Source organism: Polypterus senegalus, chromosome 5 (genome assembly GCF_016835505.1).
Source record: "Polypterus senegalus isolate Bchr_013 chromosome 5, ASM1683550v1, whole genome shotgun sequence".
Lineage (NCBI taxonomy): Eukaryota > Metazoa > Chordata > Cladistia > Polypteriformes > Polypteridae > Polypterus > Polypterus senegalus.
The window spans coordinates 127373060-127517238 of NC_053158.1; the positions used below are offsets into that span (position 1 = coordinate 127373060).

At 39.3% G+C, this 144179-nt stretch overlaps 2 protein-coding genes across 7 annotated transcripts in view; one reads left to right on the top strand and one right to left on the bottom strand.

Annotated features, from left to right (window-relative positions):
• Positions 1-25655: 25655 nt before the first annotated feature.
• si:dkey-154p10.3 (zinc finger protein 2) lies at positions 25656-110985 on the bottom strand. The gene is made up of 8 exons (XM_039753327.1): positions 110933-110985; positions 105615-106121; positions 90443-91130; positions 68809-68908; positions 53749-53997; positions 38673-38806; positions 30517-30640; positions 25656-26631 (listed from the first exon to the last, which is right to left on the bottom strand). Exons 2-8 carry the CDS (start codon positions 106089-106091, stop codon positions 26487-26489), a joined length of 1917 nt encoding a protein of 638 aa, XP_039609261.1. The 5' UTR covers positions 106092-106121; positions 110933-110985; the 3' UTR covers positions 25656-26486.
• A 22831-nt stretch (positions 110986-133816) lies between these two features.
• The window catches only part of prpf4bb (pre-mRNA processing factor 4Bb), a 155573-nt gene continuing 145210 nt past the window's right edge, over positions 133817-144179 (top strand). For 5 of the 6 annotated variants that reach the window (XM_039753328.1, XM_039753332.1, XM_039753330.1 and 2 more), the window contains exons 1-2: positions 133817-133955; positions 135311-135379. In XM_039753328.1, coding sequence (XP_039609262.1) covers positions 133891-133955; positions 135311-135379 — 134 coding nt within the window. In that variant the 5' untranslated portion in view covers positions 133817-133890. The remainder of the gene's footprint in view (positions 133956-135310; positions 135380-144179) is intronic. The other variant, XM_039753333.1, reaches the window with a different exon arrangement.

Sequence of the window (144179 nt, forward strand, 5' to 3'; positions counted from 1 at the left end):
AATGGTAGGATGGGCAATAGAGCACAAACACAATGAAACAGACTGAACCACCAAAAAACCAATTGTCAGACTTTTTAAGAGCACAGAGTTGCTTTTGCTGAGAGTTCACCGTAATTAAAGAATAAGCGTCTGTCTGTTTAAACCATAAACATCTTCAATAATGCATTTTATTACTACAAATGTTTGTGGTGCACCATCTGTTGAAATGACTAATGGAATGCATTTTACTACTACAAATGCTTTCAATATGTCATCTACTGGATGGAAAATATACTGCATTTTATTACTACATGTACTACAAAACACATTCTAGTGCAATGCAAACATTTGACAATATGGTCTACATTGATTAGTTGGACTTCAACACATCTTAGCACAGCTACTAAGGTAACAGAAGAACTAAGGACAATGTTTTTGAGTGAATAAACTCAGTAATATTCATTGATACCAGTCTGCCTGTAAGATCACAGAGAGAACATGCAAACTCCATGCACCGACTGATGCTCTGAGGCAGGAATGACAGCTCTGTGCTACTCCTCTGCCTATGTTAAAAGATCTTTAGAACAATTCTGATGAGAGCAGGCTATTCATCCCAACAAGCTTGTCCATCCTATTCCTATTGCCCAAAATAACATGAAGTCGAGATTTGAAAGTCCCTAAAGTCCTATACTCCACTCCACTACTTGGTAATTAATTACATATGGGTATGGTTCTTTGTGTGAAAAAACATTTGTGCAAAATCTGCCCTTAAGTTTCCAACTGTGTCCCAGTACTCAAGTTGAAGAATTTATTTTAAAGTAACAGTTGGGACACACTGTACTAATTTCTTTCACTTTGATCATGTCACCTCTTAATCCCTGTTTGCTTAACAAGTTATGTATAATATATGGCAACTTACATGGGAAGTTTACATTAGCGCTCTTATAACAGTCTAACAGATAGATAAATTGGTAGGCTCCTATTTTTCAAAATGTATATCCATAATGACTCAGTAATGGAAAAATTGGTTCAAATCATTGACAGTTTATTTCATATTTTAATGATTTAGGTTCAAAATCACAGGGTAGGTGTGGTGTTTGCATGTTCTCCCCTGGTGGATTTTTCCCCATTTTGCATCCCAAAGAAGTGCATGTAAGCAAAGTGTGGATTAGTGTGCCCTGGAATTGGCTGGCACCTCATCCAAGGCTGGTTTGCACCTTGTGTCCAGAATAACCAACAAGTGCTAATGATGCTGAAATGGATATACTAAGCAGAAAATGAAGCCAGTGAATATATTAGATTGAAAATAAGAACCTAACATTAAACAACTCACTTTTTAGCAATGTGACACCTTAAACAGTCTTTTTTTTCCAGTAGTTACTATTCTATATGAAGAACTTCAAGTTACTCAGCTGAACATTCTAAATTTCATTTTCTAAGATGCTGTGAAATGGTACATTAGACAGATTTTAAATTGTTTAAAGGCAAGTGGTGATAGAGAAGAAGCTAATAATTCATGGTTCAGGGAACAAATGCATGCTTGCAGTTCCATTGGCTCTTTGACATCTGGATGCCAGTAATAAAATGATAAGTCTAATTCACAGAAAATCCCGTAAGAGCATTCATCACAAAGGTGCAAAACTACTGTGAAACATTCTCATGCTGTTGACATGAAGCAGATGTTACCTCCTCACTCCAAATTTCACAAACTTTAGACCCCAGTTGGAGAACATATACTCAAAATTGTATATGTCTATTCAGAATTTGTATTCTGCTCTGTTAACTTTAAATATATCACTAGGAAAATACATGTTGTTGTTTAAAAATAAGTAATGAACTGGGTTTCATGTATTTTAAATACTTTCATACTAGTTATTTTCTTTAAGTTGTAACCAAATCTGAGTATTTTGGAGTTTCAACGGACATGCAGTAACTGATAAGACAATTAATGATCTCTGTAAGCAATACATCTGATAAATGTTTACTAATAAGGTTACCTAGACGTGACCTAACTCTTGTTAATATGAAGTAAGCAGGTTGGCATTGATGAAGGGAATGGCACAAATGGACGGATGATTTCCAAGCTATAAAAAACTGGTGACTGCTTTAGCTGGTATTCAGAACTATAATGTTAAAGTTCTGGATTGTCTGCAACCCCCAATTCCAACAAAACTTAAAAGTGTAGCTTGCCACAGGAGACACTGGTCTACAGTGAGACTAGAAACTCATACGGGCATGTGAAGGCACCCGATGTGGTCAGTGGGAGTCCATTTAAATACAGCTATTATATGATTTTCTTTCAGTTTTTATTTGATTAAGAATGTCTTTTCATTTTTAGTAAAATAGTAAATATGTTTCATTTATGATAATCATTTATGATAATCAAAATGATTGTGTTTTTTCCACTTTGGTGCCAGTAAGAATAAAAAATAACAGAAATGTCAGTATGTCTCACTGGTGTTCTTTGCCATAATACAAAGTCTGCAGTCAACTATACCTTAGTTAAAGGTTCTTTAATTTAAAGGAATACAGGGAAAAGTGTTTGGCAGAATTGTTGCAAAATACCTGCCCTTAGTATTTGGCAACTATGCAGGATGGAGCACCTGGATTATACTTGATATTCATAAGCATCTTCTCTAAAATATAACACCTTTTCAGTCTAGAATATTCTGCATTGGCCAAAATGCAAGGCACAGTCATTGCAGATATTTGGATAGTTGATTTTTCCAAATGTAATCCATTTTCTGAACTCTCTTTTTCACTACTACAGAAATCCAAGAATCAACTTTAGACAGGCTACCATTTTATCAAATGTAAGCATTGACAGGGATTATTGAAATAACAGTTGGAGGTCAAGCTTTTACTTACAGGGTCCTAAAGCTATGGAATGACCTGCCTACTTATAAGAGACGCCCCTTCAGTCTCATCTTTGAAATCCAAGCAGTCTCACAACTTTAGTCTAGCATACCCTGACTAGAGCAGTTGACTAGCTCTGCATATGACATCAGTTTGTTAGTCATTTTTATAAAAAAAACATGGACAAATTTGTTGGTAGTCCTAATCATCTCTGAAATAACTTGAAACTGACAAAAGTAACTGGCACCCATTGTTGTTTATTCCATAATTTAGCAAAAATCAGACTTTGCTTTAGAGTATTGATTCACCACAATATTTCATATAACAACACAAATGAAAATGGCATGGACACAAATAATAGGACTCTCAACCTAATATTTTGTTGCACAACATTTAGAGGCAATCACTACAAACAAGCAACTCCTGTAGGTCTCAATGAGACAGCTGCCTTTCTCAACAGATAGTTTGGCCTGCTATTCCTGAACAAGCTGCTCCAACTTTGTCAGGCTTGAAGGGTGACTTCTCTAGAATGCATGTTTCAGCTCTTTCCATAGAGTTCAATAGGATTCAAATCATGGCTCAAAGAAGGCCACTTCAGAATAGTCCAATGTTTTGTTCTTAGCCATTCTTGGGTGTTTTTAGCTATGTGTTTTGGGTCATTATCCTGTTCAATGATCCATGACCAGTAACTATGAAAGAGCTTTCTGACACTGGGCAGTAATTTTCACTCCAGAATGTCTTGATAGTTTTGTTCTCTGCACAGAATCAAGGCACCATGTGCAAAAGGCAGCAAAGCAGGCAAAAAAAAAAATAACCAAGCTTTCTCATTCGGTTTGATGTTCTTTTCTTTGATTTCAGACTGGCTTTTTTATGTCTTTCATTCAACAGTGGAGTCCTCCTGGGTCTTTTTCTGTTGAGCTCACTGTCACTCAAAAAGCGACGGATAGTGTATTTCTTTAGAAGTTGTTCTTGGCTTTTTTTCTGCCATTCTCACTATCCTTTTGCCTAATTCTGGGATCAATTTTCCTCTTGGGTTTATATTAAGTGAGGTTGGCTACAGTCCCATGGACCTTAAACTTCTTAATAATACTTGCAACAGTTTTCACAGGAACATCAAGCTGCTTGGAGATGATCTTGTAGCTTTTGGCTTTAAAATGCTTGTCTGCAATTTTCTTTCTGATCTCCTCAGACAACTCTCTCCTTTGCTTTCTCTGATCTATGTTCAGTTTAGAACATACAATGATACCAAACAGCAGAGTGACTACTTTTTTCTATTTAATTAGGCTGAATGACTAATTGTGCAATTGAAGACATGTATGATACTAATTAATGAAAACAGTTAGTTTTAAAAGTCACTCTAATCCAATTATTTATAATCTTTTCTAAGAGTACTAACAAATGGGTCCAGGCCATTTTAGAATATCAAATCAAATCAAAATCTTTATTGTCATTGTAGCAATGAGACATTGTACAACGAAATTTTATGTGCAATTTTCCAGTGCAAAAAATAAAATAAAAATAAAAAAACACAATTACTCAAGTTAAAACTAAAATAAAAAGGGAATAAAATAAGTACCAAAATAGTTCATAACAGCAGAGTAATGTTTCCCACTCATACATACGTCATATTGCACTCGTCCCTTATCCAATGTTAACTTAGAGCTGTATTGTAAACATGAGAGTGTGTTATATTGTAAACATGAAGGTGCACTAGGTCAGATTGACCACTTAGCAGCATTCAGCATGGTGATGGCTGAAGGATAGAAACTGTTTCTCAGTCTATTTTTCTTAGCCTTTATGGATCTGAAACGTCTGCCTTCAAACAATGCATGTCCTGGGTGTAATGGGTCCTGAAGAATTTTCTTGACGTTCCTGAGGCAACAGTAACTATGTAGTTCTTCCAGTGAGGGGAGAGGACAGCCGACTATCCGCTGGACGACCTTAATGTCTGTGGAGCTCTTTCTTCTGTGCTACTGTGCAGCCGGAGAACCACGCACAGAGACAGTAGGCCAGGATGTTCTCTACTGTGCAGCAGTAAAAGTACACCACCAGTTTCTCAGGGATGTTGTTTTTCCTGAGCACCCTCAGGAAGTAGAGTCTCTTTTGGGCCTTCTTCACTATCTCAGCAGTGTGTGTTCCCCAGGTCAAGTCCTCCCTAATGGTGACTCCCAAGAAGCGGAAGTCTGAGACCCTCTCCACACAGTCCCCATTGATTATGAGTGGCTGGATGTTGTCTGCCTTCTTCCTTAAGTCCACGATGAGCTCCTTGGTCTTGGTTAGTTTTTAGTCTATATTTAGGAGCAAGTTGTTGTTCCTACACCACGTTTCCAGCAGCTCCACCTCATCCCTGTAGGCGGACTCATTCCTCCCCCAGAGATGAGCCCTACTACCGTGGTATCATCAGCGAACTTAAAAATGGTGTTACTGTAGTGGGCAGGAATGCAATCATAAATGTAGAGGGTATAGAGCAGGGGGCTCAGCACACAGCCCTGTGGGGAGCCAGTGCTGAGGCTGATGGGTGTGGAGAAGTAGGGGCACACTCTAACTCTCTGAGTGCAATCACTAAGGAAGTCCTTGATGTAAAGGCAAGTGGAGTGTGGAAGTCCTATGTCTGACAGTTTGGTCACCAGTCTGTGGGGTAAGATGGTATTAAAGGCAGAGCTGAAGTCTATGAAGAGAAGCCGTGCGTAGCTCCCCTGCTGCTCCAGATGGGACAGAACAGCATGGAGAACAGTGGCCACAGCGTCCTCTGTAGACCTGTTTGATCTGTAGGCAAACTAGTGCAGATCAAGCATGGGAGGAATGAATGACATGATGTGGTTCCTGTTATATCACTGAAAGATGCTGAGAAATTAGTTCACACGTTTGTTTTCAGTCGACTAGATTACTGTAACGCACTCCTCTCAGGACTACCCAAAAAAGACATAAATCGTTTGCAACTAGTGCAGAATGCAGCTGCTAGAATCCTAACTAGGAAAAGAAAATCTGAGCACATTACTCCAGTTTTGATGTCACTACACTGGTTACCTGTGTCATTCAGGATTGACTTTAAAATTCTGCTTATGGTTTATAAAGCCTTAAATAATCTTGCCCCATCTTATATATCGGAATGTCTGACACCTTATATTTCAAATCGTAACCTCAGATCCTCAAATGAGTGTCTCCTTAGAATTCCAAGAGCAAAGCTTAAAAGAAGTGGTGAGGCGGCCTTCTGCTGCTATGCACCTAAAATCTGGAATAGCCTGCCAATAGGAATTCGCCAGGCTAATGCAGTAGAGCAGTTTAAAACACTGTTGAAAACATATTACTTTAACATGGCCTTTCTGTAACTTCAATTTAATTTAATTTAACTTAATCCTGATACTCTGTATGTTCAATTTCCTTATAATAACTACTCATGGTGGCTCTAAAATCCGTACTGACCCCTACTCTCTTTTCTGTTTCTTTTTCCGGTTTCTTTGTGGTGGTGGCCTGTGCCACCTCCACTTACTGAAAGCTTCATGATGCTCCAACAACGATGGATGGATTTAAAGGCAGAAGTCTACGTGACCATCATCATCATCAAGCTCTTCCGTGAGAACCCTAAATCCAAAGAGGACTGTTTCATTTATGTTAGGTAGAATGCCCAGAGGGGACTGGGCGGTCTCATGGTCTGGAATCCCTACAGATTTTAGTTTTTCTCCAGCCGTCTGGAGTTTTTGTTTTTCTGTCCCCCCTGGCCATTGAACCTTACTCTTATTCGATGTTAATTAATGTTGATTTATTTTGTTTTCTTATTGTGTCTTTTTTCTATTCTTTATTATGTAAAGCACTTTGAGCTACTGTTTGTATGAAAATGTGCTATATAAATAAATGTTGTTGTTGTTGATGAGCTTCTTGAAGCACTTCATAACCACAGGGGTCAGTGCAACCCCTTTGTAGAATAAGCAATACTTGATCTCTTTTCACACTTGCTATATCAAAGGCATGCAGGTATACTTGGGACAATTGTTTTACATTTAATCACTTTTCATGAGGCAAGCAGCCCTTTTCTCCATGAGCTGTAATGGTACCAACAAATTCTGTCCACGTCTGTATGTACAACATTAAGTAAGAAATGTTATTTACCCTCCTCTGTGTGTTCTAAGTGTGTGCTGTGGCATTGCTCTGCTTCCAATCTCTTTTCCTGCTCATGAGATTTATTTTAAGACATGCTACTGATGGGAGTTTTTGTATTCCTCTTCTCCATTTTATTGACTTGATAAAGCTGGGACAAGTTTCTGTGCTGCATATTGGAAACCACATTTGATATCTTTAAGAGTAAAAAAAGACTTCATCAAGTCAGAAGAGATGAGAAAAGACACGTGTACTGTGGAATTCTCTGAGATCATTACTAATGAAAGAACTTTATGAAACTTTATGAATTATCAGGTAAGACATTACATCACTAGTTTGAGCAAATGAGTAAAACTAATAGATGTATAAAAGGGTGATTTTTCTCAAAAGAATATGTCAGCTAGATAAATCTAGAATAAAAACTAAAATTTACATATTGTACTTTTATGCAAAAAGTGGTTCGTCGTGTGGTGGGTGCAGCAATGTGTTGCATCAGTGCATGCTCCCAACCCTGGGTTATCATCCATTACTATATATTAAGAATGTTTTATTTAAATGATATTGGTTTAACAAAGTGAATGGAAGAATGTATATAAATCAGAATGGTTGCTGCTTCACTGCTCCCACTGACCTGAATTCAATCCCAGGTTCAATAACTGTCTACATAAAGTCCCAAACTCCAAAAACGTGCATGTTAATAGGAGACTTTACATTGTCTGGGTGTGAAGGAGTGTGGATTGAGAACATGAGAGATTGTGCTTTATAGGCAATTGTCATTCCACCAAGAATTGCTTCCCTGACTGCCACCTGAAGGCACCAGAACAGGTTTTAAATCCCATAATCTGGCAATGCAAAAAGGGAGACTGGAAAAGAAATTGAATAATATACTTATAAATGCATAATGTGTTTAAAGTCCATCAGTTTATTTTCCAATTCCACAGTACAAAAGCAAACTGAAGTGAATGCCCTAGGTATACTCAACAAGTGTGCTATAATACCTCACAATAATCAGTTTCGACCTTCGATCTGTTCATTTTACAATTATGCAAATCCTGTATTATTGTAATGTCTGTCTTGAACAGGGTATTGTGCTCAACAGTGTCTAAACCATGGAACATAAACAGCTTACATTTTTTCCATTCAAATGTTAAGCACTCTTTACAAGAGAGTTTATTTTTACTATCTTGCTGGGAGGTTTCTTAAGTATCTTGGTGTCATTAATTATGACATGGCGGACAGGTCCACATCAGAGAGAAAGAGAGCACAAATGAAAATTCAAAGTTGGAGAGTGCACACTTCTGCTGGCAAATCATTGCATTTGCAGCATGACTGGGTGAGATAGTTTCACGATGCTAGTCGAGTGAGGAATTGCCTTCTGCACCCGGCTGTAGATCAGCAGGTGCATCAAAGACTTATTGCTAAACCAAATGACATTGTAATTAGGAACAGAAAAGTTATGGGTTTAATCTCTTGCTATGATTTTTCTTTCAGTAAATCAAAGGCATGTTTCACTTTTGGGATATAAACTGTTATGGCAGCAGCATTTTCAAACTAACCATTGTACCCTGAGGGATTCAGATGTATTTTATTTCATGGTTAATTATCAGGTTTTATGATTTAATGGATTTTGTAGAAAAGAGAGGGGACATCTCATCAGAATGCCTTCTTTTACATCTCATCTAGCAATACAGCATAAAGAAAATCAACAGAATGGTGACTGTGGATCAGGCCTGATTTGGGTCTTGGGGAGACATGATTTCTCCTCAAGGTGAGAGATATATGTAATAGGAGTCTCAAGTCAGTGCTAACATTTTACTTTAAATGATAAGCCCCCTTTCCATCTGCCTGAAAAATGGTCATAGTGTTGAAAAGAACAATGATCCCCTTGGTTATTGCATAACTTAAAGGCAAAAATAATGTACTACATCAAAAAAGTTTCAAGAACAAAATTTTAATATTGGACAGCTAAAAAGTCTGAACTTTAAAAATGTTAAATAATGCTTGCTTGTAGACATAATGCAGTCTTGCTTTACCATTACAAGCATGCAATACAAATTCTCACTGATGATTGAACCAAAGTCTAAAGTGTCATCAATCTTTTCACATATCAACTTTCCACCATCCATGCTTTTTCTGATGGCATAGGAAGTTTTAGCCTGTCTTGGGATCATTTAGGCATTGTGCACACAATCATAAATTGTTTCCTTTCAAAAGCATGCAAGAAAAAAAAAGAAGAAGATTTAAAAAATGAGGATGTTTTTACATTACTAAAGCAGACTTTGGGCAATTTCACCTAACCCCCGTGGTTTGTGATTGTGTGCTCACACACAGGCCTGCAGTCGACAGAAAAGGCAAAGCACAAGGGGACTGAGTAAAAGCCACTGCTATATGATCACCATTGTTTCTGTTAATGTTAAAATTAAACTATTACAAAGGTGCTTCTTAGTTAAAGGGTTACAGCCAAGTTTTTCTATTCTTCATTGGAAAAACGTGAGCACTCAGAAAAAATGCCAGCCAATTTAATTTAAATCACCAATAAAAAGTCGAACAGTGATGTCATAGATCCAGGAATGAAATGGTGAAAAAATGAAAAATTCCAAAATTTACTGTGGCAGGGCAGTCACAGCCTGAGCCATACTTGGTATAACCAGCCTGTCTCCGAACCACCTTTAGATCGGTTATTTATACACAAGGAGATTCATATTAACATACAAAAGCCACCTATTTGATTGATAAAGCGGAAGTCTAAGATATGACACCTACAGATGTTAAATTAGCAGTGAAGAACAGACTCATAAGAGCATTATATTAAGATAAAAGTCAAAAAACAACATATAGATTTAATTTAATTTCTGTTAGCCTATTTAATTACAGAGCAAACAGCTAAAGGCAAGAGGCACTGAAGTAAAAATTCTGTTTCTGTTATTTTTCAGACATACAGTTGTACTTGAAAGTTTGTGAACCCTTTAGGATTGTCTATACTTATGCATAAATATGACCTAAAACATCATCAGATTTTCACTCAAGTCCTAAAAGTAGATAAAGAGAAACCAGTTAAACAAATGAGACAAAAATATTATATTTGGTCATTTATTTATTGAGGAAAATGATCGAATATTACATATTTGTGAGTGGCAAAAGTATGTGAACCTCTAGGATTAGCAGTTAGTTTGAAGGTGAAATTAGAGTCGGGTGTTTTCAATCAATGGGATGACAATCAGGTGTGAGTGGGCACCCTGTGTTATTTAAAGAACAGGGATCTATCAAAGTCTGCTCTTCACAACACATTTGTGGAAGTGTATCATGGCACGAAGAAAGGAGATTTCTGAGGACATCAGAAAAAGAGTTGTTGATGCTCATCAGGCTGGAAAAGGTTACTAAACCATCTCTAAAGAGTTTGGACTCCACCAATCCACAGTCAGACAGATTGTGTACAAATGGAGGAAATTCAAGACCATTGTTACCCTCCCCAGGAGTGGTCGACCAACAAAGATCACTCCAAGAGCAAGGCGTGTAATAGTCAGCAGGGTTACAAAGGACCCCAGGGTAACTTCTAAGCAACTGAAGGCCTCTCTCACATTGGCTAATGTTCATGTTCATGAGTCCACCATCAGGAGAACACTGAACAACAATGGTGTGTATGGCAGGGTTGCAAGGAGAAAGCTACTGCTCTCCAAAAAAACATTGCTGCCCGTCTGCAGTTTTCTAAAGATCACATGGACAAACCAGAAAGCTACTGGAAGAATGTTTTGTGGATGGATGAGACCAAAATATAACTTTTTGGTTTAAATGAAAAGCGTTATGTTTGGAGAAAGGAAAACTCTGCATTCCAGCATAAGAACCTTATCCCATCTGTGAAACATGGTGGTGGTAGTATCATGGTTTGGGCCTGTTTTGCTGCATCTGGGTGAGGACGGCTTGCCTTCATTGATGGAACAATGAATTCTGAATTATATCAGAGAATTCTAAAGGAAAATGTCAGGACATCTGTCCATGAACTAAATCTCAAGAGAAAGTGGGTCATGCAGCAAGACAACGACCCATAGCACACAAGTTGTTCTACCAAAGAATGGTTAAAGAAGAATAAAGATAATGTTTTGGAATGGCCAAGTCAAAGTCCTGACCTTAATCCAATCGAAATGTTGTGGAAGGACCTGAAGCGAGCAGTTAATGTGAGGAAACCCACCAACATCCCAGAGTTGAAGCTGTTCTGTACGGAGGAATGGGCTAAAATTCCTCCAAGCCGGTGTGCAGGAATGATCAAAAGTTACCGGAAATGTTTAGTTGCAGTTATTGCTGTAAGGGGGGTCACACCAGATACTGAAATCAAAGGTTCATATACTTTTCCCACTCACAAATATGTAATACTAGCAAAATACCGGCGCTTCACAGAGGAGAAGTAGTGTGTTAAAGAAGTAATGAAAAAGAAAAGGAAACATTTTAAAAATAACGTAACATGATTGACAATGTAATTGTTTTGTCACTGTTATGAGTGTTGCTGCCATATATATATATATATATATATATATATATAGACACACACACAAATATAAACATATACATACAATACACATATACATATACATACATATCTACATATATACATATACACATATATATACATACATATATACATATTGTGGTACATGGCCCGGACACAGACAGACGGACATCGTTAGTTCACCCAACACACCCTTTATTTACAATATTTACAAGTTCAATCAGTGCACTCCAACACCGATCCCCCAAAGTCCAGGCCTCACAGTCCTTTGTGCCTTTCTCCTGGCCGCCTCCAGTCCTCCCTCCAGCTCCGTCCTCTTCCACCCGACTTCTGCTAATGAATGAAGGTAGGTGGCCCCTTATATAGGAACCCGGATGGGCTCCAGCTGCTTCCCGGCATTCCTCCGCAGACACGCCCCAGTGTGGCGGAAGTGCCGGCTGCGCACCTGGAAGCCCTCCGGGTGTCCCCTGTCTTCTTCCCCCCAGCACTTCCTGGTGTGGCGGAAGTGCTGGGCTCCAGGTTTCTACAGGCATCGGGGCATCGCGTGGCCCCCAGTACAACCAGGGCGGTCGCCCCCTCGCGGTCTGGAGGAGGTACAAGCCCTCCTCTGGTCCTCCTGGGCGTCCCAGCTGGGCTCCACCCCCAGCCGGATGCCACAGTGCCCCACAGCTAGACATGTTGGTCCGAGCGGCACATCCCGAAAGGGCAGCATGTCCCCGGAGTGGGTCCTACTACATACCCAGGGTCCATCACGGCACCCTGGGACACCCCATTTCGGCACCCCCTCCGCGGCCGACGCGCCCCTCTGGTCTGCGCCACTCTCGCCTCCACAGTCCCCGCCAGCCGGGGCACCATACGCTCCGGTGGAGAGTCCTCCCGTGGAGCAGCCCATTCCAGGAGGGCAGGTTCCCAACGGCGCCAGTCCTCGTGCTCGTCGGGGCTTCGGTCCTGCAAAAAGACAAAAGGGAGGGCCAGAAGCACTGCCTGGACTCTCGCACCGAGCGTCCCATCGGTCTCCGTACCGGCAGCGCTCTCCCCCCCTACCGGCAGCCCGCGACTTGCCTGTTCAGCTCCTCTGCCGCAGGTTCCGTGCCCGTCCGATCACCCTGCCTCCACAGAGGACGGCCCTTCACTGGACGCGCGCACCCGGCGACACATCCCATCCTATCTTAGGAACCGGCATTCACCCCTCGGTTTCTCCTTCTCCTCTTGGACGCTCTGACGGTCTGGGTCTGAGCATGGTGAAAGCTCAAATCCAGCCCCGTCTGCGTCCCTGCAGAGCAACAGGAGACTGCCGCGGGCTTGGAGCGCAGGGCGCTAGGACCCAGGGCACTCATCAGCCCTGTCCTGCCAACCCGTGCAATCTCGCTCTCCTTGCTCCGCAGGCAGTCTGCACCGGCGCGTCTGCTGTTTGGGAATTGCCTACTTGTTGCCGGTCACTCTTATTAAAGTCACGGCTTTTTTCGGCGAATTCCCCCTCATGCTGTACGGGGAGGGCAAGACTCACCTTCCCCAACGTACTATCCCAGCCAAAGGCTCCAGCGTCGCGCGGTCCCTCCGTATCACACGGCATCTCCGATGACGCAACCGCCTTCCCCTTCAGCTTCTCCAATCCGACGGCGAGAGCACGTAGCACCTGTAATAAAGGTGACTCTGCTGGCCAAAGGGATTCCTCTGGCTCGCGTAGAGCCACCGGCGAAAACAGGGAGACAGACATCGGTGGGCTTACCTGTTCATCAGCCACACTCGTCGTCTGCCTCCTGTGGGCCACTCCCTCTGGCCCAATCGGGTCGCATCCAGGCACGAGACTGGTATTCCTTGGTCCCGCCTCTGTACAGTCAGGCACACAAGACTCACCGGCCAATCCCGTGCCTGTCAGCGGGTGGGACTTCCAGTCTGCGGCCATCTTGTCTCCCCTTCTTCGGGTGCGGCGGCGTGCCTCCCGGCCGCCTTGCAGCTGCTGCGCGTTTTTGAGCTGCAGCGGCTCCGATTTCGCAGCCTCCTTTGCTGCCGCACTCGCGCTGCCGACAGCCTGTGGACCGGCGTGCTCCTGCCACGGATGCGGATCGTCCCTGCCTGAGGAAAACAAGGTAAAGCCGAGCCCGCAGGGCCGATTACCACAGGGCTGGGCACTTACATCCCGGATCCTGTCATTCCGAGGCCCCTACCTCGGTGTGGCCTTCTGCATCACACCGCCGGCCTGGCCGTCCTTCACGACAGTGCGACTCTCGGAGCCCACTGCACTCTGGCAACACCCGGTTTCCTTCCTCCACACCCGGGGAACATGGCCATACTGCGGACCGGCGGCAGTCCGTGGGGTGAACCGCTCCCGCGGGGTTCTGCACACGCAGCTCCCGTGGCAAGTGTGTGGGGTCCGCTGCTGCGCCAGGCCGTCCACAGAAAAATGTTTTTCTGATGCAGGTCCCTGTCTTGCACCAGACGGTGCATCCAAACGACTACGCCACTGTGGTACATGGCCCAGACACAGACAGACGGACATCGTTAGTTCACCCAACACACCCTTTATTTACAATATTTACAAGTTCAATCAGTGCACTTCCCAGTGCCTCCAGCACCGATCCCCCAAAGTCCAGGCCTCACAGTCCTTTGTGCCCTTTCTCCTGGCCGCCTCCTAGGCCCCTTATATAGGAACCCGGATGGGCTCCAGCTGCTTCCCGGCATTCCTCCGCAGACACGCCCCAGTGTGGCGGAAGTGCTGGGCTCCAGGTTTCAACAGGCACTGGGGCGCCACCTGGCGGTGGCCACGGGTCCCTACAGGGCTGGGTTCCAAGCCCTCTACCCGTGGCCCCAAGTACAACCAGTGCGGTCGCCCCCTTGCAGTCTGGAGGAGGAACAAGCCCTCCTCCGGTCCTCCTGGGCATCCCGGCTGAGTTCCACCCCCAGCCGGATGCCACAATATATATATATATATATATATATATATATACATATATATATATATATATATATATATATATATATACACATACATCCACATATATATACATATACACATATATATATATATATACACTCATTCATATACACTGTGGAGGACTGCCGGCTTCCCATGCCGGTCCTCACCCCCGGGCCGCCTGGAGGAGCTCTCCCGACAGCAGGATCGTGCCCCGAGGTCCAGCAGGGTCTTATGGACTTTATAGTATTTATACGCAGCCCTGTTGGATACCTTGGTGACCACCAGGAGTCGCTGTGGGGGGGCTTATGGGCTTTGTGATGCCTTATGACCCAGGAGTACGTCACGGTCACGTGACGGGAAGGAATGTCGTACTCCCAGGTTAAAGTAATGGATTGATTGCCCTGACCCGGAAGGAGTAAGGAACTGTGGACAGCTGGGACAGGAACACCTCCAGGTCAGGGACTATAAAAGGACGAAGGCTCAGTCCAGACGCTGAGCTGTGCTGGGAGGGAGAGGAGCAAAGTGTCTGGGTGAGGAGGAGTGATTAGTGTACTGTGTTGGAATTAGTGATTTTCTATGAGTAGTGTGGAAGGTGCTTGGTGCACTGAGAAGAATAATAAAAGTCTTGGACTTTTACCTGGTGTCTGGAGTGAACCAGAGGGTTTAAGGGAGCACTAGTGCCCCCTACTGCCACAACACACATACATATACACACATACATACACACACACATATATATAAACACACATACATATACATATTGTGGCTTGTGCCACGCGAGGGGGCGTCCGCCCTGGTTATGTTTTGTGGCCTCGGGTAAAGGGCTTGGAAGCCCAGCCCTGTAGGGACCCGTGGCCACCGCCAGGCGGTGCCCGGTGCCTGAATATCCCTGGAGCCCAGCACTTCCGCCACACCAGGAAGTGCTGAGGGGAAGACGACAGGGGACACCCGGACGGCTTCCGGGTGCGCAGCCGGCACTTCTGCCACACTATTTAAGGAGCCGCCTCCCTTCAGTCGAGAGCGGAAGTCGGGTGGAAGAGAGACGGAGCTGGAGAGAGGACTGGAGGTGGCCAGAAAGGCAGTTGGACTGTGTGCCCTGGACTTTGGGGGAATGGTGCTGGAGGAACTGGGAAGTGCACTGATTTGTATATATTTGTAAAATAAACGTGTGTTGGGTGAAATTAAGATGTCCGCCTCTCTGTGTCCGGGTTCAAGTCCACAGTGGCGTAGTCGTTTGGATGGCCCGTCTGGTGCAAGACGGGGACCTGCATCAGTAAAACATTTTTCTGTGGACAGCCCTGCGCAGCAGTGGACCCCACACAATTGCCACGGGAGCAGCGCGTGCACAACCCCGCGGGAGCGGTTCACCCCACGGACCACCGCCGGTCCGCATTATGGCCAAGCTCCCCAGGTACGGAGGAAGGATAATGGCCGTTGCTGGAGTGCAGCGGGCTCCCGTGAGCACGTCGCGGCAGAAGGCGCCTGGGACGGCATGTCGCCTGGCGAGGCCATGTTGGGGACGTTTCCCCGTATAGACAGGACCCGGGAGGTAAGTTCCCTGCTTGCTGGCAAAAGGCCCTGTGGGGCCGCGTGTGTTTTGACTTCGACAGGCAGGGGCTGCCCGGATCCTTGTCGGTGGCAGGCGCCTGTCGAACAACCGCGGTGCCTCATTAACGCAGCAGCAGCTGGGAGAGCTGCTGAGAGGGAGACGCTGTAACCCGAAGAGCCAGCATTCCGCCGCACTGGGGAGGAAAGAGCCAAGATGGCCGGATGTCCCGCCGCTGACAGGCCAGGATTGGCCGGTGTGTCTTGTGTGCCCGCCAATGACGGTACAGAGGCGGGACCAAGGAACGCCAGTCTCGTGCCGAGAGGAGACCCGATTGGACCAGAGGGAGTGGTCCACAGGAGGGAGACGACACGTGCGGCTGATGGACAGGTAAGCCCACTGATGTCTCTCTTCCTGGTTACGGCGGCTCTGCGCGAGCCGGAGGAGTGCCTTCGGCCTGCAGAGTCGCCTTTATTACAGATGCTGGGTACTCTCGTTGTCCGGCTGGAGCAGTTGAAGGAAGAGGCGGTCGCATCGGGAGAGACGCCGTGTGAGACGGAGGATCGGCGCGACGCTGGAGCCTTTGGCCGACAGAACACCACGGGGAAGGTAGGTGTTGCCGTCCCGGTAAAGCATGAGGGGGGATGCGCCGAAAACAGCTGTGACTTTGTTAAGGAAGACCGGCATCAAGTAGGCGATTCCCCAAAAGCGGACACGGCGGTGCAGACTGCCGGCGGAGCAAGGACAGCGAGTATGCAGGGGCTGGCAGGACAGGGGCTGTTGAGTGCCCTGGGTTCTAGCGCCCTGCGCTCCAGGCCCGCAGCAGTCTCCTGTTGCTCAGCAGGGACGCAGACGGGGCTGGATTTGAGCTTTCACCATGCTCAGACCCAGACCATTAGGGCGTCCAAGAGGAGAAGGAGGAACCGAGGGGTGAATGCCGGTTCCTCCGATAGGATGGGAAGTGTCGCTGGGTGCACGCATCCAGTGAAGGGCCATCGTCTGCGGAGGCAGAGGGAAACCCCTGGGCGGGTGGAGGAACCGCCTGCGAGAGCGGTCCCACCTAAGACGGACGGACGGGCATGGAACCTGTGGCGGAGGAGGCAGACAGGCAAGTCATGAGCTGTTGGTATGGGGGGAGAGCACTGCCGGTACGGAGACCGACGGGACGCTCGAGGTGAGTGTCCAGGCAGTGCTTCTGGCCCTCCCTTTTCTCTTTTTACTTTTTGCTGGAGCCGACGTCGCTACGAACCTGCCCTCCTGGAACGGGCCGCTCCGCGGGAGGACTCCCCACCGGAGAGCAGATGGTGCCCCGGCTGCCGGGGACGGTGGAGGCGAGAGCGGCGCAGACTTGCGGGCCGCTTTGGCGCCGGAGGGGGTGCCGAAATAAGATGTCCCATACATAGTAGGACCCTCTCTGGGGACGTGCTGCCCTTTCGGGAAGGGCAGCACGGACCAACATGTCTTCGCTAGCGGTGGGGCACTAGCTTGTGCCTCCTCCAGACCGTGAGGGGGCGTCCGCCCTGGTTATGTTGGGGGCCTCGGGTAAAGGGCTTGGAAGCCCAGCCCTGTAGGGACCCGTGGCCACCGCCAGGCGGCGCCCTGGTGCCTGAATATCCCTGGAGCCCAGCACTTCCGCCACACCAGGGGCGTGTTTACGGAGGAGTGCCGGGAAGCAGCTGGAGCCCATCTGGGTTCCTATTTAAGGGGCCGCCTCCCTTCAGTCGAGAGCGGAAGTTGGGTGGAAGAGAGACAGAGCTGGAGAGAGGACTGGAGGTAACCAGAAAGGCAGTTGGACTGTGTGACCTGGACTTTGGGGGAACGGTGCTGGAGGCACTGGGAAGTGCACTAATTTGTATATATTTGTAAAATTAACGTGTGTTGAGTGAAATTAAGATGTCCGCCTGTTTGTGTCCGGGTTCAAGTCCACAATATATATATATACATACACACACACACACACACACACACATACATACATATACTGTACATATACACACATACATACATACACATATATACAGTATATACACACACACATATATATATATATATATACATATATATACATATACATATCTATACTAATAAAAGGCAAAGCCCTCACTGACTGACTCACTTACTCACTCATTCACTGACTCATCACTAATTCTCCATCTTCCAGTGTAGGTAGAAGGCTGAAATTTGGCAATCTTATTCCTTACAACTTTCAGGTTTCATTTCAAAATTCTACAAGTAACGGTCATAACGGTCGGCAACGTCCGCCATGTTGAACTTTCTTATTTATGGCCCCATCTTCACGAAATTTGGTAGGCAGCTTCCCTGCGCTAACCGAAACTGATGTACGTACTTATTTCAGTAGTATGACGCCACTGTCGGCCGCCATATTGAACTTTAAATAACTTTGTTATTTATGGGCCCATCTTCAAGAAATTTGGTACGCGGGTTCCCACAGCTAACTGAATCCTACTTACGTACATATATACGTCCATAGCCTGCAGCTCAGTCACCGTGTGAGGCAGCGTTGGGTCCCCCATCCCAACGCCTCCCACGTTGTTGGCTGCCTGCCTATATAAGGCAGCCCGTCGCTCCGGTCTCTACATTCCCTTCCTTGCTTCACCACGGGATTCACGTCTCCCTGCTGATAACTACAGCCTTTTTATTTAATCCACGGCTTCTCCGCTGTTTTAATGTTCGTTTATTACGATTATAGTTATTGTGTAGGTATTTTACACTTACTTTACATTGTTCAGGTACCCGTTTCCTTTATCGTTCCAACCGTACCCCCATTAACATGTCTATCGAGGTGATCACCATCGATCAAAGAACTGTCACTTATCGAGTGGTTTCCATGCCCAGAGATGGCACCTGCCTTTTCCATTCTCTTTTGTTACATATTGCACGGCCATATCAGGCTCACTCTTGATATCCAGAGGAACATTGTGTCTTATGTATTGAATGACTGGGACAGGTTCAAGGTGTGGACTGATGACAGTACAGGAGCCCTTCATCTATGGTTCTGCATTTGAGTTGATGGCTGCCGCTAAATTGTTCGGTTGTCGCTTTCAAGTGTACCGAAATGGGCAAATATTTTACACCTTTCGACAACCGCCAATGCCTCTTAAACATCTTAGATTGACAGGTGACGATTTCAGTAGTGGTCACTTTTATGTTTATGAATGTTTAAACTCTCAAAAGCTGGATGTGAAGTTGTCGATGCAACTGGACAGATGCCGAATCTCACTTCAACACAAGTCCTGCAAATACTGTCGTAATTGAAACAAACCATGAAACTGAAACCGATTATGACAGCAGTAATCGAAGCTGTGAGATTTGAGAGATTACTTTTCACATGGCCAACTGTACGTTGCATGCTTAAGAGTAAGCTCAGCGCACAGCTTGGTCATATTACAACCGGAGGGCTGAACTGACAATGTGGTATACAAAGAGATCCTTAACAAATAATTACTGGTATATTTTCCCTCAGTTTAAAAAGGTTTATATATATATATATATATATATATATATATATATATATATATATATATACCAATTTAATAGCTTTCTCACCGTTATGAGTGTTGCAGTCATCAAGAATTTGATTATCATTATTTCTTTCAATCAGGTTCGTATTTGGAGGATGTGTTGTGTTCAAGTTATATTCCGTGTTTGTCAATTGTGGTAAAGATAACAGGTTTCATTCTTCGAAGTGTTCACTACCCAAATCGGTACTCGTGAATCTAAGATGTTTAACAGGCATTCCCGGTATTAAGTTGTGGATTTGCCTGCGAATATTTAGCGGTAGCGTGTCTATAAACTTAATTTAACCTTTCCCAGTCCTGCAAAGTCAGTACACGTGAGCTGCTTCGAGTACATGCATTGAAGCTTCTCAGCTGTGCTTGTGCTAAGAAAAGGAAACATTTTAGAAATAACGTAACATGATTGTCAATGTAATAGTTTTACCGTTATGAGTGTTGCTGTCAGCAAGGATTTGATTATCATTATTTCTTTCAATCAGGTTCGTATTTGGAGGATGTGTTCAAGTTATATTCCGTTTTTGTCAACCATTGTAAAGATAACAGGTTTCATTCATCGAAGTGTTCACTACCCAAACTGGTACTCGTGAATTTATGATTTTTTTTTTTTAGTAATTTTATTGCAATCCATACAAATCAATCCAGTTTTTACAAAAAGAAAAATTGAGTTAAGGACAAATCGATCCCCACCCCTGAGAGAGAGAGCAAGGCAAACGGTGTGAAATTTAAGGCTTGTAAACATACCTAAATTAATAAATTCTCTGTGCTTTATGAGCTTATTTTAAAATATTACTGATTAGATCCTGCCATGTTTTAAAAAAAGTCTGCACGGATCCTCTTAACTGTGTATTTTAATTTTTCCAATTTCAAATAGTATAACACATCAGTTTCCCACTGACTTAAAACAGGAGAGTTTGGGTTCTTCCAGTTTATCAGAATAAGTCTGCGTGCCAAAAGTGTAGTGAATGCAATCACAATTTGTTTGTCTTTCTCCACTTTAAACCCATCTGGAAGAACCCCAAACATAGCTGTTAATGGCTTAGGAGAGATTGTGAGTCCAAGGCTGTCTGAGAGGTAATTAAAAATTTAGGTCCAGAATAATGTTAATTTGGTGCAGGCCCAGAACATAGGACCCAGTGAGGCTGGGACTTGGTTGCAGCGTTCGCAGGTTGGGTCATGCCCTGGAAACATTTTGGAGAGTTTTAGACGAGACAGATGTGCTCGATAGATAATTGAGTTGTATAATTGTATGCTTTGTGCATATGGAGCTCGAGTGAATTCTCTGGATTGCTACTTTCCACTCCTTTTATGATATATTAATTGAGAGATCTTTTTCCCAGTGTCCTCTTGGATCTTTGAAAGGGAGGGATTGTAAAATGATTTTATATACTGTAGAGATGGTGTCTAAGTCCTTGAGATTGAGCAATATTTTTTCCAGCATGGATGAGGGTGCAAGATGAGGAAAATCGGGAAGGTTCTGTTTAACAAAGTTCCTGATTTGAAGATAGTGAAAGAAATGTGTAGCTGGAATGTTAAATTTGGGATGTAATTGTTCATAGGATGCAAAGACGTTGTCTATATAAAGATCTCTAAGCAAGTTAATTCCTAATTTTTTCCAGATATTAAAAACTGCATATGTTTGAGAAGGTTGAAAGAGGTGGTTCTCTTGCAGAGGTGCCACAGATAAAAGCTTCTCCATCTTAAAATGCTTTAACAGGTTTCATTCATCGAAGAATTCACTACCCAAATCAGTACTCGTGAATCTAAGATGTTTAACAGGCATTCCCGGTATCAAGGTGTGGATTTGCCTGCGAATATTTAGTGGTAGCGTGTCTATGAACTCTATTTAACCTTTCCCAGTCCTGCAAAGTCAGTTCACGTGAGCCGCTCGGAGTACATACATCGAAGTTTCTCAGCTGCGCTTGTACTATCTCGTGCGATCTCGCGATGTCCACGGCTTTATTTAATGTTAGCTCAGACCTGGCATACCAGCAATTTTAACTTCGTTACAGCAATTTTAACTCTGTTACAAAGTGATCAAAAGTCTCGTTTAAACCCTGTGTCTTCTCATTAAACTTGTATCTCGCGAATATCGTATTCGTCGTGGGCATGATAAACGCCAGCGGCAGCCTGTGTATGAACTTCATTTAAACTTTAGGTTTACACTGTGCTTTGTTTCCGAAGTAGCTGCACTCATGAATATGCTTGTATGCGTCATTCGCTTCATATTCTTTTGCTGCCTTCTCAATTGTGTAATGAGTTTTTTGAACTGGTTTCATTCGTCGAAGTGATCACTCATACTGCGTTCACAGTCAGTTCACGTGAGCCGCTCTCTTGTGTGATCTTGCGATGTCCACGCCTTTATTTAATGTTAGCTAAGACACGGCACTTAAAGGTTTCTCGCTACAGCAATTTTAACTCTGTTACAAAGTGATCCAAAGTCTCCTTTATACCTTGTGTCTTCTCATTAAACTTCTATCTCGCGAAAATCGTATTCGTCATAGGCATGACAAACGGCAGCGGGAGTGTGTCTATGAACTTAATTTAAACTTACGGTTTACAACGTGCTTTGTTTCCGCAGTAGCTGCACTTATGAATAAGCTTATATGCATCACTCACTTCATATTCTTTTGCCGCCTTCTCAATTGTGTAATGGCAAAGGCTGTGAATACTTATGTACATGTGATTTCTCAGTTTTTTTATTTTTAATAAATTTGCAAAAACCTCAAGTAAACTTTTTCACGTTGTCATTATGGGGTGTTGTGTGTAGAATTCTGAGGAAAAAAATCAATTTTGGAATAAAGCTGTAACATAACAAAATGTGGAAAAAGTGTTGCGCTGTGAATACTTTCCGGATGCACTGTACCAATAAGGCAGATTCACCAGCGTTTGTGTGTCAGCTTTTATCCATTCAGATCAGAGAATTTCCAATTCCATTGTCTCAAAACACCACTTTTTCAAATAAAAACTAACAGCGACAGATACCTAGGGGGGTTGTATGTATCGTGATTGTTGTGACTGAGAGAATAAAAGTGAAAAAAAAAAAGCTAACTTTTACAAGTACTATAAATTTATACCGGCTGTTAAAGACGCAAATCAAATGTATGTTTTTATTGAATAATATTAACAATAAGAGCAGCTCACTACTCAAAAAGGAAAATATATGAGGCAGTCTGGATCGAACCAGGGGAATCTTAATTACAAGTCAGCAATTCTTACCGCTGCCATCCTCGTACCTTTGGTGAAAGTTTTTATTTGATCTTTGGAGTTCAGGCTTCACACATTATATAGTTTATGTCTACATTTTGTAATTTATTACTAAAATATGAAAATGTTTCTGTTTTAACAATGTGTTTACATAGATTATTGTAGAAACGGAATACACATGAAATGCATGTGTTTAAAAATAACGATCTATTATTTCTCTGTACAACTCTAAGTACCTTACTCCCAGATAATCAAGGCTTCAGCTGGGAGAACTTTGTGCCCATTCTGTGGTGGTGGGGGGATGGAATAGTAGACTGCTTCCTGCTTGTCTTGATCTGCACATTTACAAGAAAAAAGACACTGACGGAGAGATGTGAAGGGATTTAAGGTGGGCCAGGTTTACAAGTTTTTTCATAGGCTTTGGTAATTCTAGTTAAAAAATACCTTTTTGCAGCCAGGATATATTATATGGGTGTCTGCCCTAAACATTTATAATGTCTTTTAACATTAAATTTCTCCCCTATCTATTTGTGCATCTGCTCTCAGTGAGCTTTCGGTTCTCCAAAACTTAATTCTGGCCAATCTCCAATCATTTCTGGTCCATCTTAGACTATAAAGACGCCAGGAAAGAGCTTCCTGCAGCCACTGCTGAGTCTCCAAGGAAGCTGAATTGAGATGGCAATCTAAACTAGCCTAAAATTGCAACCACAAAAGCAAAGAACTAGACAAATTTTCCACATCAAGTTAAAAAATACCTCTTGGTTCATCTTTTCAGAACAGCCGGACAATCTAAAACCATGATGTCTATCCTCAAGAGATCCTTACAAATAGACCAGCTTCTCAGGAGATCCATGACATGTTTTGCCTAAAAACAAAATCTTGCATGTCCACATTTTCTGCATTGAGATTAATGGATGGCTAATCACAGCTTATTTCAACACAGACTGCTGAACATCATAAACATTTCATTTATTTCGGAATTTGTAAATGCAGCTAGTGAGCTTTCTTAGCCCAGTTATGACTCCAGAGGGCTATAAATTATTCCACAGGCTTTGGGTGTACACTAGGAAACATCCATCGACAGGGAACCAGAACGCACTCACTCAAACACAACAGCATACAGGGCCAGCTTACAATACACTGTGTATCCAGGATATTCTTGAAATGTTGAAGAAAACAGTAATAACCAGAGGAAAATACACACTGACATGAAAAGAACATGCAAACTCCACAAAGACAATATTTGGGGAAGAATTTAAATACAGTCTTCTTGATTTTTGAGGCAGCAGTATTAAACACTGCATTACCATGCTGACCACATTTACAAATAACACAGAAAAACAAAAACAGTTATCAAGGAAATATAACATAGTATTCCACCATCATAAATTTGCAAAGTCTTGTACTTATCTCTCTGTACCTCTTCAAAGCCTCAATACCACCTCGGCAGCTGCCTCAGTAGGTACTGATAAACATAACACAAGAAACAGACATGTAAATGTTCATTGTTCTAACAGGTTGGATGGATGCTGAAGTAGGAGTTACTTTGTAAGACACAAGAAGAGAAGCTGAATACTTGTAAATAACTTAACAACATAATACTTTGTAAATTCACAGACAAAACCTTCACATGTTATAAAGTAGTGGTCAACTGTGAGAGGCGGGAGCCTGACAAAGGACAAAGGCATTAAGACAGTTACTGCACCATCTCAGCTTGAAAAAAGTCACAACAAATGCCATTATCTTACTATCTTACATCTTACTATTTCACTTTTACTATTATCACTTTTTTGTACCAGTATTTCTCTACTATAAAAGGAAATTCTGGGTCGAGACTTTCTCTGAAATAATTTCAGGTCCTGCAAGACAAGACTTTTTGCCAAGAGATACTGAGATTCCTGCTCTGCTCTCAAACATTTACAACTACGCCCACGGTCCAATCACTTCTCATTCTTGTTAATTCTATTGTTAGACACAGTTCCTGTGCTCTCAACTCCAAGCGGGTTAGGAAATAAAAGACAAAGAGTAGAAGACAAAGTAGAAAATTGTAAAGAGGTTCAAAAACGTTGGTGTGATACACATGCAGAGCAGGTTAGAGATTATGAAAGTGCTAGAATTCTAAAGTCTCAAAAAACTGATAGTAAAGATCGCATTAGCACTAACAAATGGAAATTATTACTTGGTGAAATAATGGAACAGTGAAAAGAGATCAAATATATGGACATAGGTGATATGACAGGAGTATGTAGATATTGTTTTGCTTTAAAGTTTAAGTCGGAGACTTGTAGATCGTCTAATTTGTGTTGCCATCAGGGAAAAGTAGTGTTTCTTCCCAATGTAGAGGCCTATCCTAGAGAATTTAAAGATTTGTTGTTTGGTAAAAGTTAAATCCACATACCTGAGCGGCAGAGACATGAAGTGGCTGGTGTGTAGCACTGGCTGGGGTTGGCGAGTGAAGCCCCCTAGTTTTATATAATATACTATGGACTTTAGGGAGCGCCCCAGAGCTCCAACCACCAGACACGACTCAGACAAATACACTTTCAAAGGTAAAATAAAATAACATTTATTTTATAATCGTACCTTAACCCAGTGAAAGGTATTCCAACACATTATAATGGAATAAATAAGCACCTCTGTCTCCTTCTACTACAACCTCTATGAGCTTCATCCACCTCCTTCCAATTCTGAGCCTGAGGTAGTTGAGGGACCCTCTTTTATGCTGTATCTGGGTTTACTTCCAGTGTTATGACACTACCTAAAGGAAGCACTTCCGGGTCAAACTGAAGTTTCCCATAATAGGGATATTCATTCTCCACAGGGCACACCTGCAGCACTCAGAGACCTCAACAGGGTTGCCCTTCTGCACTACAAGTCCCAGGCACCCCTGTGAGTGTCCAAACTGGGCCCCTATCAGAGGAGCACTGCCACATCTCACACTGGGGTACAAACTACTCATAAAATCCCTTCGTCCCTCATCCATCCATTATTAGTTCCTCCCGACTGGAACAGAAGTTGGTGATCCCACCAGTTGGATTGTACCAACATTGTTGTTGTCCTTCCATTTGAGCTTCCAGACCAAGTATGAATTTATCTTCAGTCCCAACTGGGATGCCAGTCCATCTTCTTCCACGCTTATAATACATTAAAGATGATTGTTTAGGGTTGAGAAATAAAAATATATGGTACTACAATGCTGCTAAAGTAATAATGCATCTCTTATACAACAAATAAAACAAGAAAAGCTACAATATACATTAAGTACAGTATGTATACACAACGAAAGATAAATCTATATTTTACAAAGAAAACCATTAAATTCCAAAAATGAAGCACAAAATTCATAAACAAAAATATGTTGTTATATTAGGTGATCATTTCATAGGAAGAAAAACATGGCTGTCCTAATTAAATTATATGTACATGTCTGGACAAATAAAAATTAAACTTGAATTCTTTGGAATACATTTAATAAATATTACATTTCTATTATCATAATCTCATATACTATTGTGACCAGTGCAAATGACTTTCATTCATTAAAGAGCAACTACAGAAAACAATTAGAAAAACGTCTACAGGGAGTATTTATGTCATGTTATAATTAACAGAAGTAAAGAAAGTATATAGAAACAAATTTAAGAAATCGTGAGTAAACAGTTTGTTCTACACCTGTGGTTTCAGGTAGTATATTCTTCAGAAAAAATGTACTAGTCTAAATTAAATATAATTTTACAGGTTGAATTGCTACCAAAAAAAAAGTTAACATAGAATTTTTGACACAGCCTTACCAGTTCTAAGAGGACTGGTTAGTGGGCTATCCTACAGTTACATGGCCTTTCCAAAATGAATCTACTGAACAACATTCTCGTGACGCTTTTTCAGGTGTCGGTGCAGAAGCTGCTTATCAGGTGAGGAGTACCTGCATAAATTACAGGCAAATACCTCCCCAGTGTGATGTCTGCGAACATGCAGATCAAGGCTTTTTTTCTGAATGCTGAAATAACAAAAAAAGGTTTCAGAAATTGCATAGCTAAAGTATAAACATTTATTAAAAATACTGTAAGACTTGAAACAAAATACAACTGTTGCACAATATTAGTTTGCACAGCCAGAAGTATCAGTATGAATTATTTTGGAGAACTAAGTGACTATGCATGATAAAACAGAAGCTAACAGATTTCCCTCCTGTACGACAATTTATTTTATATTTTCAGTGTCTTTGCCACATACCTTTTTGATTCTTCAAAGTTCAATGCCATTTTACCATAAACATTCTGCGTGGTGGTAAACAGACAAGACATAGTCTTTAAAAAAACACTATTTTTAAACCCACAACTTAGGGTAATGGAGGTCCAGAGCCTAGGTTTAAGGCACTGTTTTCCTAATTAGAATTAGCAAATTTCTAAACTACCAAGTCACAAATAAACTGCTTTAACCAGTCTTAACGCAAAAGAGGTTACTATTACTGTTTCACATTTAAATAAGCAATTATTTTACTTACAACTTTGATTTGCCAGTTGACATTATTTCATTTGCAATTTGACACATTTTTGATTAGAGTGTTTGATTTCTATTTTAATATAAACAGTATAATTATAACTTTCACGTAAAGACAGATGTTGTGCAAGTATCTAAATGTCTTTCAAATGTATATTTTTTTTCTGAAATGACAGTGGGTAAGGTACAGCACATAGCAAGCAAATGTCACCAGTGATTTTATACCAAAGGAAATACATTTTTGATACACTTTTTTTTTCCAGCAATAAAGAACTGCCAGATCTAAACAGTACCGTGGCAAGTTGCTTGTGTACCAAAGTGACTTTAGCTGCAGGTGGAAGCCCCATTTTACTTATGGTGCCAAGCAGAGTTGTGTTGCAGTGCAGCAGTCTATTAGTCAGCGAAAGCACTGTGAAGAAGATGTCTATTGTTACGGTTCTGCCTTTGTCCAGAAACGACTCCATAAGCTTTATGACCACAGTCGGAAAGTCTTTGTCCTGGACTGTAACTCAAAACACAGCACTCAACAAAATGTTGCCCGAGTTGAGCTGCGGCAGTGGGGGGATGGGATAGCAGGCTGCTTCTGCTGATTGACACATTTGCAAAACAAAAGATGTGGATGAGGAGAGGTACAAAGGAATTTAAGGTGGCCCGGGATTGTGAGTTTTTTCATAGGCTTCAGAGATTCTAGTGTTAACACTCGTATTACCAGACCCCCCTTAAATCACTTCTCACCTCTCTGTCAGAGTCTTTTGTCCTTTAAATGTGTTGATAAGCAGCAAGCAGCTAGCAGTCTGCTATCACATCCCCCATCGGTGCACAGTTTTCTCAGTTCAAGTCTGTTTACCTGCATGTCAGTTGCTTGGAGTTGTATAGAGTGAGAAGTCAGGGCACAATTACACCTTTTATAAATACTATATAGTTATTTGGAACACATGCATTTCATGTGTGTTCCGTGTCTACAGCGATCTATGTAAACAAATCGTTAAAAAAGAAACGGTTTTCATGTTTTAGTAATAATTGACAAAATGTAGACATGAGGTTTGTAATGTGTGAAGCCTGAGGACCAAATATCAAAGAAACACTTTCACAAAAGGTACAAATACAACAAACCAAGTGCCCTTTTATTCAAAAATATAACTGCAGAAAAACAACACACATTAGGGTGTGACATTGACACGCATTTACTACGACAGCTTCGGTGGTGCAACGGTATCAACAGTTGAGTTGATGAGCTATAGCGCGTCTTTATGTGAAAACAGCAGTGTCAGATGGGTTTTGTTTCATTCAGTTTCATTCTCTCTGTCGCATTCACGATCCTACCCTACCACACCCCCCTCCCCATCTGACACTGCTGTTTCACATAAACATGCGCTATAGCTCTGCACTCTGTAGGAAGTAAGTAAATAAATCCAAATAAATAACATCTGGACGGTGTATGTGCCCTAAAAAGAAGTCTGACTGCATACTTGTACCAATGCGTGCGAACTGAAGTATCTGCATGCACTTTTCGTGGCATTACACGTGTATTTTTTGAGCATGCCCATGTTGTTCAAACACAGGAAGCTCTACAGTGTACTTGTGAGTTTCTTTTTTCTTCGGTTATAGTCTTGAGTAAAAGTGTACTTGTTTTGTTATACTTGTACATCAACATTTATATGTTACTTACATAAAAGCTAGATCGAATGTTATTTACTTACTTCCTACAGAGTGCAGAGCTATAGAGCGTCTTTATGTGAAAACAGCAGTGTCAGATGGGGGTGGGGGGAAGTGGTCAGGTAGGATCGTGAACGCTATTGAGTGAATGAAACTGAATAAAAAAAAAAAAAAACAAAGCTAACCTTTACAAGTATCATACATTTACACTGGCTGTTACAGAATGAAATCAAATGTATGTTTTTATTCTAAAATAGTAAGAATAAAAGCAGCTGACTTCTCAAAACAGACTCGTGAAGTTTTGATTACCAGTCAACTGTTGATACCGTTGTGCCACCGAAGCTGGTGTAGTAAATGTGTGTCAATGTCATACCCTAATGCGTGTTGTTTTTCTGCAGTTATATTTTTGAATAAAAGTGCACTTGTTTTGTTGTATTTGTACCTTTTGTGAAAGTGTTTCTTTGATATTTGGACTTCAGACTTCACACATTATAAACTTCATGTCTACATTTTGTCAATTATAACATGAAAAACGTTTCTTTTTTAACAATGTGTTTACATAGATCGCTGTTGACACGGAACACACATGAATTGCATGTGTTCCAAATAACGATATAGTATTTATAAAAGGTGTGATTTTGCTTGACTTCTCACTCTATACAACTCCAAGCAACTGACACACAGGTAAACAGACTTGAGCTGAGAAAACTGTGCATCAGTGGGGGATGTGATAGCAGACTGCTTGCTGCTTATCAACACATTTAAAGGACAAAAGATGCTGACGGAGAGGTGAGAAGCAATTTAAGGTGGGATGGATCTACAAGTTTTTTCGTAGGCTCTGGTAATTCTAGTGTTAAATATGAGTTATGAAAGAGGCTAGGGGCCTCTGAGTTACATGCTTTGTCCAAGTGAACTGCAATCAGATAAGTTTGAAAAATACTGGTCTAGACTAGTTTGAAAAACACTGGCCTTAGACCATGAAAATTTTGTGTCAACATAACCCCAAATTATTTTCAGAGGCTTCCTTCTATAAGAGGGTATCTCCTGTCTTGTACTTGTAATTAATGTTCATTTTGCCTACATGTAGCACTTTGCACTTTTCTGTATTAAACTGCATTTCTTAAATGTTTGCCCAGTTGTGAAGAGTGTCCAGGTTTTTTAAAATGCTTTTGCTGCCTCCTCAATTACCTGCTTGTGCTGATTGACACATTTGAAAAACAAAAGACGTGGATGAGGAGAGGTGCTAATAATTTAAGGTGGCCAGGGATTACAAGTTTTTTCGCAGGGGTTGTGCATTCTAGTGTAAAGTATAACACACATATAGATTGCTAAAATCTAAAAGGATGTAGCATATAGCCTACTTTAAGTTGGAGTGGGAGCTCTGAGGCTAAGGATCTGCGCCGGTATCCCGAAGGTTGCCGGTTCAAACCCCCGTCACTGCCAAAAGAGATCCTACTCTGCTGGGCCCTTGAGCAGGGCCCTTAACCTTCAATTGCTCGAGGGGAGCTGTACAATGGCTGACCCTGTGCTCTGACCCCAAGGGGTACGCAAAAACTAACAAATTCCTAATACAAAAAATTGTAAAAGGTGAAATAAAAGAACAATCAAATAAATAAATGCAATTTTTGTTAAGAAAGTGTATGATAATGGATCCTTTTTTACATATTCAACACAGACAAAAAAGAGGATATATTTTGTCAGAGAGGTCTAAATCATGTGAATTTACCAGCTGTAAGTGCACTGCTGACACTGGTAAGGCTTCTCATTACTATGTGTCCTGGAATGTCTTCGCAGAGAGCTGGCATCAATGGATGCATACAAGCACTGACTGCATTTAAAGGGTTTTTCTCCTAAAAAAAAAAAAAAAAACATTTTTAGTTGTCATTTATATATATATAATTATATATTATATATATACAGTAATCCCTCCTCGATCGTGGGGGTTGCGTTCCAGACCCCCCCGCGATAGGTGAAAATCAGCAAAGTAGAAACCATATGTTTGTGTAGTTATTTTTATATATTTTAAGCCCTTATAAACTCTCCCACACTGTTAACATTATTAGAGCCCTCTAGACATGAAATAACACCCTTTAGTCAAAAGTTTAAACTGTGCTCCATGACAAGACAGAGATGACAGTTCTTTCTCACAATTAAAAGAATGCAAATAGATCTTCTCTTCAGGAGCAGAGAATTTCAGAGAGAGAGAGAGAGAGAGGGAGCGCTCACAAAGAAAAGCAAACAATCAAAAAATCAATACGTGTGCTTTTAAGTTTGCCATGGCATTTTTTAGAGGAGCATCAGTATTTTCTAAGCAAACAGCCTCTGTGCAAACAGCTCCTCTGCTCACATCTCCTCCGTCAGGCGCAGAGAACGCCAGAGAGAGAGAGAGATTAAAGCAAACAATCAAAAAATCAATACGTGTGCTTTTGTGCTTTTAAATATACCGAAAGCACCGCAGGTGCGTCCTTATCCACTAGGCAAACAGCACCTCTGCTCACAGCCCCTCCGTCAGGCGCAGAGAGAGTGAGGGTGAGATAGAGGCAGAGAGAGACAAGCAAACAGTCAAGCTCCGCGCGGGATGCATATCTTATAGCATTGAGGAGTTTTAGTTAATATGTAATACATGCTCTGATTGGGTAGCTTCTGAGCCATCCGCCAATAGCGTCCCTTGTATGAAATCAACAGGGCAAACAAACTGAGGAAGCGTGTAGCATAAATTAAAAGACCCATTGTCTGCAGAAATCCGCGAACAAGCGAAAAATCTGTAATATATATTTAGATGTGCTTACATTTAAAATCCGCGATAGAGTGAAGCCGCAAAAGTCGAAGCGCGATATAGCAAAGGATTTCTGTATAATATGTTTTTTTAGTCAAAATTCCAAGGTTATTTGAATTCTCTTTATTAATTAAAAAGAGCAACAAATTCTATAAATGGTATATGGTTGGCCCCATAGGAATGTCACTACTAGCTAACTCAATTGTTGTTATTGTGTCTTTCCTGTTTGCTGCCTAGCTCACTCACATTACTGTATTATTATTTTTTAAGTGTTCTTTTCATTGCCCTTGCAGTTCCTAAAACAACAGTCTGATAGCCACACCATTAATTGTCAAAATTCAGTTATGACTACTTGCACAGTCCTACTGTGAGGAATCTTAAAATTGTTCCTTTAAAGATGTTAATTTTTTCCTTCCCTACTATACTACAGCTGGACGAGATGTAATTTCTTGGTTGGTTACAGTGTTAGTATTTGCAGGGAAATGACTGCTATGAGACTACGTTCACGCTTATGTATAAGCGGTGACATAAGTTAACACATAAACATTTTTCAGGTCTTTTTCCTTGTTGATGCAATTGGGTTTATGTACTTCTCAACATTCATCTACCTCTCATTTGGTGTTTAAATAAAGGTATAATGTGAAAAAAAAACGTATCACGCATTGTCTTTCATATGCAGATACTTTGTTGTGATATGTGACCTATGTTGTGGTTTTCTGTTACTAAGATGGCTGCCACTTGTGATGTTGATCATGGTAATTGTAATACACACAATGATATCAAAAGCAAGCAACAATATATCTTTGAAATAAAATGAAAAGGTTTGTAAAATAAAGTCTTAATCTGTGTGGAGGTTGCATATTTTCTTTTTGTATGCATAAGATTTACTTCAGGTATTCTGGTTACCCTCCCACATCCTAAAGAGATATACAGTGATCCCTCCTCAATTGAGAAGGGTTGCGTTCCAGAACCCCCCACGAAAGATGAAAATCCGCAAAGTAAAAAACATACATTTATATTGTTATTTTTATATTGTTACGCTTGGGTCACAGATTTGCACAGAAACACAGGAGGTTGTAGAGACTGGGACTTTAAAACACTGCAAACAAACATTTGCCTCTTTTTCAAAAGTTTAACTGTGCTCCATGACAAGACAGAGATGAAAGTTCCATCTCACAATTAAAAGAATGCTAACATATCTTCCTCTTCAAAGGAGTGTGTGTCAGGAGAATGTCAGAGAGAGAGAGACAAAGAGGGAAAGAGAGACAGAAAGAGAAAAGCAAACAATTAAAAATCAATAGATGCTGTTCGGCTTTTAGGTAACCGAAGCACCCCCCGACAAAGCAGCTGTAAGAAAGGGAGCAAAGTGAAGGAAGTCTTTCAGCATTTTTTAGAGGAGTGTCCGTATCCTCTAGGCTAGTGTGCGAACAGCCCCTCTGCTCACATCCTCTCCATCAGGAGCAGAGAATGTCACAGAGAGAGAGAAAGAGAGAAGGGCAAACAATCAAAAATCAATAGGTGCTCTTCAGGCTTTTAAGTATGCGAAGCACCGCGCGAGAAGCATATCGTATATCATTGAGGAGTTTTATTTAAAACATAATATGTGCTCTGATTGGGTAGCTTCTCAACCATCCGCTAATAGCGTCCCTTGTATGAAATCAACTGGGCAAACCAACTGAGGAAGCATGTACCATAAATAAAAAGACCCATTGCCCGCAGAAATCCACGAACCAGCGAAAAACCTGTGATATATATTTAGATATGCTTACATATATAATCTGCGATGGAGTGAAGCTACGAAAGTTGAAGTGCGATATAGCAAGGGATCACTGTACGGTTGGTAAGTGACAACTCTAAATTTGGTGTGTGTGTGTGGGCAGCAGGAGGAGCAAATGGGCAGCAACTGTTTCAATATGAAAGAACAACTTTCTGCTTTATATGTACATGTAGGCGTGTGCACTTCATGTCCACCGAAGTATGGTATGTGAGAGCACCTACTGTAAGCCTAATTTTATATGAAGTTTCTCAAACATGAATAAATTAATCTAAAATAAAATAATCTTTAAAAAGCAAAATAAAATATCAGCTTTTTATTCACTATGAATGGCCAAAACACTTATTTATGAATATTAAGCAAAATTCTTCTTCGAAGTGCATCCCAGAAACACTTTTTTGTTTTCCCTGAAACAGCATTACCAGCCTAATTAACGGTTTGCATCAGATGTCTAAAGCTGGTATATCAGTCAGTGATGGGGCTGGAAGAGGAGGCTGTGAAATGGTATCCTTGGTAAATTTGAAGCTAATTTTAATTGGATTAAGAGTTGGCAGAAGTTTAGGGCCCTCAGCAGATGATTTCTTCTCCTACTAATATTTATTTACTTGTTTGGTAGCATCGTAACCAGAACTGCACAGAATACTCTAGATGCACCTTGGGGGTGCACACTATCTCTCTAAAGGACACCTGGGCCAAGTCCGCCAATTCTCTATTACAGCGCAGGTCAGCCAACTCCTCCTCCAGTTCAGCAACCCTAAGCTTGAGGAGCTGGATCAGCTGGTATCTCTTGCAGATGCAGCCCTCATAGACAACTGGCTCTTCCAAACCATCATCTAAAAAGTCCAACATCCAACAGGACTTGCACTGCACTGGCCTTATTTTTAAAATTTGATGTGGGATTAGTAAAAACTGCCTTAACTTTTTTTTTTCTTAAAATTAAATAATTTAACTTAAATGGTGACACTAAGATCTGCTACGGCTATTTTACACCTTTTCCCCTTAAGCTCCTGTACTGTTCTCCCTCTCAGCTGCCTGCTATTTGTCTTTCTATAAGGTTAACTTTACTTTTCTCTGTCTCTTCTCTTAACTTGGCACTCCTCTTACTTATAAGCTCTCCACATGCACTGTTTGTATTCCCCCGTACTAATGAACCCTTAAGATGTCACCCGATTAACTGTTCTACCTTTGGACCGCTAAGTACTGCTCAATCTACTGTAAAATAAACAAATAAATGAAACTTTACTACCTTATCTGCTCCTACAGCCCCTTGTGCCTGATCGGCGTCTTAATGATGGCTGCTTACCTGCGAACCGCAGCCTTTTTCTTTTTTTTCTTCTCCTTTAAACTAAGGAATCGCTGTTATGATGATGTGGTTATTTGTTTACAAATGCCGATATCAGTTACTGCTGCTTTCTACCCTGCCTCCTCGATGCTAATTCAAATACAGATAACAAGAATAAGCACATGTAACAGGTACATGTACAAGTAACTTTTCCAAGCGCACCTCCAAACACCCAGCTACTTTTGCTCTTGTGTGGGCGAAAAAAAGGCAAAAAAAAAAACTTATTAAGGGAAAAAATTCCTACATGGTTCCTTAGCGGCAACCAAAACCCAAGTTTTTAACAGCAAAATGTATTTGTTTATTTAAATCTCACACCACAGAACAGACCAAAAACTCTCAACTGCCTCTAGCATTTGCAAAGCACACATCAGCACCTGCAAAGCACACGTCACTATAGTAAATAGTATAGAAATAAGGATTATTTGTTGGATATTACTAGGACCAAATTTATTTATTTATATAATTTTTAATTTCTTTTGTTTGGACTGGTTACATTTGCTAATTTCGATTCCTCAAATATTTTTACCATCTGAAGACACTTGTGACAAATGCAAAACTGAGTTTATCCTAGACCACACTGTTATATTTTTGTTTCAATTTTCTGTATGTTTTTGTGATGACTATGCTGTTATTTTAACTACAGAGGGGATATGTCCCCAGATGGATCAACTCCATATTAAGGTTTGATATATGACTAGTTCTGTAAACATATTGTCAATGACTTGCTTTTACCATGTAACTATACTGTAGCATTCTTGTCAGTCTGAGATGTAAGTTATGTTTATTTAATATGTTAGCTTGTTCTGGACAATATTCTATCACAATTTTAATTCCTGCCACTTTTCATATGAAATTGATAAAAACAGGAGACAAACAACCTAATAAACCAACATCCAAACCTACAAATCACTTTACAAATGAAATTTCTATAAAGATTCTGTTCTAAAATGTAATCGCTCAGTTGTATGCCAAACAAGTATCACATGAGGACTAAAAAGTGTCACATCAGAACATATTCAACCTTTGAAAGTTAATACTACTATGCTACATCTTTAACAGGGATCAATCCCTTTAACATCTCCTCCACAACAGTAGTATAGTCAAAAAAGTGGAAAAAATTATAAAAGTTATTTCTGAATATGAGAAGGGGAATTCCTTTTAAAGATAATGAGATTATAAGCTACAACTGAGACAAAAGCAGTTGTATCAGCTTTCTAGAATGTTATATCTCATGTATGTTTAATACCTTAAACACAGCAGTAAGTTCATTAAGAATATTATTTTTATTTCTCAATTGTGACATGGTTTCAAATAAAAAACCACTTTTTATCAACTCAAATGCTAAAAACTAAACAAAGCACTTTAGGAGGATATATAAAAATATGTGGTCTTCATTTTATTTTACAATGGTTTTCTGAAACTCAATGTTCCCGTATGCCTTTTGATAAATATTCTGGGTTTACAATGATAACTGACATTAGTAAAAGACATCACTGGCTATTGTAGTATAATTGCCCATGCAGTTCACAGATCATTGGAAAGTGATGTCAATGACTTACCTAAGGGTGGCATTACAGAATCATGTGCAGGGGCAAAAGAAGAGTAGGAAATATAAAGAATGTGTGCACATGGAGCATAACAGGTGTCACACACGTGCGCTTGGGAGTCAACCAAACGGACCAGAAAACGCCAATTCCACGCCAGGCCAGGGAACGGTGGGGTGCACTAAACCTCTCTCTTTTCTCTCCACAGACTAAACACAAGAAATCCTTCCTGTCCCAGCCCCGAAGACATCACTTCCTGTGAACCACCTATAAAAAACCCTCATCCTCCATACTGAAACAGTTCTGTTTTGGACTCTAACCTGTACACACTGTACGCAAATTTAAGCCTTTTGCAGTAAGGGAAACTATATGGGTGGCTGTCCCAAACCTTTGTTGTGTGTCCAGCTATTTCTTTCACACAGATAATAAGATATCCTAGTCTGTGAACCTGTAATTGCTTAAAATGAGTTTGCCACAAATACAGTATATACAAGCTGTTAGTATTTGATACTATAGATCATCCCAGACAAAAAATATTCATTTACGACATTCCCAATCAGATATTTCAGACTTGCTATCTGCTATGAAAGACTTATATCAACATGTAAGCAAGTTAAACCTTATAAAAATGTAAAACAGAATGAAAATGTGTTAAAATAAAAATGTTGAATATATAAAAGCCAAATAGATAAGGACAAAATATTTGGTAACAGGGCATCTCTATATGCTCCTGAATGAAGAAAAAAGAGGAGCCAAAAACAAAAACTTTATTAAAAGAGTAACTTATTAATTAATTCAGAAATACAAGAGAGGAATGCCAAAAGGGAGGACAGAGACATCACTTCCTTTTTTTGTTATTTTAATATTTCCCTGCTTAGCAAAAGGGCGGCACGGTGGCGCAGCGGTAGCACTGGTGCTTTGCAGTTAGGAGTCCTGGGTTCACTTCCCGGGTCCTCCCTGCGTGGAGTTTGCATGTTCTCCCTGTGTCTGTGTGGGTTTCCTCCAGGTGCCCCGGTTTCCTCCCACAGTCCAAAGACAAGCAGGTTAGGTGCATTGGCGATCCTAAATTGTGCTTTGTGTGTGTGTGCCCTGCGGTGGGCTGGCACCCTGCCCAGGGTTTGTTTCCTGCTTTGCACCCTGTGTTGGCTGGTATTGGCTTAAGCAGATCCCCGTGACCCTGTAGTTAGGATATAGCAGGTTGGATGGATGGATACTTAGCAAGAGTAAACAAGTTTGAGTCATGTTTAGGTCGCTAATCCATTTGCACATCTAAACAAATCTAAACATAATGATAAAAATCCAATACATTCCGACACACTTTCTAAACTCTGTTACTTTCTACACACCCCGGATGCACTACCACCTCATCAGTTAAACCTTTGGCCCAACTTGCTTCCTGACTCCAAGCTCAGTGGGTTTTTAAATCCCACAACAATGTTACTTCCAAAGCAGACCTCTATATATGGTCAGAAGAATTTTCTGGAAGTCACAGAGCTGTCTACCCAGGGCTCCCATTGGTGGCCCTTAAGATCTTTGTATCTTTGAACTCAGTTGATAAGTAAGGGCCGTGCACCACTGATGCCTCATACCCCATCTTTTCCCCATAAATCACAATAAAGTAAACAGACACACCTATAACAGATAGGGAGTTCTCCGCTGCCACTTAATTATGTGGGTAACTATAGTGGTTTTCCGGATAATCTTCATAAAATTTCTCTTAATATAGTTCAACAGAGTGATATGATCACTGTAGGGGCAATTTAAGATTAAATTGCACCAACCTCCCTGTTGGAAAACTAACATGAAATGGCATTTGGACAGGTTCTCCAAGAACATATCTCTTTCACCAAACAGAGCTTGGGCATCACAATTATTAAGTATGCTTAAAAGGATATTGTTAGAGAGATCTAGCAAGGTGGAAAATAAAAGACAGACACCAGCTGAGGACTTTCTATCAGCATCTGAAATGGCCCAAGTAAGAACTTGAACAAGAGTGAGAGAGAGAAAGAGAGTAAGAGAGGTAGAAATGCACAACAATGCACAGCAAAGTTTCAACTCATTCTTTGTCATGTCTATGATTTAAAGAGAGCTCCTCGTGAAAGTGGTACATTGGAGAATAAGTCCCAAATGGAAATAACATAAAATTCAGCAGGTCATTATATTGTATATGAAACTTCAAATTGTTAAATGTTATATATGACTTTGCCCTGAAATGCACTGGCATCCCATTAAGTCCTTTATCCATTGCTGCTTCAGCTCCTTTAAACCTTATGACAGGATAAGTGAATGGATGGATGAGTATTTATTAATAAGGTAATGGCCTGCAACTGCAACAGAAATCAAAACTGATTTTTTTGTTTAATGTAAAATCTGAAAGGATCTTATTACAAAGTACTTATCAATCACACAGACAAAATCGCATTCTTGTGAAGTAATTCTTGCCTACCTGTATGGATGCGCTTGTGTTGAATTAGAGATGCTTTCAGCCTGGTTTTGTAATCACAGTCTTGACATTCATAGGGCTTCACACCACTGTGGATTCCCATATGCCTTTGCAAAGCCAATTTGGAGGAAAACTTTCTGGAAGAAAAAAGCACATTGGTTATGAAATAGTTGGTCAGTAATCATCCAAGCTTGAGGAAGTATATCTTAAAATATGGGGATCCAAATTTTTTTAAAAATACACTTATTTCAGAAGTAGAACAATTTAAATTCATGCCAGCATGAAATAAGAAATTGAATTCTTTTTGGGTGGCACATATATTCAGTAAATAGTGCCTTGAAGATGCAGTATATTGGGCCTGAATTCTGGATGACTTGATGTTACTCACAAAGACTTTGTACATTTTTCCCTAGGTGCTTGATTCAAGACTGGCCCTAAGTGAGCATGTCTATGAGGTGACTCTGTCCAAATTCAACTCCTGCTTTGCACTCAGTGCTGCTGGTATAGGCTCTGATGCCCAGCAACACTGAGCCAAATTAAGAAGGTTTGAGTATATTGTTATATGTCTATTTTTCAATGTGTAATCAATAATATAGAAAACAGATAACAATTAACATTGCCATTTTGTAAACATTGTAGACTACTCTCCATAATTCCCATACTCTATCATGGAACAGTATTTTCTGCAGCTACTGGAAAAATTGAGTTCTGAAATATTATGAAAAAGTTGAAATGCTAATTTCTATTAACTGGATTTCGGATTCTGACACATTAAAATGACAAATACAGATAAGAAAATAAAAAATTAAAATACATAAAAATTGCTTTAGTAAAGTACATGTTGGTACATAAAATGTTTTGCCAGACATTTTGCTTTAATTACATTATTTTAGACTATTTTACTGAACTGTATAACTTAAAAAAACTTTATGTTAAAACTAAAAAAAATGCATTTGTGCTTATACAGTTGACTGACATATATAAATGAGAACTTCATAGATGACATGCCAGAGTGAACAATATCAAGATCAGTTTAGCATCTCCTTTTACAGCATGTATATGACATTTGTTATGATTTTACAATGGTTCAGAATCGAATCAGAATATTTTATTGACATTGTAACAAATACAACGAAATTAGGTGCAGTCCCTGTTGTGTCAAAATATAAATAAATATAATTACAAAAGGATAAGAAAGGATAAGAAGAAATAAGGTAGAACGCATAAGACCTTAATCGCACATGAAACACTATTGCACAAGATGTCATCTATTGCACTATTGCACTGCTGCACTGGAGGTGATTAGGTGACATTCAGTGCCGTAATAGCAACAGGGCAGAAACTGTTATTCAGTCTATTAGTCTTTGTTTTGATGCTCCTATATCTTTTCCTTGATGGCAACAGTTGGAACATGTCATGAGGTGTGAGGAGTCTTTTAAGATGTTTTTCGCTTTCCTGAGGCAGCAAGAGCTGTGCAGTTCATCCAGAGAGGGTAAAGAACAGCCAATGATCTGCTTGGCAGTCTTTACATTCCGCTGAAGTGTTTTCCTGTGCGGTGTTGTGCAGCTGGAAAACCACACGCAGAGGCAGTAGCACAGGATACTCTCAATAGAGCAGCAATAGAAGGACACTAGCAGTTTTCGGGGGATGTTATTTTTCCTGAGGACTCTCAGTAAATAAATTCTTTGCTGAGCCTTCTTCGTCAGTTCAGCTGTGTTCACACCCCAGGACAGGTCTTCCATGATGTGGACTCCCAGGAAGCGGAAGTCTGACACCCTCTCCACACAGTCTCCTCTGATGTAAAGTGGTTTGATGTCCATTTTCTTTTTCCTGAAGTCTACAACGAGCTCCTTGGTCTTAATTGTGTTCAGGAGCAGGTTGTTGTCAATGCACCATGCTGTCAGCTGCTCCACTTCGTCCCTGTAGGCGGACTCATCCTCCCCAGAGATGAGCCCCACCACAGTGGTGTTGTCTGCAAATTTGACAATGGTGTTGCTGTGGTGGGCGGGGGTGCAGTCATGTGTGTACAGCGTGAAAAGCAGGGGGCTCAGCACACAGCCCTGAGGAGAGCCGGTGCTGATGCTGATGGCCGAGGAGATGTGAGGGCCCACCCTAACCCTTTGTGTGCGGTCTGTCAGGAAGTCTTTAATCCATATACAGGTGGAATACGGGAGTCCCAGGGCTAGCAGCTTGCACACCAATCTGTGAGGGTTTTAAAATTTATTGCTATATTATAAATGGATGATGAAATAAAATGTGACCAATGAATAACATGGTATGCTATATAGTAAATAATTTCTATTGATACATAATGCCATACACTGATATTTAAAAAATATGTCTTTCAAAACCTTTGAAGTGAAGTATAACCCTGAGAAGGAATATTCATCAAAAACTTTTCTTTTCCCACTCAAGGTCATTCAGAGTTTGAAAGCTTCCCAACAAGAACTGATTCAAGGCAGGACCTAGATCTAAACATGACACAAATGAAGATAACAGTACAAACCACTACTACTCATTAAATATGTGATAATATAGAGTAAACATATGTAAAGGGAAATTTTCACTGTGCTTGTTGTTTAGTCTTTCATTCGCACAGATCTTTCTCTACAGAAATAGTACTAGGGATTTGTACCATGTTAGCCATTATGAATCACACTACCTTTCTCTCTAACCCAGAGTTGGCAAAAACTCAAAGTAACTTCTGAGCTGTCTCTGACTAACTTGTTTCATGGCATAACAGGGTTTTACTAATTAGCTGAGAGCAAGTAAAAAGTGAATAAGAAGGCTATCAGTGGTTTGGCAAGGCTTAGAATGTTTATACTTCTAAAGGATAGCTAATGTTAAAAGATTATTCTTGTACCTTTTTTTAACATGCACAACTTTACACCCAGCTGGCTGAAATCTGTTTGCATGCTACATTCTTTGACTTCTTGGTAAACCTTTTGGATAGAGTAACCGATTTACTATAACAGGTTTTGCTTGAGATACAGTTAGGTCCACAAATATTTGGACAGAGACAACGTTTTTCTAATTTTGGTTCTGTACATTACCACAATGAATTTTAAATGAAACAACTCAGATGCAGTTGAAGTTCAGACTTTCAGCTTTAATTCAGTAGGGTGAACAAAATGATTGCATAAAAATGTAAGGCAACTAAAGCATTTTATTAACATAATCCCTTCATTTCAGGGGCTGAAAAGTAATTGGACAAATTAAATAACTGGAAATAAAATGTTTATTTCTAATACTTGGTTGAAAACCCTTTGCTGGCAATGACAGCCTGAAGTTTTGAACTCATGGACATCACCAGATGCTGGGTTTCCTCCTTTTTAATGCTCTGCCATGCCTTTACTGCAGCGGCTTTCAGTTGCTGCCTGTTTGTGGGCCTTTCTGTCCGGAGTTTAGTCTTCAACAAGTGAAATGCATGCTCAATTGGGTTAAGATCAGGTGATTGACTAGGCCATTCAAGAATTTTTCACTTCTTTGCTTTAATAAACTCCTGGGTTGCTTTGGCTATATGTTTTGGGTCATTGTTCATCTGTATCTTGAAACGCCACCCAATCAATTTGACTGCATTTAGCTGGATTTGAGCAGACAGTATGTCTCTGAACACCTCAGAATTCATTCAGCTGCTTCTGTCCTGCGTCACATCATCATTAAACACTAGTGTCCCAGTGCCACTGGCAGCCATGCACGCCCAAGCCATCATACTGCCTCCACCGTGTTTTACAGATGATGTGGTATGCTTTGGATAATGAGCTGTTAAACACCTTCTCCATACTTTTTTCTTGCCATCATTCTGGTAGAGGTTAATCTTGGTTTCATCTGTCCACAGAATGTTTTTTCCAGAACTGTGCTGGCTTTTTTAGATGTTCTTTAGCAAAGTCCAATCTAGCCTTTCTATTCTTGAGGCTTAAGAGTGGCTTGCACTTTGCAGTGCACCCTCTGTATTTACTTTCATGCAGTCTTCTCTTTATGGTAGACTTGGATATTGATAAGCCTACCCCCTGGAGAGTGTTGTTCACTTGGTTGGCTGTTGTGAAGGGGTTTCTCTTCAATGTAGAAATGATTCTGCGATCATCCACCACTGTTGTCTTCTGTGGACGTCCAGGGGCCTCATGTATAAACGGTGCGTACGCACAGAAATGTTGCGTAAGAACTTTTCCACGTTCAAATTGCGATGTATAAAACCTACACTTGGCGTAAAGCCACGCACTGTTCCACGGTACCTCATGCCTTGTCGTACGCAAGTTCTCCACTCAGTTTTGCAGACTGGCAGCACCCAGCGTCAAAGCATTGGTACTGTTCCTGTGTGATTACTCATTATTTTCATGACGCGGCTTTATAAATACACTGAAACTAACCGCATATTGTTTATTAGTGTAACGCATCTGATTGTAATTAACTTGTAACAATATAATGGTCCAGGGAACAGCCATAGCATTCCAAATACCATAACTGCTTTAGTGTTGTTACTCTCACTTCTCCTTCTTCTTCTTCTTCTTCTGTCAGCTCCTCCCATTTGAAGTTGCCACAGCAGATCATCTTTTTCCATATTACTCTCACTGCACCACTCTAGTATTTATATCACTGTATCTGAGTGTGAATCACAGCAGCAGCTGATCGGAAAGAGAATTATCGGTATACAGCTTCAAGGACACGCTGTTTCAGCCACTGCAAAACATTTTAAAGCCTTTCCTGTACAGACCTCGCGGTTCAGAAACAGTTTCATCCCAAGAACTTTAAATGCACTCAATCAATTGCACCTTGTAGAACTGTTTGTACTTATAAATACAATCACCCCACTGTAAACTTGCACTATAGTTATAATATCGCACAACCTGAGCCACTTTATAAAGCGCGTACTGTATTTATATATGATGACGATATCATTTTTAAGGTGAAATGCAGCAAAATATGTTTGTTAAATTATACAGATAAAACTTTAACTTCATTTAAATAATCTATATTCTTCACTGGGAGTGTCGTTAAGGATAGAATAATTAAACATGTACTACGAAGATATTTCAATGTTCTTTAAACGTTTTGAAGAATCGGTGCTAAGCTTACAGATGGCTTAACTTCTATTACAGAGCTGATTGTGTGGCGATTGGTTACTTGGGGAAAGAAAAGCACTGACTGCAGTGACGGCTACGCCAATATATATTGAATATAAAACAGAAAGAGAAAATAACAACACAGCTAAAAACGCAGCGACAAATTTCAGCAAAAGTTAAATGCTTGTGTCATGAGCACGAGGCGGCTATGCAGTGTCCGCAACGGACGTGGCCATCCACCGTGCATAAGCTACTTACTGACATTGGCGGGCGAAGGAGCCACCGATTCTTCCTCTGCCCAGTGCCAACACAAGCCTAGAGCAGCCCCTGAGTACTGCTGCAATAAATTATTTCATCGAAGTGAAACACATGTTTAATAACGTGCTTTAACTCCTATCATCATGAAAATGATATCACGTATACATCTCAGTATTTTAGTTATTCAGAGAGCTGTAATATCACAAATGTAATGGATTCTGTGTCCAGTTGGAGGAAGAGAGCCGGTTTAAGAAGCAAGTAGTGATTCACACACATAGGCACATAGAAGATCAAATACAAAACAAAGCATTTAACGTGCTACTTTAATTACGATGTGATTTGAGAAACTGGTTAATTAAACGATTTTAAGATGAAGTTTATGATGTTCTACTTTAATGACAAAATAAACTACGTGATTAAAGTGGAAATGTCGAGATTGAAGTTGACATTTCATGCTTTTTCCCCACTGTCTGCCTTTTTTTCTCTGTACCCTAATAAGCTTTCATATGACACTCAGACAGTGGACTACAACTCGGCTTTTCACGGCGACTTTGATATGTGACTTCTTTTTTATTTCCGGCACTGTGCGATTTTGTGAACGTGAGCTTTCAAGTTTCTCCAACACGCTATGTCACTCGATCAACTTCCTTTTGTTGATTATACCACGGTTTATTTGAACAAATAGTATGTTTTTCCTTTGCCTCCACTTGGTATTCGCTGAAATTCTTATATTTTCCCCCGTGCTTTTCCCATTGTCTTTTCACAGAAGGCTGAGTTTAAGGGCGATTTATATTCATTTGCATATTCAAAGAGGCATAATTCTGGGAGGAGTTGGGGCGTTACATAAAGCGTGTGCACGAGCATTAGTTTTCACGCTGATCGGGATTTATGTAGCGGAAGAACGTGGAAGTTGGAGTACGCACAGATTCCTGCATCTGGATTTTTCTGTGCGTAAGCACATTTCGGCTTTTGTGCTTACACCATGTTATAGTGCGAGTTCTACGCACGGCGTTATACATGAGGCCCCAGGTCTTTTTCCGTTGCGGAGTTCACCAGTGCTTGCTTATTTTCTCAGGGTGTACCAAACTGTAGATTTTGCCACGCGTAATATTGTAGCAATTTCTTTGATGGGTTTTTTCTGTTTTCGCAGCTTAAGTATGGCTTCTTTCACATGAATGGAGAGCTCCTTTGACTGCATGTTGTGTGCTCACAGCAAAATCTTCCACATGCAAGCACAACACCTCAAATCAACTCCAGGCCTTTTATCTCCTTAATGGATAATGACATAACGATGGACTTGCTCACACCTGCCCATGAAATAGCCTTTGAGTCAATTGTCCAATTACTTTTGAGCCTCTGAAATGAAGGGATTGTGTTAAAAAAAATGCTTTAGTTGCCTCACATTTTTATGCAATCGTTTTGTTTACCCCACTGAATTAAAGCTGAAAGTCTGCACTTGAACTGCATCCGAGTTGTTTCATTTAAAATTCATTGTGGTAATGTACAGAACCAAAATTAGAAAAAAGTTGTCTCTGTCCAAATATTTATGGACCTAACTGTATATTAAATTCACAGTTTAAAAATAAAAATGAACTTATCTGGAAGTATACATTAATCTTGCATTTAAATACACAAAGGGGATTCGAAACTTTCAATGAATGTTTAAGAGAAGGACTCTTCACTTTCTACTTTTAGGCAGTGTACAGAAATGATTAGAATACTAGAGAAATTTAGAATACTGAGTGATGTTGACCTGCTGTCTGGACTATGACGCACCACAAGTACAAATACATACATATGTCAAATTATTTTTGTCATGGTTTTTAACAGAAATAAATTAATTCATAGTCCTTCTTAATTGTCTTCTAATTTAATAAAACAACATTTTTGCTAATAAAGTGTTTCCTTTATTACTTCTGAACTGTTTCCTCTAAAATTAACAAACGGCAGACAACAATGCAAAAAAGCAATGACTGCAAAAAAGGTGCTAATTCACTTTCTTCCACACCTATGGCTTCATTATCAAGCTTTTGATTTATCAATGGTTATTGCTAAATATCTTTACAATAACTACAAAAACTGTCTGCAAGCAGAAGCTGTAATATTTTGCTAAATTCTTTAGAAAGTTAAAAAAACCGCTAATTTCTAGATAGAAAAAATAAATGTAGAAAGAACTGTAAACAGTATTTTCAATTAAATTAACACACCAATAGAGACTGCAATATGCCCTTGATTAATTACATGTTTACAAATAAAACAAATAGGCTTACAAGTAAACCATGACCCTACCCCATGCTATTTTATTAAAAACATATCTAAATGCATTACAGTTAAAACAATCTGCATTAATAAAGCCAGATATCAGCAGTAACTCCTATTCCCACATACTTTCCAACTATACATCAGGCTTGTCTGTCAGATGCTGCATGTAAATGTTAGCAGGAGCTTAAATTAACACAGTAGATTAGACAAACATTAATTACATATATACATTACATCTTACATGATTGCTGCAAATTAGCTGTTCAAGTAGACTTCCAACTTAATGGTGAGATAAGATAAAATAAGGTAAGATAGGCTAAGGTAAGGTAAGATAAAATAAGGTAAGACAGGATAAGGTAAGATAAGATAAAATAAGGTAAGATAGGTTAAGGTATGGAAAGATAAGGAAAGGCAAGGCAGGGCAGGGTAAGACAAGACAAGATAAGACGGACCTTAATTTATCCAGAGGAAAATTCTTGAGTATTCAATATACTTAGTGCAACAAAGGAAAAGACACAGGATAGAATTAAATTGTCATTAATTAAATTAAATTAAATTATTAAATTAAATTGAGTGCAGGGGTAAAAGATAACCAAGGAAGGAAAAAAGTTTTAATAATAAAAATACAAATAATAACAACAGATGAAAGTAGTTAATGGGAGAGGGAGAATAAAAATTTACCAACTGAAAACTTAGATTATTGAACATGAATGAAATGTTATTGTTAAAGGTTTCTAGATGCCCCCCTGAAAGTGGATGAGTTATGAAGTTTAATGGCCACAGGGAAAAAGCATCTCCAATGGAATTCAGTTCTGCACCTGGAGGCAGTAAATCTTTTGCTGCACATGCTTCGATGTTCCACAAGGAGCCATGCTGGAAGTAAAAGGGTTTTTTCACAATGCAGCAGTTTCCTCAACATTCTTCTCTCAGACACATTCACTAGAGTCTCAAGTTCAACTATCAGAACTTAGCCAGCTTGTCCATTCTATTGGCATCAGTTGCCTTCACGTTGCTGTCCAGCACACCACTGCTTGGGAGACAATTCTGGCCACTAGAGAATGACAGGGCACGTACAACATGTTCCTGTAGATGTTCAAGGACCTGATCCCCTTTAAAAGCAGCATATGTGTTCCTGGACCAATCAATTCTGTTGCCAATGTATACACACAAGTATGTATAATCCTCAACCACCTCCACATCATTTCCACTTATGATGACAGGGGTGGAGAGGGCTTCACCTGCTTCCTATAATCCATGGCCAGTTCCTTAGTCTTAGTGACGTTTAGCTGTAAATGGTTAAGTTCACACCACTCCAGATATCTGTTCACCACCTTTCCTCATTCATCCTCCTGCCTCCCAATGATACAGCCCATAAAAACAAAGTCATCTGAAAATGTATGCAGATGACATTGTGATCTGAACCTGAAATCTGATATACAGAGTAGGAGTTCCCAACCGTTATCTTGCAAATGCTTCCCTAATAGATTTACATTAGGCTGAGGATCCCCTACCTATCACCATCCAAAATCTGACATATCCCACATGTCTATAATTAACTGCTATACAGACCTACTACCTGTTAAGAGCATGTAACAAAACTATATAAAACAAGGCACTTTTACTATGGAAAAAACAGACTGTTCATAATGAATAAATAACTTAACCTCACCCTAAGCCTAGTGAGACCTTTGGGCTTGGATGTTCTTCCACAGTTTTTCCACACTGGGTTGCAGCTGGCTTAGGGACAATGTCAAATCATTTTCCACATTTAGACATGCTCTGTTTTTGGTTTTCAGTATTTACAATGCAAAAGACAGTGCATTGTATATTCCTAGTTCCTGGTGAAGGAATGGGAACATTAAAGTATTTCCTTCATTTAGCTTTTTCTCCCCAAGTCTGACTTTTTTCTATAAATGCACAAACTTTATCTTGCAAATTAAGTATGCTGTGATCATTTCCCTAAATGCTCTAATTAATGTACTTAAAAGTTGAAATATGTTGGCCAAATATTCAAGCTTCAGAACTCACAACTGGTTGTCATAAGAGCTAGCAAACTGGGAGTTTTCATACAAGAGAAAAAATACACAGCTCTTCGCGGAGATCAAACACTTGTTGTAAAACTGGCCTGCAAGACAGCCACCGGATGTCAGAATTCAGCAGAAGGCTTTCAAAATTGGTGCCCATGTCACTGCACAGTTTGGCAAACAGCTTGTGTTTAAGGGGATGCTTTGATACTATTTACAACTTTAACAATCTCTTGAAGTACTTGTTGCAAATCGTCCTACAACCTTTTAGCGACAAGTGTTTCTCTGTCAAGCATACAGTGCAGCTCTGGTCTTTATTAATGCAACGACTCCACTACGCTTGCCTGTCATGGCAGCAGAGCCATCCATACAGACATCCACGCAATAAGATCAGTCAATTAAATTTGCTTGCACGAATGCATACAAAATTTGAAAAATGTCCAAACCTGTTGTCATCCCCTGAATTTTTCTGCCGAGTAAAAGCTAAACAAACTTTTCATCTATACTAATAAAAGACAAAGCCCTCACTGACTGACTCTCTCACTCACTGACTCATCACTAATTCTCCAACTTCCAGTGTAGGTAGAAGGCTGAAATTTGGCAGGCTTATTCCTTACAGCTTACTTACAAAAGTTAAGCAGGTTTCATTTCGAAATTCTACACTTAATGGTCATAACGGTCGACAATGTCCGCCATGTTGAACTTTCTTATTTATGGCCCCATCTTCACAAAATTTGGTAGGCGGCTTCCCTGCGCTAACCAAAACTGATGTACATACTTATTTCGGTGGTATGATGCCACTGTCGGCCTCCATATTGAACTTTCCAACGTCACTAATTCTCCAACTTCCCGTGTAGGTAGAAGGCTGAAACTTGGCAGGCTCATTCCTTACAGTTTACTTACAAAAGTTAAGCAAGTTTCATTTCGAAATTCTACACGTAACGGTCATAATGGTCAACAACATCCGCCAGGTTGAACTTTCTTATTTATGGCCCCATCTTCACGAAATTTGGTAGGCGGCTTCCCTGCGCTAACCGAAACCAATGTACGTACTTATTTCGGTGGTATGATGCCACTCTCAGCCACAATATTGAACTTTAAGTAACTTTGTTACTTATGGGCCCATCTTCAAGAAATTTGGTATGCGGGTTCCCAACGCTAGCTGAATCCTACTTACGTACATATATACATCCATAGCCTGCTGCTCAGTCACCGTTTGAGGCAGCGTTGGGTCCCCCATCCCAACGCCTCCCACGTTGTTGGCTGCCTGCCTATATAAGGCCGTCCGTCGTTTCGGTCTCTACATTCCCTTCCTTGCTTCACCACGGGATTCACGTCTCCCTGCTGATAACTACAGCCTTTTTATTTAATCCCCGGCTTTTCTGCTGTTTTATTGTTTATTTATTACGATTATAGTTATTTTGTAGGTATTTTAGACTTACTTTACATTGTTCAGTTACCCATTTCCTTTATTGTTCCAACCGTACCCCCATTAATATGTCTATCGAGGTGATCACCATCTATCAAAGATCTGTCACTTACCGAGTGGTTTCCATGCCCGGAGATGGCACCTGCCTTTGTGTCTTATGTATTGAATGACTGGGACAGGTTCAAGGTGTGGACTGATGACGGTACAGGAGATAATTATACCACACAGGAGCACTATAAGAGTGAAATGCTTAAGCTCTTCAGCCATTGTTCTGCATGTGAGTTGATGGCTGCCGCTAAATTGTTTGGTTGTTCAAGTGTACCGAAATGGCCAAATATTTTACACCTTTCGACAACCGCCAATGCCTCTTAAACATCTTAGATTCACAGGTGACGATTTCAGTAGTGGACACTTTGATGTTTATGAATGTTTAAACTCTCAAAAGCTGGATGTGATTTTATCGATGAAACCGGTTATGTGCTTACAACGCTTGACAGATGCCAAATGTCACTTCAACACAACAAATCCTGCAAATACTGTCGTAATTGAAACAAACCATGAAACTCAAACCGATTATGACAGCAGCAATCCAAGCTGTGAGATTTGAGACAAGATTATTGTTCACATGGCCAACTGTAAGTTACATGCTCAAGAGTAAGCTCAGCGCACAGCTTGGTCATGTTACAACCGGAGGGCCGAACTGACAACATGGTATACAAAGAGATCCTTAACAAATAATTATTGGTATATTTTCCCTCTGTTTAAAAAGGTTTCATTTTCTTCTTAATAAAAATTTTAATGCAGTACTTCACCGCTGCGAAGCGCAGGTATTTTGCTAGTAATAAAATATAACATAATAAAAATGTTGTTAACTATAATATATAATTAAATATTGTGCAATTAATTCATGAATGTAGTAAGCATTAATAACAGAACTGGACATCCAAATGATTCCCTCAACAGACACTGAAATTTCATTTTTATTAAACTAAAGTACCAGCTTCAGTGTTTTGAAATAAAGATGACATGCTACTAACTTCATACTTTCAGCCTCTAATACATAGGAAAAAAAATTTAAATAAAATTTCTATTATTTAAAAATGAAACTTTAGTATCAAAATTAAAAGATTATCTCAGTGACATTTTTAATTTTTATTCTTTGTTGCCCCCTAGTGGACATTATTATTAAACAAAATCAAAATTTAACCTAGCAGAAGCCTCTTAAAAAGAAATGTGTGAATTGATTTTTCTAAAAGCAAGTACAACATCAGAAGTTCTTGTTTGCTAGAAATTCACAAAAAAATGGAATTTTAATTTGAAAATGATACTTTTATCTGCATAGTGCCACTCTATAACTGCACATTGCATTTTTAATAAGTAACATGATAATTGATAGTTTCAGCTCAGACACCTAAATGAGACAAACAGGAAAACACTCAATGAGGAGACTATAAATCTGACATTATAATGTTTTAAAATATGTGTTTCTGTCACGGCAGGTTTTGTGGTAATTACATAGTGAATTACTATCAAGCATCAGATAGCAAAATGTGCATACACTATGCAACATGAAAAAATCCACTTAACCTGATCAATATCTGTGATGATTTTATAATCTCTGTTTATTAGGTTTTTCTTTGGAAATTTCTGTTTCACCCAACACACCATAGACATAAGTTAGGTTGGCCAGTAACTATAAATTGGCCCAGTATAAGTCAAAGTTTTGTGTGGAAATTTGCTTTGCAATGGATTTATACCACATATCAGTGCTACTTTGCAATGGATTTATGCCACATATCGGTGTTAGGTTGAAGTGAAGATTATCACTTAGTGCATCTTCAGAGAATGTTAAAATAGAACTTACCACACATAACTCTGCACTATGATTCTGGTATACCTTAAGTTAATGTATTGGTTATTGTGAAAAATGTACTCTTAGGAAACAAACAATATACCATACATAAATAGAAGGGTGGCAACAGTGGTGTAGTAGATAAACCTACCACATCAGAGATCCAGTGTCCTGGGTTTGAATCCCATGCATAGGTATTTTACATGTACAGTTTTCATGTTCTCTCCAAGTACTCAAGTTTTCTTTGCATATTCTCAAAGACATGCTGATTTGGCTAACTGGCCTCTGTGTTAGTATATGTGTGAGTGGGACCTGCAATGGACGTGCAGGGTGATGCCAGTGGTGCCTCACTGGTATTAAACTGGGATTAGCAGTTTGAGCATGTTGTATTGTGAGAAGTCAAGCAAAATGACACCTTTTATTGGCTAACTAAAAATATTACAATATGCAAGCTTTTAAGGTAATTCAGGCCCCTTCTTCAGGCAAGATATAACGTTATAAAGGTAAACAAAGGTGTTACAGTATTTGTTTGTATTAAAAAAAACTGAAATTATATACCTAAATAGGTATTTTTATATCTTCTTCAGCAGAAAAGAAAATAATCTGTCATAAACAATAAGACATGAAAAACTGAAATTCATTACTACCCAATTAACACCCATGTGGTGTTTACTGTGATACATGTGCTTAATACACTGAACCACACTTGCCATAAGGTTTGAAAACTGCTTCTCTGTTATTGACTAGCTTCTTTTTTCATTGATTTCTTACTGCAAGTTTGCTTTCTTTCCCATCCCTTCTTTATCCTTTCTGTTATAAGGATTAGTCTATCCAGTTTAAAAAAGCTAAACAGATTCGAAATGTGCACAGCTGACTGTTCTTTGCTTTTAGTTCTGCCATCCAAAACCAACCTTACAATTTTTTACAAAATGTCAAAAGAAGCTTCAGTTAATTAACTACCCACCATTTAGTATACTGTATACTTAACTGCCTTTCCTATGTGTTTGATGACTTTACAGAAAGTTAGCACTCCATGTCTCCTAAAACTTTCTTCTATATTTTAAATCATGTTTTAACTAGTTTTGTTTTATCCATTATTTTGGGAAAACCATACCCTCCCTGTTTTACATTAAGGGCCATTTATACTCAGATGCAGATAGCTGCAGAAAGCTGCAGACATTGTCATGCACAGAGGATGAGCACACTGGTCTGTTTATAGTGCAAGCATTCAGTGCATGGGACTAAGAGGATACTGCATAGTTCTGCGTAGTTGCAGAATCCCATGGCTTTCACCAAAAGTCTTTTCTTTACCTTTACATATCGATCTTGTAGCCATTTCCTTTTATGTCTGCACAAACTTTTATCTTTGTGCAGGATCTTGGCGATATCTCACTATGAATTTGTGCACATTTGACTATTTCTGTGTGCTTTTAATGTTGAATTGAATTGGTGTGGATAGCAATGAATCATTTCACACAAATGTTTCTTGAGTGAGCCTATGTTTTCATGTCTAGCACAAGTGCAATCAATGCACAAAGAGAGCATAGGACACAAAATTTTTGAAGTCAACGTTAAGTCTAAGTGGGCTTTACTCTAGTTGATCAATAACTGACTAAAGTATGTATGCCCATTCCTCCATTCTCTGAATCCAGTTCTAGTGGAGCAAGGCTCTAGATCCTACCCTGGCAGCAAAATGTTCAAAAGAGGAAGCAGCCGATTATATTTTTATGAAGACAAAAAGTCTGTTTACTTTATTTAGACAAATATAATCCAAGACTATAAACATTTTCATTTAGTGTTAAGCATCCTTTCTGAAATACTTATAAATATTTAAAGATACAGCCTACAAAGGTGTATATAGACATATTCAACTGTTACTGTTAACTATCATTGTGTATTTGTATAAAGTGCTTATTTTAAATCATAAACAACCTTAGAAAAACTACTAAAATTATATCAACTTCAAATGCGTACTGAAATAAGCAACTTCAGAAAATTAATTAAATTAATATAAACTAATTTACTCCCAAATCAAACTTAGTACCTTGTTTGGGAAATCCAATGAAGCTCATTTTTGACTTAAAATTTTATGTTTTTATCCCAATAAAATATAAAGACTAAAAAGTATATTTGTGACAGTATATTGATTTTATATTGATTAGCTTGCAATAAAAAAAGTGGAGCAAGAACATACCTGCTGCATAGGTGACACATTACATCTTTTTCTAAGTTTCCTCTCTTGTGTGATCCTGAGCCTAGACATGGTCTGCCTTCTTCAGAGATCTTGAAAATGCTTCTTCTTTTAATCTTTTTCATTCTCACTTGATGCTCTTGACTGTTGTGCAAATCCAGTTGATGTTGATTTTGAAAAATGCTTGAGCACATTGGGCAATGATACTGACTAGGGTTCTTGAAAGGCACTGTTTGGTCTTCAATATCAACTCTGTAACAGGCAAAAGAAACCTGAATGAGTGATTCTTGGGGGCAATTTCATATTATGAATAATTCCTGATAAAAAAAAAATTACTAGTTATTTACACTATAACTAGATGCAAATTATTACATTTTTTTTAGAGTTTCAATAGTTCACTGTTTTGATTGTGAAGCTGTACTGGAAGCTGTATTAGATGCAGAATTTGGTTGAACCAGTTTTTTCATCAAAAGAAGATTAAGGATTGAAGGGAGAACTATCGGGTCATATAACTAGCAAAACATAAAACAACCTAAGCATAAAGGAAAACATTGAATTTCAAGAATTCTAAGGACACTAATCTGTATTTAAGAATATAAAGGTGGTTTATAATATTCAAATATCTATGAATTTTAATATGTCTGTTTTCCTGGTCAGTGACCCACAGACAACGCCCAAATCAATGGGCACAATGAAGTACCAAGAAACAGAGATGATTCAAATATACTGCAGGGTACAATCTGAATAGTCACTTGACCTAGCAAGTCTTGGAACTGTAAGTGGAATTGGGATCAACTAATAGAAACATGGAGAGAAAACACAAACACAACACAAAGGTCATCACTGCTGCAGATAAAACCAGAGAAGCAGAAAAAGTTACTTTATGGGTGTTTGGAATTAAAACAGGTCACTAAGTTGCTGCCAATAGTCCTCTTTTAAAGTGAATTGATTGATGAAGACAGGCAGATCAGAAATTAAAAAAAATGATGGAAATCATGAAATATTTTTAAGGACAAAACTTTAAAATGATGCATTGGTTGTTAACTGTGACCTAATAAAGATAACCTGCAAAACAGCTTAAAAGTCTAATGCAAGTTATTACCGCATGTTCTTTTCTATCAAAAGGAGAAATCTGCTATGTCCAAAAGTATAGACGGATAAAAGTTTTAAGAGTACTTTATTTTCAAAGCATGACATTTGGGCATACCCAACCTACTTGCTGCAGGAATGTAAGTAAAATAAATACAAAGAGTAATAAGTTGTCACTGCAGTGTAAGTCTTCTTCAACAAACAAAATTGACACCCTCAGAAACAAAGTTTACCTCAACTCTAGCCTGAATGATGCATTGTGCTTTATAGACCATATGTGAAGTGTTCTACAGCTGTCAAAACAAATGTAAGTGCAAAAAGTAGAAATACCTTGCTTCACAGTTATACACATTATATTGTACATAAGTTATTGCATGTATTTAATATTAAATTGATATGCAATTTGAAAACTTTGGCAGATTATGTGAAATGTAATGTATGAAAACATATCAAGTAACCAAATATGCAACCATCCACTATTACGTCTTAGATCCATTTAATACAGTTTAGAGTCTAAAATCAGACGAGATTGGGTGCGTTCACACTGGTGTGGCCGTAATCCTAAGACTTATCTTGCTCAACTGAAAAAATCTTATCTCACCACTTTTAAGTCAGTGGATAACTAATTATAATTATATTATAACTAGATAATTATATTATCTAAAATTGGAAAAATATAATTCTCTCTTAGAGGATCTGTACAAAACTTTTTCAAAACCTGGCAGGATCTGAATTTAATAATAGTAGAAATATGTAAATAAATAAATAAATACAGTTAGGTCCATAAATATTTGGACAGAGACAACTTTTTTCTAATTTTGGTTCTGTACGTTACCACAATGAATTTTAAATGAAACAACTCAGATGCAGTTGAAGTTCAGACTTTAAGCTTTAATTCAGTGGGTTGAACAAAAAGATTGCATAAAAATGTGAGGGAACTAAAGGATTTTTTTAACACAATGCCTTTATTTCAGGGGCTCAAAAGTAATTGGACAAATTAAATAACTGGAAATAAAATGTTCCTTTCTAATACTTGGTTGAAAACCCTTTGCTGGCAATGACAGCCTGAAGTCTTGAACTCATGGACATCACCAGATGCTGGGTTTCCTCCTTTTTAATGCTCTGCCAGGCCTTTACTGCAGCGGCTTTCAGTTACTGTTTTTTTGTGGACCTTTGAGTTTTGAGTATGAGTCAATTGTCCAATTACTTTTGAGCCCCTGAAATGAAGGGATTGTGTTAAAACAAATACTTTAGTTCCCTCACATTTTTATGCAATCTTTTTCTTCAACCAACTGAATAAAAGCTGAAAGTCTGCACTTCGGCTGCATCTGAGCTGTTTCATTTAAAATTCATTGTGGTAATGTACAGAACCAAAATTAGAGAAAAGTTGTCTCTGTCCAAATATTTATGGACCTAACTGTATTTATTTATTTATTTACATATTTTTACTATTATTAAATTACTACTCTGCTGACCTAGACCTCTTACTCATGGGTGGGGGTCGATTTGTTTCAAACCAGTTTTGTTAAACTTGACTTGCATATTTGGAATATTTTTTGATTTCAATAAAATAAAATATATAAAAAAACACAGTTCAGAGTCATAGGTATAACAGCTTTATAAAGGACATCAAAATATTATTACATTTCTTTAAATTAAACTGCCAAAAGAACTTTTTCATTCAACAACAAAAATTAATACTTGACAAACTGTAATTTTACAGCACTAATTTAAATGCAGACTAACAAACACTAACTTAACAGAATCTATTCACCTTAAAACATGATTTAGCTGTTCTTGGAAGTGAGGTGAGTATATCAGATGACCAATGAAAAATCCTATAACTCTGCCCAGAAGCACACAAGTTTTGAAAACTCTCAAATAAGCATATTGTAAAACAAGTTGCAATCCTTACATATTTGATTGTCAGTTAGTACCTTAACAAACTATCATTATATTCTACTTATGGAATTCACTCCAACAGCCCATGTGTAAATGTATCCATGTAGCCTGACATTCATCTAGAGTTAATTTTTTTTTTTTGGACCCTGTGTTCCAGCTATCCATAAACTGTACAGGACTAAGCACATAAAAGATAAGGATCAATAAATAGCTATAAAAAGACCTACAAAACTTGTATTAAATTTCATGTTAAAATAATTATTCAAAGCTTTACAATTTTTAAAGATGCTGCATAAGTAGTTGCCAGCACTATGAGGATAATGCTCTTTGATTTCTCCAGTTTCTTCAATACCATCCAGCCATCCCAGTGAACGGATGAGCTTAGAGATATCAAAGTGGATGAGCCTAAGGTGTCCAGGATAATGGATACGGATAATGGACACTGTGTTTCTGTACACCCCTGACTATAAATATAACACCAGGTCACGTCACTTGCAGAAATTCTCAGATGACTTTGAACTTATGGGGTATATAAATAAGGGGGATAAGACTTGTCTGCAAACCTAACATCTGCAAAACCAAGGAATTAGTTATTGACTTTCACAGCACCACACAGCCTCTTTGTCCGGTCACTCTTCAGGGAGTGGATGTAAAGGTAGTGCACTCCTACAAGTATTTAGGGGTCCATGTCAATGAAAAGCTGGACTTGTCTCATAACACAGGGGAACTATATAAGAAAGGTCATAGTAGGCTTCTTTTTCTTAGGAGACTGTGTTCTTTTAATATGGTTAATGATATTCTTCACAACTTCTAAAACTCTGTGATGATCAGTGTGATTTTCTATGCAGTGGTGGGCTGGGCTGGTAACATCATTTCAAGAGAGGCCCACCGAATCAACAAGCTAATAAAAAGGACAGGCTCAGTTGTGAGACACACTCTGGATCCGCAGGAAGTAGAAGCAAAGGAAAAAATTAAAACGATATTGAGCACTGAGTAATTTTGGCCAAGAAATTATTCAGTAAAAGCGAATCAAGAAATGCTACTGGGGCTACCTTATACTATTTATTTCTTGAGCTTCTCTAAAAAGGCAAATTTCCCCTTGGGCACAAATACAGTTCGTTTGTGCGCGTATGCGTGCGTGTGTGTGTTCTATCTATCTGTCTATCTATCTATGCTAAAACACTGTTGCATGTAAGAGTTCTAAATATAGTAAGAGGTTTAAATGATCATGTTTATGTGCAAGTAAGACTAAACACCTAGCCTATTAGTTAAAGATAAACAATAATACCATCAGCCACAACCTATTTCCACAAAAAGAGGTTTGTACAGCTAGAGTTCTATGAAGTGCCCCACAAAGAATGCAATCTCCATCAGGAAGCAATTCCACTATGAAGACTTCAACCATATCACTTCAACCACCACCATCACAAAGAAGTAAAGCATCTCATACACTCCTCTGTATGTGTTTGTATTACTTGCTTAAAGTAAATTCATCAACTGTAAATCTTATTAATAAAATGCACCTTATACAGTTATTTAATTAAAAATGTAAGTTTTAATGCAAGGTGAAATGATGTGTCTCTAAATTTCTTGTCTAAATTTTTTATCACTGTAATAAATCTTGCCCTTTAGATGTACTCTGACATAGAACTTCACTGACTTTTCATTTAAAAATAAGAATTAAGATGGAACTTACAGCACATAATGAAAACAGCTTTTTATTTCTGATCATCTTCATAAGAATTGACCTTGTGCAATGATTATAGTTCTGAAGTTGTTTAGAAAATTAGATACAAAGATATTAGGACACCAGGAGAATGTGAGGAATGCAGTAATATTTAAGATTGTTATTTGAAAAAGTACTTTGTACAGAACAGAAAACAGAGTTTGCAAATATTTATGTAGTTATACTTTAGCACACATAAAAGTACCCACAAATATATAAATGCACACTTAACCTAATTGATATGTGAGATGAAAACATACAAATGCTGTATGAAACATGTTGTGTTTTTTAAAATCTATCTTCTTACAAATATTGTATACATATGACCATCTTTACATATAGAACACATATAATTGTCCCACTGTAACCACTGCAAGACTACAGCTGCTGAAGGTTTCTAATTTTAAAACAACTTACTGCCAGTAGATGGTAGCAGCAAACCAAAATTGATTCATCGCATTCTGCCGTCAGGTTTTTGCTTGAAAAAAGTCTCTGACAATTTGCTGGGTTAACATACTTTGGGAATTTCCAAACCACCATTTTTTCTGAAATACACTTTATTTGTGAAGAAAGCTTTTGAACTAACATTGTTGGAAGAAAGAGTAGCATTAATTAGTATTTTATCATAACAGTATTTTGAAAATATAAATGTGGATAAAACACATTAAGATGTATCTTTTCCTCTTTTAAATTGACATGTAAATTTTGCAGTGCAATCCAAAGTGCTGCTTCTTATATGCAGGACTTTGAAAGCCTTATATGCAGGGCTTTGTAAGCACATCGGTTTATGTAGTTAAACTAAATTAACACTGCCTTTCTGCAAGGCTAACACATCCTTGAAATTCAGTCAATGGGCAAAGAATGATCCAATGTTTTCAAAAACCGATCTGTTTTTTTTTTTTTTATTTGTTTTTACTTCGCCCTAGAAGGTGGGGTAATCCTGAGCAAAAAGTAGCACATATACATCAAAACAGTTAGCAAACAATAGTGCCAAAGTTAACTAGTGATTCTAAATTTGTTCTGTGGGAGGTGTCAAACTCAAATCTTGGAGGGGTTGCACTGCCTGCCATGGTATTCAAAGCAGAAAAAAGCACATCAATGTTACTGGTATAGCAGAATGTGAACACTAAAATGACATATGATTAAATAACAGTCTTCATTAAGAGCTAAATATGATTGGAGTGAAAACTGCGCAACATGCAAAACCCAGGGAGCTCTGGGTGCTCCTAAATTGGGAGTATGTTGTTTAGCAGCACATGTAGGAATAGAACAGATTTTTGACAACTGAGAGTGATTAATGACACACTTTTAATATCTAGTTATTAAACAATATTTGGTTACATACATTCAGTCCAAATACACATGCTGTGAATCTGCAAACTTCATACAGGCACAGACCAGACTAGCAATCAAACCTCAACTCATGGCACTGTGTAATAATAATAATAATAATAATAATAATAATAATAATAATAATAATAATAATAACAACAATAATAATAATTTTACTTATATAAAACCATTCAAATGCTCAAAACACTTCAAAGATAGTCAAGGGAATATAACAGAAATAATAGCAAAGATGACATTGATAACACAGGATACAGACTAATATCAAACTTTAATAAATATTTGAAAGTCAAAGTTCTGAATTAGAATAAGAAAACAAAACTGTGGATGTAACAATAACCCAAAGTAATAAAGAACAATGAAGAGTATTTAATTATCAGTTTTACAGTGTCACTGGATGACATTGGCCATTTAATAGTTATGTATTTGCAGTTCAGTTCAGATCTCACAATCTGAGCCTGACCTCTGCGGCACTGCAAAATAAACAGACTAGACAAAGTTCCTATAATTTAATCAGCGATCAAAGCTAAGTTGATACATACATGAAGGAGGAAAACAAAGGTACTCCAACCTGTACTCACTGATATGCATCTGCCTTTATATGCTGCTATGCATTGTCATACATGTGCGCATGGGAGGCAGCTAAAGGGTCTAAATGACTGTAATTCCACGCCAGACCAGGGGGTGATGGAGTGTGCTGACCTTTTTTCTCACTTTCCTACAGATTTTTCATGGGAAATTCTGCCTGGCCCTTCTGATGATGTCACATTTGGTGTGGAACCTATGAACAAAGAGCCTTCCGCATCCGCCCTGGATGACCTCACTTCCTCTGCTGACCTTTAAAGCCGCCATATTTACCCTAACTCATCAGTTCTGTTTTGGACTCCATACTGAGCACATCATTGTGAACAATTTATTCTTTTGCAACCAGGAAATATTACATGGGTGGCTGCCCCAAACCTTTTTATGACTTTTGGATTGGGCTGGCCCAGATGAGGGAGGCGAAAGGGGCTTACTATGCTCTCTCAGAGGAGAGTGCCCTCCTCCCCACTAAGGCACAACCATTACCAACATGTGGGGTGCCCTAGATTGGAGATTTAACCCTTAGTGGCCAACCCAACAACAGATTCACACACTCTGGAATAAAGTAGGGACATGGCTAAAGCCATGGGACAACAGTCCCCAACAATAGTGCAGCAGGTGACCTGCTACCTGCTCTTCACACAGATCCCCAAGGGTTTTACCCAGCTGGTCTGGGGATGACAATTTAAAAATATAACAGAGATCATGGAGCTCATAGAAAAAGAACGAACGGCCTCACAGTCTTAGAGGGCATAACCGTCCCTTAGTCGAGCCCGGATGGATTACGTCCCAAAAAGCTGTTAGGTAAGCCGTTGTAAGCCAGAGCCTGTACCAGTGTCCCTAGATTTGCACGCACACAACCTACTTGGGGACGAGGAGGAATACAGGTGGAGCAGGGGGAGGGGTTGATGTGCTCTGATAAATCCTCTGGCGATTCCGCATACAGGAGTGATGATTGTAAATGGATATAAAATCGTGGCCTTGGTTTATTCCGGTAGCAACATTTCTATTGTAGCCCGCTGATATGTGCTTCTGCGACACTGGCTTAAAAAACGGACCAGTCTAACCTGTATCCATGGGGAAACCCGCCGATACAGGTCTGCCGCCTGTTTCACCAGCTGCGAAGGATCACTAGTGAAATTAGCCGTGGCGGTCCTTCCAAATCCATTGTTTGCAATGATACTGGGGCAGGACTGGTTGAAAATCAAAAGCGGATCAGCATTTACCACTCCTACATTAAAATTAGGCCTAGCCTTAGAAAAAGCATGTCAACCTGCCTCCAAGCAATTTAGAGGGAATAATGGAATGATGATTCATAAAAAATTCACTAAAAATGCAGTTGCTCTTGTTAATGGCCAGCACACGCATCAAGCCATGCCACAGGGTCCTCACTTTGTTTTAGAGAATGATGTGTTGTTTCGGGAAGCGGAGCATGATGGGGAGATGCAGAAGCTGTTGCTAGTTCCCCGAACCCTCCCATGGCAGGTCTGTGAATTAGTACACTCCCCTCTCCTAGGAGGTCATTTGGGCACTGTGAAAACTCCGATTTTATTGGCCGGGAATTAATGGTGAGGTTCGTTGCTTTTGCACATCTTGCCCAGAGTGTCAACTACAACAAATTCCTAGGAAGGACCATGCTCCTCTTGTTCCCAATTCCCTGATTGAAGTCCCATTTGAGAGAATCGGGGTCAACTTGGTAGGACCCCTAGAGCCCTCAGCCCGAGGACACAAATATACTCTGGTCCTCTTAGATTATGCTACCCGGTATCTGGAAGCTGTTCACTTGCACTCAGGTACTTCTAAAGCCATTGCAAACTAATCGGTAGGGATCTGTGCATGAGTTGGCATCCCTAAGGAAGTCCTGACGGACCAAGGGACACCATTCACCTTGGAGACTCTCTGGGAAATGGCCAAATTACTTAAAATTAAGCATCTAAAAACCATGGTGTATCATCCTCAAACCAACAGACTCGTAGAGAGGTTTAATCAGACTCTCAAACAGATGCTTCACAAGGTGGTCAGCGAGGATGGAAGGAACTGGGATCAGCTCCTCCCCCTTATGCTTTTTGCATATTGGGATGTACCACAAGTCACCATGGGGTTCTCACCTTTTGAATTATTATATGGACAATAACCCCAGGACATAATAGATATTTTAAAAGGGGTGGGAAGAACAGGCTCTTCTCTCCACCAACATATTACTTACTATATATCGTGCAGTTATGCGATAGATTTGGAAAAATTCTTCCCATACTAAAATGTCACATGGAAGAAGCACAAGCAGCACAGGTCCGATATTATGACCGAGGCACATCTCTCCGAGAATTCCACCCAGGAGATCGAGTCATGGTCCTAATCCCTACCTCCTTTTCTAAATTACTTGACCATTGGCATGTCCATATGACGTTAAGAAGAGGAAAGGAATCATTGACTATTTGGTGAAACAGCCCAATCGTCAACCAAGCGAGCAGGTTTATCATGTAAACCTGTTGAAACCGCGGAAGGACAGGGATCCCGATCCCTCCTCCGGCCAACCCCGCCCACCCTTTGCTCACAAAGAGAACCTTAACTTCGGCCCCAGACAACGATGGGAGCTGGAATCAGTCGTGCTGTCTGTCCCAGAGGTAGTGAGTGAAAAACCCAGAAGGACCTCTCTAATTGCACATGACATTGTGACAAAACCCAGGGTTATAGTTCAATTCAGATCAAGCGCAACTAGGAGTGATAGATGAAAGTTACAGTTCCTGGTCCAGCCCTATAGTCTTGGTCAGTAAGCCTGACAAAAGTTGGAGGTTCTGCAATGACTTCCATCAACTTAATCAAGTCTCCCAATTTAATTCCTATCCGATGCCCCGAGTGGACGACCTCCTCGAGAGGTTGAGACAGGCTAAATACCTGACCACACATGAGATGACAAAAAGGTATAGGCAAGTACCTTTAACAGACTCTGCAAAGACCGCATTTAGCACCTTTAGTGGACACTAGCAGTAACGTGTCTTGTTATTTAGATTACATGGGGCCCCAGCTACTTTCCAACATTTGGTGGATAAAGTACAATGACCTCATAGCTCATATAGTGCTGTCTACCTGGATGATGTCATCATCTATTCCAGCACATGGAAGGAACCCTTACAGTAGGTCTGAGCAGTATTACGGACACTGGGTGAGGCTGGACTTTGGATTCATCTAAAGAAATGCTTCTTTGGGTTAAAAAAAGCCAAATATTTGGGCTTCCTGGTGGGTCAGGGTACCGTGAAGCCACAGTGTTCCAAAATAGATGCCATTTTGAGACAGCCCTGTCCGCGAACCAAGAAGCAGGTCCAAGCATTTCTCGGATTAGTTGGGTACTACTACCGGTTTGTGCCTAGATTCTCAGAGAGAGCCCTTGACAGACTTAACAAAGAAGAGGGCCCCGAACTATGTGGTATGGTCCCATAAAACAGAGGCTGCATTTAGTGACCTAAAACAGGCCTTTAGTCAGCACCCATTTTAAGGGCACCTAACTTTTCTCTGACTTTTATCCTCCAGACGGACACTTCTGACACAGGCCTGGGAGCCTTGATGAGCCAGAACGTCAATGGTGTTGAACACCCCGTTATGCTCCTGTGTCAGAAACTGTTGGAACGAGAGACCAGGTATGCGGCGCTGGAGCGGGAGGCCTTGGTGATCAAATGGGCGATTACACAGCTGAGGTACTAACTCTTCTGTCGGGAGTTCACCCTTGTCACAGATCATGTACCATTACAGTGGATGGCCTTACACAAGAGAGACGAACCCACGGGTCACCAGTTGGTTTCTTGACCTGCAGTCTTATAGGTTTTCGCTCGTTCATCATTGAGGTTTTCTTCATGCCAATGCTGATGCTCTTTCTCGTGTTTACGACCTCTATAAAATCACACAGATTTTTATTTCATTAATTCATATTTTATTATCCTATGACTAACTTCTGCTCACAACGTAATATGGCTGTACATTGGACTTTGAATAATCTTAACAAATTCAAAGATCACCAGGTCAAGATATTATTAATGTAATAAATGTTGAATATTCAATATTGTAATTAGGAAGCTTAACTCACCAGCTAAACAAAAAATATATACAAATTGAATATAAAATGGGCAGTACAGTGAGTCACTGCAGCTGGTAACTCCTTCCATCTGATGTTTGTGCACTCTTATGGTATACAAGAGAACAGCAAACATGTGCCTGAGTAGCCTCTTCATATGCAGTAATATGTTTTAAATATAGATGACATCCCAGGTAAGAGCAAAGCATTTGCACTGCTAACCCTATGTGTTATAAATGCTTCCTTTTCTGATCCTTGCCCTTTATTTTTCACAATCACCAGCGACAGGCAAAGTGGGCGGAGTCACAGTAGTCACACTTATAAACAGTGCTGTAGATTTTGCTGTTTTTTTTAAATTCCTAAATTAGCTGTAGAAAATGAAATAAGAGAGCTGAATGTTGTAATATTGGCTTTTGCATTTAGATTTTTCTTAAATATCAAATCGTAAATTTAATACATTATCCAACACTAGTAAAAAGTGGGACTTAAAAGGATCGAACCAGTGTCTCCATATTAAGCTGCACTTCACTTCAACTGCTCTTTTTCACTTTGCTCCTGCTGCAAGACTCCACTTCTGTCTCTTTTACATCTACTAGCCAACCCGCAATCAGGCCGGTTTTTTAATAATTTTTAAGCACAGGGAGAAAATTTAACATTTGCAAAATCGGTAATGTAATAAATCAGCAAGAAAAGCAACATTGTAACAATGCACGGAACAAACCAATACACAATCGTCCGTGCGGCGTAGCGAGGTTGGAGGGGGGTGTGTACAGAGTGCAGGAGCATCAAAGAAGACGCATGTTTGTCGCGGATGCGAATTGTTGTATGTAGCGTGTACAACACTTTGCTATGCTGCACGCGGTCGTGCGTTGTAACCGAAAACTTGTTTTTTAAAGACTGCTCACTTCATTGTGTTTTAACCTCAGTTGTAAAGGAATGTTTTAATGATCCCATGGGATACCCCTCGCAAACAGTTTTACACGCTGCATATGGCGATTCACCTCCGCGAGAAACATGCCTCTATTAACAGTGAACGTGTGGGAGGGGGGTGTGTACAAAGGGTAGGGGCGAAAACAGTGGGAGCGTATGAGTCGCACTTAGTGGCAATTCCATGGTTTGCAGCCCGAATGGGGTTCAACGGCTTACCCATGCCTAGACACACGCTCAATCTCATGCATAATTATTTATTGAATGGTAAACACTTCTGGAAAGACACGGTTGTCTAAAACAGGTTAGTGTGAGAATACAACAGTAAGTGAATGAAAAGATGGAACTCTGGAGAGAGCAAAATACAACACAATAGTGAACACGCGGCATAACAAACACAGCATAATTATTTATTGATGGTTGAACACTTCTGGAAAGACACAGGGACACCCCTCGCAAACTGTTCTACATGCAGCATACAGCGATTCACATCTGCGACAAACAAACTGTTTTACACACTGCATACAGCGAATCACATCCGCGACATGATTTTTCCTAGATGGTCCTGTCGCGTCCACCGTCGCACTTGAAGCATACACACTGCCTGCTCATGTGCCCGGTCACAAGCCGCGTCCAGCCTCGTTCTCGAAGCATACACACCGCCTGGTAGGGTTGCCACCTGTCCTTTAAAATACGGAATCGTCCCGTATTTGAGAATGAAATTGTGCGTCCTGTTTTGAATCAATACGGGACGGGTTTTGTCCCTATTTTTTATCATTTTTTAAAGCAGCGCCTCATGCAAATCATCCACACACATTTTATGAAGATGCCTCCTTTCCTACTTTTGATTGGGTAATACTTGATGTCATCGTTAGTTTGATTGGTCTTTTTAACTGTCCAGTGAGGAGGGCGGGTCTTTTAAGTAGAGTCTGCAAAGTGTTGGCAGAGAGTAATATTAAAAAAATGGCAGATGCTTCTCCAGGTAACCCCCCGCGTCTTAAAGTTTCAGAGCTTAAACGCAAGCGGCTGCAAAAATACTGCAGAGAGTGGGAGAAAACAAATACTTGGCTGCAGAGTGTTAGCGGAAATTGTTATCAAGGCCAACTGCACAATTTGTCGGAGAGCGTTCTGTAGGGTTGCCACCCGTCCTTTAAAATACGGAATCGTCCCGTATTTGAGAATGAAATTGCGCGTCCCTTATTTTTTTGTATTAAAAGTGGTAACCCTACCGCCTGGTCATGTGTCCGCTCGCAAGAGAAACTCACGGAGAGCCGCCCACCAGCTGCCTGTGTGTGTGCCTCTGTCTGTCTCTGGTGCGGCTTTCTCTTGCGCTGCCTCTGTGTGAACCGGTCAGGCACAGAGAAGGTCAGCTGCTGACAGAGCGTCTCGACTGTTGCAGGGCCTGCATTGTTGAAGCAGGCGAGATGGTAATGAAACAGAGGCACAGGGCTTATTGGTTTTTAAAGACTGATTCCTTCATTGTGCTTTAACCTCAGTTTTAAAGGATTGTTTTAAGGATCCCATGGGATACCCCTCGCAAACCGTTTTACACGGTGCATATGGTGATTCACCTCCACGAGAAACATGCCTCTATGAACAGTTGACGTAGCTCGGAGGTACATGACATTAACCTGACCTGCACTGCATGTGGCCTCTACGACAGACGAACATAAATGAGGCCATTTTTTCTGTGTCGTCGCGTCCGAGTTGGTGGGCGTGACCCTGCGAGTTGTTGTCGTATCCAATGGTCTTGGAGTTGGTGGGCGTGGCTCCTTTCTGTGTGCGGCATAGGTGTCTCACTTGTCGGCGGCTTAGTTAATCCATGCCGGCCTTTCATGGTTGTCTTGCCTTAGTGAGTTATATATATATAGATTCTCCTCTCCCAATTCCACTGCCCGTGCAAAATTGAAGGGACAGTTTCTTCTTCCTTCCACTTCTTTTTTTCTTAATCCATGGTAGGATGGAAACTGCCTGAGAACCACACAATAAAGTCGATGGATTATTGTGAATGGCAGTGTCTCGGGTGAATGCTTCCTTTCTAACACCCATCATCCACAGAAGCAGTTTGCACAATGTCTCTATCTCTCTCTCTCTGTTAGATCCAGTTGTTAACAAAATGTTTAGTTGATCAGATGGGATGGTGGCTTGAGTCACATCCTGGCTGCACCCTTGTGTCAGGACCAGAGCAATACCAGCACCAGGAAATGTGGTCTGATGGATGTGTTAGCCCTTTGCTCTCACCCTTTTGATGCTCAGTAATGAACAGGTTAATCTACGGACAGTTTGTTACAACTATTACTTCCTTAGATAGCGAAGTTCGATCATCTTCTCAGCTCTCCACCTGAGGCCACCGGTGATTGTGGCAGAGTAAATCCGAGGATCTTACTACACTATCCAATCAGTAGTAACAATAGCCAGAGTTTACAAAGGGCAGAGAATGATACTGCATTCCATTTACCTTGGGAGTCGGATGTCAGAGCTGGAATGAGGTAGCATCAGAGTTGATTGTGTTCAGGTAAAGAACCCGTGCTTGCTCCATCTGAATAAATAGTTGATAACAACACATTGTGCAATATTTCACATTTACAAACACTGTACTAGTAAGTCCATAGATAGAAGTTGTATGTGTGTATGACTGATATAATAAGACAAACAGACAGAAGTACTAATAAATAGTGTGCTCTGACTAAAGCTTGCACAATAAGTCAACATTTTAAATTGATGTCATTATCTGAACTCAGACACACTCAGACTTGACAGACCGACCCCGAGTTCGAAATTTGACTTAAGGGGGTTTTCCAGTTGAAAATTCTGACTAGAAACACGGAAATTCTGACTTCTCAGTTCAAATCGCACCAGTAATCAACGCAAGTTAACTGTATGACCTGCACTTACTGGGGAACAATTGCATGAGCGAGTCCCCCTAATGAATAGGGTTTAATGTCTTACCCATGTCTCTCAGTGCCTTGCAGACACACTTTGATCAATTTAGTATAGCATGCATGTAGCTCTGGACATCTGGAAATTACACACCTGTAATTGCTTAATGTCACATGTCTCTGTTGCACAAAAGGCCTCTCAGAATGTTTTTTCTAACAGCAACTGGTCACAAATAGGCTCAAGTAGACCGTGAGTATCATGAAATGGATTACACTTTTACAGCAGATAAGTGAATCCACAATTTTTCAGATAGCAAGGATTTATAGTGGATTAAAGATACAGTACTTGTTTTTATAACAGAATAGCCTAACTATTCACAGACAAAAGTAAGTATTTATATCCAGCTGTCTCTCCTTAACTGACAGAATCTGGTATAATTTATAACCAAATCAATTTGGCCAATTAATTTATTATTTTACTTTATTTTTGTATTTCAAAGTCCCACTTGCAATTACATATAAAAAGACTTCAAAGTACCTACTTTCTGCAGAAGCGCTTGTCACATTCTGGGCATGCATGTGTCTTTCCAATTTGCCCATGTGTTGTGCATAGGTGCTTATAAACTTTGCTCCATGATTTATCTAGAAAAAATAATTAGGAATATATAAATTGAATGGCATCCACAAAATAACAATCATGGTTTTCTAAAAGGGAGAAGTGAAGCCCTAATTTAAAACTTTAAATATAAACAAAATATATTGTTTACTGATATCATTACATACATTAATAAGATGGTAAGATTAGATTTAGATAATTTGAATTAACAAACATAAATAACAATCTTTACACCTTTTAGAATTACACAAACATTTTAAAGTTATACTGTTGAATTGTTTTGTTAAAAAATTAGCAATATTTGTGCCTAGAAAATTGATTTATAGATTTTAGTTACAGCAACAGCATTCATATGTTTTAGTCATCCATTATCCAACCCGCTATATCCTAACTACAGGGTCACAAGGGTCTGCTGGAGCCAATCCCAGCCCACACAACACACATTATGGACAATTTAGAATCGCCAATGCACCTAACCTTCATGTCTTTGGGCTGCAGACACGGGAATAACATGCAAACTCCACGCAGAGAGGACCCGGGAAGCGAACCGGGGTCTCCTAACTGCAAGGCGCCACCGTGCCACTCTGTTTTAGTCATATTACAAATAAAAACTATATATATATATACACACACACATACAGAAAGTTAATTTATGGGTTTTAGCTATTACAAATAATTAGGAATGCACTGATATTACTCGTTGGTACTTATAAACAGGTCTGAAACTGCCTACTAGGTATACTACTCTTACTCAGGTTTGGGTTCATTGGGTTTTTTTTCTAGCACCAAATAAGTATTTGATTGGATGGTCAGGTGACAGGAATTTTAAATTGAGAACATTTTTGTAAAATACAAAAAGTTGCAAAACTGTGAGATCTCAGGATGTAAATCAGTAAAGGACTCAAACATTCTTATACAAATGGCAAGAAGGAAGATAATGAAGAGTGTGGAGAAATTAGGTCATCCACTGTACAAAATAATCCACAATAAATACATGGTGCTCATGTATCAGTCAGATTTCCTTAAGCAATTGATCTTTATGGGGTGGTGCAGTGGTAGTGCTGCTGCCTCGCAGTAAGGAGACCTGGGTTTGCTTCCCGGGTCCTCCCTGCGTGGAGTTTGCATGTTCTCCCTGTGTCTATGTGGGTTTCCTCCCACAGTCCAAAGACATGCCGGTTAGGTGGATTGGCGATTCTAAATTGGCCCGTGTGTGTCCTGCGGTGGGTTGGCACCCTGTCCGGGATTGGTTCCTGCCTTGTGCCCTGTGTTGGCTGGGATTGGCTCCAGGAGACCCCTGTGTTTGGATTCAGCAGGTTGGAAGATGGATGGATTGATCTTTATGTTCCTGTAGGGTTACTCGAAGTGCAATTTTTACTTCCAACAGAAATGTCACATACCAATTTGAAGTTAAAATGTATCTGTGTCACTGGTTGGAGGACCACCCTGTGCAGCAAGATGACTAATCATGTTTAAGTTGCAACCAGCCTTTACACAGGCACACCACAAATGGCAAGTAACCACTATACATACATGAAAAATATTTAAATAAGGAGAGACTATTTTATTTAATTCCCATTGTGAAGGGACAGACAACGAGAATTCTTCTCTTCTTCAACATGTAGAATATGTATGCAGTGGTTTGCTGCTGTCCTGTCTCTTGATCATTCTAACCTTCCTAAAAATTTTGTTTACACCACCTTTATTTTTCTGCCAGTTGCACTTCAGATGCCCTGTACCACCAAATAAACCTCAAATGGAAACCAAGTTATGTCTTCTATTTGGACTTTTTCAGACAAAAAACAAAGTAACTCATACTACACAATGTATTTTATGTGATTGAGAAAGTTTGAAGAAAGGTACTGATTATATAAATCTTCACAGTATCAATTTAAAGATCAGAAAACTTGTCACTTCTAAATTAATCCTATTCATATTTTTGAACGGTTAGTTTGTATTGTCATTTATAATAAATGACAATTAAATATATTCAGTTATTTAATTCGTAAAGCACATGAAGACTCATAGTGTCTAAAGTTATATATAACAGTCTACTTAGCAGAGCAACCTGCTCTCAATGTCTGCATGTTTGACACTGATGATGCTACTTTATGCCAAAAAACATTTTTGTTTTAGCATACCTCAGGCATGTCAAACACGCGCCCCCCGGCCCGCAACAGAAATCTGTGCGGCCCTCATGACAGATCCTAGTTAGCATTGAACTTGTACAAAATGATTACTATCGTTTGTGATTGAATCATTCTGCATCTTTGGCGTTACTTATTGGCTTTTCTTACTACTGCCTTCTGACAAAAGCGCATTTTCCCATGGCATTATGGTACCAGAAACGTCATCTGCTAGTACAGCCACGAGTCTTGACCAAATTTAATGAGCCGCGACATCACAACTGAAGTGCTAGGCTGCAGCAGTGGGAAGCAGGGGTGGACTTGGGCATGTGCAAACTGTGCACCTGCACAGGGCCGCCAAATCCCAGGGGCCGCCATGCCAATATATATTGAATATAAAACAGAAAGAGAAAATAACAACACAGGTGCAGAAAAACATTATGTTTCTTTTTAATTAGTACACTGTATTTACTAATGTCGCTAGAGCTGGAGCAGTAAGCTATATGTAGTATTATAACGTTCTGCCGTAATGAGAATATCATGGGCTGCCACTTGGGTTTTCAAGTTACGGACACGCGCATATAGAAGCGTGTCATGAGCAAGAGCCGGCTATGCAGTGTCCGCAACGGACGTGGCCATCCACTGTGATAAGATACCATATTGACATTGGTGGACGAAGGGGCCACCGATTCTTTCAATGCCCAGGGCCGCCACGAGCCTAGAGCTGTCCCTGCTAGGTTACACTACTTGCAGGGCTGCTGAGACTGGCCACTGGGCAGAACTGACCATCATGAGTAGTAATAGCTTGCATATTTGCTGGCTCGGTGAGTTTTTGCGTCCGGGCACATGGGCAGGCAGTGTGAATGCCTAGAGAGCGAGGGTAGAAGCGGGCCGGTGAAAAAGGAGTGTTAGTGGGCAGGGAAACGTCTTCCATATTTCTGCAGGAGCATCTAAGAAGACGCATGTTTGTCGCGGATGCGAATTGCTGTATGTAGCGTGTAAAACAGTTTGCTATGGTGCATGCGGTCGTGCGTCGTAACCGAAAACTCAGTTTTTAAAGACTGCTTACTTCATTGTGTTTTAACCTCAGTTGTAAAGGATTGTTTTAAGGATCCCATGGGATACCCCTCGCAAACCGTTTTACGCTGCATATGGAGATTTACCTCCGCAAGAAACATGCCTCTATGAACAGTCAACGTGCAGGTGCATGTGGCCTCTACGACAGACGAATATAAATGACGCCGTTTCTTCTGTGTCGTCGCGTCCGAGTTGGTGGGCGAGGCTCTGCAAGTTATCGTCGTATCCAATGGTCTTAGAGTTGGTGGCCGTGGCTCCTTCCTGCGTGCGCCATCGGTGTCTTACTTGTTGGCGGCTCAGTGAATCCACGCCCCTTCCGGCGTGCTTTCCATGGTTGTCTTGCCCTAGTGAATTATATATATAGATAATATAATAATATAAGGACCTAGCTAAGAAGCTAAGACTCTAATTGTACGCTGTCGTATGGAGAGTGTATGGAAATAAATTGCTTTTCTTTAAACTTTAAGTGTTACATTTTTTAAAGTTTTCAGTATTGGAAAGAAAGCTACAGTAACTTTGTATAACAGTATAATAATATTTGTTACAGTTCTGCCCACTGACACAAGCATGGCAGTCGAAGCGGCCCACCAATTTGTAGTGAGTTTGACATGCCTGATATACTTAACAATTTCTGATGACGTGATAAGGTAGGTTAAAATAATAGAACACTGTAATTTTTATTAAGTCACTTTGTACAAGCAGTGCCTCCCATTTTTGTGAGTGTCTGTGTTTTTAAGGGTCACCATTGTTGAAGCTGAAAACTGACCTAAAATGTTGTTTTTTCAAAAGAAAGAAAGCTTATTGTCTGATATTTATTTCAACTGTCAAGAATTACAATTAGGCTGGTTTGTTATTTTTTATCAGAAATTCCAGTGTTTTAAAGAGATTTCATCTGTTGTTGGCTAAATATTAAAAACGGTTTAAAGAGTTATTGTTCATTTTAATAAATATTAGTACAAATAATACATGCATACACTTTCTTAATCAAAAGTATTAGGGTTATGTAGTATTATGTTTCATTCACTATGGCGTATTAAATAAAAGTGTATTGCTCTCACAGTGTTTCTGGCAAATAGAAACTTTAGCAACAAGCATCACTACATCATTTCTAAATCCACTGCTGCCACAAAATTATAGAACTAATGAAAATCCACAACTGTTTCCCATTCTAGGAAAACTTATACCCAGTTAAATACATACTTTTATAATGGGCTATCAACATTTATTTCACTTTATACTGCCTTGTGGCAGGCATTTAAATCACATTATAGCTTCATGTTCAGATTACAAAACAACCCAAACGTTGTCGTGGTATGTGGTTTCACATAGGCTGTTCAAACACTTCAATTGTACAACACAAAACCTCTGATTTACAGTGTATTGTGTATTTTTTAAAACAGAATCCTGGTGCACATTTATTTCTTTTATTTTAACATTGCCAATTTACCCCCCTATAAACTAGTGCAGCAATCACTTTGTTGTATATTACACATGTTCATAGTAAGAAAGAAAAACACACTGTGACTTATTGGTACATTGTTTTTTTTTTTAAACTTGCAGCTCAGCTTACATCATGTAAGCTTTTAAAAAGGCCGTGCTGTAGGCAGACATACCCACTGTGTTTACAAATACGAGTTTATAATGTACTGTATAATATGGGTTTGCAAACCTGTTTACCTGCAAATAATAAGTATCTTTTGAAGATGCAGCTGCATTTAGCTCTTCTACTCAGATTTTGTCCGTCATTGTAGGTACAATCTTAGAATTTCATGTTAGATTACATTAAAGAAGTCATGCAATATGCTTCAGCAATTTCAGTTCTGATGTCTAAGTTGAGTAAACATCAACACCAAAATACTCCTTCTATGTGGTAATTTAAAGTTGCACCTTCGTGTTATGATATAGAACAAAATGGCTTTCTGTGCAACTCAAAGAAGGAATGAGTTCAAGTACTGTTTATTATATTTGTTCATTTGTAAGGGTCAAATTTAAATTCTTATTTCATCTTTTTATTCCAAGAAGAATTTTTAATGAGAATTCATTTTTGTGCATATATATTGCTATATATTATTTGATAACTTATGTGTTTTATTTAATTGTTGTTTATTACTAATATTAAAAATATGTTTAAATTCAGTTTTCTTTGTTTTTTTAATTACTTGTAGTAGCTGTATGCAAAACAGTATTATCATCTAATTCAATAATAACCATTTACCCACCAAAAATGTAATCATAAACAGCAAAATATAAAGGAGATGGTCATGTAACCAAAACATTGACATTTTCCATGGAGGCCTCTTCGGCTCAAAGGGGTGCCCCCACTGCTAAATCATACATTTGTGGGAAACACAGCTTTCCATATACACTATTTGGTTTAGAAAATACACCATCATTTTTTTCTAATGAAAGTAAATGTTCAGTATTTGGTATCAGCCTGCAAAACATGTATTTTGACATGTAGGAAGAAAACCCGTGCAAACACTGTAGGAACTCAGGCATTGCTCCAGCTAAAATTTAAACCCAGCAGCTGTGATAAAGCAGCATTAACAACTTCACAAGTGTGCCACCCTAATACAACTTAAAATGTTCCACATATTATTAGGATAACGTTATTAAGTTCATAATAGTAGAATTCAGAAATTCAATTGTTTTCAGACATTACACAATATTTTTTTTACTGTTAATATTTAATCTTGTATATATGTACTGTATTATTATTATTATGTGTTGTATTAATTTTTATTATTGTATTTATTATTTGTGTGGTGGGCTGGCGTCCTGCCCGGAGTTTGGTTCCTGCCTTGTGCCCTGTGTTGGCTGGGATTGGCTCCAGCAGACCCCCTTGACCCTGTAGTTAGGATATAGAGCGTTGGATAATAGATGGATGGATTTATTATTTGTATGTATTAATGTATGTATTTATTTGTATATATTTCCTCTTGTATGTTTAATGGGATATGGGAAACACCACTGGAGAAACAACAGAAACATAAAATGCCACTATGTAACACTTTAAAGGATAAGTATGGTATTTTTAAAGTCAAGGTTACTTCTTCACAATCATGATATATGCTAGTTTTCCACATGAAATTGAGTTTTAAAGTGAAGTACATTTTATATGTTTTAAAAAATAATTAGATTGCTCTGGCATTTTATAATGGAACTAAGAAGAAAATGATTAAGAAGAAAAACTTCAAAAATACTGAATACACTAATCTTTCAAGCCAAAAATGTTAAAGAGTATTGATTTGCATCTTGTGTACACACATACAGTGCATCCGGAAAGTATTCACAGCGCATCATTTTTTCCACATTTTGTTATGTTACAGCCTTATTCCAAAATGGATTGAATTCATTTTTTTCCTCAGAATTCTACACACAACACCCCATAATGATGTGAAAAAAGTTTACTTGAGGTTTTTGCAAATTTATTAAAAATAAAAAAACTGAGAAATCACATGTACATAAGTATTCACAGCCTTTGCTCAATAATTTGTCGATGCACCTTTGGCAGCAATTACAGCCTCAAGTCTTTTTGAATATGATGCCACAAACTTAGTACACCTATCCTTGGCCAGTTTCACCCATTGCTCTTTGCAGCACCTCTCAAGCTCCATCAGGATGGGAAGCATCGGTGCACAGCCATTTTAAGATCTCTCCAGAGATGTTCAATCGGATTGAAGTCTGGGCTTTGGCTGGGCCACTCAAGGACATTCACAGAGTTGTCCTGAAGCCACTCCTTTGATATCTTGGCTGTGTGCTTAGGGTCGTTGTCCTGCTGAAAGATAAACCGTCGCCCCAGTTTGAGGTCAAGAGCGCTCTGGAGCAGGTTTTCATCCAGGATGTCTCTGTACATTGCTGCAGTCATCTTTTCCTTTATCCTGACTAATCTCCCAGTTCCTGCCGCTGAAAAACATCCCCACAGCATGATGCTGTCACTACCATGCTTCACTGTAGGGATGGTATTGGCCTGGTGATGAACGGTGCCTGGTTTCCTCCAAATGTGACGCCTGGCATTCACACCAAAGAGTTCAATCTTTGTCTCATCAGACCAGAGAATTTTGTTTCTCATGGTCTGAGAGTCCTTCAGGTGCCTTTTGGCAAACTCTAGGTGGGCCGCCATGTGTCTTTTACTAAGGAGTGGCTTCCGTCTGGCCACTCTACCATACAGGCTTGATTGGTGGATTGCTGCAGAAATGGTTGTCCTTCTGGAACGTTCTCCTCTCTCCACAGAGGACCTCTGGAGCTCTGACAGAGTGACCATCGGGTTCTTGGTCACCTCCCTGACTAAGGCCCTTCTCCCCTGAACGCTCAGTTTAGATGGCCGGCCTGCTCTAGGAAGAGCCCTAGTGGTTTCGAACTTCTTCCACTTACGGATGATGGAGGCCACTGTGCTCATTGGGACCTTCAAAGCAGCAGAAAATTTTCTGTAACCTTCCCCAGATTTGTGCCTTGAGACAATCCTGTCTCGGAGGTCCACAGACAATTCCCTTTACTTCATGCTTGGTTTGTGCTCTGACATGAACCGTCAACTGTAAGACCTTATATAGACAGGTGTGTGCCTTTCCAAATCATCTGAATTTACAACAGGTGGACTCCAATTAAGCTGCAGAAATATCTCAAGGATAATCAGGGGAAACAGGATGCACCTGAGCTCAATTTTGAGCTTTATGGCAAAGGCTGTGAATACTTATGTACATGTGATTTTTCAGTTTTTTTATTTTTAATAAATTTGCAAAAACCTCAAATAAACTTTTTTCATGTTGTCATTATGGAGTGTTGTGTGTAGAATTCTGAGGAAAAAAATTAATTTAATCAATTTTGGAATAAGGCTGTAACATAACAAAATGTGGAAAAAGTGATGCGTTGTGAATACTTTCCGGATGCACTGTATAGCAAAGCACCATTTGTTTTATTTTAAGAAGGAAAAAAGAAAACAATTGTTGTGCAATTCAGCCATTTTAAAAAGAGACTAGCTGTGCATTTCACTTCACCCTGTGTCTTTCCGTTCAGCCCAAGGTGCATTGATGCACGTTGGAAACTCATCGTCCAGAATCGTTATTGGGATTGAGTATTGATTCCCAAATGTGAACTGCTGTCTCTGTTCTGTTGGCAACTAGACAATACAAATTGTTATGGAATAGTCCATACAGTACTATGTAAATAACACCTTAGTGATATTGCAGGAAATCACTCAATAGAAGATTTTATAATACAATATAACTGATTATACTTTACAATAATATACAGTATAATTAAGTACATTAACTTATAAAACATTTATTACATACACAAATAAATGTAAGGTAAAATGAACAATAAATTGAATCAAATGAACATCTTAAATAATATTAATCTAAACACATTGGGTCAAATGAAGTATATAACCTGCATAGATAGATTTGTACAGGGGTGGATTAATGCCTCTGTCCATGTCTACCTTTACAGATCTAGTTGTGTGTGTGATTGTGTATCATTGTACATAGGGCTGTTCGATATAACGATATATATCGGATGACAATATGAAAACGTCTATCGCTGCACATTACGCTATCGTTTGTTTCGTGGTGTCGCAAAATAAACTGTTTACGGCAATATTTTTTTCATTGTTTTGATGGCCTGCGTGGATGCAGACACACTAGCATGGCTGATGAAGACGAGGTAACACCAGGTAGCTCCACACAGAAGGACCTTGTTCCTAAACGAGGGGCTACCTCTGTAGTATGGAGATGGTTTGGATTTGAAAAGTCTCACGGACCAGAAAACGGTACTGTGCAAATTATGCTGCAAACCGATCGCTACCACAGACTCCAACACGACAAACCTCTTCTACACCTCAGCAAAAAGCACGTGAGCGAGCATGCAGAGAGTTTACAACTGAGAGGCAGGCCACGTAGGATATTACAGTTGTAAAGGTACTATTTAAACGAGCATGTTAAAAGCTTGGAAGATTAATTGCTACCAAAACAATTTGCTTAAGGCATAATTTTCCCTGCAGCGTTTGCTGTCAGCGTTACTCTTGTTAAAATTATGTTTACGCCACAACTGCATTAACACGGCAAATCTCCGTTAACTAGTTACCACGGATCGCCCCATGCTTGGGGCTGGACGGCATCAACACGTTAGCGCCGTCCAGTCCCACGCACGGGGCGATCAGCTGTAACTCATTAATGGAGATTTGCCACACTACGATGTGCAAATTAACATTTTACTAGAACGTAGCCTAAAAAATATTATATTTAATATTATATATTTAATATATTTTTGTCGTAAGCCTTATTGCTGCTACAGTTTGAAGTACAATGTTTACATTTGGTTTTGACAGTTAATGTCAGACTTGTATTTATTTTGTTTAAAGGGTTTATTGGCCTTATATAGTTTAGTTGTTAGTGCTTTGATCCTTTTATATTTAATATATGTTGTGAGAGTTATTGCTGCTACAGTTCACATTTTGTTTATGTCAGGCATTTTATATAGCAGTATTTTATATTGGGCCTTTAGTAATTTGTTTTTGAAAAGTGTTTTATATTTGATACATTAACATTTTATGTTTACTTTCTAAGTCAAACATTTGCTCAAATGTTCTAAATAAAAGAACAGAAATAATTACAAGTTGAGTACTTCTCATTTTTGATTTTTTTAATTTAAATGAAAAAAGGAGTGGTGATTATATAAACTATTCACTGAATACAAAGAAAATGTACTATATCGTGATATCGGGATATGAAATGAAATATCGGGATATAAGATTTTGGTCATATCGCACAGCCCTAAGGTACACGTGCTTTTCTGTTCAGGGTGAATATGTCTGAAACAGTTTGTTCTAAAATGTTCAATCTTTGCTATGCTGTACTCATTCAGGAGCTCTAAACAACAACAAAAAATGACGAAAACTGTAATTTTTAGAAATGAAAATAATTTTCAATTTGGACATTGCAGGCATACATCCATCTAGAAACCGTTGTACACCCCTTCACAGCAAGATATTCCCTGATGGCGGTGGCCTCCTTCAGCAAATCAATGTACCCTGCCATACTGCAAATATTGTTCAGGAATGGTTTGAGGAACATAAAAGTGAGTTCAAGGTGTTGACTTGACCTCTAAATTTCTCAGATCTTAATCCGATCTAGTATCTGTGAGATGTGCTAGCAAAACAACTCCAATCTTTGGAGGCTCTACTTCACAACTTAGGGCACTTTCAGGAGAAGGAGGAGCGCAGTGAAGTAAGGATTGCTAGTCCCTTCTGCACCACTTGGAGGCACCCACGGAACCCAACATTGCTGAGGCAGTGAACTACAATTTCAAAAGTGCCCTGTGGGAATGAATGGTGATACTATAACTCTAGAGGTTGCCATGTATTGGTTCAGCGGAGACAATGACCTAAGCAAGCTATCTTCTCTTGTCATTCCGTATCATTGGTATCCTGTGTATGTACAGTGGATTCAGAAAGTATTCAGACCACTTCATTTTCTTCACACTTTATTGTGTTGTAGATTTAATTTTAAATTGTCAAATGTGTCACCTTTGCCCCTTATGCGCAGTGGTAGCGCTGCTGCCTCACAGTAACAAATCTCTCAAATAACTGTTAAGTACACTGTTGAAGCATCTTTGCCAGCAATTACAGCTTTGACTCTTTGTGTTAAGTCTCTAAAAGCTTTGCACACAAGGATTTGAGAAGTTTATCCCATTCTTCCTGGCAGATCCACTCAATGTACTTTAGACTGTATGGGAAGTATCTGTAAACTGCCATCTTCAGGTGTCTCCACAGATGTTCTATGGGGTTTTAAGTATGAGCTTTGGCTAAGTTAGTCAAGAACAGTCAAGAGACTTGTTCAAAGCTGCTTCAGCATTGACTTGGCTGTTTGCTTTGGGTTTTTGGCAGGTTAAAAGATGAACACACAATCTGAAGTCCTGTGCACTCTGGAGCAGGTTTACTTCAAGAACCTCTCTATATTTGGCTGCATTCACCCTTTCCCTTAATTCTGACCTGTCTCCCTGTCCCTGCTACTGAGAAGCACACACATGGCATGCTGCCAGAGCCATGTTTCAACAAAGGGAAGGATATTAGCCCGTTGATAAGCAGTGCCACAACTTTGTTGGACATAATGTTTGGAGTTCTGCCCAAAGAATTTAATTGTTGTCCCATCTGACCAGAAAATCTTTTTTCCATGTTCTAATCTTCTGTTATTGAAAGTGTTTGATTGCAGTTGCTGCTGCTAACGGTGGCACGTCCAAGTTTAGGAGAGTAATTATTTTTTACATGGATGATACAGGTTTTGGTGAACTCTTTTCCTTCAATAATTAAATAATCATTTAAAAACTGGGTAATATGTTTACTCAGGTTGTCTACTATATTATACTAAATTTGTCTGGAAATCAGAAACAATTAAGTACTATGAACAAGCAAAAATACAAGAAATCAAGAACTGTATATATACTGTAAATTATCTCTGGAATTTGCAATTGGTGCTTCTTGGTTATAAGGCAACAAATGTTAAAAAAGGTACCTAGGTGCAGAAACTGCAAAAAAAAAAAAAACTAATCTATCAAAGTTTCCACAGTTTTCAAAATTAGATGAAATTTCCCCACATATGAAGGGGAAAAGGACTATCTTTTACTATATTGTATAGCAAAACTTATGGTTGGATATTTGTGGTCCTCAAACTATATTGAATCATATAATATCAAGTGACATCCTAAATGACCTCTGCCTAAGTGTTTCATGGATAAATTCTGGTACTCTGTTCATACAGGAAATCACCATTCAATAACGTAAATGTACAGCTAAGGCAGCCATACCACATGCACTTCAGAACAGGTCATCCACCAGCAGGGGGGCACTTACTTTGTTGTCTGTATGTGCATCCCAGTGCTCCCGTGCAGTGCACTGTGCTGTAAATATGGTGTTGTCCTTCAGATGAGATGTAAAACTGAGGTCCTGACACTCTGCTGCCATTAAAGTACCCTGGGCATCTTCTGAAAACAGTAGGATTTATCCTGATGTGGTGGCTAAATTGCCCTCAATGGCCTAGCCATTCCAGCCCCCTAATTTCCTCAAGCTGAACAGCACTAAAACTGAAGCTCTTTTAATTGGCACCCCCCATTAACTTCATTCCTCTGTGAATTGTAATTCCTTTTCTGACCATACTATTACCCTCTCCCCTTCTGTTACAAATCTGGGTGTCAAGTTAGACTCCCATCTGTCATTTGATACACATATCCATCACCTTTGTAAAATTGCATTCCTTCATCTCCGAAATATAGCCAAACTCCATCCCTACCTCTCCCTCTGTGATACTGAAAAACTGGTTCATGCCTTTGTCTCATCCAGACTGAACTATTGTAATGCACTCCTCATCGGGATACCCAACAAGAGCCTTCAAAAGCTCCAACAAATTCAAAATAGTGCTGCAAGAATCCTGATGAGGGTGTGGAAATATGAAAATATCTCACCAATCCTTCGGTCACTTCATTGGCTCCATATCCATCTCCGTATCGAATTCAAACTCTGTTTGTTTACTCACCAGTGTATCCATAGAAATGCTCCACAATATCTCAAAGAGCTCCTTATATTACAATCCACTACAAGAAACCTCCATTTTATAAATACCTACCGCCTTCGCCCCCTGTGACCAAACTTCATACAATGGGAGACCGAGCCTTTGTAGCCGCTGCTCCACAACTCTGGAATGCCCCACCAGAGAGCCTGAGAACACAGCAGATTGTGGGCTGTTTTAAAAAACAGGTAATGACTTTTCTATTTAGGAAAGCTTTTTAATAAGAATGCTATAATTATTGCTGTTTTATCTCTGTTTTTATCTTGCCTTGCCTTTGTTTAATCTTTTTATGTTGCACTTTGAGATTTACTGCTAATGTAAAGTGCCCTATAAATAAAATGCATTATTATAATTATCCCATGTCTCTAACTGGCTGTCTCTCCCCATTTCACCACCTAACAGCTAATGTGTGGTAAGCGTACTGGCACAATAATGCTCCTATTGCATCCTCCAGGTGGGTGCTACACATTGGCGGTGGTTGAAGCTGTTACACTCTGTCTAAGCGCTTTGAGGAGCAAGAAAAGCACTATACAAATTTAAGTAATTAACTGTGGTCACAGATAAGAACTACTGTTATTCTAAAGTTATAGACATTACAATGTGAGATTACACATAGCCCTTTTTGAACTGCAATGTCTTTTTGCTGTGGCAGATAATTTAGTTTCTCTTGAAGCACACTGCACAATTACTCCAATAAGTCCAATATGCCCATTTCAATGCAAAGAGTTGACAACTGGTTATACACAAGTTTTAAAGGAAAAAAAGTGTTTGATTTAGTTTACTTCCTATGGAAAGCATCTTTAAAATAATAAAAAAAGCTAATCAGTTCATCCCTATTATGGAATATGACTACCTTCTTCTCCTAGTTAGTCTTTATTAACCCTTTGTTAATTAGCCAGGAATGTGTTCAGTTAAAACTATTACTTTCAATATCACTAACAAAACTTAAATAAGGGATGTCCCTAAAACTTTTAAACTAAATATAATTCAGAAAATAAATTGCTGTTTAATTTTCAGATTTTCCAGTAGACAGCTCTCTCTATATATACAGCTGGGCATGCACTGTATGTAAACTGGAAAGCACTCTGCAGACAGTTCATTTTAATGCTAAGAGAAAGAAATCTGCAGCAGAGACACGATACACAGTATACAGTATACCATGCAGTGCAAGCCCAACTATACACGTGGTACAAACATTTAAAATACTTGAAGCATGTAAATAAGGACATCACAATGATGTCAGAGGGAAGGACCTAAGGTCTCTGATATATGCACGTATGGATTCAACCGGGCACACATTTAACTGGGACATAGTGCAAGAGAGATTCAAGGCAAATATTAAGAGTGCCAGAGATCTGGATGAACTGTGGCTATCAAATGCAAATGCCTTTAACAGACACTAGGACATGAACCAACCATATGCAGGCTTAAAAAGAATAATAAAATAATGAAAAATACTTTAAGATTATCATACTCAGAATGTCCCCTTTACTAATCCACCCCAATCCCCACATTTCAAAAATACTGCTTTTGATTTCCATATGTCTAATCATTTTCCTCTGATGATTATACCTGATAGGTGTGAAAAGCTCAGGAATACAAGACTGTTGAAATCTATCTATCTATCTATCTATCTATCTATCTATCTATCTATCTATCTATCTATCTATCTATCTATCTATCTATCTTCACAATCATTCTGCCTATGTTAAAACATCTGTGTTAAATATATTAGAATTTAAACTATTTAAAAGTAAATGTGTACTTGTCACTTGATTACAAGCTACACGCATGCTTAATCGCCCTGTCAAAAACCACCACTACACAACCGAAGCAAGCATGTACATTCATTTTTATTTCTTTTTCTAGTTTTAATGCACTGCTGCACTCCTTGCTCATCCCACAGGAAGAGGAAGTGACTTCCTGTAAAAATGACACAAAAAATTTTTTTTTTAAAAATCAGCATTTTCAAGTGTTACTATTTATTTCAATGAAATTAACATATTTGCTGAAACTACTCAAAACTGCTGCAGAGAGGAGTTTTCTACATTGCTTGTTGCTAAAACCTTAAATGTAAATAGTGTCATTGAAAATAACTTTCAAAATGAACAAAGACACAATTGTGTCCAGTGTTTTAAAGAAGTGTTGCTTAATACATTTACATTTTGAGTGGACACTAACTTTAGCATACTTAATTCTAAAACATATCATGTGATGAAGGAATGGCCAGTTGATAACATATTGTTATACACATTGTATCTGTTTCCTAATGTTAAATTTGAGTAGTAGACTGAGAAACAGATACCAATTCAAGAAGGGAACTCTTTTTAAAGTCTTTTTACAGAAAGAGTAATACTTTTTCTTATGAAGTTATAGACAACGCGACAAAGGGCCTACCTGAGGAAAGCACTGCACACTAAAAACAAAGGGACACACAGCAGAGAGAAGGAGTGCACCCCAATGTAGAAAGAATCTTCCACTTGAACCCGGAGCAGCAACAAAGCTACAATTTCACCCAAAACTGTAAATTCCTCTTTAAAGACTTGGTGCCATAAAATTATCTGTATGAAGATAAATTAGAACTCTAAATAGCAGGTAAACAGCCAGCCTATTCTGTTTTATATGTTTATCTGCTACAGACACTTCAGTACGTGAGCAATTCTCCATGCTTGTGTTTAGATCTGGCAGTGTCATGCTGACAGTGTATGTGCCCAAAAAAAGAAGTCTGACTGCATTCTCGGTACTATTGCTCGCATACTGAAGTGTCAGCAAAGCACTGCCAGATCTAAACACTAGCGTGGAGAGTGATTTTAGCTGCAGGTGGAAGCTGCCATCGCACTTTACATACTGATCTTTTCCAGAATAAGGAATGGCACTGCACATGTACTTTGTCAGCATGCCTATGTCGATCAAACACAGGAACCTCTGAAGTCAACTTCTGACTTCATGATGTTGGAAGATAAGTAAATAAATATAGGAAAACAATATTTGATGTGCTGTTTATATAAGTAACATATAAATGTTTTCCATATAAAGATCATCAAGAAACATAATCACAAACAGAACTTTGCACAATACCTTGGCACGCTCTGTAAGCCCTGTTATTTTGTTGAAGGACTGGCAGGATGACACCCAACCTCTTGCTGCATCTAAATAGTGCCATTTTTTGCCGTTACGCCTGGTGCAGCTGTGTTGTTCTTATATGTAAGTGGATGTTTCTTGCATGGAGGGCTTCTGTTCTCTTTCTCCGATGTAGAACCCTCATCCTCATCTGAGCTCACCTCTGTTATAGCACGTCTTTATTTGAAAACAGCAGTGTCAGATCAGGGAGAGCTTGAACGTGACTGAGAGAATAAAACTGAATAAAAAAAAATGCTAACCTTTGCAAATACCGTAAATTTACACCAGATGTTACAGACTCAAATCTACTGTATGTTTTTATTCTATAAAAGAAACAATAAGAGCAGCTCACTGCTCAAAACGGTAAAGCTAGGAAGAGCCCAGAATCGAACCTGTAACCTCTTGATTATAAGTCAGCAGTTCTTACCGCTGCACCACCCAAACGGTCATGTCAGTGTCATACCCTAGCCCAATTTCTTTTTCTTTGGTTACATTCTTCATCAAAAGCACACTTGTTTTATTATACCTTTTGTGAAAGTGTTTATTTGATATTTGGTCTTAAGCCTTCACGCAAACATACTTCATGTCAAAATTTTGTCTTTAGTACTATAACATTAAAGAAGTTTCTGTTTTAGGTATGTGTTCAACATTTCCTGTCATCCTACATTTACCCAGATTGTTGTAGACACGGAAGACACATGAAATGCATGTGTGTCAAACAATGATATATTATTTACCCTATACAACTCCAGGCACCTCACACCTAGATAAACAGATTTGAGCTGGGTGAAGTTTTTGTCCGAGTTGAGCTACAGCGGTTGGGTTGATGGGATAGTAGGCCGCTTGCTGTTTGTGCTGATCTACACATTTGCAAAACAAAAGACACTAATAGAGAAGTGAAAAGGAATTTAAGGTGGACTGAATCCCATATTCATCTGAGCCATCCACCATGATGGATGGAGGCAGAAAAGAGGATACAGAAGAGGACACATAGTTGGGACTGTTGTACGAGCTTTAATCGTGACACAATTTTGAAATGAGCAGGAAGAACCAGGCTAAAAGATATGGAACCAACACGTCGCTGGATAACATAGGAGCCAATATAATGTCATGTAAACTGCAAGATGGAATCCTCAGACTGATATCTAGGATAGGAAGTCAAGTCTCCTATCCTGTCTTAAAGACAGATGCTTCTGTTTTCAGGTCTGCAAACTGTTTGGCAGAAATCTCCAACATAGTTAGATTCCTGTGTACAAGATGCCTCTCTTATTGTAACCCAGGAAGGTATTCAAACACACAGAGCACAGATGAGTTAACTAATGGAAAGTCCATAAGACATTGTTAAATCCCATTTAAAAACTCAAAAGTAATGCAGAAATAATCTGTAATGCAGAATAACACAAAACATTTGTAGAAAACATGGCAAGAGGTAATAAGTTATTCCAGTTAACCTGACTAACATTGATGGTGCAGCGAAGATATTTTTGCAAGTCATGATTAATTCTTACTATTTGATCATTAGCATTCAGAAAATAACTAGAAATTCAGTTAATGCTACATCCTATGTGGTCAAAAAAGAACATCCTAAAAACATGATACAAATTGCAGACCATAGTCACAAATGATAGAAGAGGGGAAACAATGTAGGCATGTAACAATTTCAACAGATATTCCATAATTTCTTAGCAGAGAGTAATTTTTAAGAAAGTACAAAATATCAGTACTTTTATAAACAGTTAAGGTCAACAAGAATAGCAGTGTGATTATTTTAAAGGGGAAAAGTACCTATGAAGTCTGTGCATAACTGATATGCCCCGCGCTTAAAGATAATCTGTGTTTTATGTATAGTGTAGAATTTGAAAATTTTTACCTTAGATTTTAAAGTAAATGATATTTGGAGTATTATGCATGAATGAATGCAATATTTAAAACTAAACGATAATTGATAAGTAAACACTGTAAAATAAACAAAACAAGCAACATATTTATTATGTATTAGTTGCTGATAGTGCTAGCATGAGATACAAAAGGTCACCATGGATTCATTTTTATATTGCATTCATCTGTATTTATTAGTGATGCTCTGATCAGGTTTTTTAAGGCCTATGCCGATGACCACTTTCATGTTACTAAATTCACTGATTTCAATACTGATTCAGCTTTATTTTCCTTTATCCCTGAACTTATCAGATCCCTGGAGGTTTTTAAACCCAAATTCAAGAACATATTATTTCTACTCACCAGTACATCATTGCTACTCAAGGATTGATTACTTCTTTATAGACAATAACTTCTTGCCTAAGATTAAATCTTGCAAATACAATGCTATTGTTATTTCGGACCATGCACCGATGATCTTGGAGCTGAAATTACTAAGCCCCATAAACTCACCCCGCAGATGGCGCCTCAACCCGCTTCTATTAGCTGACGAGAATTGTACAGAATTTATATCCAAACAAATCAAATTCTTTCTAGAGACAAATACATCCCCGAGATCTCTGCAGGAACACTCTGGGAAACTCTTAAGGCCTTCTTAAGAGGACAGATTATCTCATATCTTTCCCACAGAAATAAATCTGAAGCGAATATTTTCCTTTATCCCTTTAAAAAAAATTTTCACTGATCTCCTATATACAGTGCATCCAGAAAGTATTCACAGCACATCACTTTTTCCACATTTTGTTATGTTACAGCCTAATTCCAAAATGGATTAAATTCACTTTTTTCCTTAGAATTCTACATACAACACCCCATAATGACAACATGAAAAAAAGCTTACTTGAGGTTTTTGCAAGTTTATTAAAAATAAAAAAACGGAGAAATCACATGTACATTAGTATTCACAGCCTTTGCTCAATACTTTGTCGATGCACCTTTGGCAGCAATTACAGTCTCAAGTCTTTTTGAATATAATGCCACAAGCTTGGCACACTTATCCTTGGCCAGTTTTGCCCATTCCTCTTTGCAGTACCTCTCAAACTCCATCAGGTTGGATGGAAACCGTCGGTGCACAGCCATTTTAAGATCTCTCCAGAGATGTTCAATCGAATCCAAGTCTGGGCTGTGGATGAGCCACTCATGGACATTCACAGAGTTGTCCTGAAGCCACTCCTTTGATATCTTGGCTGTGTGCTTAGGGTCGTTGTCCTGCTGAAAGATGAACCATTGCCCCAGTCTGAGGTCAAGAGCACTCTGGAGCAGGTTTTCATCCAGGATGTCTCTGTACATTGCTGCAGTCATCTTTCCCTTTATCCTGACTAGTCTCCCAGTTCCTGCCGCTGAAAAACATTCTCACAGCATGATGCTGCCACCACCATGCTTTACTGTAGGGATGGTATTGGCCTGGTGATAAGCGGTGCCTATTTTCCTCCAAACGTGACGTCTGGCATTTACACCAAAGAGTTCAATCTTTGTCTTATCAGACCAGAGAATTTTGTTTCTCATGGTCTGAGAGTCCTTCAGGTGCCTTTTGGCAAACTCAAGGCAGGCTGCCATGTGCCTTTTATTAAGGAGTGGATTCCAGCTGGCCACTCTACCATACAGGCCTGATTGGTGGATTGCTGCAGAGATGGTTGTCCTTCTGAAAGGTTCTCCTCTCTCCACAGAGGACCTCTGGAGCTCTGACAGAGTGACCATCAGGTTATTGGTCACCTCCCTGACTAAGGCCCTTCTCCCCCTATCGCTCAGTTTAGATGGCCGGCCAGCTCTAGGAAGAGTCCTGGTGGTTTCGAACTTCTTCCACTTACGGATGATGGAGGCCACTGTGCTCATTAGGACCTTCAAAGCGGCAGAAATGTTTCTGTAACCTTCCCCAGATTTGTGCCTTGAGACAATCCTGTCTCAGAGGTCTACAGACAATTCCTTTGACTTCATGCTTGGTTTGCGCTCTGACATGAACTGTCAACTGTGGGATATAGAGGTGTGTGCCCTTCCAAATCATGTCCAATCAACTGAATTTACGACAGGTGGACTCCAATTAAGCTGCAGAAACATCTCAAGGATGATCAAGGGAAACAGAGAAGCTCAATTTTGAGCTTCAAGGCAAAGGCTGTGAATACTTATGTACATGTGCTGTCTCAATGTTTTTATTTTTAATACATTTGCATAAATCTCAAATTTCACGTTGTCATTATGGGGTGTTGTGTGTAGATTTCTGAGGAAAAAAATGAATTTAATCCATTTTGGAATAAGGCTGTAACATAACAAAATGTGGAAAAAGTGATGCGCTGTGAATACTTTCCGGATGTACTGTAACCTGACAAATAGAAGTCTTATGTCCTATATTAAAGTGTATTTCTATAATTAAACTATGGACCACAGATGTTAACTGTTCATGTTTTATTAGCAAAATTAAATTCTGTACGCTTATTGTTCAGTGACCATAAAATACTACACATTTGGTATAAAAGAAAAAAAAAATGCTTCTCATAATTACAAGCTACAGATTTTTTCTGTAAAGTACCTATCTGAAACAAGGCTAAGTTAAAAAAAAGTATCTGTTTTCACCATTTCACCACTAAATAAATAAAAATATATATACACAAACGCACACACACATACATATATATATATATATATATATATATATACATATATATATAAATATATATATATATATATATATATATAATTCTCACAAAAATCAATTAATTGATATAGGCAAATAAATGGTGCTTAAATGTAAATATACATTTACTGATACATTTTATATCATTAATTGTACTATATATAGCTTTTTGCTGTTAAATTATAAATTTACTATATTTATACAGGTGTGTTTTTTTTCTTCATTGTATCAACTAGACATTCTTAATTCTTGAGGTGTAATTATAAATATGAATTACTATTTTAATTATGTAGTACTTGTTTCTTACCAAATCTTATGCAGTGACATACAGAAACAAATAATAAAAATATACATTTTAAATAAAATAAAAGCCTTTTGTTTACTATGCAGCAATTTCAAATTTGTACTTATCTTTTCCTTTTCCAATTAATAATGTAAGGTACTACATTTTAAACAACCTCGTTGTCCAAACTCAAACGGTGGCCGTTTTAATCTAAAGGACAAAATAAAGGTCTAAATTCCTTAAAGTAACTTTTCTTGCCATTTGTCTAGTTACACAGGACGACTTCTCCTATTATTTTTTTTCTTTAACGAAAAGGTTAATATACAAATCACCTCTCGTTCACTGATAAAACAAGCTTCCACTCGCTGTTCTTTGTTTACACTTGCAGGAGATTTCCTGTAAAAGTGCAAAAGAAAAAAAAAGATGCATGCTGGTTCAACTAACATAATACCTTGCATAAAGGAACACTGCAGCTCAGTTTCCATAAAGCTTAGAAAAGCAGGGGTTGAAACTATTAATTTTTGTGATTATTCTTTTTACCAATCAATTTTTTTTTACTGAAAATCAGCCAATTTTGACCAGCAGCCATCAATCGGAGCATCCCTAGATCCTATCCTTTTGAATTACATAAGTTACAAAGTGATTCAAAATAAATGAGCTCCATTTAAAGCTGAAATGAAAAATAAGGGTCGATTTACTGGTAAATGTGACTGAAACTATTCTGGAGAAAACTATTTTGAGTATAAGAATTTGCATACTTCTGGTTTCTTTTTATTTTTAGCCTTTTTCAGAAAGACTTTACACTGCTATGAAAGTAATGCATATAAAATTACCTGTAAAAATACAGTGCAAACATTTAAAGGTGTCTTCAAAATGACAGGCCATATGCTGGTCCCTCTCAAGTGCTGAAGAGCACATAATCAGACAGGTCGTGCACTGAGTGTCACTTGTCTTCCTACGGTGCTTCCTCTCATGTTTGTCTCTTATACGGCAAGTTCTAAAAGATCTGTCACATAGAGAACAACCAAAAAACCTGCGTTGTTTGCTGTGCTCTTTCAAGTGTTTTTCCAATGCCGCCCAATCTGTTGAGAAAAAACTGCAGTGCAAACATTTGAAATTCTGTTCTCCTTCATGACACTTGACATGAAGCTCTAAAAGTGTCTTGCAGGGAAAATGAAGATTGCACAGACTGCATGGGAAGTTAGTATCTTTTCCTTCTTTTGAGCCATCACATGTTACCTGGGAGATAAACTGGCCATCTTTAATTTGTTTTTCTGACAAATGATTCTCTGGGCTCTCTTTAGTTTGCCGTACACTTTTGTTCCCTTCTCCGATTAGATGTTGGGTTTTTATACTTGAAATCCTGCAGAGGCCTAAAGACATTAAGTGAGCTGACTGAGCCATTTCATCATCCTGGTCTTCACAAGTGGAGCTCATGGGGCAAGACAGAGTTCCAGACTCTACAGAACCAGTATCCTCCAAATGGAATTGGTTGGACTCCTCTTCAAACAGAGTACTTACCTAAAAAGCAATGCAGCAATTTAAATAAAACAAGAAAGTTTTGTATAACATACATTCTCATACCTGATTTCATTTTATAATAAGAAAAAAAAAGTTTAACAAGGTAAATGTCTTTATCAGCACACTGTAATCACTACAACACTGTAAAAAATAAACCCCAAATTAAAAAACAAAGTCATTTTACCAATCCAGCACACTACTCAACAGAAAATCCCACTGTAAGACAAGAGGAAGGCATTATTAGGCTACTATAGTGTCTCACTTCAGCAGAGGTAGGGATATTTGTCAAGAAAAATAGGAAGCAGGACAACGAAGCATAAATACAGATTCTTAGAGGAAAATCCTTCCCTCTGCATGTATATTGCCATGGGTTCTTTTTGCTAGTTTCATTAAAAATAATTAAGTATGTACTATACAATATGTAAATAGCACACTTGATATCAAACTAGTAACCTGGTATGTTTATTGTAGTCATCATCTTTTCTAGTTATTCAATACAGGATTCTAAGAATGGCTTCGATTTGATTTCAATTTACAATATCCTGATTCGACTTGATATAGACTTTATCTTGATTGAATTAGCATGCGCTGATATATTTGAAGTGCTGTTTTTTTTAGAGATTACTTAACCATGCATAGAGAACATTAATATAACGTGACAAATTTCATTAACACTTTATTTGAAGGGTGTCTACATAGTGATTTCAAAACATATGCATAAGCATGGAATGACATTTAAGAAGCAATACTTGATTAGTAATGAACAGTTAACATCAATATTTGCAAGATGTGAATATTATCGCTCTTTTTTTAAAAAACTAACAAGTATTACCACATCAGATTCCACACATATTATAGGGGGCTCCTTGTTTTAATGCAATGCAGTGACATCTACTTTATAAAACATCTACAGTGGTGTGAAAAACTATTTTCCCCCTTCCTGATTTCTTATTCTTTTGCATGTTTGTCACACAAAATGATTCTGATCATCAAACACATTTAACCATTAGTCAAATATAACACAAGTAAACACAAAATGCAGTTTTTAAATGATGCTTTTTATTATTTAGGGAGAAAAAATATCCAAACCTACATAGCCCTGTGTGAAAAAGTAATTGCCCCCTGAACCTAATAACTGGTTGGGCCACCCTTAGCAACAATAACTGCAATCAAGCGTTTGCGATAACTTGCAATGAGTCTTTTACAGCACTCTGGAGGAATTTTGGCCCACTCATCTTTGCAGAATTGTTGTAATTCAGCTTTATTTCAGGGTTGTCTAGCATGAACCGCCTTTTTAAGGTCATGCCATAGCATCTCAATTGGATTCAGGTCAGGACTTTGACTAGGCCACTCCAAACTCTTCATTTTGTTTTTCTTCAGCCATTCAGAGGTGGATTTGCTGGTGTGTTTTGGGTCATTGTCCTGTTGCAGCACCCAAGATCGCTTCAGCTTGAGTTGACGAACAGATGGCCGGACATTCTCCTTCAGGATTTTTTGGTAGACAGTAGAATTCATGGTTCCATCTATCACAGCAAGCCTTCCAGGCCCTGAAGCAGCAAAACAACCCCAGACCATCACACTACCACCACCATATTTTACTGTTGGTATGATGTTCTTTTCTGAAATGCTGTGTTCCTTTTACGCCAGATGTAATGGGACATTTGCCTTCCAAAAAGTTCAACTTTTGTCTCATCAGTCCACAAGGTATTTTCCCAAAAGTCTTGGCAATCATTGAGATGTTTCTTAGCAAAATTGAGACGAGCCCTAATGTTCTTTTTGCTTAACAGTGGTTTGCGTCTTGGAAATCTGCCATGCAGGCCGTTTTTGCCCAGTCTCTTTCTTATGGTGGAGTCGTGAACACTGACCTTAATTGAGGCAAGTGAGGCCTGCAGTTCTTTAGACGTTTTCCTGGGGTCTTTTGTGACCTCTCGGATGAGTCGTCTCTGCGCTCTTGGGGTAATTTTGGTCAGCCAGCCACTCCTGGGAAGGTTCACCACTGTTCCATGTTTTTGCCATTTGTGGATAATGGCTCTCACTGTGGTTCGCTGGAGTCCCAAAGCTTTAGAAATGGCTTTATAACCTGTACCAGACTCATAGATCTCAATTACTTCTGTTCTCATTTGTTCCTGAATTTCTTTGGATCTTGGCATGATGTCTAGCTTTTGAGGTGCTTTTGGTCTACTTCTCTGTGTCAGGCAGCTCCTATTTAAGTGATTTCTTGATTGAAACAGGTGTGGCAGTAATCAGGCCTGGGGGTGGCTACGGAAATTGAACTCAGGTGTGATACACCACAGTTAGGTTATTTTTGAACAAGGGGCAATTACTTTTTCACACAGGGCCATGTAGGTTTGGATTTTTTTTCTCCCTAAATAATAAAAACCATCATTTAAAAACTGCATTTTGTGTTTACTTGTGTTATATTTGACTAATGGTTAAATGTGTTTGATGATCAGAAACATTTTGTGTGACAAACATGCAAAAGAATAAGAAATCAGGAAGGGGGCAAATAGTTTTTCACACCACTGTATATCATATTGTGAATAATATTATTATAAAATAATCAAATTTTGCTTCTTAAATAATAAATGTTATTCAGTAACCTATTTGTGTGTTATGAATCTCCATGTAGAAACCTTTCAACTAAACTGTTAGCCAAATTTATTCCTCTATTGGACATTTAAAATAATCTTGAATTAGTCAAAATTAAAGATACAGCAGGAAGACTCATGTCTTTCTATAATTCTACAGCTTATGCAAATCTTCAGTTGCTCAAGTGTAGCAGTCACATTAATCAGTCTAAAAAATTTGTCCTTCACAGGTCCTCCTCAGACAAAAAGGAAGCATTTTAAAAGGAGGATCTGGATCTGATGCATGTTGACAGCGGCATTGGAAGAATGGAACATAAAAGACAAAGAAACCAGTCATCATGACTGACAACAACACTAATATGATCCATGCACTACAGCTTATGCAGCTGCTTCACGTCAACTGCTTTGCGTACACACTCACTTTGGTACCGCATACCGCTCTGAAAATCCAAACAATAGCGCTCTTGCTCTGCTGGATAAAGTGTGTTGCAAACTTTTTCCATATAGCAGAACAGCTAGCCAAGTGCTTAAAGAAAAGCAATGTTTATTGCACTTTCCAACACACAAACTTGGGATTGATGCAGTCCTGCAATGGAACAACACATTGGAAATGCTAGAAAGGGTTTTTAGAACAACAGCCAGCAATCTCAGGAGCAAGGTTGCCCCTGGTGTGACTGGTATTCAGCGCTTTTGTCTGCAACACATACTGTATGTCACAGGTGCCCAGTCATTTTTAATATAGTGACATGAGAGATGTGGCAATACTTTGCTTAAGAACTTCATAAAACCTAGGTACAATGATTTCACTCATTTGCTTTCTGATTGGTACAGCATATCACCATTCCAAAACCTGTATCTTTTGTCAAAAGCCCTCATTTTCAACAATAGTGTAGGGTTTCCTATCTTTACAGATAAAAGCTGTTTTACATTCTGTTATTTATTGGGCATGAGGTGAATTAAATACAAAAGGAGTTAAATGTCTCCAGTGCAGATTGCTTAGGCTCTACTCGTTTGGATGCCAACTGAGATTACATTTATGGGAGACATTCAGTTAAAGACACACCATTTTATGATAGGTAGTAAAGTGCTTTTTCCATAGAAAGCCTTAATAGGCGTATTAGCAACATCTACCAGATCCGATGCCAAAAATGAAGCTGAGCAAAAATCTGCTTATGGAAATTGGGAAGGCTAGCGATTCACACAATCAACCTTGAGATTTTAAGATTGAATATCAAATCATTTAAACAATTAAGAACGACTTTATATGAACAAATACAAATTCAAACAATGGCACATGGCCTTGAAGTAGGTAAACAGTTGCTTTATATAAAGAGTATTTATTCAAGTGAATAACATCTATCACAATGAGGCTTTCTGTGGGCTGCTACACTATACCTCTTTTATAAACTCAAAATTTACTGATGTAGTGTCAAACTATTGTTGTCTCCAAAAACATACTGTACTTAAAAGACTACCATTATATTGAGTTGAAACTTGACTAAAGCATAAGGGCGCTACAACCTGATCCAAATATACATTTAGCAATTAGCCATATCAAAATGACAGTAAAGAAATACCTAGCAGTCATCTCACGCAAAAATAATGGTAATTAATGAATTTCTGGATAAGAGTACTTTGCTGATACAGGATGATACCAGTTCTACATAAACTGAAACCCTTTAGTTGCACAAAATCAGGGACTTGGTCTTTCAGGTGTTTAGCCAAGTTTAATGTGATTCTACCTTTAGTTCTTATTGATCAGAGCTATTCTAAACAGACAGTTTTCTTCAGAATCAACAATGTTACTGAGTATCTGCCTCAAAGATAAAGCACTTCTAGACATGAATTCTCCTCATTGACTGCATAAACGAGTAGCCCACAAAGTCACAGGCGAATGGAGGTTTGGTGCATGTTGGTCAAGCATGCAAACAAGAATTTCATGTGACTATAAGTCAGAACTGATCACATCACTTTTTTTATCGTAGAAAAGCTTTCAGTTTTTAACATTGTCCACTTTTAAGCTATTCCTATGTTCACAATAGCAGTGAATACTCTGTATTTTGCACTCACATGCATGAACAACAAATAAAATAATGAGGAAAGGGAAAAACACATTATGCAATAAAGTTAATCCACAATGAAACAGAATTAAGCATCAAAAAAAAATTACTGATTTATCTGTATAAGCGTTTGCTGAGTAACTGTTCTTAAAGAAATGTCAGAAAGAGCACAGCTATGCATAGGGTTTTGAGTGAATAAAAGTAATTAGTAACCTTTACACTTTCTTATCAGTAAAGATTAATTTAAGTCCATAATATGACAAGGCAGTTCTGACTTTAAATTTAGATGTTAATAAACAGTTGTGATTCGTAACAATTTTAAATTACATTTCAAAGATTTTTAATCATCTTTGTAACACTACAAAATATTGCTATAGGTCCTACAGTATATGTTTTAACGGTGTCCTATAGCACTTTTTGTGTATTCACTTCTCCCCTGCTGGAGATGCCTTCTGTGGTCCGCTTCTATGTTTTGTTTTTCTTTTCAAAAAGTGTTATGTATTGTGCTGGTGCAGCATCAGTGTTGTCAGTCATTTTAATAAGTAATTTTTCATTATGTTGATAGGCATTCCCAAGTAATTTATTTTCTTGTAATCAGACCTGACTATGGTAGTGACTTTCACTTGGTACTACTGATAATCTAAAAAATTAGTACCATTATTATTTCTGAGTTTTGGTATCAACTTGGTAGAAGTATCAGTTCTTGTAACATTCCCACAGGTTTTAGTATAAATCTCAGATTACCAAGCTAGGATCTCCTTAACTGCAGACTCAATCATGGCCATTTTGCACTGTATGCTTATATTTCAGTTCCAAAATATTGTTGCATTCATATGACTCTGGCAGTGTGTGATATCCACTTCTTAGAGAAGGAAATACTGTTGAACAAGTAAAGACCTTGCTGTTGCCCAGGCTTGTTGTAAAACTGAAGCACACAAATAAAGGTGAAGAGTACAGTATTCTTTGTAAATTGTTAACAACTAATGTATTTAACATTTATGAGCCTAAAATGATTAACATATTTAACATTTATCAGCACAAAACTTAGAATACTTATAGAATTAAATATTTAATCTAATTCTTAAATTTAATAGGGTATGACCTCTAATTTTAGACATTTGAACATATTTCAGTATATATCTCTGTTGTCACTAGGCTTTTTGAACTTTCTTCTGCTTCAGTAAGGCCTTTTCCATAATTATTCAATAAAACAGGACAATTAACTGATGAATTAATAGATTTAACCTAAAATTACATTACAATAAAGAGCATAGCCAGGATTATCAATTTCAGTACCACTGACTAAATATGCCATGCTAGATCCAGTACGCAAGCTTTCTCTGGTGTCAAGACAAATTTGTTCTGTTATTGTAGGATCTACAAATTACAGCCATCTATAAAATCAGGCATGTGTAGAGAGGTTGATAGGGGCTGGAGCTGAATTCAGTTTATTAAAATATTCAAGGCACAGAAGAAAAATCAAAATGAAATTATTCATTTCAGATAAAAGGACATCTAAAAGATAAGACGACAGCTTTCAAATTTCATGACAAGGAATCTCTGAATGGTGTACAGAGAATGTTGAAGAAAAAAGTTGAGTGAAGGGAACAAAGGCCACATACTGTAGCTAAAACAGAAAATAAACTCACTTAGAACAACATAAAATATGTTTGGCATACACTAGCACAATAACTTTTAAAGGAAAGACAGTGGAACAATGTAAAGGGTTGGGAGTAAAACACATAGTTCCTTTTACTGCCATCTATATACCAAACAAAAAGAAAGAGAAATGAGAGTCAGGACATATGTGGTCCAGCTCTAACTAGTTTTTAAGTGCTTCTATGAAATGAGGTCTATCACTATCAGTCGAAGGTTCAGCAATGAATGACGACTTCCATGTTATCTGTTGCTTATATAGTTCCCAAGGTGGAAGGGACAGAGCATCCATAATGGGACCAGAAATTATATTATCGTTCCTCCCTGTTCCCCTTTCTGTGAGGGGAAAAAGGAAATTGGTTACCATCTGCAAGTTCCTACTCTCTATTGCTGTGCTGCATTCCTATTTAGAGCCATGTAGACACCCCCATAGAAAGCATGTCTGACATACTTGACTCAAGCAATCAAGTGCTAGAAGGGAATGTGAACAAAGCTAATGCATGCCCCGAACCAATTTTTAAGAGATTTGTTCCCTCTCACCTGGTCTTCCAATGACCAATTAATGCACACCATCTCTACTGCCTCAACAAATACCTGTACACATTTAACTCTACTATAGCCAGTGATGAGTCCATCTCTAACTGTCTATAACTGATGACCAAGTGAGGAGACAACTGAGAAGGCTACACCAATTGGACCAACTTTGTACTGTCAGGTACTGACTGTTCAACCTGTTATTAAATCTACAGAAAGTGCTACTTTTGTGGGAAACATCCTATATTGTTGTAGTTCCAAGACAAACAAGCACCATTTCACTTAATGACTAAAAAAACAGTGGCCCACTGGCTCACATTATGAAAGCCTTTTACAAGGCTGGTTCTGGACTATACAAGTCATCATGTGGAAGATCACTTGAGCCACTGCAGTTTTTCTATTGGACAAAGACTGAAGTCAAAGATGCAATTATTGTTCTCCTACCACAAGTCTTATTCTCATCTAGGACAAAGCTGGCAACAAAATGAGGATTATCTTTCATGATTTCTCAAGCCCTGTTATAGAATAAGCTTAAAGATACGCTGGTAGATGAGCTTATGGTATCCTGGATAACCTACTATTTCAGATGCTTTTTAATGCTTGATGAGTTACATCTGATATGATCAGATGGAGTGGAGAGGGGCCTGGAAACTTTTGGAAATTAAATATACTAAAAAAACAAACATATTATAATTAAAGCTTCAATGTGCAATCCTGACTTTTAAATGCAATTTGAATTTGCCCACGTTGCAGACTAGGAGAGGGTTGCATTATCATGTTGATGCTTTTTTTTTTAAAGTCAGCAATAGAAATAACTCTGTTGTGAACACTCTAAAAATGAGTCATTCTGAATGCTGGTGTCATCAACAACGCCACTTTGGATCTAATGGCATGTTTCTTTTGTGGACACAGCAAAGTGGACCTGCTATATTCAAATGTTAAAGCCTTAAAATGTACATCTGTGCTACATCTGGACAGGTGTCTCCATCTTACTGCCACCTACAAGCCTGGTTACTGACAGAAGCAGCTCTTCATTATCCATACCAGACATTCATACGTGTGTTTGGAGGATTGTTGTTTTCTATAATATATATATATACTAGGGGGTTTTGCTTGCCAACCTCCCTGCCAGCGCTACATGCCAGCAACTTCTCTGTCTCTGCCGCTCGCATATGTGGATTTCCCTTTCACCAAACAGCAAAACTTAATTCTCATGGATAGGCCTCTTCATTGGGAAGAAACACTATTTCTCCCTGATGGCAACACGAATTAGACAATCTACAAGTCTCTCTACATACTTCTGTCATATCACCTATGTCCATATATTCAATCTTTTTTCGCCTTTACCTTTTCGTCAATATCACATTGAATTTTGATTCCGTGTTTGGAATTACATCGTGACAATGCAACGTATAACTGCCCGTGAGTGAATATAGTTTCTTTCGCTCTACACGAACTGTGTCTGACAATAGCATTCAGACAAATGAGAAATGATTGAACCGTGTGCGTGGTTGTAAATGTTTTAGATGTGGGCAGGACTTTTTCAAATCTCTTTGCATAAAGTCTTGTCTTGCGGGGTTTGAAATTTTCTCTCATGGGATTTCCCTTTCACCAAACAACAAATCTTTTAATTCTCACGGATACGCCTCTTCATTGGGAAGAAACACTACTTTTCCCTGATGGCAACACAAATTAGATGATCTACAAATCTAAATCCAAATAATATATTCGATCTCTTTTGGCTGTTCTGTTATTTCAGAGTAATAATTTCCGTTTGTTTGCTCTAATGTGATCTTTATTATCATTTTTTGAGACTTTCGAATTTTAGTACTTTCATTATCTCTAACCTGCTGTGCAGGTTTTTTGAACCTCTTTACGACGTTCTACTTTGTAATCTACTCTTTGTCTTTTATTTCCAGCCCCAGGCATGGTTAAATCTCTTGGCACAAAGTCTCGTCTCACGGGACATGAAATTATCTCTCTGAAAAAGTCTTGTCTCGTCCCAGGCTAAAAAATCTCAAGAGACAGAGAGAGAGAGAGAAAGAGAGTGAGAGAACACCAGGGGCACTCCAGCTCCCCAAACACCCAACACCAACACAGACAGGCACGGACACAAGTATAAAAGCACAAGAGCGTGCCTACATGCCCTCCAGCAACCATTGTCCTCCACCTCCCAACTCTGACTCCTAAGGCATTGGCAGCCAGCTTCTTTTATCCTGCACCTGGGAGTAAATCCGGTGGCCCACTTCTGGGTGAGCCAAAAACCCAACAAATTAGGGATCCACAATCCCTGCAGCACCCCATGGTGGTACCCCTGGAACCCAACAGGGCTAAGCCATTAAACTCCAACTCCCAGCGTGGCCTGTGGGAATCTGTGGGGCTGCTGCAACACAAGGGGGCTGGCATTTCTCTGGAAGAGGTAATGCCCTGTGCACTCTCTCATTCTCGCTCTCGAACCCTCTCTTTAAAAAAAAAGTGTATATTTATATATATACAGTATAGTGGCACGCAGCTGGGGGTTGTACCCAGCCGGGATGCCCAGGAGGACCGGAGGAGGACTTGCGCCTTCTCCAGACCATGAGGGGGCGATCGCCCGGGTTGCTTTGGGGGCCACGGGTGCAGAGCTTTGAAGCTCAACCCTGTATGGGCCTGTGGTCACTGCCAGGGGGCGCCAATGCCTGGAGAGCCCTGGACCTCAGCACTTCCGCCACACCAGGAAGTGCTGGGGGGAAGAGGAGCAGGGACACCCGGAGTGCTTCCGGGGATACAGCCGGCACTTCTGCCACACTGAGGCGTGTCGGTGGAAGATTGGATAGAGAGAAAAGGAGGCGGTCTGAAGAAAAGGTATTGTGGACAGAGGCCTGGACTGTTGGGGTGATTGGTGCCGTGGCACTGGGTTTGTGCACTACTTATTGTGTAAATAAACGTGTGTTGGACTTGAAATGATGTCCATCTGTCTGTGTCTGGGCTACTTCCCACAGTGGCATAGTCAGCAGGATGCTCTGTCTGGTTCAAGGCAGGAACCTGTTACAAAAAAATCATTCTGTAGACAACCCGGCCCAACAGCGGAACCCACACATGTGCCGCAGGAGCAGCACACGCACAATCCCGCAGGATCAATTCACCAAAGGGGCCGCTACAGGTCCACAGAAGGGTCATGTTCCCCTGGTGCAGGACAACAACGGGCAGTGCAGGAGTGCAGCGGGCTCCTATGAGCACGCCATCGTTGGAGGAACGGCACATCACCAAAGGTGGCACCGCCAATGATATCTTATCGGACAGACGGGACCCGGTAGGTAAGTCTCTGCTTGCCAGTGACCGGCCCTGTGGGGCCGAGTGTGTTTTGTGTATTGCAGGCAGGGGCTGCCCGGATCCCTGTCGGTGGCAGGCGCGTGTCTCTCTGCAGCGTATCGTTAACGCGGCAGCGGCAGGGAGAGCTGCTGAGAGCGAGATGCTGCAACCCAAAGAGCCAGTATGCCGCTGCACCAGGGGGAAAGGAGCCAAAATGGCCGCGGACCGGAAGTCCCTCCCTGTGACAGGCCCGCGAGTGGATGCCAGGGAGAGATCCAATTGGGCCGGAGGGAAAGGCCCATAGGAAGCAGCCGACATGTGTTGCTGACGGACAGGTAAGCTCAACGTCAGCTGTCTTCCTGTCCTTACCGGTGGCTCTGCGCAAGCCAAAGGATTGCCTTCGGCCCATAGAGTCGCCTTTATTGCAGGTGCTGAGTGCTCTCCGTGCAAAGTTGCAGAAGCTGAAGGGGAAGGCGATTGCATCATCACAGATGGTGAGTGCTGCGGCGGAACGGCGCGACGCTGGAGCCTTTGGCCGGAGCAGTACAGGGGGGAAGGTGAGTACAGCCGACCACCCCGTAAAGCATGAAGGAGAGCCCACCGAAAAGACCCGTGAACCATGTGTGCGGAAACAAGTAGAGGGTTCTCCGACAGTGGACGCGGTGGTGGGTGCTGCGCGCAGTGCGAAGGGAGGGACAGCAAGAGAGCTGGCAGGACGTGGGCTGATGTGTGCCCCATGTCCTAGCGCCCTCCGCCCAGAGCCAGCCGCAGCCTGATGCTGTTCTACAGGGACACAAACGGATCAGGAGCTGTGCTTTTGCTGTGAGCAGCCCCAGACCGTCATGGCGTCCCAGAGGAAAAGGAGGAATCTAGGGAAGAATGCCGGTTCCTACAATAAGGGAGGATGTGAGGCAGGACGCTCATGTGCAAGGAAGGGCCGCCCTCTGTGGGTGCCAAGGGAAACCCCACAGCCGGCTGAGGTGATGGAGGCGTGTGTGGCCCTGTCCAATGTCCCAGCATGGGGGACAAGGAGGTCTCGAAAGGGGGGCCGAGGTCACAAGCACCAGGGTGCCGGTCAAAGGGGGGAGCGTTGCCCCTATTCAAGGCAAAGAGATGCCAACTGGCGGCATCAGGGCAACGCCTCCGCCCCTTGTTCTGTTTTGTCTTTTACTGGACCGGGCCCTGGACTGGAGTGTGTCGGCTTCCCGCCGTGGAAGACCTGCCCTCACAGGACGGGCCGCTGGCCACTAGGAGTCTCAGCTTGTGGTGGGGGACTGTGGCACGCGGCTGGGGGTGGTACGCAGCTGGCACGCCCAGGAGGACCGAAGGATGGCTTGCGCCTTCTCCAGACAATTAGGGGGCGACCGTCTGGTTGCTTTGGGGGCCACGGGTGCAGAGCTTTGAAGCTCAACCCTGTAGGGGCCTGTGGTCACCGGCAGGGGGCGCCCCAACGCCGGGAGAGTCCTGGACCTCAGCACTTCTGCCACACCAGGAAGTGCTGGGGAGAAGAGGAGCAGGGACACCCAGAGTGCTTCCGGGGATACAGCTGGCACTTGCGATTTAACTCTCACAATGGCTGCATAGCAATTGTGTAACTGTATCGAAATCACATGAGTATTCGTATTTTAACTCGTTTGAACTAATAGGTGCGTAAGTTGCAAGCTGATAAAGCCAGTTGTTAGTTAGCTATTGGGTAGGTAATAGATATATGCACGTATACTGTGGGTAAAAATGGGTGATCAAAATATACAGCAATATACAGTGTGAGTATTAATATTCAATTCTGTGCGAAAATCAGCAAATACGTTACTGAAACATTACAAATGTTGCAAGTGACATATGGTAAAGATGCTATGAAAAAGTAGAGGGTGTTTGAGTGGCATAAGAGGTTCAAAGATGGGCGGAAAGATGTTATGGATGACCCCAGAAGCAGAAAGTTATACATACAATATTTTTTTTCTTCTCTTGAATTTCTGGAAAGTTTTCATTTCTGATTGTGCATAAATAAAGTATATCTAATATCTAAACTGTGTCACTTGCAGAAATTCTCTGATGAATTTGCACTAAGGAGTTTTATTCACACAGTATAGCAGTCAAGAGGACAACTTTGTTTCTTGTTACAAACAGCACTGTCTGCAACTCAAAGTCAGCAAAACTAAAGAAATACTTACTGACTTTCACCTCAACAAACAGCCAGGTGGTACACTGCTACAAGTACTTGGTGGTGCACGTCAATGAAAGGCAGAACTGGTCTAGTAATAGAGAGGAACTATATTAAAAATGGAAAAGCAGTCACTCAGCAGTGCATTCCATTAATGTGGGTAGTGACATCCATTTCATGTTCATGTTCTACTCTGTGATAGCCAATGCAATTGCCTATACTGTAGTATGGTAGGCTGGTAACATCACTTCAAAAGAAGCCCACCGAAACAACAAACTGATTAAGAAGGCAGGTTTGGTTATAGGATGCACTCTGGGCTGGCTGAAGTTAAAAGTGAAGGAGAGAATGAAGACAAAACTGGTGGCCATTATAAACAATACTGCACATCCTCTCTCTTGACACACTGTAATTAATGTACTTTTAGCCAAACAAATTATTCAGCAGAAGTATGTCAATAAATACTACCCGTGCTTCTTTATGCCTAGGGCAATAAACCTTTTTGATGTTTCACTGTTACTGCTCTCTTTATTATCATTAACCAAGTTCAGAAAATGTTTTGTTCTTTTCTATAATTCTTGTGTGTGTGTTTGGTAGGGGATGATGTTGTTCATTATAATATTACTATATTTCTTAACATTCTATAAATGTTACATTTACACATATGATAAATAAAGTACTATCTATGGAGGTTTGCTGCTTTGATTATACAGAGTCTGAAGTTCTCTGTAGGTGTTGGGCGCATTATTTAAAAATACTGCTTGATTTGATTTAGAAGAGTTAAAATCACATTGGTCTTTCAAGGCAATAAAGGCTCTTATTTTTCCCAAATTTATCACATTCTGAATTAGTTTAAAAATAAAAATGCATGATCTGTGTTTTCTTTGGAAGTGTGATGATGTGAGCTTGTGTGCAATCAACTGTGAGTAGTTGCTTTAACTTAAATTACGTATTTGAATGAGTGAGTTACAAATGAAAGTAAAAATCAATTATTTTTTTAATACGGTACCATGCATAGCCCTGATACATGAATAGGTATTTCACATCCATTTGAATGTAATGGACATACTATATGTACATTTGTCCTTTCAACTATTCATCCATTTTCTATCCAGCTTACTGGTGGCTGTTCTAGAAAAGTGACAAAATAAGCTTATTCATATGTTTATTTCAAACTAAGCTTTACTTATTTACTGTATTAAAACATCCATAATGGCCAATTAAATCTGTTGGGATATGCTGAAGCCCCCTGAGACCATGAACTGGATAAAGCAGGGTCAGAAAACAGATGGATTGATGAATGGATGACTTTTAAATATGATGGAAATTAATTTTATCTTAAACTACACAGATCCACGCAAACCTGACTATAATTAGTATATTTAAAAAGACATTCCAATATTCCATCCATCCATCTTCTTACCCGCTGAATCCGAATACAGGGTCACGGGGGTCTGCTGGAGCCAATCCCAGCCAACACAGGGCACAAGGCAGGAACCAATCCTGGGCAGGGTGCCAACCCACCACAGGACACACACAAACACACCAAGCACACACTAGGGCCAATTTAGAATCGCCAATCCACCTAACCTGCATGTCTTTGGATTGTGGGAGGAAACCAGAGCGCCCGGAGGAAACCCACGCAGACACGGGGAGAACATGCAAACTCCACGCAGGGAGGACCCGGGAAGCGAACCCGGGTCTTCTAACTGCGAGGCAGCAGCGCTACCACTGCGCCACCGTGCCGCCCCATTCCAATATTAAATTATATAAAAATATCCATCCATCCATCCATCCATTTTCCAACCCACAGAATCTGAACACAGGGTCACGGGGGTCTGCTGGAGCCAATTCCAGACAACACAGGGCACAAGGCAGGAACCAATCCTGGGCAGGGTGCCAACCCACCACAGTATATAAAAATACAACATTTAGATTAATTAGACACTTCAGCTATAAGTACAACCAGTAATTAATAGGCACTTTTTATCATTTCATCAGCATAAACATGTAGCACAGTGACCATATTAACTTACAGCTGCATTTATTCTCTACATTTTTTGCAAACAGCAAGCGTTAAAATATACATTAAGTTGGTGAGGTGCATATTTTCTTTAAAAAATACAGTATGCACATTTTTAAATTACAGAATTTGTTAGTCTGATGTCTTAATTGTTGACTGCATAAATTGTCTTACCTCACAGGTTTGCGCCACATGAAGACCATCATTGTTAGTGCCAAAGCCCATGTCACAAGACTGTGGGCTGATATTGTGAAACATTCTGTACATTGGAAGAAGGAAAGAAATACGGTCCAAGTTTTCTTCCATAGTATCTTCATTTTCTTTGTTTTGCGTATTTATGTCATCTTGCACAGGATAAGGGGTATCTTCCTCCAATGGCGCTGCTTCCTTAGCTGAACACACTAAAGGATGACAAGTAACACTATGCTCATGCTGATTGGTGATGTGTGACTTAATTTTATTTTTTAGGCTGCTAGTGAATTGGCACACTTTACACCTGTAGACTTCAACAAGGAACATTTCAATGAGATTAGACACTTGACCTTCAATACCCTCTACATTAGTGGAATAAAGCCTGGAAGTGGTCCTCTCTTCAGGTATGTGCAAAGCAACAGGCTGGATGTCTTGATACATATATTTCAGTTGGTTCATTATTATATTGCTTCTAAATGGAAACTTGGACTGCAAGTGAAAAAAATAAGAATTTAATTACTTCATTATTTGCTTAAAGCAAAAGATGGCAGCATTCATCCTAAAAAGACAAGTACATTTTATTGAGCAGTTTTCTCCTTTTATATGCAAATAATTAAAAAAAAAAAACTCTTCAATTGAAGTGTGCTCAATACATAATTGACTTTTACTACCACTGTTTTACTTTCAACAGTTTTTATTTTTCCCATGCTCCTGTCTGCCATTTTGAACTGCCAGTGTACTCATGCTTATTTACACCATCTTCTAGTCATGGTTGTGCTACATTTTAATAAGTCATTTTTTTAAAAGCAAGACTATGCAGTTTTCCTTATTTTATAGGTTACCATTACCAAAGCATTGTGCACTTATTATTATATCAAAGTTTAAGCCAGAATTTGATCTACTTATAGTTATAGTAAGTAGGACAATCTATTATTACTTAAATGTCTACCAATTATGTATTTGAAAAGTTTCTTTGTGGCTTTTGCACTGAAAACAGTAGCCTACCTTAACTCATATTATAAACTTAAGTTATATTTCTATGGAGTAAATGTTGCATGCGTTATGCTCCTGGATTTAAGAGCAGATTGTAAAAATGGTGACCACACCATTATTTGCACAGGCTTAAAACCTAGGTTGTAATTTCATTGTGTTCTTGTGTATTTTAATCCATATTTATCCATATTACACTGTCATGTTCTGAATTCCATCATAAATGACCCATAGAGCCTAGCACGGCACCATTACTGTTGAGCATTAAATGCTACTAATAGGAAATACAATTCAAAAATATAATATTTAATCTCAATTGTACGCGGATTATACAATGCTTTAGCTATAAATCAGACCTAATAATACTTTGTCTAATGTGTCTTTAATTATTTCAAAGAGTTAACGCATTGGGCACACACATAATAACTACATGTCTTTAAATATTCAGTTAGTTATTGAGAATACAACAAAGAATTACAGGACATTCATATCTTTTAACTCAAATTTACTGAATGTTTAAACAACTAAAATGTTACCTTAGACAAAAACATAATCTTTATGGATATATAGTAATATACAGTCAAAAACCTGCTTTTTAAAGAGCTGATAAACGCAGGAAAATAGTGGCATTTAACCAGTATCCAAGATATAGTAAAGTAAATGAATGTACTGTACTGTAAAGTACATATTTCAAACCAGAATTCTGGGTGTTCATATTAGTCTGTTTCAAGCTTCAGTCCATTCTACATGCTGCTGTAAGGATGAGTAAATGCAAGCAAACAAGTCTCAACATTAGCTTTAAGTTAAGTTTAGGGTTTAATTTAAAATCACCCTATTAAATCTTCAAATAACCTGGTCCACTTTATTTAACAGAATATATTAGTATTGTATTTAAGACCTTAAATAATAATTACAGGAAGCCAATCTTCCCAAAATTCCAAGGATAAATAAAACTACTGTACGAAATTACATACAAAATATAGCTGCCGAACTACAGAAAGATATGACTATTGGTGTAAAGAATGTAAAACTTGGTTGAACATTGATATCTATAAAAATGTTTACCACTTTAGTTTATCATACCTTGATTACAGCTTCAAATTAGACTGTTCGTATTGCAACAATGTTTTAGTTATTTGTTCATAAATAAATAAATAAATATTCTGCAATTACACGGTATTTGTTTTCTCGACATAATGCAATGGCCCTTGGGCTGCTACTGACTTTTCAAGCTACTCCTTCGCAAAGAATAACACATCAGAGTGGTTGAGAAAGTTGTGATTCTAATATTAGTAAGAAAGCACAAGACAATTGAGTTTTACAACCAACAATACAGTTTCCACAATGACAAAATCAGCATGCACATATTACATTGTAAATGCCCAGAAAGAGAAGGCTGTTAGGCTTAGGTGAACAAAACAATGAATTTGCTTATTTGGAAAGACTGTGGATCCTCTGAAGGTTTGCAGTCTTGGCCAATAGTTTTGAGAATGACACAAGTATGAATTTTCATAAAGATTGCTGCCTCAGTTTTTATGATAGCAATTTTTTATATACTCAAGAATGTTATGAAGAGTGATCAGATGAATTGCAATTAATTGCAAAGTCCCTCTTTGATATGAAAATGAACTTAATCCCAAAAAAAAATTATCCACTGCATTTCAGTCCTGCCAGAAAAGGACCTTCTGACATCATTTCAGTGATCCTCCCCTTAACACATGTGAGAGTGTTGACAAGGACAAAGCTAGAGATCACTCTGTTATGCTGATTGAGATAGAAAAGAGAGGTTCAATTGTTGTGAATAACGCTTCCGGATGCCCAAGAAAGTCCAGCAAGAGTCAGGACCATCTCCTAAATTTGATTCGGCTGCGGGATTGGGGCACCACTAGTGCAGAGCTTGCTAAAAATGGCAAGAGGCATGTATGAGTGCATCTGCATGCACAGTGAGGCAAAGACCTTTTGAGGATGGCCTGATGTCAAGAAGGGCAGCAAAGAAGCCACTTCTCCCCAAGAAAAAACATCAGGGACATAATGATATTCTGCAAAAGGTACAGGAATTGGACTGAGGTAAAGTCATTTTCTCTGATGAAACCCCTTTCCGTTTGTTTGGGACATCCAGAAAAAAGATTGTCCGGAGAAGAAAAGATGAACGCTACCATCAGTCCTGTGTCATGCCAACAGTAAAGCATCCTCTGACCATTCATGTGTGGGGTTGCTTCTGAGCCAATGGAGTGGACTCACTCACAATTTTGCCTAAGAACCAAAGCATCCCCCGAAAGCAACTTCTCCCAAACATCCAAGAACTGTGCCTTTTCCAGCATGATGAAGCACTGTGCCATAAGGCAAAAGTGATAACTAAGTGGCTTGTGTAACAAAACATCGAAATTTTGGGTCCATGGCAAGGAACCTCCTGGACCTTAATCCCATTGAGAACTTGTGGTCAATTCTCAAGAGTTGGGTGGACAAACAAAAACCTACAAATTTTGACAAACTCCAAGCATTGATTAAGCAAGAATGGGTTGCCATCAGTCAGGATTTGGCCCAGACGTTGATTGACAGCATGCAAATTGCACAGCAAATTGCAGAGGTCTTGAAAAAGAAGAGACAACACTGCAAATGTTGACTATTTGCATGAATTTAATGTAATTGTCAATAAACGGCTTTGAAACTAATGAAATGCTTGTAATTATACTTCAGTATACCACAGAAACTCCTTACAAAAAAGATCTAAAAACACTAAAGCAGCAAACTTTGTGAAAACCAATACTTGTGTCATTCTCAAAACTTCTAGCCACTACTGTATTTTCTCCATAAAGCTTTTAACTAGAGTTCTCGTTTTTACAGTTCATGTCAACTGGCTATTATCTCATCTTACTTTAACAGGACCGTAATGATCAATACTTAGTATATAATAACGGAAGCTATCGATGTATTTTTTATTTATTTATCTTGATATGTGTTTACGCCTATATATGCTCTAAGGTTTTGTATTTTACTCGACACATTAAAGCTCTCTCTGTGCCTGTACTATGAAATCACTTCACTGAACAAAATAACTAATAACAAAAAACATGTTCAGACTTAATGAACTCCTTTCTCACACTCTTAAACTGTAGGAATTAGCGCATAAAATGCTGCAGACACTTTAATCCGGATACTTTTTAATGAATTGCATCCCCCGCCGTTTAAAGTTAAAAGATTAGTAATGAGCAAGTATATCCGTTACCCTACACATCTGCCGACTCTGAACAGGCTAAGTGAAAATAAAGGGGAACAAAAGCCCATAAGCCACTGGGGTGCTAAAGAACTACGTCTTAAAGGAAAAGCACTACCTAGGATTTTTTCACATGCGCATAAAATAACTGAAGTCAGATCTCAATAGGTTAAAAAATACACTCAATCGGGCAGCCAGTAAATACAAGCAACACTCTCATTTGCGACAGTGTGTGGTGCAGCCAGCGGACGAGTGGAACTGAGAATCATAGTATCTGCGCAGCGCCTGACCAATAAAATCTCTTAAAACCAGAATTAAGTGCACATGCTAGCGCAGGTCGTTGCTTACCTTTGTAACAGACACCAAGAAACCATCAAAATATTGTATTTCAGGTGCAAGTACACATTACCCGATTTTTCCAATTACATTGGTATCCCAAACAGGAAACGGTAGCCTATTACAACATTAAGAGGCAGTGCTTGCTACGTTAGGAACCGTCTACAAATTATACGTACTTGTCTTTGCGTTATACAGGTTTATTAGTTTGCTGTATTTTGCTACAGTTAGTCACAACTGCCAGGACGATAGAGTAAGGAGTCATGTACCTTCTAATAACTGTTATACAGAGTAAGGATAGGTGTAGTGTTTGGTGATGCTCATAACTATAATAAAAACAGTTGTTTTCACTCACTGATACTTTGATTATTGACTTTGCATATTCAGGTTTCAGCAGTCGTTGTTTTTTTAATGTTATCACTACAATTTTACCAAAATATTAACTTGGTCTTCGTTTCATACTGTAGTATTCATCTGCAGAAGGTGGTTCAGTATTTTTCATTTTGTTTTTCAGTGTCAACTTGTTTATCAATATGGCCATGCATTCTTTCAAGAAAGCTATACTATCATTGCTTTATTATGCTGTTTTCACTGTATGGTTCAGCCTGTGTATTTAATACGATAATGTAGACTCGCTGGCCCTGCAAATCACCTTGTAATAATGTTAATATTAATTGTATTATATAAAATAAAAATATTTTTTCAATGAAGCCATGTGTAAAGCCGATTGTCTTGTGAGCCTCAGTTCTCAGTACATTACCTGGTGTAAGGAGTACACAGACGCTTCGTTTGTGGAACCACACTGTACTTCAACGTGTCCACCTTCATTCCCCAGACGTAATTCAACCAACATAGAAAGGCTTGGCGCCCTCTCCCCTTTTCCCCAATTGTGGGTCGTTACCCCAATCAGGTATAGTTGTAAATATAATTAATAAACGTTTGTATCAACATGAAAACCAGAACAGTAAGAAAGTAATACGAACTAATACAAAGTGCTCACCAACTGTAGCCAAAATAAAAACTTGAATGACGTCCTACACTTACATCGATTATCCGGTCAATCTAATGCTATATTATAAAAATAAAAACTGGAATTCATAGCCAACACATTGAAAAAGTGGAAAGTTCACAGAAGGGTCCCAAAGCTGGAAATGAAATAAAAGTCCAGGCATGGTGAAATGGTTATGATTGCCTGTCTAATGCACCACGGTGCACCCCACTGTTTAGAATGTTTTTAGCAATATTTTATTAGGGTAATACATGAAAGTTTTACTATGTCTGTCGATTATTTTCTAATACTATTTGGGAAATATCTGAAACATAAATCACTGAGCTCTTAAATAAGCTATAATACATACAAACCATTAAGATCTATTTTTTCTATTCACTAAAAGTCAAAAACGTTTCTATGGTCTGGAAACTAGCCAGTATTGTACCACTACATTAAAAAATGAAATTGTGATATATTTACTTAAACTTCTATCTCAAGTTAAGAAATGAAACTGATTTAAAAAAAAGATAGAAACACATTGATATTTACCACAGAGTTAGATATACACTATTTACTAAGAATATTGGATTTTATGAGAAAATAATAAAACAGAAGTATAAAATATTACCTACTAGACCTTAGCTTTCAAAAAGGTATTGATTAGAGATGCAGCAGTATTCTAATAATTTCACTATAGCTGATGCGCTTAGGGAGAAGTGGGTGTAGGGCTGGCTTAAATGCAGAAAAATAAAATGGTTTAAGTTTTTATTTCTTTAAATTAGATAATGACAGATGAGACCCCTGGTTGGGTCTTGCTCTCATTCTCTCCCAATCTCTCTTTCTCTCTCTCTGCCAAATAAAAAAAATCACTTTGTGCTTTTTAAATTATATTTAAAATGATTTGCATTTGAAGATGAGTAAATTAGGTTGATTAACAGATATGCTAATATCAGATACATCCTTAAAAATGGAAATAGAAAACATATTTGGACTGATATGTGGAAACAAAAATAATAATATAAATAAATGTAAAGTTTTATATATACTAAGAAAAAATATTAGATATACAGTAATTATGGTAAATGTGTAAATATAAAGTATATCTCATGAAAAATCCTTGGGAATACTTGTAAAAACAATACAGGTTGTCGCATTGTTATATTATATGAGTGCGTGATAATGTTGAAGATATACTGTAAAATGCATTATTAAAACACCATCTGAAATAGTGTTTGCATTTTTTGCCTCCATATTACAAAGCAGATCAGTACTGTCTGAGAGAAAACATGTACCACACTTATTCACAGCAGGGTATAAGCTAGATGAAAAGACTGAGACATTTTAATCTAGTCAATTTAAAGGAACAAAATAAAATTCTTAAGAGAATAACTAATGAGGATGCCAGTTGTTAGTAGAATCCACAAGCAAATTCGAAGGGTTATGAAAAAGTTAAGAAACACCCTGGACAATCTAGCACTAGCAGCAAAAGAGAAAATTAAAACAAGACAGAGTGCCATTATGAACACTGTTGCACATCCTCTCTCTGACAAACTAACACTGAGCACTTTCAGCTAATGAATCTTACAGCAAAACTGAGTCAGGAAACACTACTGGGGTTCCTTTGTACCAATAGCAATATATCTGTGTAATACCGCTCTGTGACTGTAACTGCCAAATAAGAAGTGTTCTTTTTTTATTTTTCTTCATTTTTAGTCTTTCTTTTGTGTGTTCATGCCATATTTATTTATATATATTTATCTATACTGTATATTTGTTAATTGTTTTATTTAAAGAACTTCTGTAAAAAGCCAAATGCTTCTGTAAAAGGCCAAATGTATCCTTGGGGACAAGTAAAGATCCACAATAAATAAATATCTTCAACACAAAATTGTCAAAAAGGGGTACATGTTTTAAAATATCATCTGTCAGACCATTACTTTAAAAAGTGTGAGCTTTAGAAACAGGCCTCATACCAGCCATCCTTGCCCCAAACTTAAAATGCAGGCTTCAAGGCCTGTACATGCACAAAATGGGATTCAGGCTTTTTAAAAGTTCAAACTATTTTAAATGCTCAAAACATAAACAAATGTCTTCAACAGAAAGATGATAAAACTTCTGTCATGAAGGTCAAAAATAAAACTGTTATATGTCTGTTCAAAATTCCGTGTATTTTAGGTTTGTTTGTTTGTTATTGTTTGTAGGTGGACCCACAGGAGGCTAGGATATCCTGATGTGACCACTCATGAGCCCTCCCTCAGGCTATTTAAATTGTCTGAGAAGGCTCAGTAGTTAGGAATTATATGTTTGTTAGAGATTTCTGTGAGTGTTGCTGTTTCTTGTTGGAGTTTCTGAATGTTTGTGACTAGCTTCTGTTTTAAGGACTGTGATTTCTGGACTGGGGATTTGGACTTGATTAGATTAGATTAGATATACGAGGGATATCCAGAAAAAAAGGTTACAAGTGCCCTGGAGGGTGCAGGGAATTTTTTTTTGAAGGTTGGCATACCTGTGTGTAGGGGGGTCCTAACGGTCAAAATAAGCCCGGGACCGCGTCAGTCAGTTGTGAAATGTCATCACAGCAAGCGAGTTCGTCAACCTCTGCTGAGGCCGTTTGCTCCACCTAACGCCGATACGAGATTCGTTCGGTCATCAAGTTCCTCACTTTGCGTCACAAATCCGGGGCCGAGATCCATCGTCAGCTTGTGGAAACCAAACTGAAAGAATTCTTGAATGGGAAACGTTTTTCCAACGATGAGGAGGTGAAGGAGACAGTGGAGAAGTGGCTTTTGGAGGTGGAGTGGAGCGTATTCGACGAGGGTATAAAAAAGCTGGTGCCCAGGTTGAAGAAGTGCATCAAAGTTGACGGCGATTATGTTGAGAAATAAACACATATTTTGGAACATACCCTGTAAATTTGGTTGAAATATATTCATTTTTCGATTTTTAACAGCTGTTGTAACCTTTTTTTCTGGATATCCCTCGTATTTTATTAATTCACAAGAAGAAATTTATTTAGGATAGTCTTTTGGGCAACACTTTGTGCATCTTTATGCTCTTTTGAGCCTTTCTTTGTGTTCCCTATATTTTGTTTTGTTTTGTCAATAAATCATTTATTCATAAAGATTCTTCATTTGCCCTTTTTACTACAGGCAAGGGTTTTCGGTCATACTTGTGGTGCTTTGGTTATAGTTTGGTGATATTTACTTCTCAGACGCATGTGCAAACTGACTGCCATCTTCTGGCGGTGTTGGATTTCATGCAGCCTTAAAGGAAGCTGCTGAGATGCTGGGTTATGTGTGGAATCAAAAGTGACATCACAATTCCTCTAGCTGTTGATCTTCTGTCCTGAGGATGGGAAAGGGAACAACATGAGACCAATAGGACAGACCACGCATTCAGGAAGATGCATTCAGCAGTCAATTATTACATATAATTATAATTGTTATATATAATTAACAATTGTTAACTATACTTTACCATAGCTAAGTGTTACAGACCATAGTCAAGCACTCTGATTAAGTAATTGTGATGGCTAGAACATCATTTTGCATAGGTCCAGTGTATCACATATCCCTTGCTAGTTCATCAGAAGCAAAAGCTATTAGTAACATGGTATTTTAGGTAGGTAGGTAGGTAGGTAGGTAGATAGATAGATAGATAGATAGATAGATAGATAGATAGATAGATAGATAGATAGATAGATAGATAGATAGATAGATAGATAGATAGATAGATAGATAGATAGATAGATAGATAGATAGATAGATAATGTGGTAAAATCATCATCATCATCAGGTCCTTCGATGAAAACGCTAAATACAAAGAGGACTGTTTGATTTATGTTAGGTAGATTGCCCAGAGGGGACTGGGCGGTCTCTTGGTCTGGAACCCCTACAGATTTTATTTTTTTCTCCAGCCTTTGGAGTTTTTTGTTTTTCTGTCCACCCTGGCCATCGGACCTTACTCTTATTCTATGTTAATTAATGTTGACTTATGTTTATCTTTTATTGTGTCTTCTATTTCTCTATTCATTTTGTAAAGCACTTTGAGCTACATTTTTTTGTATGAATATGTGCTATATAAATAAATGTTGATTGATTTATTGATTAAAATAGTAGTAATATCTGTAAGGTTCTGGAATATTTATAATGTTCTGCCGTGATTTCATACAAGAGGCCATAGTCAATCTCTCACATGGATTGTGGGTTCATTAAAACCTTTGGTAGAGATTAAATTATTTTATATGATGTTCACTATTTCTCTATCAGAGTGACTAACAGATGACCAAAAATTCAACACTGGTAATCTAAAGTGGTTATCATTGTAATGTAAAGTAATAAACAGTCCCTGCTAAATATCAGTCAACAGTAATTCCTGGTTTTGTACGCTAAAATTATTAATAGTCACATTTTCAGAAATAAAAATTATTAATCCAGTTCTACAAATGTGCATGTGTGACAATAAAGAGAAGAAAAAAACAAGCAAAAGGCAAAAATAAGACAAAAGTGCTTGACTAAAAAGACAATCCAAAGTAAACAAGCCTAGTACATAAACCCAAAGATCTTCTTTTTCTTCTTTCAGCTGCTCCCATTAGGGGTTGCCACAGCGGATCATCTTATTCCATATCTTCGTGGCAGCTCTATCCTTAGCATTCTTCTCTCAATATACTCAGCATCTCTCCTCTGCACATGTCCAAACCACCGCAATGTTGCTACTCTGACTTTGTCTTCCATCCGTCCAACTTGAGCTGACCCTGAAATGTACTCATTTCTATTCCTACCCATCCTCGTCACACCCAGTGCAAATCTTAGCACCTTTTACTCTGCTACCTCCAGCTCTGTCTCCTGCTTTCTGGTCAGTGCTACCGTCTCCAACCCATATAACATAGCTTGTCCCACTACCATCCTATAGACCTTCCCTTTCACTCTTGCTGATACCCGTCTGTCACAAATTACTCCTGACACTCTTCTCCACCCATTCCACCCTGCCTGCACTCTCTTTTTCACCTCTCTTCCACAATTCCCATTACTCTGTACTGTTGATCCCAAGTATTTAAACTCATCCACTTTCGCCAACTCTATTCCTTGCTCCTCACCATTCCACTGACCGCCCTCTCATTTACACACATGTACTCTGTCTTGTTCCTACTGACCTTCATTCCTGTCCTCTCTAGAGCATATCTCCACCTCTCTAGGGTCTCCTCAACCTGCTCCCTACTATCGCTACAGATCACAATGTCATTAGCAAACATCATAGTACACGGGGACTCCTGTCTAATCTCATCTGTCAACCTGTCCATCACTATTGCAAATAAGAAAGGGCTCAGAACCAATCCCTGATGTAATCCCAACTCCACCTTGAATGCATCCGTCACTCCTACCGCAGACCTCACCGCCGTCACACTTCCCTCGTACATATCCTGTAAAACTCTTGCATACTACTCTGCCACTCCCAACCTCTTCATACAATACCATAGATCCTCTTGAGGCACCCTGTCATATGCTTTCTCCAGGTCCACAAAGATGCAATGCAACTCCTTCTGGCCTTCTCTATACTTCTCCATCAACACCCTCAGAGCAAACAGAGCACTGTGGTGCTCTTTCTTGGTATGAAACCATACTGCTGCTCACTAATCATAACCTCACTTCTTAACCTAGCTTCCACTACTCTCTCCCATAACCTCAGGCTGTGGCTCATCAATTTTATCCCCCTGTAGTTACTACAGTCCTGCACATCCCCCTTATTCTTAAATATCAGCACCATTAAACTTCTTCTCTCCTGAGGCATCCTCTCACTTTCCAAGATTCCATTAAACAATCTGGTTAAAAAACCCTAAACCCTAAAATATGTGGACAACAATACCCAAAGATAAAATACACAAAACAGAACCAAAAATTAGTGGAACTAGGAAATCTAAATATTACTTATAATAATGCTATAAACAGCACAAACCTCAAAAAACCTGTGAGGGTCTTACTCCTCAGCCTGCAAAATAAAGACTGAGTGCTGTCCTTCATCAGTGATGTAATGGTGGCACCAGCTCCTAGGGTCCCACCCAAGGAAAACAACAAAGATAGTCAAACATAAATACACAATATATATATATATATATTAAATAAAAAAACAAGCACAGTAGTATAAACAAAATTACATAGTAACATGGTAACAAAGATATGAAAAACAATAATATAAAAATGAGAATAACCATACAAAAGAAAAATAAACATAAGCCAGGGAAAATAGCCTGGTTAAAACATAAAAAAAACAACCTCACAATAACATTATCTGCACATTGTTGTGATTATGTTCTGGATAATTTTTTTTCCTTCTTTTGGAGATGTATTTTGTAATGAATTTTTTAAATATTGTGTTTTTCGGGTGCTGATTACAATTCTGATATTAGTTTTATTTTTCACTTTCATTTTGGCATTATTACAATTTATTTATCTAATTTCTGATTCCATTCAGTTTATACAGGGGCCTCCATTTTGTAATACTTGTTGGAATCAAGTTAGTGTTCCTCCCCTTGCTCATGTTTAAAGTACTTCTAATCCTTTAATAGCTGTATTTGGTGTACCTCTCAAATGGGCTTACAGTGGAGAAGGACAAATAAACTGTAATTGCCTTTACTTCATTATTAGCATTGTGGTCTATGGTTGGCTTGTCATCCTGGCCAATACCCCCAGGCCGCCAGATGGAGCTCACCCTGCAGCATGGAGGTGCCCCGGATAGCAGCAGGGAATCATGGACTATGGAGTTTTCCTCTACAAACCTGCTGGATACCCCAGGGGCCAACAGAGGACGCTGTATGGAGGCCCAGAGAGTCACATGTGCCCTATAACCAGGAAGTGCGTCATAGGCAAAGCGACAGCGAAAGTGACGTACTTCCGGGATGAAGAAGAGGACTTTTTATCTGACCTGAAAGTGATAAGGAATCATGGACTGAAGGATGGGAAACTGTTCCGGGTCAGGGACTATAAAGGACTATGAGAAATCCCCAGACGGCGAGCTGAGCTGGGTGAAAGGGTGGCAACGCGTCTGGGAGTGGTGGAGAGTTTATTGTAGAGTACTGTGTTTAGTTAATGAATATTCTGGAGAGGACGGTGCTTTGTGCACTGTGCAATAATAATAAAGTCGATTATTGGACTTTTACCCGGTGTTTGGAGTCAAGTCTGAGGGTTCAAGGGACCTATATCGCCCCCTATCTGTCACAGCATGTAGACCTGTCTTGCTCAGCTGGAAGAATCCTAGCCCACCTCTTTTATGTCAGTGGGTAACTGATGTTATATACCATTTGAAATTAGAAAAAATCTAATTCTCACTTAGAGGATCTGTTCAGAACTTTTTAAAAACCAGGCAGGCTCTAATCAATAACATTTTAGAATAAGCCTTTATATTGGGGAAAAGAACTTCTTTCCCTCTTTCCTCTGTCATAGTTTTACTCTGGCTGTTGATGTTCCTCTCTTTCTCATGGGGAGTGATGAATTGAATTTAGATTTGTTAAGTTTGTCTTGATTGTATGGAATGTTACATGCTTTTAATAAATTCAATAAAAGATGAAAAAAATGTTTAAAGTGCTTCTTTTTGTCTTCTTTGTGTGTTCTCTTCATTATTGTTGATTGTTTTCTTTTTTTTTTATAATGCTGTTATGTAGTTATGTAGTTTACTATATGTCTTGACATGTATTTTAAGCCAATTTTATTTATTGTTTTTGCTAATTTAGTTTCTGTGTGAGAGATTATGTCCTGTCATGTTCCATGTATTTTTCAGGTGAAATCTTAAGAGATGGGGATGCCCAACCATCTTTAAGTACTTCCCCCAGCCCCATAAAGGCTGCTGAGAATTTAAATCCAAGGTGCTTCATTCAAAAGTGCTTTGGTGGATTTTGAATGTTTGGTGAGTATTATATTTTTTCATTTTGACCTCTATTTTTTATCGACTTATGTGCCCTACTTCTTTGAATTAATCTTCTGAATTTTATTTTGGTATTCTTTTGCTTTGGTTTGCATTTTGGGCAAGTACTTTTCTTCACTTCTGTAATCTTTTTGTTCAATTTTAATATTCTTTAAATAGTTTTTGAACTTGTCTTTACTTTAGCCAGGGTTTACATGGTTACCCTCCCCCTCTGCAGATACAGATTTGAAGGTTTTTGAACACTTAAACCAAACTCCAGGGTGCACATATGGTCTGATATCTGTTATCACACGCTGCTTTCTTTGCATTTTTTGTATACCAAGGTGTAATTCAAAAACCTTTATCTTATGGACAGAAAGGCATGAGCAAGAAAGGGTTTACTTTATTTATCAGGTATCACTATTTTGTTGACAACAATTTACCTTTCAATTAAAATGGGAGAACTACTTTGACTCACAAGTAGAGAAAATCACTAGGTATACAACCCTGAACAGAATGCTGTTGTTGACTAATAACTAATTTTTAAAAATGTCAAAGGTCAATTCAAACCAGGTACAGCTACTGAGTTAGCAGTATCTCTACTGAACAGCCGGTGAAGTTTATTGGTAGCTAGAGTTACACACCTCAAAATAACCTGCTGACTTAACCTGATTAATTTTTTGTTTTTTATATTTCTTAATTTAGATCACTTTGCAGAAATCTGTTTTCACTTTGACTTCATCTTTTTCTGTTTATCAATGACAAAAAAGCCAAATTAAATCCATTGTGCATTTGTGCATTAGTATTGTATAGTGATAAAATGTAAAAACATCTAGGTAGTGAATACTTTTATAGGAACACTAATATACACTAATATCATATACAGTATGTATTGCTCATAATCTCAGATGCTGTTTCTGTTATGTTATGGCTGTCCATACACCTACTGCATGCTCTCACCTTCTTCCCTCACATTCTTCATTATCTGATTTTGTTTTTGCTCAATTTAACCAATACGCCTCTACTAATATTAAACAATATTATTATTTCTGATAAAATGAAAACTAATATAACTCTTGAGACTTCCCCAACAGGAAAACAAGCAGAAGCACAATTGCCTTTTTTGAGACCCTTCCCATGGAGGACACACAGAAGAGCAACTGTCAAATCTGTTGATTGTCCGTCTAAGAGGCAACCACAGATTTGCAATGCCACAGAAACAACTACAAGCTGACCTCTTCCATGTGTAAAGCGATGATCATCCGATGGATGATGCAGGGAAAATTATAACTTGGCCACTGGCCTGGCCCCGACCCTGCCTGTTTGCTGTGTCTATGTATAGTAGAATGGTATATCCCACTACAATAAATAAACCTTGCTGTTCCTGTTTCGAGTTGAATAAAGCTGGTTTTGCTAAAGTACTGAGACTAACCTCGTCTTTGGGGTACAAGACACTGACTCATGCATCACATGGTATCAAGAGTGGGGACTTGCACGTATGGAACCCCAAGGCAAAATAAGATCCCAATACTGGCGGAGCAAAATGAGGCTCCTGTGAGCCCTCCTGTCTTTGTGCTCCCCAGGGATGTAGTGGTGAAGATGGGTCCCATGGATGACCCAGAGTAGTTCCTATTCTGCTTCGAACACATGGCGATATTGATGTGCTGGGACAGGGTAGCCTGGGCAGCTATTTTGGCCCTGTTTTTAACCAAGAAGGCCCTACAGGTCATGCAAAACCCAAAAGACTCCTCCACCATCAGCCCAGTAGTCAAGGGGCGCCTGTTTCGTATGTGGCACATTAACCCAGATCGCCCTATACGAGGACAAATCCAGGACTTTGTGAGCCTGATTCAAAGCTGGATCCTTGGGGGCACTCTTGAGCACATTGTGGAGAAGCTTGCTATTGATGCAGTCCTGTTTTGGATAGACGAGGGACTTTATGATGAAATGCTCTGCAACAACATACACTTGCTGTTAGACCTTACCCACAGACTGGATGGAGCCTAAGCCACCTGGAAACAAAGGGGCTACCCAGGCATGGCCTAGACTTTGATCCAACCAGCACAGGCTCCTCAGATTACTGGCGCCATGGATGAAAGATGCCATTTTAGGAACACCATAGTGCCGACTGAATGCAGCTGCTTTTGCTGTGATCAACTGGGACAAACCTTGGCCATCGGTCTGGAAATGTATGCGGTTCTCAACTCTCCCCCAAGACATTAAGGAAGGACAATTTTAAGGTCTCTGTTACGTTGGCTAGAAGTGAATTCCCAGCACTGTTGGACTCAGGGCAGGGCACACACACACAATCACCAACCACACACTAGGGACAATTTAGAATTGCCAATGCACCTAACCTACATGTCTTTGGACTGTGGGAGGAAACCAGAGTACCTGGAGGAAACCCATGCAGACACAGGGAGAACATGCAAACTCCACACAGGGAGGACCCGGGAAGCGAACCCGGGTCTCCTAACTGCGAGGCAGCAGCACTACCACTGCGCCACCGTACAGTATTATTCCCTCTGAAATTTAAAGTGAAGAACTTTAAGATTTGGACTGCCATATCAGACACTTCACCCTGGCCTCTTTTAATAGGAAAGAGGAAAGCCCTTTTCCCACAGGTCTTGGCCACCTGCAGAGTGCCTCCCTCTGCAGTGATAGAGAGGGGCTTGCCACTGACAATGTCAGTCAAGGAGCCGGGTTTGAAATTGAACCAGAGTTGTCCACTGAGGTCAAGGAAAATCCTCAAATGAGCACCTGGGGCAGTGGGCGGACTTTATCAGGTCATCGCTCACACAAACAGCCCTAGACTGGACACTCTCTATGGACCCTGTTGAAACAGTAGCCAGCGGTGAGTGAGATGCTGCATTGGGCACAGACGAAGCAGAGACTGCCATACAGACAGAGTTTGCTTGCCTGCAGCAAGCCAATAGCAACTTGGATTTTGCATTCAGACCAGTCCACATTGCAAATGACTCTTACTATCTGGTGAGACAGGACCTGAATTTTAAAACACCACATTTTTTAATTAAGGATGGTTTCCTGTATCGGGTGATTTCTGATTGCTTGGGTGATGTGCGGATTGAGCAGTTGGTGGTGCCAAGTGGGCACATGGAGACAATTTTAAAAATTGCTCACAGTTATATTTTGGAGGTCACCTTGGTGTGTAAAAGACAAGGGAATGCACTTCAAAATACTTTTATTGGGTGAATATGGGTCGGGATGTGGAGCAATTCTATAAGGCTTGCCACGACTGCCAAATAGTTTCCTCTCACAGATCCACTAGGGCACCGCTTGTACCAATGCCTATTTTAGATGTTGTTGGCCTGCTTCCCAAGAATAAAAATAGGTTTCAATATATTCTAGTGTTAGTTGATTATGCCACAAGATACCCAGAAGTGGATGTGCTGCGGTGGGTGGACACCTGGACTATTTCAAAAGCACTTTCAGAAATGCTCATGCATATTGGTATCACTCATAAGATTTTAACTGATCAGGGCACTCCCTTTATCTCTCGCATCATGAAGCAACTATGTAAAAGTTTTACAATTAAACAGTTACATTCCACGGTTTATTATCCGCAGACAAATGGTCTGACTGAACGATTTAATAAAACCCTAAAACAGATGATTCGGTGTGTGACCCATGATGACCCAATCTCCTGGAATACAGTAGTACCCTTCCCCCTGTTTGCCGTTCGCGTGTCCCACAAGCTTCTACAGGGTTGAGTCCTTTTTAATTACTATTTGACCGCTGACCGTGTGGGTTGTGGATGGGGGGAGGTTTGTTGACAGAGTTGTTTTTCTGGAAGAACATATTTCTAGGTTGTCTTCTATTGTGATTGATCATCTTCACTGCGAACAGAAGGTGTAAAAACATGATTAAGACAAGACAAGTAAGCTCCGTGAGTTTAGAAAGGGGGGCACATACTGGTGTTGATCCCTTTGAATCAGCATAATTTTTGGGCTGAATGGCTAGGTCTGGCAGTGATTGAACAGTGTATGTCGAGTGAATTATGAAGTCTGAATTCCCAGTCGATGGAAACCTGTGCAAATTTTTCATATTAATCTTTTAAAAGAGTAGCTGGTCCTGGTCACATCTGCAGCAGTCCCTCAGAATGAAGTCACTATTGGGGATGAGTTAACAAACACTCAGAAAGCAGAATTGCTAACACTGATCAAGAGGAACTCGGACCTTTTTGGCCACACCTGGCCGTACAGAAATTGTGGAAAACAAAATCATGACTGTGCCCGGTATTACTGTACATGTGTCCCTGTATTGCTTTCTATGGGCAATGAGGAAGGTGATACACAAGAAGGTTCAACAGATGCTCAAGATGTGTGTAATTCATGAAAGCAAAAGCGAGTAGCAAAGTCCTATTGTGCTTTTCTCAAAACCTGATGGTTTGGTTCAGTTTTGTATTGATTTTAGGAGGTTGAATAAAATTTCTAAGTTTGACGCATACCCAATGCCGTGTGTGGGTGACTTGTTGGAAAAGCTTGGGTGGGCCTTGTATATTTCCACCCTAGATTTCATAAACAGTTATTGGCAAGTGCCCTTGAAACAGTCCAGTGGCACTGCGCTATTCGAATTTACAAGGCTCCCTTTTGTCTTCATGGTGCACCGTTGACCTTTCAGCAGATGATGAACCAAAACCTGTGTCCCCATTCCATGAACGTGGGAGCATATCTAGACAGTTTAGTCATTTTTATTAACAACTGGAGATCTCATCTCGTCCGCCTGTAGGCAATACTTGACAACTTGAAGGTGGGGTTGACAGGTAACCCTAAGAAATGAAGATTGGGAATGTCAGAAATTATTTGGGATATTCCACTGGGAAGGGTTTTCTCAAGCCTCAATTGGACAAGGTGGAGGTGCTTGCATATCCATGTCCTGAAACAGAGAGGAAGGTTCATGCCTTCCTTGGGATCATGAGATACTACAAGCATTTCATTCCCAATTTTGTGCATCAGGCCACCCCCCTCACTGACTTGACAAAGGGCAGGAAGAACCGTAATATTGTCTGGACCGATGCCTGTGACAGAGCCTTCTCAGACCTAAAAGTCGCTTTATCCTCATTCCTGGTTCTGTGAAATCTGGACTTTTCTATGGAATTTATTCTGCAGACAGATACAAGCATGTCTATGAATGTAAAAAAGTTTCTCTCGCACTTTTGCTGAGTTTGTGCCAAACACTATTCTATCCCTGACCATCTCATCTTCGTTTGCATAAGCACAGTCCTTCACCAGCAATTTTAACTCCGTTACAAAGTGATCAAAAGTCTCGTTTATACCCTGCGTCCTCTCATTAAACTTGTATCTCGCGAATATCGTATTCATCTTAGGCCAGCGGCAGCGTGTCTATGAACTTAATTTAAAGTTAAGCTTTACACCTTACTTTCCTATTCATTTGCATAAGCACAGTCCTTCACTAGCAATTATTTAATGTTAGCTCAGACCCGGCATTTAAAAGTTTCTCTTGCACTTTTGCTGAGTTTGTGCCAAACACTATTCTATCCCTGACCATCTCATCTTTGTTTGCATAAGCACAGTCCTTCACCCATGAATATTTAGCGGCAGCATGTCTATTGGATTGCTGCTGATGGACGGCCTTATATTGGCAGGCACACAATTACATAGGAGGCGTGACGATGAGGGACGCAACTCTGCCTCACATGGCGACCGAGCTGCAGGCTATGGCCATATATATGTATGTAAGTAGGTTCCAGTTATGACCGTTACGCGTAGAATTTCGAAATGAAACCTGCCTAACTTTTGTAAGTAAGCTATAAAGAATAAGCCTGCCAAATTTCAGCCTTCTACCTACACGGGAAATTAGAGAATTAGTGATGAGTCAGTGAGTCAGTCAGTGAGGGCTTTGCCTTTTATTAGTATAGACTAGCAAAATACCCGCGCTTCGCAGCGGAGAAGTAGTGTGTTAAAGAAGCAATGAAAAGAAAAGGAAACATTTTGAAAATAACGTAACATGATTGTCAATGTAATTGTTTTGTCACTGTTGTGAGTGATGAGTGTTGTTGTCATATATATATATATATATTTACACACACACACATAAACATATATATATACATATCTATACATATACACATACATACACACATACATACATACATACACACACATATATACACACAAATACATATACATATATATACATACACACACACACATATATAAACATATATATACATATATATACATATATATCTGCGTGGATATTATGAACTATCGTATTTGTTCAAGTTCTATTTAAATTTTAAATAGAAGGAATTTTTATTTAGTCGACAGAAATATCTTTGGTAGGAATGGTAAAAACAGACAGGAATATTATTCCTGAATAAATCAACTCAAACCTTAAACAACTTATAATATTTTGCTCTCCATAAAAATATATCCTGTCTAAATTATACAAGTTAGAAATAAAGTAAACATTAAAAGAACAAACATTCAAATTTCTTTACTCTTATGTAATTTTATATAAAAATAAACTTAGATTTTAAATATCCCAAAAGATTTTGCTCTCCATAAAAATATATCCTGTCAAAATTATACAAATTCAAATATGAACATGCTGCATAACAAAACCTGGAAATATAAATAAAATGTGTTCCTTTCAGCAATAACAAATCAAATCATTCAGTTGTCTTTGCTCATATGTCATTTTAGAGCTGGACGCCTGGCATCTTTTTTTGGCAACAAGTTCGTTTCTGTTTGGTGTGAGGTTCTGTGTTGTGGAGATTCTCAGGATGGATTGCAGGTGCTCATCAGTGAGGCGACTCCTGTGTGCTGTTTTGTTAGTCTTTATCACTGAGAAGAGCTTCTCACACAGATATGTGCTACCAAACATGCACAAGGTTCGAGCCGCATGTAGACGGACTTTTTGTTCTTCAAAGTCACCAAAGCGCCGTGCAAACTCAGTGCGCCAGTTTATCAGCAAAGTGCGTATTTGGGAACACCGTAGTGACGACTTGGTTTAACATTACTTGGCAACAGGGAAGGTGGGGCAAGGTGCACTGGTGCATTTGTGTCTCCCATAAAAGCAGCTTCACTTGAAATCACTTTGTGATTGTGCACGGGTAAAAACGTCCGCTGAAGTGTCAGATTCTTATTTAATTATTCTGCTTTCTGTATCTTCTGCATTGCATTCAGGTTACCCTGATGTTTTGTCTCATAGTGCCGTCTTAGATTAAATTCTGTAATTACAGCCACATTAGCTCCACAAATGAGACACACGGGTTCAGTAAACATATACTCAGCCTCCCATCGGTTTTAAAGGCTCTATTTTCAGAATGAACTTTTCTCTCCAGCATCGTGTGAGCTAGCTTCGCAATAACTTGCAGCATCATAAGCTAGACTTGATTAACGCGTAAGTGTGGCAAGGCAGCTGAAGCGCTGCATTATGGGATCTGTAGTTTATTGTGTTACCAGCGCTTCATATACCTGGGCCATTAATAACAATAATACAGTATATAAAATGATCTCGCGGGCCGGATATAATTACACGCCGGGCCGGATGTGGCCTGTGGCCCTTGAGTTTGACAAATATGGACTAAATAGAACTTGAAAAGATATATTTTTTGAAATGTGATCGCGCAATTCAGATAGAGTTGACGCGCACTACAGCCTGCATCCTCCCCTCGCTCTTACTTTTTTACCGTTCATCTAATGAATACACTGAGTATGGCTTTACCAAAACAATCATTGATGGCGAATAAAGTATCCATTATTCGAGTATGTAGATTGGGATATATATATACATATATATATACTGCTCAAAAGAATTAAAGGAACACTTTTTAATGAGAGTATAGCATAAAGTCAATGAAACTTATGGGATATTAATCTGGTCAGTTAAGTAGCAGAGGGGGTTGTTAATCAGTTTCAGCTGCTGTGGTGTTAATGAAATTAACAACAGATGCACTAGAGGGGCAACAATGAGATGACCCCCAAAACAGGAATGGTTTAACAGGTGGAGGCCACTGACATTTTTCCCTCCTCATCTTTTCTGACTGTTTCTTCACTAGTTTTATATTTGGCTACAGTCAGTGTCACTACTGGTAGCATGAGGCGATACCTGGACCCTACAGAGGTTGCACAGGTAGTCCAACTTCTCCAGGATGGCACATCAATACGTATCATTGCCAGAAGGTTTGCTGTGTCTCCCTGCACAGTCTCAAGTGTATGGAGGAGATTCTAGGAGACAAGCAGTTACTCTAGGAGAGCTGGAGAGGGCCATAGAAGGTCCATAACCCATCAGCAGGACCAGTATCTGCTCCTTTGGGCAAGGAGGAACAGGATGAGCACTGCCAGAGCCCTACAAAATGACCTCCAGCAGGCCACTGGTGTGAATGTCTCTGACTAAACAATCAGAAACAGACTTCATGAGGGTTGCCTGAGGGCCCAAATGTCTACTGCGCCCTGTGCTCACTGCACAGCACCGGGGAGCTCAATTGGCATTTGCCATAGAATACCAGAATTGGCAGGTCCACCACTGGCCCTGTGCTTTTCACAGATGAAAGCAGGTTCACCCTGAGTATATGTGAAAGATGTGAAAGGGTTAGGAGAAGCCGTGGAGAATATTATGCTGCCTGTAACATCGTTTAGCATGACTGGTTTGGTGGTGGGTCAGTGATGATCTTGGAGGCATATCCATGGAGCGACTCACAGACCTCTACAGTCTAGACAACGGCATCTTGACTGCCATTAGGTATCAGGATGAAATCCTTGGACCCATTGTCAGACCCTACACTGGTGCAGTAGGTCCTGGTTTCCTCCTAATGCACGACAATGCCCGGCCTCATGTGGCAAGAGTATGCAGGCAGTACCTGGAGGATGAAGGAATTGAAACAATTGAATGGCCTTCACGATCCTCTGACTTAAACCCAATAGAACATCTGTGGGACATTATGTTTCGGTCCATTAGGCGCCGCCAGGTTGCTCCTCAGACTGTACAACAGCTCAGGGATGCCCTCATACAGATCTGGGAGAAAATGCCACAAGACACCATCCGTCGTCTCATTAGGAGCATGCCCCGACGTTGTCAAGCATGCATACAAGCTTGTGGGGGCCACACAAGATACTGAAAAGCATTTTGAGTAGCAGAAATTAAGTTTTTGAAAAAATGGACTAGCCTGCCACATCTTCATTTCACTCTGATTTTAGGGTGTCTACACAATTGAGCCCTCTGTAGGCAGAAAACTTTTATTTCCATTAAAAGACTTGGCATCCTTTTGTTCCTAAGACATTGCCCTGTCGTTATTTGTATAGATATCCAACTTCATGTTGAGATCTGATGTATCTAATGTGTTTCTTTAAATTGTTCCTTTAATTTTTGTGAGCAGTGTATATATACCCGCGTATCGCAGCGGAGAAGTAGTGTGTTAAAAAAGCTAGAAAAAGAAAAGGGAACATTTTAAAAATAACGTAACATGACTGTCAATATACAGTATTTGTTTTGTGAGTGTTACTGAGTGTTGCTGTCATCAAGGATTTGATTATCATTATTTCTTTCAATCAGGCTCGTATTTGTAGGATGTGTTGTGTTCAAGTTACATTCCGTGTTTGTCAATCGTTGTAAAGATGACAGGTTTCTTTCATCGATTCGTTTCTTACTGCATCAATAAACAGCTCGTCTTCTTCTTTATCTGAGACCTGACACACTGCATGCACTGGTTTTTTTTACACTGTCTTCCTTTAGCGGGACATTGACTTTTCCACCGTGTGCTTTGTTTCCACAGTAGCTGGATTTATGAATATGCTTATCAGACGCTTCATATTTTTGCTGCCTTTTCAATTGTGTAATTCGGTTTTGTTCAGCTCTTTGGAACTGTTGCCTTTTATCTGTGCACTGCGTCAGTTCACGTGAGCCGCTCGGTGTACATGCATTGAAGGTTCCCAGCTGTGCTGGTGCCATCTCGTGCTATGTCCGTGGCTGTATTTAATGTTACCTTAGTCCTGGCACTTAAAACTTTCTCTCGCAGTTTCGCTGAGTTTGTGTCAAACACCACCCTGACCATCTCATCTTCCTCTCCATAAACACAGTCCTTCACCCGTGAATATTTACCCGTGGCAGTTTGCTATTGGATTGCCGCTGACGGACGGCCTTATATGGGCAGGCACTAAATTACAAACGCCAGCGCAGCCTGTCTATGAACTTAATTTAAAGTGTAGGTTTACATCGTGCTTTGTTTCCGAAGTAGCAGAACTCATGAACATGGTTGTATATGTCACTCGCTCGCTTCTTATTGTTTCGCTGCCTTCTCAATTATATAATGCATGTTTTCTTCAGCGCTTTTTGGAGATCTTCCTGGTTTTCTATGTACTGCGTGATTACGTGGGAGGCGTGATGATGTCACACTAAACTCCCCACGGCGTTGAAGCTCATCTCCATTACAGTAAATGGAGAAAAACAGCTTCCAGTTATGACCATTACGCGTAGAATTTCGATATAAAACCTGCCCAGCTTTTGTAAGGAAGCTGTAAGGAATGAACCTGCCAAATTTCAGCCTTCCACCCACACGGGAAGTTGGAGAATTAGTGATGAGTGAGTGAGTGAGTGAGTGAGTGAGTGAGTGAGTGAGTGAGAGAGTGAGGGCTTTGCCTTTTATTTGTATAGATGTATATACTTTCGCAGTAGGGGGCAGTAGTGCTCCCTTGAACCCTCAGGTACCACGCCAAACACCTGGTAAAAGTGCTACAATTATTCTTTTTATTATAACAATGTGCACTAAGCACCCTCCACTCCACACTATTCATAAACCACAATAATAAATCAACAATCCTCCACTCCCAGACGCGTTGCCATCCTACCACCCAGCTCAGCTCAGTGTTTGGGAGTTCCCTCAGTCCTTTTATTCCCCCTGACCCGGAAGTCTTTCTGCCCAACAGTTCCACAAGTCCTTATTCCTTCCGGGTCAGGGTAAACAGTACTTTTCTTCACCCCGGAAGCCCGTCGCTCTTCCTGTGACGAACTTCCGGGTCATGGTGCCCAAATGAGTCCATTGGCCTCCTGACAGCGACTCCCAGTGGCCCCCAAGGTATCCAGCAGGGCTGTGTATAAAAACTACATAGTCCATGAGGCCCTGCTGGAATTGGGCCCGTGATATGCTCGAGAGCTCCTCCTAGCGTCCAGGGGGTGAGGGCCGGAGTAAAATGCCGGCAATCCACCACAATACATAGTTTTTTATATATAAAAATATATAAAACGTGCATGGTAGCACAATGAAAAAGAAGGTTGCAATAGCCCAATAAATCTACTTACCCCAAGTTCAGGGAGTAACTGGAATTGCACAGGAAATTGACCGTCTGGTATGGTAGAGCTCCGATGAGAAGGGGCAGATCCAAATCTGGCGCCATGGGTGAGGTCAGTTGGCCTTACCGGATGGTTCCTCCAAACTGTAGTGGGAAAAGGAGAGACAGTTAGTGTGAGTATGACTTCAAATCCCAGTGTAACCACTTAACCTATGGAGCCAGGAAAATGATCCTCAGCTGCACATGTGTGACTATATATACAGTATAAGAATATATATAAGAAATATTTAACAAACAATGTATACTTAATATTTGTATGCTATTGAATGAGTTGTATTCATCAGCTAAACCAAATGATATAACTTTACTTATATGACATTATTCATTTACAACCCAAATCAGAAAAAGTTGGGGCAATATGGAAAATGCAAAAAAAAAATGGAGTGATTCTTAAATTGACGTCAACTTTTATTTAATTGCTGACATACTATCTTGCCCAGCATATCAAGGTTTGAATGCTGATGTTTTCTGAATGAGATTCTATTAGGCATTTAAATCCAATCTCATGAAATTCTTGGTTGTAAATTCCAGAGACACTACACTTCCTTCATACAAATAACATAACACTGGCTCTTCTAAAAGAAAAAGAAGTTCCAAATAGTTATACCCTTTAGCAATTAAAAAAAACAGTCAAATTTAGCTATTGGGGTAAAAAACAGCCCAACTTGGTGCTGGTCCCATACTTGAAAAAAGAGGGATAGTGTCAGGAAGGGCATCTGACTGTAAAACTTATTGGTGGAAACAATCCAATCAGGTCCAGAACATGTTAAGGTGTACTTCATTGGCAACATAGAGTGCTTTGTTTGACCCCTGTAGGAAGTGAGCAAAGGCTACCAAGCCAAGGCCATACCAAGAGAGGTCCCAGCTAAAGACATTAGTCCAAAAGAAGCAGAAGAAGAACACAGGAGAGGGGAAAGAAAAGGTTAAGTTAAAGGGAAGAGTGGGGACACTGAATGTTGGGACAATGACTGGGAAAGGAAGAGAAATAGCAGGTTTGATGGAAAAGAGGAAAGTGGAAATGTTGTGTGTCCATGAAACTAGATAGATGCGAATAAGGCAAGAGAATTGGGAGGAGTCTTTATGTTGTTGTACAGTGGGACAAATGAGCAAGGTAGAGAAATGGTGTATGGAAAGTTAGGTAGTTGTATTATATGTGTTAACTATTACCAAAATAGATGCCATGGCAAAATCTACTATTCTCTTACCCCTTCACCATGTCTCTGCCCTACCCCCCAGCCTCCATGTACCCTCTCTATTATCTCTTTACTTCTTTTTTGAAAAAAAAAAGTAAATGACCTTGTGACTTACTGTAGTGGAGGCAGAAAATCCAAATAGATTTTATAATGTATAGAAGATCTCATTTGAAAAAGATAAAGAAACATAAAGTCATAAATGAGGAAAGTGTGACAGTGCAGCATAAAGTGGTTGTGATGGACTGGGAGATCAGAATCAGCATAATAAAACCAAAGGAAGGGTTTAAGTGATGTGTATTAAAAGAGGAAGGGCTTAAGAATAGGTTTAAGTAGAAAGTTTAAACTGAAGTGCAATAATTTGAAAGCGTGGAGGAATGATTGGAGAAGAATAGTAAAGTTGTATTGAGAGTAGGCGAAGAGGATGTTAGGTAAGACAACAGGAAGGAGCTCACCTGGGGACAAAGAGACACAGAATGTGATAAAGGCTAAGAAGGAGGCATAGAAGTAATTGTACCAATCAGGAAGGGAGAAAGACAGAATTGTATAGGCAGACAAACAAGGAGGCAAAGATGGCAGTGGCAAAAGCCAAGACACAAGCTTTGGAATAGATGTATAAAAAATTAGAGACAAAGGAGAGAGTGAGAATGATTTTTAAAATAGTGAAGGCTACAAACAGGGCATGTTAGGATTTTAGTCAGATAAAGCACATAAAAGATAGCAAGGTGTGGTCTTGTGTGAGCCTGATAGAATCAAGAATAGATGAATGAGGTACTTTAAAAAAACTGTTGAATGAAGAAAATCCAAGGAGAGTATTTGGGGTTGGAGTCCCAAATGAAGTGCTTGCACCATGAATAAGGAAGGAGAAAGTAAAGGAAGCAGAGAAAAGAATGAAAAATGGAAAAGCAACAGGATTGGATGAAATACCAGCAAAAGTGTGAAAGAGTTTAAGAGAAGAGGGGATAGATGTGCTGTGTTTATTTATCTGAAGAAATCTTATCACAGAATGTCAAGTCAGGGAGCCTGCAGGTACATGAGAGAGAACAGAATACCACAGAAGTATGTGAGGATTTTTCAGGATATGTATGAGGGAGTGAGGACTCTGGTTAAAAGCAGTGTTGGGGTAACAGGCAAGATTCCAGTTAGAGTAGGTCTACCCTCCTGATCTTCTTTAAGTCCTTACCTCTTTCATCTGGTTATGGATGCATTGAGTAATGAGATGAAAGACCAATACCCATGATGCATGCTTTTTGCTGATGACATTGTGTTGTGTTGCACCAGAAAAGAGGAAGTAGAGAGGAAGTTGGAAGAATGAAGAAGGGCTTTGGAAGAGGGAGGATTGAAGATAAATAGGAAAAAGACAGAAAATATGAGGTTTAATGATGATAAGGATCCAGAATTTAGCCTGCAGTGAAATCTATTTAAAAGAGTTGGTACATTTAAATATCTAGGAGCTAGGTAGCCCATGATGGAAAATCAGATGCAGAGATAACTCTGAGAGTGCACTGTGGATGGAACAATTAGAAGAAGGTATCAGGAGTACTGTGTTATAGAAGAAATAGGGTGGAGGTTAAAGATAAGGTTTTTAAGACAGTGGTATGAGCAGCAATGATGTATGGATCAAGACTGGCGCACTAAAGAGAGTGCAGGAGAACAAATTAGATTTGGCAGAAATGACTATGTTGAGATGGATGTGTAGACTTACAAAAAGGACAGAATAAGAAAAGGGGAGGTGCAAGACCGACCTGTGTGGAGAAGGTTGACCAAGCACATCGACCAAACTTTGAAATGGGAAAAGATGAAGTAAAAGAAGAGGCATTTAAAAAAATCAGTGGCAATCAGCGCAATTCTAGCGAATCAGTTTAAGGCAATGTTATATTTATAACATTCAAATTTAACTGGCAGGGAGAGTGTGTATAGTGCAGATTGTCTTTGTTTTGCGCCGGCATTATGAAAAATTTGTTTAAAGTAGGCAAAGTATTTCTCCTCTCGGATATTATACCTGTGAGTGCCTTTCACTAAAATAAAAAGGACAAAAAATACACACCATTATCAAATTTGCATTATGGATGCATGTAATACTGCTCACCTATGCTACCTGGTTTACCTTTAAATATTTAAATAACACAATGCGGTTAAACCTTTCAGAAAACAGTGGGTAAGACGGACCAAAGCAGGTGTTTTCTTCGTAGCTTTACGCTTAGAATGTGGTTGTAAGTTGTGGGACGGTCCCTAGACGTCGCCGTGACGCGACTCGCGCAAGTGCGCAGGCGCCGTGGTGATCGGTGGCGCTTGTGCTCTGAGAGTGAAAATGGCCGACGTGGACATGGAGACGGACGAGAAGAGCTTGGATGGTGGTAGAGACCAAGACCAAGAGTAAGGATATCTCGCTTGACCTCATTTTAACCGTTATGTTTATTTTATTTTAACGTGCCCATGTTATATGAAGCTTGGCCAGTACCTCGTTACAGTAGTCTTGTCAATGAAACGGTTTTAATCAGAACAATACACGCCGTGTCTGAAATGCGGTGAGGAGATGTTTACTGTATTGTAGGAAAAGTCGTTAAGAATAGTGAGATACAGGGAAACCTGGAGAACTTTTTGCAGAAGGCAGCCGAGTCATCGTTTTGGGTTGCTAATGCAAACTTACATTGGGGATATTCTGTATGGTTAAGATGTCATATCTAGTGTTTGTACTCGCCGCATACTATGGTGTAGGCCGGTAGATTAAATTTAGAGAGAGATAGACATTAAAATCCGTTGGCAAGAATTCGACACAGCCTTCAATAACTGTTGACTTTGTTGTTTTCGCGCGAGCACTTTGAGCGCCGAGCTTAAAAGTGTGGCAAGGATCAATTTTTAAGGTGACATATCGTATTGTGTAAAACAGAAAACTGAGTTTATGTTTACACATTTACTTTCAGGTTAAAGGGTGTTTCTTGATTCAGATTTCATCAAGTTATACTGTAGCATGTGGAAATCTGTAGGTTGTGCTTATCTGAGTTCTGTGGGGGACCTTTGTTAGTTAACTGTTGTATGTAATGAGCGACTAACTCGTGAGGTTAAGTTTCGACTCGGGCCAACCTTCTAGGTCGTCACTTCTGCACGTGTCTGAATATAATGAGTGGGTATAGTTTTGAACTGGTAACGATCTCTATAACCTGTTAGCGTCTGTCAGGGTTTAGGTTCGCACTGCTTGGCATGATTTTCTCAACCTGGAATTGTATACTGTACTTCAGGCCAAAGGAATAATTTGGTACGGTTGCTTTGAGAATGTTCTGTTTTTTTTTTTTTTTAACCCCGAGTCTAATGTTAGTAACATTTGTTAAGCACTACATGTGGTTATGGTATTAAAACGAAATGTGAAATTATAAACTATAAATAAATCTATTAACACATGCAAAGCCTCTGAAATGTATAAATACAATTATCTATAAAATAATCAATTTCACTGTCTCGTATTTAGAAACGAGAAAAAAATGTCAAAAAATACACTTTCGGTAGTGAAAGGATGGGTTTTACACTTAAAAGTATTTGTCATTCTATAAACAAACATACATTCTTGTGGTAAATGTTGACTACCTCTTTGTTGAATTAGTACATATCTAAACTCTAAAATCAGTTCTAAACAGCTTAAATAACTGAAGTAACCCAGCAACCTATGTTATAAATTCTGAAAATAGTTTTGGTCTGTCATGTCTTATTTTTAAATATTAATTTTCACTTTTCAGACCCTCAAATTCAGTTCATGGTCTCGTGCCAGTCCCAGGAGCATTGAGTTCAGTGTGGACAGGATGCAGGTCCGTTACAAATACTGTAATTTTTGCATACACATCTTCTGTATACTTGCTCAATTTAGAGTTTTAATTAAGCATCTGGTGGTTATTTTTGTCTAATAAAAATGTATCACATTATGTCTCAATTCTATAACTTTTAGAATTTTATATTGACTTTAATTTTCAAAATTATGACTTTTAGTTAGGAAAAAAAGGGTGTCTAACTCGGATCCTGAAGGATGCAGGTTTCTGTTTACGTGACTTTCTTTTTTTTTTTTTATTTATTTATTTATTTATTAATTTTATTACAATCAATACATAGCAATCAAGTTTTACAAAAAAAAAGAATTATGCTAAGAACAGATCGATCCCCACCCTTGAGAGAGAGAGCAAGCCAAACGGTGTAAAATTTAAGGCTTTTAAAAATACCTAAATCAACAAATTCTCTGTGCTTTATAAAATCATTTCAAAATATTACTGATTAGATCCTGCCATGTTTTGAAAAAAGTCTGCACAGATCCTCTAACTGAGTATTTGATTTTTTCCAATTTTAAATAATATAACACATCAGTTTCCCACTGACTTAAAGAGGAGAGTTTGGGTTCTTCCAGTTTATCAGAATAAGTCTGCGTGCCAACAGTGTAGTGAATGCAATCACAGTTTGTTTGTCTTTCTCCACTTTAAGACCCTCTGGAAGAACCCCAAACACAGCTGTTAATGGGTTAGGAGGGATTGTGAGTCCAAGACTGTCTGAGAGGTAATTAAAAATTTTTGTCCAGAATAATGTTAATTTGGAGCAGGCCCAGAACATGTGACCTAGTGAGGCTGGGGCTTGGTTGCAACGTTCGCAGGTTGGATCATGCCCTGGAAACATTTTGAGAGTTTTAGTCGAGACAGATGTGCTCGATATATAATTTTGAGTTGTATAATTGTATGCTTTGCATATGGAGCTTGAGTGAATTCTCTGCATTGCTACTTTCCACTCCTTTTCTGATATATTAATTGAGAGGTCATTTTCCCAGTGTCCTCTTGGATCTTTGAAAGGAAGGGATTGTAAAAGGATTTTATATATTGTAGAGATGGAGTCTAACTCCTTGAAATTGAGCAATAATTTTTCCAGCGTGGATGAGGGTGCAAGATGAGGAAAATCTGGAAGGTTCTGTTTAACAAAGTTCCTGATTTGAAGATAGTGAAAGAAATTTGTAGCTGGAATGTTAAATTTGGAACGTAATTGTTCATAGGATGCAAAGACGTTGTCTATATAAAGGTCTCTAAGCAAGTTAATTCCAAATTTTTCCAGATATTAAAACTGCATATGTTTGTGAGGGTTGAAAGAGGTGGTTCTTTTGCAGGGTGCCACAGAAAGAAGCTTCTCCGTCTTAAAATGCTTTCTACATTGGTTCCAGATTCTAAGTGAGTGGAGCACAATTGGGTTATTAGTGTATTGCCGATAACGTGTGTTTATTGGAGCACAAAGCAAGGAATACAAAGAAGTACTGCAGGATTTTACTTCTATTGCGGTCCATGCCTGTGTATGTTCTTCTATTTGTGTCCAGGTTCTTATCGACTGTATATTTTGCCCAGTAATAAAACTGGAAGTTAGGTAGAGCCATGCCGCCTTCTGCCTTTTGTCTTTGTAGGGTCGCTCTTTTGATGCGTGGATGTTTAGAATTCCAAATAAATGAGGTTATTGTTGAATCTAATTGCTTAAAGAACGATTTATTAATGTATATTGGTATGTTTTGAAATAAAAAGGAGCTTAGGAAGAATATTCATCTTAACAGTGTTAATTCTTCCAGCTAGTGTGAGATGAAGGGTTGACCATCTATGCAAGTCTTGTTTAATTTTTTCCATACAGACACGAAATTTTTTGATAAAGAGCTTTATGTTTACTTGTGATGTTTACCCCGAGGTATTTAAACTGTTCTGCAATGATAAAAGGAAGGGTGTCTAATCTAATATTATATGCTTGAATTCACGGAAAGAGTACACTTTTATTCAGATTAATTCTGAGACCAGAGAGCTTTTGAAATTCTGTGAGTGCTGCTAAGACTGCAGGCACAGAATTTTCTGGGTCCGATATATACAGTACCATGTCATCTGCATATAATGAGATTTTCTGTTCCAGTCCTTCTCTGCTAATCCCCTTTATCTGATCAGTATTTCGACAATGTATTGCCAGTGGTTCAATGGCAATTGCAAACAGCAGTGGTGACAAAGGGCATCCTTGTCTTGTGCCACGTTCTAGTTTAAAGTAGTCTGAGCAAATGTTATTGATGCAAACTGAAGCTTCTGGGTTAGTATACAGTAATTTAATCCATGCACAAATGTTGGGCCAAACCCAAACTTCTCCAAAATAGTAAAAGGTATTTCCATTCAATCATGTCGAATGCTTTTCTGCATCCAATGATAATAATATTTCTGGGGTGTTTGATTTAGTTGGTGAGTATATTACATTAAACAGGTCGAAGATTTGAAGATAAGTGTCGGCCCCTAATAAATCCAGTTTGGTCTTGTGATATTATTGAGGGAGCACTTTCTCCATCCTTCTAGCTATGATTTTAGAGAGTATTTTAACGTCGTTATTCAGAAGTGAAATTGGTCTGTATGATGCACATTGTAATAAGTCCTTATTTTGTTTTGGAAAGACAGTGATTAGTGCTTGGCGAAAGGTTTGTGGAAGAGATTGGTTATCTCTGGCTTCTGTAAATGTTGCTAATAGGAGGGAGCTAGCTGAGCGGAGAATTTCTTGTAAAACTCTGCAGGGTAGCCATCAGGGCCTGCTGCTTTTCCACCTTGGAGTGACTTTATAGCATCCAGTAATTCTGATAATGACAGAGGTTTATCGAGCTCCTCCACACTAATAGCGTCAATTTGTGGTATCTGTAATTTATCCAGAAATGCATTAGATTGTATATTGTCTTCTTTAAACTCAGTAGTATATAGGGATTTATAGTAGTCTCTAAAAGTGCACATTATATTTTTGTGTTCGATGATTTTATCTCCATTCGTGTTAGTAATTACGAGATTGCGTTGCACTTCTTGCTTGTGAATGTTGTTGCTAAAAGCTTATTAGCTTTCTCTCCATGTTCATAATAATGATGTCTGGATTTGTAAATTAGTTGTTCGGTTTCTTTAGTTGTCAAGAGGTTTAATTCTGAATGTAGAGCCTGCCTCCTCTTATGTAGAGTCTCGCTTGGTAGTCTGGCATGTTCTTCATCTATTTTAGTAATTTCGCTTTTATCTCTGCTACTTTCTTCGCGGATTTATTTCTGTGGGAAAGATATGAGATAATCTGTCCTCTTAAGAAGGCCTTAAGAGTTTCCCAGAGTGTTCCTGCAGAGATCTCAGGGGATGTATTTGTCTCTAGAAAGAATTCAATTTGTTTGGATATAAATTCAGTACAATTCTCGTCAGCTAATAGAAGCGGATTGAGACGCCATCTGGGGTGAGTGTATGGGGCTTAGTAATTTCAGCTCCAAGATCATCGGAGCATGGTCTGAAATAACAATAGCATCGTATTTACAAGATTTAATCTTAGGCAAGAAGTTATTATCTATAAAGAAGTAATCAATCCTTGAGTAGCAATGATGTACTGGTGAGTAGAAAGAATATGTTCTTGAATTTGGGTTTAAAACCTCCAGGGATCTGATAAGTTGTGATCAGTTATAAACTTTGTAATTATCTTTGCGGTGTTAGTTGCGTTCCCCTGTGGAGGAAGTCTTATCTAAAAGTGGATTTAGAACACAATTAAAGTCCCCAGCCATTATAAGTTTATGAGTGTTCAGATTGGGAATGGATGCAAATAAATTTTGTATAAATTCCTTATCATCAACATTAGGTGCATAAACATTTATCAAAATCATTTTACAGTTAGATAAGTCTCCCATGACCATCACATATCTCCCTTCAGGATCCAATACTACATCTGATGCTACAAATGGTACTGTTCTATGTATGAGAATTCCCACCCCTCTAGTTTTCTTTGTAAAACTAGAATGGAACATTTGGCCAGTCCAGTCTTTTGCAGCGGAACTGATCCTTACTTAGTAAGTGGGTTTCCTGTAAAAATACTATTTTAGCATTTAGACCTGTTAGGTGAGAAAGTACTTTCTTTCTCTTTAATTCGTGATTCAGGCCTTTAACATTCCAGCTTACGAAGTTAACTGTCCCATCATGGAGACACTGATTCTGAGTTTTTGGTGTCATATTATAGTCTTAACTGGAAGTGAAATAGTTTAGGTCTTAATTTCCTATTCCCCCAAGAGTTGTTGCCATGCAGCTTATTATTACGTTGATAGTTATAATTATAAAGATTGAGATGATAGATTAGATATAGATCAAGCCTGCTCTCTTTCTCTTCCCCTTAACCCCCACCCTCCCTTTTTGCCTCCCCAGGTGAGGCTAAAACCCACTTCATGCAGTCCCAGTCCTCTGACATACCCAGAGACAGAGCACGTCCAAAGCACATCAAGCCCCCATGCAGTGGCGCTTTAAGGTTAAAAGATAGAGATATCTGTTACCAATATAGTCTTTAAAAGAGGAAAAAAAAAAAAAAGAAAAGAATTTTGCACTTAATATATATATATATATATACATATACACATATACATATATATATATATATATATATATATACATACATACATACATATAATCTTCATCAATTTTAGTGCATTAAGATGATATCCCCAGATAATAAACCCAGGTGATGGTGTTAAAGATGTGTCCAAAACAAGCATAACAAGTCTTAATGCAGTAATAGCAATAACAGCAAACCAAGGGTATGATATTGAACAGTCTCATTTAGGGTACACATGAAATAATTAGAAAAGAAAAGAAAAAAAGAGGAGGAAAACGTAATTAAGCACAATAAAACACAAACATTTAGCCCTAGTAATACTAAGTAATGATAAGTAATAAGTAAGTAATAATAATATAAGAATATGAGAATATATGCTGATAAAAACCCGTATTTTAAAACAAATAGATCAGACAGTAGATTATTAATCCTAGCTTTATCATTTACCGCCATGACTCACAATTATGTATCAGAATAGTCCCGGATCAGCTTTCTTAACTCATTTTCTGCCTCCTCCTTGCTAGCGAAAACATAGAAATGCCCTGCCATTCCACTTTCAGTTTTGCGGATACAGGAGGCCGTATTTGACATTGGCTTGCCGTAGCAGCTGTTTAATATTATAGAAGGCGGCGCGTTTGATAGCTGTTGCTGGAGAGAAGTCAGGGAAGACGCGAATTGGCAATCTTCATATATAATATCTTCCTTTTTTTCCTGAGGAGTTCCATCACCTCTAACTTAAATGATAATCGTTCAAAACGGACTATAAAAGATCTTGGTCGGGTCTGACGGTGTTTGATCAGCGACGCGTAAGCCGCTGCTATCTCAGATTCTGCTTTAAAGTCGCCCCCGATTATTTTAGAAAAAAGTTCAGTTGCGAATTTCACCGGGTTTAAACTTTCTCGATTCTCCGGCAAGCCTTCAATTCTGACATTATACCTTCTATTCCCATCTTCTAAAGCAGCCAGTCTGTCTCCAAGTTTTTCTCCGAGTTTTTACATTCAACTGACATTTACTGCTCTTTCCTCGGCACTGGCAGCTAGATGTTCGGCTATTTCGATCCGATTCGTGAATGTCTCACTAAGATGCTCCAATCGATCAGCAAGCGGGCTCAGTTTAGCGAGTTTTTCTCAATGCGCTCTTCAATTTTACCCAGCACCTGTCGAAGTTCAAGCTGTACCTCTTGACAGCCTTTCATTTGCCTGTTGGATTTCCTGTCGCAGACATTCATTGGCCTGTTTCATCTCCTGTTTCAGTCTCTCATGTGCCTTTGCCGTTGCTTTCTCATTAGCCTTCTCGCTTTTCTTTATATCTTGCCTGAGGTCAGCGAGCAACACTTTCAGTTCAGATAGCTCAAATGTGCCTTCTTGTACCGTAGATGAAGCAGCAGACTCTGCTGAAGCGGTGTCCCGCTGCTCCAGTCCCGCGTGATTGCGTAACTGAAGCCGCGGACCTCCCGGCCTTTTCCAGTTTCAGGTAATCCTCTCCAATCGGCGAGCTATCCACATCTGCACTCACGATCGCACCTTCGCTCCCCTTTTCGCTCTCAGCAGGCGACGATGTAGCGGACCGTGGTCCCGAGGAGTCTGTACTTTCGCCCATCTGATCCAGGTCTGTCTCTGAGAGGCCGTATCTCGAACTAGGGCTTGCTGATCGCAGCTTGGATGTAGCTTTAGTCTTCGATTCTTTCGGACCCCCCTTCTTGTTGGCCATGTTTATATGTGTTTACATATACTGTAGCGGTCCCTCTCGGGTTGAATAAATACAGGATATCTCAGAATAATAAGCAAATAATATGAAAAATAGCACCACTGCTAGCGGAGCTCCACTTCAGACGTCCATCTCTCGCATCGGACGAGACCAATCCAGCGTTTACGTGACTTTCTTAAATATTAATCAGTTACTAATGCTAATATAGCAGACTTCTTTTTGCCTTAATTTCAGATGAATTATTTAGATTTAGAACACTTTTTTTAACCAGCATCCATACAAGACTCAAAGAAAGCTAACAGCTGACCCACTAACATCATTCCATTTAACTCATTTGAACCTTTTGGTCCATCGTATTTGTCCATATAAAATATCTGAAAAGAAACTAGTGCAGATTTGAAATATTTGTCTGTTTTTGACAATGAAACATTTTGCTTTTAGAAAATAAAATGATCAGTTATGAAAATGTCCAGTGTGACAGAATGATGGCACTTCCAAGACATAGAGTTAAGTAATGCGTTATCTTATCAGCAAGAATTGGTTTCTAATTAAGAAAGTTCCTAGAGTGAAAATAGTGGAACCACCCCAGAGCCAATTTTGTTAATGTAGTTAGCTAAAGTGAAAAAAAAAAACATTATGAGCTCTGTATCTTAAAAATCAAGCCATTTAAAAGTTTAAAATATTTTATTACTAGTAGTAATACTCTGATCAACTGCTGTCAGTCTAACTTTGCAGATTTTCACTACAAAAGACTGCAGTCATTGATCGATAAATTAACCTTGAGAGACATATTCTGGTACTAGGGCTAGTAATTGTCTTTTTCTGTTGCGAACATCCAGTAAACGGAGAGAGAGACAAATTTTGATTATTAGCCTTTACAAGTTTACATTAACCATGTTAGCATTGTATGCTTCAGAAAAATTGAGCCTAAAATGTAATTTTTTTTTCAGCAAGAAAAAAGTTATTACATGCAACAGAAACATCTAAATATCAAAAGTCAACAATTATATGGTAGAAAAGTTACGTCTAGGTTCCACTTATTCAGATTTAGTACACGTCCTATGTGTGGTACATTTTGATACAGTCACCAACACACAGCCTGATGTTGCAAATGGGACAGGAGAAACATTTCTTTGCATGCTTATTTTTTTCTTTTGCTTAAACATGAGAGGGTAGAATGCCATGAGGGATCCACAAAAGCGATGCACCATTTGTATTATTGCAGGCTACCACAGAACAAGTCTTATAACTTCCACATTTCCACTGACGCAAACATTGGTAGTTGCCATGTTGTGAACAGTGTTTAGGAGGCTAATGTTTTGCTCATTCTTGCACACGAGCACAATTATTTTTCCTTTTTGTCACACAGCTACAGTTGCACAATAGTGAAGTTTCACATGATCATATTCACAGGGCATATACAATACAATAGTTTATTTTCGGATAGCCCAAAAATCACACATGGAGTGCCACAAAGGGCTTTAACAGACCCTGCGTTTGACAGCCCCCCTAGCTTTGACTCTTAAGACAAGAAAAAAAAAAAAACCCTTGTAGAGGGGAAAAAATTAGAAGAAAACTCAGGAAAGGCAATTCAGAAAGAGAGAGACAGACACCACTTTCCAGGTAGGTTGGGCATGCAGTGGGTGTCAAAATGTGATAAATGCAACACACAGAACAGAACACAAGCAATCCTCAATACAGTACAGTAGTAAAATAGTAATAGTACAAGAACAGAGCAAAATGCAAAAGTAGGTTTTATCACATAATAGGATTTAGAGTTGTTCAGAGTGCTGGAGACCTTGGCTATCAAGCTGCCTCTCCCCCCCTGTCTATTCCACAGCTGAATCATTGCTGGGCCACCCAGTCTAATGAAAGTACCCTTCTACCTGATAATGCCAGTGCTTCTCTATCAGAGATGACTTTTATTAGAGCATTGGCACCGAGTGCCAGATGTGAGTACAGAGAAGAGAAACAGAATAAGTGAGGGTTAGTAACAGGTTATAACTATCATGTTAGTTATGCTTTAGTGCTAGTGACAGAGATGCTGTATGCACAGGTAATCAGCAGCTCTAGTCTGGGTTTGCTAAATTGGAGTAGTGAGTCTTCAGCTGGAATTTGAAAGCTGAAACTGAAGGGGCATCTCTTATAGTAGCAGGAAGACCATTCCACAGCTTTGGGGCTCTGTAACTAAAAACTTGACCTCCTACTGTTATTTTATTAATGCCTGGAATCATAAGCTGACTGGCATCTTCAGGTCTTATTGTGCGCTCTGGTTTGTAGGTAATAATAAGTTAGCTGGACATTGAACATTTAAGGCTGTATATGTTAAAAGTAAGATTTTGAAATCTGCCGTAAACTTAACCAGGAGCCTGTGTAAGGATTTAAGTACCGGAGTTAATTGTATTTTCTTGTTCTTATAATTTCTACAACAGCAGTTTGAATTAACTAGAAGCTGTATAAAGTATAATGTGAACATCTAGTGAGCACCACTTTGCAGTAGTCAATTCAACTAGAAATACACATGAATTAATTTCT

What these genes read in the sequence shown, in the direction of transcription:
- si:dkey-154p10.3 (XM_039753327.1), bottom strand. Translation starts at nt 106,091, where the DNA reads ATGAACCAACTGAAATATATGTATCAAGACATCCAGCCTGTTGCTTTG. An exon ending in ATGTGGCGCAAACCTGTGAG is followed by an intron (nt 91,131 to 105,614) that starts GTAAGACAATTT and finishes ATTGCTTTTTAG; the next exon opens with GTAAGTACTCTGTTTGAAGA. An exon ending in ATGTGTCACCTATGCAGCAG is followed by an intron (nt 38,807 to 53,748) that starts GTATGTTCTTGC and finishes TTTTTCTTCCAG; the next exon opens with AAAGTTTTCCTCCAAATTGG.